General features: G+C 35.4%; 10 protein-coding genes across 14 annotated transcripts; 6 read left to right on the forward strand and 4 right to left on the reverse strand.

Moving 5' to 3' along the window:
- Positions 1-581: 581 nt before the first annotated feature.
- LOC114718805 (polygalacturonase At1g48100-like) lies at positions 582-25,971 on the reverse strand. 2 transcript variants are annotated; one of them, XM_028904247.1, is made up of 9 exons: positions 25,967-25,971; positions 13,765-13,770; positions 6,109-6,165; positions 2,872-3,279; positions 2,606-2,773; positions 2,340-2,384; positions 2,024-2,231; positions 1,834-1,915; positions 582-1,358 (listed from the first exon to the last, which is right to left on the reverse strand). In XM_028904247.1, the coding sequence occupies exons 4-9, from the start codon at positions 3,259-3,261 to the stop codon at positions 851-853; spliced, it is 1,401 nt and encodes a 466-aa protein (XP_028760080.1). In that variant the 5' UTR covers positions 3,262-3,279; positions 6,109-6,165; positions 13,765-13,770; positions 25,967-25,971; the 3' UTR covers positions 582-850. The 2 variants fall into 2 exon arrangements, with proteins under 2 accessions (XP_028760080.1, XP_028760079.1); XM_028904246.1 differs by lacking the exons at positions 6,109-6,165; positions 13,765-13,770; positions 25,967-25,971 and adding an exon at positions 4,946-5,007.
- LOC114718804 (uncharacterized) lies at positions 13,834-61,143 on the forward strand. The gene is made up of 64 exons (XM_028904245.1): positions 13,834-14,131; positions 14,618-14,699; positions 16,006-16,109; positions 16,450-16,545; positions 16,620-16,667; positions 17,658-17,708; positions 18,812-18,915; positions 19,059-19,176; positions 20,798-20,899; positions 21,054-21,254; positions 22,761-22,918; positions 23,030-23,188; positions 24,406-24,498; positions 24,768-25,116; positions 25,461-25,574; positions 26,122-26,217; positions 26,528-26,595; positions 27,567-27,687; positions 27,774-27,995; positions 28,192-28,419; positions 28,518-28,627; positions 29,291-29,387; positions 31,262-31,360; positions 31,462-31,602; positions 31,836-31,904; positions 32,162-32,638; positions 32,734-33,054; positions 33,551-33,682; positions 33,784-33,897; positions 34,908-35,092; positions 35,197-35,302; positions 35,375-35,518; positions 38,000-38,275; positions 38,460-39,134; positions 40,198-40,407; positions 41,863-41,966; positions 43,094-43,389; positions 43,534-43,606; positions 43,923-44,612; positions 44,720-45,038; positions 45,296-45,457; positions 45,545-45,708; positions 45,855-46,035; positions 46,118-46,387; positions 46,477-46,683; positions 47,409-47,463; positions 48,198-48,328; positions 48,421-48,930; positions 49,022-49,825; positions 49,937-50,013; positions 50,863-51,316; positions 51,470-51,556; positions 51,934-52,089; positions 52,176-52,360; positions 53,589-54,128; positions 54,355-54,532; positions 54,692-54,837; positions 54,921-55,047; positions 55,630-55,851; positions 57,254-57,610; positions 58,789-58,947; positions 59,032-59,316; positions 59,986-60,232; positions 60,795-61,143. Exons 1-63 carry the CDS (start codon positions 14,117-14,119, stop codon positions 60,148-60,150), a joined length of 12,789 nt encoding a protein of 4,262 aa, XP_028760078.1. The 5' UTR covers positions 13,834-14,116; the 3' UTR covers positions 60,151-60,232; positions 60,795-61,143.
- A 1,719-nt stretch (positions 61,144-62,862) lies between these two features.
- On the forward strand, positions 62,863-68,257 carry LOC114718788 (hydroxyproline O-galactosyltransferase GALT3). 4 transcript variants are annotated; one of them, XM_028904222.1, is made up of 8 exons: positions 62,863-62,903; positions 63,734-64,547; positions 64,969-65,204; positions 65,295-65,573; positions 66,195-66,323; positions 67,011-67,187; positions 67,270-67,377; positions 67,850-68,257. In XM_028904222.1, the coding sequence occupies exons 1-8, from the start codon at positions 62,901-62,903 to the stop codon at positions 68,054-68,056; spliced, it is 1,953 nt and encodes a 650-aa protein (XP_028760055.1). In that variant the 5' UTR covers positions 62,863-62,900; the 3' UTR covers positions 68,057-68,257. The 4 variants fall into 4 exon arrangements, with proteins under 4 accessions (XP_028760055.1, XP_028760057.1, XP_028760058.1 ...); XM_028904224.1 differs by having other exon boundaries at positions 67,011-67,171; positions 67,850-67,932; XM_028904223.1 differs by lacking the exon at positions 62,863-62,903 and adding an exon at positions 63,607-63,623.
- A 4,687-nt stretch (positions 68,258-72,944) lies between these two features.
- On the forward strand, positions 72,945-75,277 carry LOC114718791 (probable protein phosphatase 2C 13). Its single transcript, XM_028904227.1, has 3 exons — positions 72,945-73,342; positions 73,945-74,898; positions 75,013-75,277. Exons 1-3 carry the CDS (start codon positions 73,139-73,141, stop codon positions 75,094-75,096), a joined length of 1,242 nt encoding a protein of 413 aa, XP_028760060.1. The 5' UTR covers positions 72,945-73,138; the 3' UTR covers positions 75,097-75,277.
- Positions 75,278-76,826: 1,549 nt separating this feature from the next.
- LOC114718790 (dihydrolipoyl dehydrogenase, mitochondrial) lies at positions 76,827-79,768 on the forward strand. Its single transcript, XM_028904226.1, has 2 exons — positions 76,827-77,180; positions 78,282-79,768. The coding sequence occupies exons 1-2, from the start codon at positions 76,911-76,913 to the stop codon at positions 79,530-79,532; spliced, it is 1,521 nt and encodes a 506-aa protein (XP_028760059.1). The 5' UTR covers positions 76,827-76,910; the 3' UTR covers positions 79,533-79,768.
- Positions 79,769-80,768: 1,000 nt separating this feature from the next.
- On the forward strand, positions 80,769-81,296 carry LOC114718784 (pectinesterase inhibitor-like). The gene has a single exon (XM_028904218.1). The coding sequence runs from the start codon at positions 80,769-80,771 to the stop codon at positions 81,294-81,296; it is 528 nt and encodes a 175-aa protein (XP_028760051.1).
- Positions 81,297-82,892: 1,596 nt separating this feature from the next.
- On the reverse strand, positions 82,893-84,483 carry LOC114718787 (stress-response A/B barrel domain-containing protein HS1). Its single transcript, XM_028904221.1, has 2 exons — positions 84,205-84,483; positions 82,893-83,399 (listed from the first exon to the last, which is right to left on the reverse strand). Exons 1-2 carry the CDS (start codon positions 84,342-84,344, stop codon positions 83,210-83,212), a joined length of 330 nt encoding a protein of 109 aa, XP_028760054.1. The 5' UTR covers positions 84,345-84,483; the 3' UTR covers positions 82,893-83,209.
- Positions 84,484-87,188: 2,705 nt separating this feature from the next.
- Positions 87,189-90,667, forward strand: LOC114718800 (30S ribosomal protein S1, chloroplastic). Its single transcript, XM_028904243.1, has 7 exons — positions 87,189-87,576; positions 88,079-88,354; positions 88,593-88,673; positions 89,143-89,424; positions 89,512-89,622; positions 89,847-89,933; positions 90,377-90,667. Exons 1-7 carry the CDS (start codon positions 87,280-87,282, stop codon positions 90,509-90,511), a joined length of 1,269 nt encoding a protein of 422 aa, XP_028760076.1. The 5' UTR covers positions 87,189-87,279; the 3' UTR covers positions 90,512-90,667.
- A 174-nt stretch (positions 90,668-90,841) lies between these two features.
- Positions 90,842-100,031, reverse strand: LOC114718799 (nuclear export mediator factor NEMF-like). Its single transcript, XM_028904242.1, is given in 16 exon segments — positions 90,842-91,367; positions 91,583-91,942; positions 92,081-92,159; positions 92,500-92,749; positions 92,751-93,439; positions 93,566-93,671; positions 94,364-94,518; positions 95,269-95,421; positions 96,107-96,400; positions 97,457-97,642; positions 97,827-98,149; positions 98,152-98,321; positions 99,273-99,397; positions 99,506-99,602; positions 99,691-99,803; positions 99,905-100,031. Coding segments are annotated over 16 exon segments (3,399 nt in total). The 5' UTR covers positions 100,010-100,031; the 3' UTR covers positions 90,842-91,173.
- An 838-nt stretch (positions 100,032-100,869) lies between these two features.
- LOC114718785 (3-ketoacyl-CoA synthase 15-like) lies at positions 100,870-102,591 on the reverse strand. The gene is made up of 3 exons (XM_028904219.1): positions 102,202-102,591; positions 101,521-102,105; positions 100,870-101,418 (listed from the first exon to the last, which is right to left on the reverse strand). Exons 1-3 carry the CDS (start codon positions 102,589-102,591, stop codon positions 100,870-100,872), a joined length of 1,524 nt encoding a protein of 507 aa, XP_028760052.1.
- Positions 102,592-113,271: the final 10,680 nt, after the last annotated feature.

Here is a 113,271-nt window from a genome sequence, read left to right on the forward strand (position 1 = left end):
CAAAAGCAGAATTGATTTACTTATCCTGAAACCATGGTTTTGGGCTCCAAAACCATGATTTTGGCCCAAATCATGATTTCGGATTATTTCTTCAAAATTAATGCTGTTTGGGTGACATCCCACCTAAATCACAGTTTTACCTCCTAAACCATTATTTTGGGGCATCCAAACAGGCCCTTAGTATTCTAGTAGAAGCTTCACATACTCTCTAGTCTCCATTTAATAGTATATGTATTTACATTATAAAAGTATCAGTCACGGACTGCTCATGAGAGGGATAATTATTTTTCTATTTTTATGGTGTTTTTATAAAAACCAAATTATAGTTTTAAAAATAATTTTACAGTAATAAGTATGTGAAAAAAATTATTTTAATTTATATAAAAATATTTTTCAAAAGCACTTAAAAAAAAGAAAGTGAAATGAAGTTTGATGAAGGAAACTAGAGGCTTGCTCTTTGTTGTTTTTGCTGTTGTATGGTTGATTTACAGTTATATTAAAAAAAATTATAAAAGTATAAAAAAAAACTCCACTCCCAAGCAAAGTTGCGGTCACTGCTGTAGAACAGTGAACACCCCAGATAATGAATGTGATCTAAATTCATCTCCAAATCCAGATTTCCACTAATCCAAAGGTGGCATCATATATGATGTACATATCCAACCAATCTATTACAATGTGTTGGTCCAACAAGTTGGACCCAATCCAGTATTTCTCATCACACAATAAGGGATTAAAACCACCCAAAAAGGGATGAATCCTAGAGACAAATTATATTAAAAATTACAATCATCATCATCATCAATTAATTTCTTCTCTATATATAATCTATTTAATCCTTTTTTTATTTTTATCTGCTGCATTCATATGCTGAGAGCTCTCCCACAGTGGCTGGCTCGCCTTGTCTTAGGCAGCTAAGTGGAGGAATGGTCATAGTCTCTTGAGTTCCATACGCGTTCCAGCAATAAGGATCGTCCAGAAGCTGCCCTTCGTACGGCAAAAGCTCCACCTCCGATAGCGTCAGGTTGGTGCAAGCGATGGTGTCGCTGCAAGCGAAGTGAATGGGAGGGGTACGCACGTCGTATGTTCCCTTGATGCTCCTGTACGACACGTCGTTTACGTGCACCGCCGACGTCTGGTTCTGGCATGCCTTCGACGAGCAGTAGTACTGGTCTATGATGATGCAGTTTAGGACGTTGTCCATTTGAATGTTCTCAAACCTTAGCCCCGTCACTGAGCCCGTTCCTCCTTGCCATGTCTTGATTCGAACCCCATTGTCTGATTCCCTTATTATGGAGTTTCGCACTGTTAGGTTCGTCACGCATGCCTGTGAATTGTGCACTCCCAGGCTTCCAATACTGCACAAAGTAAAACATGGCTAGGTATGAGAGACACAGATTCTATAACCTCTTAAATTTGTTTATTATCAGATTCTTAATCCATTTTTTCCCCCACAGGCAGGTGGGTATGGGTGTTTCATGCGAACATGTATAATAATGGGGTAGTGTGTGGATATACAGTATTATTTTAGGTTTGATTTTGTCTGCTGTGGTTCTTTCTGACTGCTCCAGCGTCCTACCAAAAGATGCTGTCTGGTTTGGACCATTATAGGTCACAAGAAAAGAAAAGAAAAGTAACACTCATCTTTAAACGTTGATCATAGTCTTTACACGGATTGAAAGTAAATTTCAGAGTCATCTTATAGTCGCATCATTTTTTCTTTTTTGAAAATTAACGGCTTGAAACAAGATTCTTTTTTGTATGTGCTTTTTAACAGGTTGAAAGGTAGAACTAAGATTTGTTACTCTCGTGAATAAAAAAATGGGAAGGTACCTAATCCCGTGGCTAGGTCCACAAGTGACGCCCTCTATGTTCACATTTGAGCACCCCGGTCCAATTGAAATGCAATCATCACCTGTCCAAATCATTGTAGTTTTTTAAACCACACATCTGAAAAATGAATAGAAACAAAGAACTAAACTGGCATGTGTGGTGATTGAAACATTGTTGTTTTGTGGTGTACCATTGCTAATCATGGAGTTGTATATTCCCACAGTGTTGGTGTTTTCTATGTGGATTCCGTCGGTGTTGGGGCTGAGTTTAGGCGAAGAGATGGACAGCTTATCGATCAGAACTCCTTGGCAGCCATCGAACTTCATGTGGAACTGAGGACTGTTTTGAATTCTTAGACCAGTCACCGCCAAATTGGAGCTCATGAAGAACCTTATCATCTATGAACCAAAAGTGAAAAAAAGTGAGAAACTTTGCTGAGAAAAAGACGGTTTAGAAAGAGAAAGAAAGGGCTTATAATTAATGAATGAGCTGAGAAGTTTACTCACTGCTGGGCTCTCACATGGTCCTGGCAACGTTTTCCAATTGGGACCCTGAAAGTTCCATTTTTTCACTCTCATTTAGTAGAGTTTCAATTTCATTTCAACATCAGTCAGATACAGAATTCATCGGGGAAGATACGGATTACACATTTCAAGAAAATAAATTGTGTCCACCCTAAATACTAGCATCAGTATTTATATGGGTTTCTCTGCTTTTAAGGGAAAATTTGAGGTATCAATGCGTTAGTGACATGAGAAAATGATTAGATTACCCTGTGAGGTTTACAAGGAAGCTCCCACCATTGTTGTCCATTGCCTTCTATAATTCCAGTCCCATTGAAAGTCATTTGATCAAGCTTGTAGAACACAAGCCATTGGTTGCGACTATCCTTTTGAGGCCATGAATTTGGTCCCTCTGGAGGCATAAGAACTCCATCCACCTGTTCACATTTCGCACATTAGTCTTTTCCTTATCAAATTTTCCAGATAAGTGATGTTTTGAAGAGACGAGGAGTTCAATTGAACTGGCAAAACTTACTTGAAACACAAGTCCAGGCTTGCAGGGGCCAGAAAAGATAGTGGAAGTGATTTTGAAACGGTGATTTTCAGGAGCTAGAACCACTCCTGAATCTATTGCACAAGCTGCTTTCCATGCCGCCACGAAGGCGGCGGTGTCATCGGCGGCACCATCTCCGACTGCCCCAAAGGATTTTACGTCGAAAACAGAGCCGGAACCGGAAAGCCCAGGATTATCTGGGTGTGGCTTAGAAGGTACACTAGGAGACTTGGAAGGAGGCGAATGATTATGAACAGGGCTTTTCTGCTTCTTTGGACGGTGGTGGTGATACCTTCCCTCTGCATTTCTCCAATTGTGGGTGAACAGAATCATGGTAATGCAGAGCACAAGAAATGCACGAACGAAATCCATGAGAAGAGGAGGTGTGTTCTGTATACAGGCAAGAAAATTTTAGAAACCTGATAGTGAGTGAAAAATGGTGAATAGTAGACAAAGGAGAAAGAAGAATGAGGATGCAGCTATGGTCTAACGAGCAAGTTCGTTTCATCCTGAAGCAGAGGTTCATATTTATGTTTCACAACATATAGATGGCTCATGAGCTCATTCTAAAACACATAATGCCACGTGTCAACCCGTGGTTGATTAGAAGTGTGAGACTGTCTGGAGGAGACCTTCGGCATGGTTTAGTTTTTATTTTTGGTTTTTCAGGAAAAAAAAGGTTTTGTTTTTCTCTCTCTCTCTCTCTCTTCAGTTTCTTTATAAACTGCTCAATGGCTTTTTGTTAAGGTCCATGATATCTTGAGCCTTGCTTCCTTGTCCCTACATTTGCTTCAACTGTAGTATACGTGAATTTCTATTTTTCAGAAATTGCTAGGGAAACAGCTTTGAATTTTTCGCGTTTGAGAGGCCCAGGTTTTCTAGAATAACGTGCTAAATCCTGCAACACGATTTCATTCCGTATCATATTCCGTCAAGTTGTTTTGTACATGTCAATAAAAAAAATAATCTATACATAATATCCATATTTTCATCTATTAAAATTTTAAAAAAATCTACCTGTGTACCTCTACATGGTATAAAATTTATTAGAAGCCGTTTCATTTATAAAATATAATAATGTAACTCGATTCAAACCCTCTAAAAAAACACAGCCCCAGCCCCCGGGATTCGATTTATCTCTAATTCTTTATAGCCTCTAATTCAGAAAGTGTACTGAAGGGTTCATTGTGTGCTGCATGCCCCCGAATGAAAATGGATTCGGTATTGTTTAGAATAGTTGAAAAGCTAAAACATTGGTTCCAGGGAAAAAACCATGCATGCTATTACTTTCGGTCATTAATATAAGAGTAAATTTGACTTTTATTTTTATTCTAAATATAAGATCCCAATCCACATATTTATCAATTTTTTAAAGTAATCATTCTAGTAATTGCACATATTAAATGTTTCATCAAATGACATGTAACTAGTAAAGATATTTTAAAAAAGATAACACTTATTTATTATAAATAACTAACTTAACTATTTTTTTAATCTATTCAAATTAGTCAACTAACTTTTATATTAAAGAGCAAAGACAGTAATATTTCATGTCAAATGTTTATAAATTTCATCATACTGTGTGTGTATTGTAAAGTATATGACTCATTTTAAATTCTAAATTTAATGCAAAACACTGATGTCCATGACACTATTTGTTTTTATATCCTCTACCTCAGAAAGTGGGTTGCATGCCTCCAATAAATGGGTTCAGCATGTTTTTATGGTATTGATTTTTACAAAGTTAAAATATGGAGCAAGAAAATCTATGCATGCTCGTTTCGTTTATGTTAACCTGTTTCTAAATTTCATAACCAAATTGTAATTTATTTTTTCAAAAAAAAAAAAAAATCTTACACCATTGGGAATAGATACAATAAATCATTTATATGTGTGTGTGTGTATATATCACCATTCATGGCCCACTGATTAATATGACTTGGAAAGATGAGTTTTCTTTTTCTATGTTTAGAAACCTCAAGTAGTGTATGCATAATAGACGACGAATACATACTGACAAATGTAAATGAATATATAACAGTGTTCTTCCCAACACCGTGAAAGTTTTCTCTTCAGAATGAATATATAATGAGCAGACAAAGTATTTTTGACCTCTTCCTGAAAAGGGAAAGATTAATTTCGGCAGAGGAAGCTAAACATCCCATTTTAGCTTTATGAAGACCGGGAAGGGGAGAAATACAAGCCATGCATATTATATTATACATGTATATATGTATATAATGTTGTATGTGTATTATACTTATATCTATATTAACAATTTGAATCATTCCACGCCAAAGAATCAATAATGAGTTAAATCTATTTAAGCTAAAACGTATTTAGAATGACTTATAAGCAGTTTTTCAATCGTGACTCGTATGAAAAGAATTTTGTCTTAACTTATATAAAACGTTTTTATAAGTAATTTTAAGCGTGATTCCAAATAAAGCCTTAAGTGTTCATTGGTCCTAGCTAATAGATGATATATAACTCCACTAATTCACTGGCTGGCCAGCTAGATCCGTAGGTTTATAACTGAGATTTTCACCATTATCATCTATTTCCGGCAAAGCATTCTAAGTTTCTAACTATGTCTCCCTTATAATAGCATCTCGCTTTCTGATCTGTCACTCACAAGCAGAGAGAGCTATTGTTCACTGAATATACGTTCGTTGGTGTCTAGTAACTATGATTATATGAAGCACGTGAGCATACCAACGGAGGAGAGAAGAAGGAAATGCTATATTCACACACACTTATAGAGAGAGAGAGAGAGAAAGCAATAGTTTGGGAAAAGTGGGGCTCGTGAAGACTGGGTAGGGAATAAAAAAGAGAATTTCCAATTTTTGAGTGAATGTGGGTGATGGGTGAGAGAGAAGAAATCGATCTCGTGACTCTTTGTTGTTGGGTAGCTAGCCTCTCCATCCATGTATGGCCATCAAAGTAGGCCTCACTATTAGGTGCGCGACAACAGAATTGTTTATTCACGGGTCATCAACCCCCTCCCCCCATCAATATTTCAACCACATACACAAAACAAAGCAAAAAGCAGCTTCCACAATCCCCATGCATAATGACTCACTATATATATATACATATGCCACATATACACAAGAAAAACAACGTGACTTGGTAAGTGTTTGTAAACTTTCAAATATTTACTTACTTTATATAGCGTAAAATCACGTGAAATATAAAGTAATGCGGCCAGAAACTCACCTGGTGATATGTAGCAGTGAGTTGATGTTTAATTTTGTGCCGGTCGAAGTTGTCTTTGTGGATGAATAATAATGGACGTAAAGGTAAGGCGTTGGCGTGGATAAATAATGAGTGGGGGAAGAGGACCGTTTTTATAGACGAGGAAAATGGAAACTGTAGACGACGGGAAGGCATGAGCGTTTTGTCTTAACCTGTCACATGGGGACACATACTCACGGGAGACATCTTCTGGAGGGGCTTTTCCACTTTTTCGTGATCTCAGGCTCAGAGGCGAAGGCTGTGTTTGTGGCTCCTGTAAACGACACGTCGGATTGGCTTCACTCGCGCCACCATATTGGTTCTTTTCTTCGGCTGTGGGTCCGTTTTAAACCATTATGAATTGCCCCCAACGAACGCTGATTTAACACCAGAGAATTTTGTTTTTCACGTTAACTTTACATGTGACGTTCTGGCTTTGCCTTCAGGTTCAAAATGGATCAATTATAGGAGCCTCTCCTTTTTAAATTAATGTTAAATGATGTTACATGTGGATGTATATTTCCGTTAAATACGTTGAATTGTGAGAGATTGTGTGTCTTAAAGTTGAAACACAGTTACGTTACCGATAATCACATGTAGCCAAGTTGGGCTGAAAATCCAAGGGAGAGGTTACGTAGTAAGTTTGAGTTCAGGCGCAGGAGGGACACGTATATGTTGGGAATTCACGAGATAGTGTTTTTTTGTGTGTGGTCACGGGTGATATATATGGAATGTGATTAAAAAAGTTCATTAAAATATTATATAAATGGAATATGCCCAAATAATTAAAAACTACTCTGTACATAAATGGCTTTGTTATGGGGTTCTGAATACTTAAGGTTGTTCGTATGTGAGGCATATGGAGATATGGCATTTATAATTGTTTGGTGAAATAATGAACCCATTATTTTTAAGCTTATGATCTTTCGATCGGCAGGTGTGCCTACCTCCTCCCCGTAAATATGGGAGTGGTTTATTATTAAATACAGATACCCGCCAACTCTTTGAAAGGAATATGTTGCTTCAGGTCCCAAGTCTTCAAGCATTTTTTTTTTTGGTTAAAGCATTGGTATCCTTTTATTAGAGGCAACACTGTCGGACACTAAACGTGAACACCTCTATCAGCGGAGATTCAAACCTTAATTCGCCATATTGTGAGGGATTAACTCCTTATGTTGAATCCAACTCTTGTTAGTTTTTTTTGTTTTTTTGTTGCTTTACCCTCTTCATCAGTACACAAAAGGCTGATGACATTGGGCATTTTACATCCCTCTCTAAAGCCACCCAAACAAGCCGAAGTGTTTTTATTTTTTTTGGGCCAAGACAAGCCGCAGTAATGGATAGGTCCTTAATATAAGATTTAATTGAGGAGTTAATATTGATTTTATATGTAAGATTTATTTTATGTGTCTATTAATTTTTTTTCAAATTATCCTATTGATATTCTCCCAACAGTAGTCAAGTAGGACAGAAAGAGAGAGAATTAAGACAAATACTTAGTGTGTTTCCAAAAAAAAAAACCATATTAACTAATTTAACTAATATATTTAATTTATTCAAATTAGTTAATTACTCCCTCCGTCCCATATCGTAAGCAACCTTATACTAGATTATGTAAATCCAAGTGATAGTTAAAATTGGTTAAAGACAATAAATGTGTAAAAATTAAATTTTTTCTCTCCAAAATAACCTCATTTATGACGGGAGAATTATGAAAGAGAGAGAATATATAATGGAGATTATATTAAAATACGTATTTATTAGGAGCAAAACAGAAAATTTATTATAAAAATTTAAGACAACTGTTAAAAGTTGCTTATATTTAGGGACAAGGTAAAGATAATAGTTGTTGCTTATAATATGGGACGGAGGGAGTGTATCTCACAGTTGAGTAGACATATTTAGGTTTAATGGAAGAGAATTAGTCTTGTTCACATGAACTCAAAAGTTCATAAGCTTAAATGACTATAATATATATGATGCATTATATGATGTAATTGTTCAACACCTAACCAGATTTTATTTTAATAAAGACATAAATCTTGTAGTTTCCACGTCATGGAACATTAGAACTGTCTCTGAGGAGCACATGTCAAGGAGGGAAAAAATTGCCACTCGGCCCCTCTTTCAACTGGACTCCCCTTAACCCTGGTAATTGAACTTGTATTGGTTAAAATTGACTGATTACTTATTCCAAGTCACATCTAAGCAAAGAGTGGTTTATGATTGTTTGAAAGAGCACCTCCCTGTCCATCCCTCTATAACCACTCTGATTTTCAACCGCTGGTAAACATTTGTTAGAAGGTCATAACTTCTCTTGAAGTACATCGTCAGTTTCCCACTTATCTTTTTTTTTTTGGCCCCTTTTCATCAGTCTTGCTTTTTTCTCAATCAAACCCTGATTTATATATCGTCCAAAATATCATTATCATCACCATCATCATCATCACCATATTCCCAGTATCAAGATGCAGTATAAAACTAGACAGAGTACTTAAAACTAGTTAAATCTAGAAGTGCAATCCCAAACTTGGTAGCATATTGAATGGTATGGATTACTGGACAGAGTACTTGAAACAGAGCAGGGTTTCCTAGCTGCTCCTTAGGTGCGCATCAGAAACACAGCAACTTTCTGCGTGTAAATTGGATACATAAAGTTGGCAGTACTAAAATGGATCACACTAAAATGAGAACGCTAACAATTAGCCACTATGCAAAACCAATAAAGAAAGGAATCCATCCATTAGTTCTTGAGCAGGCTGACATCATACCAATTAACTTGAGGGACCCTCAAAGAAGTTTATTATTGAGGCTTCATACCTAGTGTTGCTTTGTACCTTTGGTGATGTGGCATCACATTCCATGAAATTTCCCTTATCCTTTGACTTCAATTGATCTACACAAGCACCATGCTGCTCACCATATGACTGGTAGCTTTGCTTTCCCTCTAACCTTTCGGACAGAACCACCTAGAGATCTATCATGGCTAACAACGTTTTAAATCATTGATACTGCCTTTTCTAGTAATTTGACTTTACAAAAGTAATTTTACCATGCACTGCTCATTATTGAGCAAACTAATTTTGGGTGAACATTAATTCAAAATATAAAACTCATTATTCCAGAATCATTTCTTTACCAGCTATCTGAATTTGGCACCATTAGGATTTAGCGCATAACCTCCCGGGTCATAAGCTGTATCAAAGACCTTGAGTGTTATCAACATGGGCTAAAATTGCAGAGAACTTTCATTTAGAATTTTATTTGCACCGTATTAGAGTTTAGCATTTCACAGAACAAAAGCTGTCAATTCAACGCTAGCTCACGTCCCAAGCACTTATGCGTCATGCTCGTGGATGGAAACATACGGCTTCCCCCCCCCCCGGGCCTTTTGTCTTTCTAAAGTTTGGTTGTAATACCACCATCTTCCACATGAGAAAGTTGCAAAAATGCATGATCACCCACTAAAAGGATCACAGAATAATCATTAAGATCTGAGCAAAGTATAATTCAAATTTCAAACTAAGAAGCCAGATGAATCCCTCGTTTCTGGGTGATAAACAACAAAGCAAACTAATTCTAATACTTTTGGGACTGTTTGGTATGAAGCATTGAAAATGAAAGATAGGGATTGAGATTGGGATTGAGATTGAGATTGAAAAAATAGTATTTAGTATGAAGAGATTGCTTATTACATAGGATTAGATAAACCCAGGTATGTAGGATTGAGGAATACCATAAGTAGAAATGGTATTCTCCAATCCTACTTCCAGGGTTTGCCTAAGCTCATGTAATAAACAATTATTCATGAGAAAAGAGTTTTGCATTGCTGCCAGATCAAAATTCTCTTTCATGGTGAAACTTCCCTAGTAACTGGAAATTTTAAGCAATAAGGCTAATCAAAACGGCAAACTAGACAGGTTGACCCATGTTCCTAGAAGTACATGTCATGCGTTCATTTCAAAATAAAGCCAAGCTCAGGTGGACGCAAAACAACTTGTTGTTCATTGAAGCCTCCGAAATGTAAGAGATCGCAGCCAAAGCAGCAATATTTGCAGCATCGACAAGAATTTATGTTCCTAACAATAGACTTTTATGTGTGTGTGTGTAGCATCAATATCTCCAAACAACTGAACATTAGACTAAAAGTTGAACTGACTCAGTTAATGTTAGAAACTAGGTAGAAGAAGATAGAATGAATAGAAGAAAGGAAGTGAGGGTTTTCTAGAATCAGAATCTAATCCTAGAAGCAGGAGAATCTGGAAAATAGAAGCAGAAATAGGAGAAAGGGGAAGAGAAAGAGTAGAGAAATAAACTCTAGAACCAGAATTTATAATCCTAGAGAAGAGAGAAGATGAAATCGTCCACTAAATAATGCTTCGTTCATAATCTAGTGGGCTTACATAACAACCTTTTATAGACAGATAAAATAACTTACATAACCAACAACAGCATTGAGATAAGATAGTAAACAACTAACCCATCTGGAAAATACCCCTTAGTTCTGTTTTACTCCCTAGAATAAACCAGAAGAGGGCGCCGGCATCTAACATTTACTAACGGGTATAATGAAGAAAAAGGGGATGAAAGATCATGTTGTAGAAGGAAACCCTTAATTTTTTTATCATATGTGTATCAATTTGAATGGTCCAAACCAACTTCCCTGCAGATTCACTTTGAATTTCCAGATAACAATGAGCAGAACAGAAAAGATTTCACAATCAATTCAGAACATGAGTGCAATTCTCCGCAAAACACGTCTCATTTTCATCTACAAGGTTAACATCCAAAACAAATCAGTTCATCTTGTTTTTATTTTTGGTGCGGGTGGGTGTGGAAAAACTAGTGTACAATTATGTGGAGCCTGTTTTGTTGATTTTATCGTTGAAAAGGTAATGAAGCATCCGCATCGATAATGCTTATGGCCGGCACCAAAGAGGACGAAACCCCTGATTATACGTCCAAGTAGAATTTACAGTGAGTCTCGAACTTGCACGGCCAGACGTGATATCTTTTTTGGCCAAAACGGCCAAAGCCAAACAGCATTATGGATTACGCGTTGTCCATTATACAATAAGTGATGCCATCACACGTCATTAATATAAAAGTTTGTTAACTGATTTGAAAAGATTAAAAAAATTTATTCAATTAGTCATTTATAATAAATAAGTATTATCTTCTTTATAATACTACCTCCGGTCCTTATTATAAGACCCCGTTTGACTTTTTGTTTGGTCCTAATTATAAAACCCCAATCCATTTTGTCTCTCATATTTATGCATTTTTTTCCAAGACAATCCTTCTAATAATGATAGTTCTAGCCAATATACTCAATTAGTAAGGACATTTTAAGAATGACAACACTTATTTATTACAAATTACTAACTTAACTTACTTCCTTAATCTCTTCAAATAAGTCAACTGGGTCTTATAATTAGGACCGGAGGTAGTACTTTAATAATCATGTGTATTAATCAAAACTATTATTTGATGGAATTTTTAACATATACAGTTACTATAATTTTTACTTTGAAAAAAATAAATTAATATGAGAAATAAAATAGACTGGGGATTAAATTGAATGTTAAATTAACTTTTATATTAAGAATTGAAGATAATATATGATGGTAGTACATTTTTAATTTTGGTTATAATTTTCGATATAACTATACATTTGGCATATAATGTGAATTCAAATCATATAATAAATTCATCATAATTCTTGTCATTTTGTTCTTATTTCATTGCTGATTTGATTTATTGCTTGGCTATAATTTGCTTGATTTACTCAATTCTTACGAGTTATGTTAACGAGCTAGAGCTTTTCAGTTAATTTTTTTAATCATCTCCTACAAATTATATCTACTATTATTATGTTGTACATTTATATCAACCACCACTCTATCCCTATTATTATGTTGTACATTTATATCAACCACCACTCTCCTCAATGTAAAATTTATAATAAGTCACATTATTCATGAAATATTTTTCCTAATTAAATTTAAAAGTTAATTACATGGGATTCATAATTTCATTTCTCATGTTATGTGTAATGCATATTGAAAATGTGCCATAGAAAGCCGTCTTAGTGCTTGTTATTTACTACCTCCGATCCTAATTATAAGAGCCAGTTGACTAATTTGAGGAGATTAAGGAAGTAAATTGAGTTAGTTATTTGTCCTAAATAGGTATTGTCTTTCCTAAAATATCTTTACTAATCAAGTATATTAACTAGAACTATCATTGTTAGAAGGGCTACTTTGACAAAAAAATGTGTAAATATGAGAGACAAAGTGGATTGGGGTCTTATATTTAGGACCAAAATAAAAGTCAAACAGGGTCTTATATTAAGAACCGGAGGTAGTATAATTGAATCGAAATTAATGGCTTAAATTCCATGTTATGCTAGAATATTCGCATAACAAATTTTAACATAATATATTATTATTATTCCCCAAAACATGCTGGAGAAATAACACAAAGCAGAGGCTGTTGTAGCCCAGTCAGAAAACAACAACAAAATAAACCATCTATGGACCCATGGAGATCTCTTCACCCAAAAGAAAAAAAACATGCTTCAAAGTAAAACAATTGACCAAGGACTCACATTTGTGCCTCCAGTGAAATTGTTTTTAATAAATAAATGCACGTGTCTAGTTAAAAAAATTGAACAATGGCCAGTTTGTATGTGGTAGATAGTTTTTTTTTCAAATGAAAAACAATTATTATATATTTTTTTCCCGTGAACAAAGTTATTGATGATTTGCAGTAATTATTTTAATACATCTGTCATCATTAAGCACAACTTAACATTTCAACAAGATACATGTCTAATCTATTACAGTACGACAAATAGTTTTTCAATTTATATTGGCACCAGTTGTGTGCTCCTTATAGCCCTTTAAAATTCATCCTAGTAAATAAAATCTAACTAATGATTTTTCTCCCTGAGAATAGCTGTCCCTTAATCGCAAATGTATGAGATGATTTATTTTGATTCTATATACAATATTTTAATATATTTTATTTTTAAAATTTATAATTTTTTAAAACTATTTCCATTCATTGTAGTATGCTTAGTTTTAAATACAAATGATTAAATATATTTTAAATAAATAACTTAACTAATTTTTTTAATTTTTATAAATTAGTTGTCTAATACTTCTATCTAGAATTAGGTGGAGTAATGCTTTTTCCGATAATATTAATTTTTTTTTTTATATAAGATAATAACCACCCAAACACCACAGTATCTACTGATTTTATGGAACAGTTATTATGTTACCTTCAAAATCCATTCCACAGTTGTTGATCCAAAATAAGATGTAAATGTGCAATTTTATTTCCAATTTTATTTTTTAGGTGTATCATGATCTTTTAAATGGTGTAATTCTATTTATATTTTTTTTGCAATTTACCTATCATCCTTTTATTTTGGTGCATTTGATTTTATTTTTTTGGTAGAACAAAGTAAAAAATTCATGAATAAAATTATGTAAAAAATTAAAATAAAATTGTACCAATAAAAAGATTGAAGTAAAAAAATTGCATCTTTACCCAAAAAATTTATAATTATAATTATATTTTTAAATAAAAATAATGAGAAGACTATCTAGTGAGAACTGGACCACCGCAACGTCCCTTTTTGTCCGTTCCAGGTATGCGTAAGATAGCTTCGTGTTCGAACCACGTATGGACTTGCGACTGGCCGGGACCTATAAAGCTTCAGAAGCACTAAGCACGTTCTGACATGACTCTCATGACATATTTTCCCCGATTTCTAACCGCTCAGTTCTCAGGATCTCCGCTCCCTAGCGATCGAGCTGTGTTCAAACCCTAACCAGCTTTCGAAACTTCAACCTCGGTCCCCTCTTTTACTGTCTACTATCTCGATGACAGTTTTTCTACTTCGATCATTGTTAACTTGTGGATTGATCGGACGATAATAGTGATCGTTCCTGATACATAGCTGGTCCTCTTCTTCACCATGTTCGAAGCTCACGTAAGAATTCTGTTTAATTTATATTTTGGGATCACTCGTCTTTGTGCAATATTATTTGTGTTGAATTTATTGTTTATTGTTTGTCATGCCTCTCGTTCGCATAAACTGTCGTTGTTGCCTTCGTTGTTGTTCCTATGATATTAACGTTTGGATTATTTTTGCCAATTGTTCTGATAGCTGGGCCACGCTAAGGTGGACAATGCTTCATTGGTTTTTTATTTGGAGGATTTTCCTTCCCTTGTCAGTTTTTATATGCAGGATTTTCCTTCGCTTATCAGTTTTTTACATGCAGGATTTTCTTTCCCTGATCATTTTTTATATGCCACATGGTTATAGCGGTATTTCTTACCATATTGTTTATTTTTTTTTTTAAATTTTAATATTATCGCCGATATATGATTATATTGATGATATTTAGCGACACATGATGATATTTTGCTAAAGGGTCATTGAACACATGATGTAGTGGCTGCACTTTCTCCACAGGTGCTGCATTTGCTTAGGAGATATTTGGGCGAATATGTACATGGACTCTCAACGGAGGCCTTAAGAATAAGTGTCTGGAAAGGTTTGTGATATGATAATTCCCAGCTTTTTGTCAAAAGCTTTATTTCTACTGAATAGAAGCATAAATTATTGACAAAAATGTTTTCTGCCATGTCAATAATGTTTCCCTGATTCCTGTTGCCCTTTCTTTAATTTCTTTTTTGCCTTTTTTCCTTGGGGGGGTGGTTTTAGACTTCCAGCAATTGGTATCTACCAACATATATTCTTATCCCTGGTTAAAATCCTTAGCTGTTATTTTATACGAATAAAAGTTGTCAGCTCCTTACGCTATGAGATTGCTTGGAAAATACGAATAAATTGTACAGACAGCAAAATTTCCCACAAAAAATCTGGTGAACGTTTTTTTTTTCCCCCTGTAGAGATATTGTGCTTTTCTCATCATAGTTGCTCTAGTTTGCACTTTTGAGCTGATGCGTTCTTTTCTATATTTTAGGAGGCTGCCTATCCTCCTGTCATGTAATTCACTTCCTATCGTATAAAATTCATTTTCTTTAACAAAAGAAGAAGCTCTATTTACTTTTTTTTTTTTTAATACTTTCTGAGCTATTTTATATAAAGGAATAGTTTATTAAACAACAGAGAAGGGCAACAGAAAATGCAGAGATAGGTCTCTCAGAGGAAAGAAAAAATTACTAACTCATTGGCCCAAAAGAGAGCTTTCCAATCCCTTTGTAAAGCGGCAAGGGAGACAGCCTAAAAAAAGCATTTAGTGAACCCAAAAGTAGGCCTGACAAATAACTCTCCCAAATCAGTTTTGTAGGGAAAAAATTCTTTTTAAATGTTACTGTGTTCTGGTTTAATCTGAGACACTACAAAATAGTCAGGACAGACTGCCAAAGAATTCTATGTTCTTTCTTGTGACTATACCCGGATTACTTGATAGTTAAATAACCTGCAGACCTGCTGAACACCTGAAAAATCCAGACAACCTGTTCCAAATATGCTGATACACTTCGCAAGCAATGCGCATTTAGTTCATCTTCTTGAAACACAATAAAAGGAAAAGTCATTTAAGACAAGTTATGCAAAATTGTGTGTCACGCTGATGACCTAAAGTGGCCTTGTATTTCTCATGCTATCCATACAGAATGACATAAATGTCTCAGCATTTATTTTTTATTTTAGATGATAGCAGATTGTTTTGGTTCGTGATAAATTGTGGATGATGCTAATGTCCACAAATTAATCATGTTAGCTTTCTCTTGGGCACTGTGTTAGTGACTACCTATGCTACACAGCGTATAATTATTGCCTACAAGTTCAATATATATTTCTCTGTTTTACCACTCAGCATGTGATCTCTGCAGGTGATGTAGTTCTTAAGGATTTGAAGTTGAAGGCAGAGGCACTAAATGCGCTAAAACTCCCTGTTACTGTCAAAGCTGGCTTTGTTGGTACAATCACATTGAAGGTGACATTTGCCATTACCTTTTTTTTTTTTTTGGTGCCTATACACATTTATAAGCTACAAATCTTTGTACATTTTGTTTTAGACAATATATAAATACCTAGTTACATGCCGTTATGTTAATATGTCTATATACTTATAAGAAGGTCAAAATACACATTACACACATTGTTATTTAGCTTAGATGCTATTCTTTTCTAGCATTATTCTGACTGCTTTTCAGTCTGCAATCAGTATATATGTATATATATTCTTTATAGTTTCTTTTTTGCTTCCCTGGATATTTAGAACTGTGATGGAGTGTGCGAGTTTTGCTTCATTCTTATTTGTTCTATGTATCTAGGTTCCTTGGAAAAGTTTGGGCAAAGAACCTGTTATTGTTCTTATTGATAGGATCTTTGTTCTTGCTTATCCTGCTCAGGATGGCCGGACAGTGAAGGTACACTCATTTTATATTCCATTTTATTAACACATATCCATGCCATTTTCTGAGTTGAGCTTATTTTGTTCCAGGAGGAGGACAGACAAAAACTCTTTGAAGCCAAGATCCAACAGATTGAGGTCAGATTGTATGCAACTTTTACCCCCTAATTTGTATGTTAAGTGTGGAACTTGTTCTAAAGCAACGATACCTTCGTTCTTGCACTGGCTACCTCGTTTTGAAATAAGCTGTTTGAAATCTTTGGTCAGATTTGGGTTTACCTTTCAGTGTATTTTTAACAGGAAAGTAGTGCTGAAATTTTTAATAGTTCTTTGGTGTCCCACTTTTCGGGCACTAGCCCTATGAAATCCATCTCTCAGATTACATATATTTTAGATCTTGTGTCTTAGAGAAGGTGATAGTCTTTGTATCTGTTTTCAGAGGATCTTGGGAGGCAATGCTCCTTTTTGTCAAGCTTTTCTGAACTTGTACTGACCTTCCTTGTTTCATAACTCTCCTGTCCAGAGCTTTTGGTCATTTTAGGGGGATGATTTTGCTTGCTATCTCTTCATTTTGTTAGGAATCTTATCGATAAAATAGCTCATGAACTTTTGAGGCTCGTTCACTTCTTGGGCCCATTCATCTTTCTTCCTCTATAGATACTTGATTTGGTCTCTAGATTAATTCTGTGTGTTTTCCCATGGTATGTTTTGAACCTTTTACTTTTCTTAATTGGAAAACTTTTCTTCTTGAGAAATATGCTTGGAAATTTAGAACATTCTAAATTTTATTTCGTCTCTTATTTAGATACTTGGAAGGGGTCTTTTTGTCGCACAGGTGGTTGTATTACTATCACCAATTCTTGTTTGAATAATTAATACCCAACTCCATTGTCTATTATCTTTGAATTCTGTTTGGTCTTTATTTGTTTCAAATTGTCTGTGGAGAATTTCTCATTATTTCTCTGTGTTTTTCCATTCCCGTTATTAGCAAATTTTCTTATTTTTAAATCTTTAAATAATACAGGAAGGAATTAACTTTTTAAATTGCCTGGAAAAATCAGTTTACTTTCATAACCTCAATTTTTATTCTATTACTTTTTGATTTTTAATCTAAATTTTCTGTTGTAGGAAGCAGAATCAGCTACTCTTGATGCAATATCCAAGTCAAAGCTGGGAAGTGTATGACTCCAATATAACCTGGCTATTACTTTTGCAGTTTATTGGTTTGCGTTATTTTATTCTCCTTTTTTTCCCCTTTTTTTTTCTTTCCAAAACCAGTATGTTCAAGCTATCTGTGCATGTTCTATCATACTTGGTTTCATCATTATATTTCCTTTTATTTTACTTTCTTTCTTGCTTTATTATTTTTTGTCCCTTGCTTTGCTTGTTTTGTTGGGACATCTTACTCTCCTTCCCTGTATTTCACTGAATTGCTCTATTTTGTCATTTATATAAGGCGTCTTCTAGAAGACTTTCTTGGTCCAAGTTATAGGGTGTTATGTAGAAGTATCTAATGATTTTTTTCCCCAAAAATTTTTGTCTCTTATAGTTTTAATAGTGATTTCGTAAATTATAAGTGGAGGTTTTACACCATTTTAATTAATAAGCATAAAATTGGAATCTTTTGATGTTTTATGACAACTTTAACCATGTAACAACCTTAAGGTTCATGAAAATGTGGGAAACACCTTGTAATGAGGACCACAGGGAGTACTTGTTTTCCTACCAATGAAAATTTTGGTTTCTGTGGAATTTTTTTTTTTTGGTTGAGAATAAGCTATGAGTCTCTGACATTTAATTTCCAAGTAGTGGAGAAGAGGCTTATCTTTCAAGTTATGTCTCGGGATTGGCCCATGTAATCAGAATCCCAGTAGTTCATGCATACGCTCTCATAGAGTCTGTGGTAGATATATGTTACACTACTGACTAGAATCGGATCTAGAAGGAATCTTACTTTGCTTTGTCTTCTACCAAGACCACGCATGTCATCGTTCATGATTCAATCATCTCTCTCTTCTGGTTCATCATCTTTCCCTATCCTAATTGATATATCGTGTTTAGACAATGAAGTGTTCTTAAATTGATATTACGCAGATTTTACCCTCTGATTTTTGGTATCTTGCCTTCTGGATTGACTATCTCTTGGAACACTTAATTTGACTCGTGTTATACTGATATAATCTTTCCTGGAAATGACATTGTGAACTTCCGTGTTATCAGAGATACATTGGATATGTTCTTGCAAAATTGAAAAATTGTAACTGACAGCTCATTTGTTGCAGTCACCGTCTGGAAATTCATGGCTGAGTTCTATAATTGCTACAATTATTGGAAATCTTAAGATATCTATTAGCAATGTTCATATCAGATATGAAGACACGGTCAGGTTAGTAGATATTTACACCTGAATTCTTTCGTTGAGTGAATAACTGTAGTTATGTGATTCAATTGATTTTATTCTGATTTTAGATGATAGGAATTATCACTTAGCTTGCATGCCTTCTTTATGAGACCAAGTATTGTTTGCAGTAATCCATGGCACCCATTTTCTTGTGGTGTTACTTTGGCTAAGCTTGCTGCTGTTACAATGGATGAACATGGCAATGAAACCTTTGATACTAGTGGTGCTTTGGATAAATTGCGGAAGGTGAGTGCTTCTATGCAAAGATATTTTTATAATGAAGTTATGTGAACTTTTAAGTCCATGGTAGCAGTGGGCTCTCCTTTATTTGGGGATTTCTTTTGGATGCAACAGCTTTATTATTCTAGGACCCTTTGATTCAGTAAATCTCCAAATGTTTGGGTTATTGAAAGGTTGAATTCTTACTCTCTCTCTTAAAGTGGTTGAATTACTCTTATTCAGGGTCTGTTTGGACCAGCTGTTGGAAGAAACAAACTTATTTTTGAAAAGTACTTGTTATGTTTGGCTTTGGCCCATTTCTAAGGCAGCTTGTAAATAGTAGAAGAGTTTAATTTTCTGCTTTGTGAAGGAAGCAGAAAAATGGGACTTTCGCTTTTGACCTGAAGTAGAAGCAGAATCTTTTTTTTTTTTTTTTTTAGAAAAAGTACACACAAAATCATTAATAACAAAATGCATCATCTATCTGACCTGGGTCTTCTCTTTTCTTCCTGTCTCATTGTAGTCCACTTGTCATCAAGTGCAAACACCGTATTTTTTTAAATTTTATATTGCATATATCCATATTGATTAAATTCTTTTATATAGTTATTTGTATTTTGATTAAAGCTAAAAACATTTTAAGTTAACCATGATAAATATTACAAATTGTTTTTTCATTAAAACCAGATTGATTGTGAGGTTGCCCCTTTTAGTAATTTGACAATAAAAAAGCAATTTTTTGGAAAGATTGGTTAAACTCAATGATATTGATAAAAGGATTTATTGGATAATTTAGAATCCCTTTGTTTGTTTAAGATTCTATTTGATTATTTTCTTGTTTTCATATTCCAATGGGTGTGGCTCAAGGGTTAGACAAAATCACATGGGACTTTCTTTTATGATGTTGCACATTTGAAAAACACCACCTTATGTGTTTGAGAAAATATTGTTGGTCTAAAACTGGTGGTCGCTGGGGCTGCAGAATTTGGTAGTTAAGAACTTTGGGGTGATACACTTGTGATAGGAGAATAGTTAGAGGGTGAGGGAAGTTATGCAGTAACAGAATAAGTGGTTATATGTGGGGGGTTTTTGCGGGAGCTGATACTGTATGTGGTTAGCGTGTAAGGCACTTGCATTTTATCCCCCGTTTTTTTTAAAAATAAAACTGTGCCATCTTCTTTTGTTATCAAGTTTGCGGTTGTGGGGAAAGGAGCATGAAGCTCTATGGTATTGTGCGATTTTGCTGCTTTACAGGGTCTTGGCTAGGAAGTTTTTAATGAGACGTTGGAATTTTTTATTCTCGTTTTTGAACAATTTATTTATACTGTCTGTTAGTGGGTTTCATAAGATAAACATCCATGAAGATGTGGGCGTTTTTATCCAACTAGACAAATCACAGAATCCCATAATGACATATTGCCACAAAATTTTGTTTGCCTTATTACCGAACGCTTAAAATATATTTGTCGCATTCTGTGAGAATTTGGCAACGCATTGTATACTAAAATAAATGTTTTTTTCTGGGTATGTATTGATCTTCTGAAATATAGCCATCTATTGTTTTCTTTGTTTGCAGCAATAGCCATGTTCTGAATATGTTGGTTGCAATAATTATTCCAGCCTGACCTTTTTTTCCCTCTTTTTACAGTCCTTGCAACTTGAGAGGCTAGCTCTTTATCATGATTCTGACTGTCCTCCCTGGGAAATTGACAAGAGATGGGAGGATATGAGTCCACAAGAATGGATTGAGGTTTATTCTTTCGGCTAATATTAGTATTTTTTTTTGTATTTGTTTCAAAATTTTCTTTCTTAAACCTGAACATCTTTCCATTTAATTTTATGTTGTTGATATGGGATTCTGATTGCCCTTTTTCATCTGTTTTTTCATATTTGTTGTTTACTAGATCTTTGAAGATGGCATAAATGAAACTTCTGCTGACAAGAGGTTGGTTTCTAAGTGGGCTATGAACCGTACATACTTGGTGTCCCCTATCAATGCAAATCTACAGTATCATCGTCTTGGAAATGAGGAAAGAAACGATCCAGAAATTCCATTTGAGAAAGTCTCCCTCGTCCTCAGTGATGTCTCTCTTACTGTTACAGAGGTATTTTTATTTTTCAAATTTTGTTTGCATGGTATTTCAATGTCTATTGAAGTTGGAAGAAAAAAGGTCATTGATCCTTGGAATTTGTATTAGTAATGATATGAAGGAACAAAAAAGGGGAAAAATAACAAAATAAAAAAAGGAGAAAAGAAGATAGCATAGCTCATTTTTGGTTGAAAGTGATGCATCTTCCAGATTTAGTTAGTTATTGTTTTCCTTGTTATTTTGCTAGTAATGTGTGTCTTCATTCATATTGAGTGGAGCCTTTGTTAGATAATAGGGTGGAATCAATTAAAAAACATATCTCCCCTCTTTTATCTGGCATTTACCTTTTCTACTTTCTGAGGTTCTGTGAAATTCATTGAATATTTATATGTATATATTTTTGTTATCGAAGTTTTGGGAGAGAGCTATAGGTATCTTTGCTTCCTCTGAAGACTTCCACTCTATCCTCTTTTGAGGCTTTGTGAGGAGCCTGGAGCACAAGATTTATGCTTTCCTTAAACAAATACATCATTAGGAACAAAATAGTTTGTATGTTGATGGAAGCTTTTGTTGTTTCCTGCACTTCTGCTTGTACAGTTCTTAACAATACTAATACAATAGCGCATCAGATTATTCTGTCAATTGACTCAATAACTTCCTTGATTCTCGTGCTGGTCTATTTTGTTTCTTAGAAGTCAAATATCCCTAGATGATGCTTGATATTTCTTTTTCCTATCCAGACATTTGAGGGAAAGGCATCTTCTACTAAGTACTTGATAAATTCGTCATCAGAAAGAGGTCTTCCACTTATAATTGGAATTCCTTTAAATCTGTTTTGAAATACTAGGTTCTAAATTTTATTTTTCTTCACTTTATGTTTTTTCTTTCTTTTCTCTCCCCCCTTTAGGATTCTTTTTTATCCCCCCATCATAATAGTAAGCTTCTAAAATTGGTTATATGTTGAATTGCTGTGTTCCATTTCATTATGATGCAGCTTTATGACTTATTCTGGGTTAACTTCATTTTGCAACTACCCTATCACAATGATTTTCAAGCTGGGAAAATGTAAAAAATCTGTAGACCAAGAATATTCATGAAGCTACTTAGCTCCAAAACTGTTCTGGGTTGGCTCTTTGTGGCACTCATCACATGATTTTCAAGGAATTTTCTAGTTTGATTTCCTGCTCGAGAGATTCTAGAGCTTCTATTTTAAATGTTCTGTTTAAGGAGATTATCTATTTTCCTTCTCCTTTGTACTGATTTACATATCTAGGAAAATTTGTTCTCTTTTTATCCATAAAAAACATATATTTTCATTTTGTCTCGACAGAATTTTATAAAATTATGATAATCTGGCTTCTATTATTATAAGAGAAAAGAACATTTTGGTGTTCCCTCCTATTCTGATGCATCCTGTGTTATCAAGCAGATTGCTCATTTTGAATTCTGTTGGAAAGATGAAGGTGATCATATATCCTCCCTGAAAAGTGCTCTTTTTGATTTATCCTTCTGAATTTACAGGCTCAATATCATGATTGGATTAAACTAGTGGAAGCTGTTTCGAGATACAAGACATATTTGGAAGTTTCTCATTTAAGGCCTTCAATTCCAGTTCCAAAGGCCCCCAAATTATGGTGGAAGTATGCTGCTCAAGCTGGGTTACAGCAGAAGAGGATGTGGTAGTGTTGATAGAATCATCTATCTATTTTTAAAAAATAGATTTTTAACTTTGTGCTTTCTATTCAATTCCTGGTGTGGATGCTGACTCTGTATGTGTTGTGCTACATCAGTTATCGCTTGTCATGGGATCAAATTCAGCATCTTTGTCAGCGTCGTCGGCTGTACATTCAATTGTATATGGCTTCTCTTCAACATTCGTCACATGTTGATCATACAGAAATTAGAGAAATAGAGAAAGATCTCGATCCAAAAGTAATCCTATTGTGGAGGTGTGTATATAGGTTCCTGTTTATTGGGTTGTAATGATGGAGACCAGTAATGACTGTTCTGAGTAATTCATACTTTTTGATTTCGTACTTTGGTATCACTCTTTTGCATCATTGGAACATTAGTTCTTTTTGCTTTTTATATGCTAATTTGATGATACATGTTTGGATACCTTTGCTTGCAAGGGTAAGTGGACTGGTGATATTGGTAAAGCAAAACTGGGAAGAGTTTTATATTTGATTGATTAACTTGCGTGTGCATCTAAATTTTAGTTCTGCACTTTGTTGATGTTCTGAATTTCCTTTTTGTTCAACGTTTGAGGATGTGTATTTTATGATTTTTAAACTGAGATGGTTGATGTTTTTGCCTGCTCGTCTAACTGTCATTGATATATAAAGAACTTGTTGGGAAGCAAACTCCAAAGAAGTGTGCCAATTGGCTAGCCAGAGAAGCAGATAGGCTTGATGCTCCGTCCCTTTCTCCCCCCTGCGTTTATTACTCTCCTTGTAATTTGATAAGGGTTTGATTGACTTGGAGAAAGAGAGGCCGCAATGTTATCTGGCTTTCTCTTTTTGTAATTTTATGGATAACTGTTTCATTCAATATATTTAAAAGCAATCTTCTAGAGAGGAGTTTATGAGTGACAGGTAACAGTCACTTATAATTTACTATAACCAGTGTGTATCTCGTATGTTGCATAGGGCCCAAGTAATGAGCTGATGAAGAGTGCATCTTGTAGACCTTTTATATCATATACGCATGTTTAGATGTTGAAGAGAATCTCAAGATGAAAACAAGATTTTTTTGGAATAGATGAAATTTCATTTGGGAGGAGATTTTTAGGGTTAGAAGGCATTGTACTCTCCTAAGGGGGAAAAGAGATCTGGAAACTATTCGAATCTTAAATCAATATGCATCAATAAGGGTTTCCAATGAAGAGTGGCAACCGGATTCAGTTAAGGCTGTAAAATACTAGAGTGATTAGTTTATAGCAATTTCTGGAAGGCCCTTCTTTGCAGATCTCCAAATCTAATTTTACGTTGATTAATGTCTTCCAGGGTTAATTTCTGGTTTTTTTTTTTTTTTTTTATCACGATCAAGCAGCAGAATATTCTTATCGTTTTAGTACTCCATTTTAATATTCTTCCATTAATAAATGTTCATTTATAATGGAAAAATGATAATCTGGGTGCCAATTTTGAATGTTATGTTTGTTTAGGTTACTAGCTCATGCCAAAGTTGAATCTGTGAAATCAAAGGTAGCAGCTCAACGAAGGATGGTCAATAAAAGAAGTTGGTTTTCATTCAGATGGTATGGGCAACACCTGTGTCTCTTTCTGTGAATAATTTATTGTTGTTATTTGTAATCGTAATTCTTCTTTTCTAATAATTTCTCCTTTTTCTTGGAAAAATGCCTTGGGGTCTCATTGAAGTTTTTCCCCTTGATATGTTGTAATTCTATATTTGGATTTCTTCTTTTTCTCTGAAGTTTGTCCCCTTAATATATATATGCTTGGATTTCTTATTTTTCTTTGGAAAAATGCCTTGGAGCCCTACACTGAAGTTCCCCCTTCGATATAGGCGTGATGACACAGAAGAAGCCTTGTCTGATGATGCCTCTGAGGAACTGAAGTTTACAGAGCAAGGATTGACAAAAGAGGAATGGGAGGCAATCAATAAGTTACTAAGTTACCAGCCTGATGAGGACTTGGCAGTTACTTCAAAGGACATGCAGAATATGATAAAGCTTTTGGTAACCATATCTATTGGTCAGGCTGCAGCTAGGATTATTAGTGTGAATCAGATGGAAATTGTCTGTGGTCGATTTGAGCAACTTAAAGTGTCAACCAAGTTCAAGCATCGCAGCATCTACTGTGATCTTCTACTAAAATTTTATGGTGTATCTGCTCCTGAAGGTTCCCTTGCTCAGGTCTACTTCTATCTGATGCCAATAAAATAAACTTACTGGCATGTATTAATTTGAAGCATTCAAAACTATTGAATGGGCCTGAATTATTCAGTTGTTTAAAAATTAAAAAAAAAACCTCTCTTGCTCTTTCATTTTATTGGTATTACAGACATACGGAACTATTTTTATCTCCTTTGGTTCTGGACCAAGCATTTACCATGGGCTTCAGTTATCTTTTATCTTGTGCACTAGTTTTTTTGGCCCTAATATCTTGTGCACTAGTTAGCTAATTGATGTATGCTCAATAATTAATTTCAATATTTTATTCTTTGCTAGCTTACACTTCTTGGTAACTTGATGTTCAGAGCGTCTCTAGTGAGCAGAAGGTGAATGCATTAGCTGCTAGTTTTGTGCACTTGCCAATCGGGGAGAATATTGACTGGAGGCTGTCAGCTACAATTTCTCCTTGCCATGTTACGGTAATTTCTCAGTTAGGAGACTGAAATGATGGTGTGGGCATGAATTTCTTCTATTTTTGGTTGTTTCTATCTCTCTTCCATTTGTTCATTTTTCACTTTATGAACAAGATAAGTTGAGTTTATCATATCCTTATGCAATAGTGATATCAGAAGAAATTTAATCACAAAAGAAAACAGAGGAAGTATTTCAAGGGCTGGGTATGGTGGAAGTTGGTATACTCTTGAAGAAATGTGCCTGCCATGGATGTGATCCAGGGAAGGGGGAGGGGAAAGCAGGTATAACAGTGATGAGGTGTGCCAAGGTGTGGTGACTCCAAGACTAAATTTCTCATCCCATGGTGTATGAGGGGTTTGGGTTTTGCTTGAATCATTATATCCCTTGCAATCCAGACTTTATTATTCAGTAGTAATATATCAGTCCCATGTTGTTCTTAATCTATTTCTGGTTTTTGTTTGTTGTCAGCTTGTTAGATTAGAGGGTTCTATCAAAGGTTCTCAGTTTTCCATTATTGTTACTAGCAGAATCTCTTGGATTTTTTGTTGGCAGGTATTGATGGAAAGCATTGATCGCTTCCTAGAGTTTGTTAGGAGAAGTAATGCAGTCAGTCCTACAGTTGCGTCGGAGACGGCTACTGCTCTGCAGGTATCAGTTTCTTTGGATTTGATTTAACAGTAAATTACAGTTCTTGTTCCAATTTTTCTTTATTTATTTGATTGTTTTTACCTTTGTCCAAACATGTACTTACTCACATGTCTTGTGGAAACCATGAATATTAAAAATGGCATGATTTTGCTTTAAATTAAGCTTTCAATGTTATATACTACTGTTAGAATTTTATATTCTTTTGGTTATTGGTGATGACTTTTGTGTAATGTTTCTCTTTAGGAATGATAGAACAGAATAACATTTTACTGTTTTTTAATACTTTATTAAATGTTGAATGCAATTGCAGATGAAATTTGAGAAAGTAACTCGTCGAGCACAGGAGCAATTCCAAATGGTTTTAGAGGAACAAAGAAGGTTTTATCCATTGTATTTTTGGCTTTTCTGTCTTATTGTGTAATGCTGTTTTGAATTTTTCTTCCTTTCTCTTTAACCGGAGAATATTATTGTGGTTCTCAAACCAGTTGCCAAATTTGGTATAGTAAACCCATTTTAATCCATATCCCATCTGTCGTGTTGATTTAATCGCTGAAGCTGTACCATCTGCTAGTTGATGGAGGAAAATTTACTGCTTTTTAAGTAATCTTCACTAGAATCTTGATGTATTTCGAGTAGTCATTGACAAATGAATTCCATTTATGGATGAAAATTACTTTTTGTTACTTGAAAGGGCTGCAATGTATCCTCGAAGAACGGTCTATTTGTTGATGTGTAAAATTTGGACTGGATTCTTTTCATAAATATCTACCCACCTTTTTCCAATAAAATTTGTAGCTTTTGTTTTCTGCGCAGAGCTTGCACTAGGGGAGACTCCTTTGTAGAGTTCTTGAGGAACTGCCTTTCTAATAAAGCATGAAAAGTTTTGAATTATTTTGTCAAACCTTTGCTCTAATTAAATGCTTCCATTTCTTTTTAATCCTTTTGTTTTAATATATTTGTTGTTTCATCCAGAAATTAGAAGACATGGGATTTAATTTTTTTGAATCGGCATAAGTAAGAATTTTATTAGGAGTGAAGCATGATGCGAATGAGAAATATGTGGTATCCTTCCGAGGAAAAAAAATTGCAGCACAGTAAAGATGCATTGCATTAGAGTGTTTGGCACCATTGCAAACTTTATTGCATTAGGATGATGCCTGAATGCAGTATTAGGCTATTAGCGACCTGGGCTGCTAACTGTCCATCCTTTTGATGATATCAAAGTGTGTAAAATCTTGACTTACATGAAGGGCTTTTGATTCTCGTTGTTGTACCTGTAAATTTTGTTCTTATTTTTTTCCCTCTTTATCTGGAAAGAGCCTGTACTTAGTCTTTGACTGGTTTTTCAGATTTGCATTTGACATTGACCTTGATGCTCCAAAAGTAAGAGTTCCTCTCAGATCCAGTGGTTCCCCGAAATGTGATAGTCACTTCATTTTGGATTTTGGTCACTTTACGCTGCACACATTGGTATGCTTCTGAGATATGAGGCTTGGCATTGGCATTGTGCTATTTTAGCTTGGCTCTGTCTCAAATGGCTCTTTTTATTCTCACAGGAAAGTCAGGCTGATGAGCAGAGGAAAAATCCTTATTCTCAATTTTTGATATCTGGACGAGATATTGCTGCTTTTTTTACAGACTGTTGCTCTGATTATGGGAATTGCAGCTTGGTGAAACCAAGTGATGATAATCAGCAACTGTTTTCATCTGTTGCGGAAAGAGTTGAAAATCAATGTTCCCTTATTGATAGGTGTGGAATGGCCGTGCTTGTAGATCAGGTACATTAATCATCTAATTTTTATATGCACGTGCATATGCGCTTGTTTAGACACACAAGCACTTGTAGATTACTCAAGAATATAATGACTAATCTATTCTGTTACTAGTCATTTTCTGAATTTCCCCTCTATTCTGGATGTATTTTAGTACTGATGTTTTGTTCTTATCTTGATACTATCCGTTGAATTATTCAAGATTAAAGTGCCACATCCAAGTTACCCGTCAACTCGTATCTCGGTCCAAGTGCCAAACTTGGGGATTCACTTTTCTCCGGAGAGATATTTTAAAATCATGGAACTGCTGAACATATTTTATGGGACGATTGAAACCTGTAGTCAGCCTGCTGTGGATAACTTCCAAGCTAAACTTGCTCCTTGGAGTTTTGCAGATCTTGCTGCTGATGGTAGAATCCTGGTTTGGCGGGTATCTCTATGGATCTCTTTCCTATGCGCTTGTCTGTAGTTGGTTTCACTCATTTTATTTTTGACTTGGGAATATTGCAAATGAATTTCATTTTGCAGGGAATTGGCAACTCAATTGCTGCATGGCAGCCTTGTTTCCTGTTGCTTTCAGGATCATATTTATATGTATTTGAATCGTCAAAGTCTCAAAGTTACCAGAGATACCTAAGGTGCTGCACATTGATATTTCTTCTTTTTCATTTGATGTTAATTCAAGTCATTTTTATAGGAATCTTCTCAATTTTTTATTCAAAGTTATTTTTCTTTCCTCATTTTGGATAAATGAGTCTATTAGGGAAAGGATAAGTATGTCAACAATGGTTAAGAAAGCACTTCTAATGCAAGAGAAAAATTTCCTAAGAGGAGATATCGAAAAGGAAAATCTATAACTTGAAAAGGACTCCACAACAGTGGGCCTTATCCTACTAAATCAAAAAAAGACTCCATTCTTAGTAAATCTGCAAGGGGCACCAAAATGAAAATAACTGAAGCTTAAATGATGGTCTTGTCGATAAGACAACTCCATTATGGTGCAATGGCCCTTTTTAAATGAGGTGTGATATTATTGCCATCCTTTCATTGGGCAGCGCAAATGAAGGGATTCCCTTCTGCGTGAGGAGCAGTGTAAAACCAAATAATTTCATCTGCAATGAACTCCATTTTTCTAATGAAACTGCCACACTCGGCGCTAACTCTTGACAATTTGTTCTTAGATACAAAGTCGCCAAGGCCTGATCTACCACTTCATTTAGTCACCGTTATTCTTTATAAGTTTTTGAGATTGAAAATTGAAAATTTTTGGTTATGTTGAACATATTCTTTTATCTCTGCAGTATGGGCGGTAGGCAAGTCCTTGAGGTTCCTCCCGCAAATATTGGTGGCTCCCCATTTTGTATTGCTGTATGTTTCAGGGGAATGGACATCCAGAAGGTAAATAATAAATAATGTTTCCAATTATTGATCTCATAAAATAATGTTATTTTATTCCCATGAGAATTCATATTACTAGATGTTACTTATGTTGGGTTTTAGTTGTTTTAAATTTTTGTGGAGGCTTGCCAATACTGAGTTTTGCTTCAAGTTGTGTGGGATAGCTTGTTTTATTGGTGAACATTTAAATTGTTTGTCAAACTTATCAGAAACATATTTTATTGATTGTCTGTGGAGTTTCAAAATTTACTCTCCTCTAATTTTACTGGAATCTCATGTTTATCACCTATAGTTTCTTTTATTTCTTGATTTTCTCGTTTTGTCATACCTTTGTGTTGCTTGATTTAACTTTTGTTTATCAGTGAACACTACAGTAGCTGGTTTTGTGGGGATTAATGCTATCATTATGAGTGCGCAATTCCATGTAAGGCATTATTCATTTGAATCAATAATAAGTTGGACTCTTGATAATATAGAATCTGCATGGTATCAGTGACTCATGAGTCATGCTCTTTTCAAACGGCCAGATCTTGGCAAATAAGAAATATAGAATGCATGTTGCTGTTGTTGTACATTGATTGTGGCACGTTGGCTTCACAGTAACAGGAAGGCAGTTTTGCATTTTCCTCATTTTAGTGGCATATATTAACTGCACACATCTCATCGCAGGATTAGATGATTTATTACCTTTGTTAATGATCGTGGAACATCATGTGGGCTTACTATATGAGGAAGAACGTTAGACCAAACACACGTCCAAACAGTGCATCCCTGTTGTTCAAACACAATTTCAAGCTAAAATAAACATCCTTAGGTCTATCAATGTTACAGATTATTTCAATACACGACTTACTACTATCTTATCGAGCATGGGGTACGGTCCTTGCATTAGGCACCCTCTAATTAAATTTCCCACAAGATGTCAATGTTCTGTGACAAGTATTTCTAGTGAACAGATTCCTAAGGATGTTGAAGGAGACTTCGGTAATGTGGGAAGCCTAATCCTCATTGTATAATATGGGCTGCTCAGTAGGTATTTAAGTGGGCTGGTTCTTTCTCCTTGGAGTGGGTTCCCTGTGGCATTTGAATACCCATTTTCATCAAAGGATTGTTGAGCTGTTTCTTGGTTTAGAAGAATTGCTTTCCCTACATTTTTCATAGGTTTTTCTCTTCTTTTCAGTAAATCGATTTTCCGTCACTGAAAGATGAGGACGTTAATGGGATAGCAGACTTAACATTGCATGGGTTTATGTTTGTCTGTTTAGAAACCCACTTGCTAGCTGTTGACAAAGATTGTTGTGGCAAAAATATGATAAAAACATAATAGGTTCTAAAAGGGGTAAATAAGTGGTAACAAAATATAGTTAGTTTGAAGAGTGTGAAGCTTGAGATGTCTAATATTGGTGATGGGTGCTTTTGAGTAAGCATTGTGATACTTATATGAAGCTTGTCTTCATTGCTTGGGTTGATGAAATTTTGATTATACCTTCCTTTGCATGTTTCTCTGCTCCTTTCCATTGGTGCGCTTTACATCAAATGCTTTTTAAATTGAGCTGTCACACTATTCTAACAAAAGGATTATGTATTTTTTTAGTTTGAAATTTCTCGTATGTCTTTTCTCTTCTTTGAATTGTTCAGCTCTCTCTGCCCATCCCTTTGGTTTTAAATGCACATAGGCGAATTGTTAAAAATTATGATAATATATAACATAGCTGAAAAACAGATGACATATGGGTTTTTAGTTCATGCTCTGCTTGACTTCCTTTCTTTTGAAATGCCATTTGAACCCTTTTGTGCACAATATACGTTTGGAACTCGGAATGGCTTTTTTGGCTGGCTCTCCGTTTCTTATGAAAATCTGAATGCCCTTGCAGGCTCTTGAATCTTCCGGCACCTGGATATTAGATTTTCGAGATGAAGAGGAAAAGGCTACCTGGTTTAAGGGACTTGTACAAGCGACATACCAAGCTTCTGTATGACTATGATTATTCATTATCTTGGTCCTATTTTGTTGTTATTCATTATCTTGATCCTTGTTGAAGATATATAAGCATCCGTGTTGTATTGCATATAGGCTGCTCCATCAGTTGATGTGCTTGGTGAGTCAAATGTTGATACAGCTACCAGCAGTTATGTACATCAGGGAAATGAAAGATCAATTGACCTTACTATTAAAGGGGCGTTAATGGAAATGAAGCTATTTATATATGGAAAGGTCAGCTGCACTCCTCTGTTACCCTTTGTTTGGCGTGATTGAGGAGAAGAAAATTTTGTAATATGGAGACATATTTCGACTACGTAAATATTAGAATTCTTCCTATTTGGTGTTAGTTCATGCCTCTCTCAAACAAAGATTTATTGGCACAAACATGTTTTTGCTTTTTCTGATATTATTTATTGGTCTATGATTCACGGATTAATGAGGATATATATGATGTTTTTATTCAGGTTGGAGATACTGTAGATGGGAAACTTGATGAGTGTCTGATTCTTGAAGTTCTTGGTGGTGGGGGAAAGGTTTGTATATCATATAGAACAGCTTTCGCTATATGTATTCAAGCTCATAAATTCTAGAGTCAAAGCACAAATGGCTCTAGATTGTAGAATGCCGCTGCTTCTCTCCTCTATTTACTCTTCCATCGTGTTCTGTGTTGTAGCTAGTTGTTAGCATTAAAACTGTTTTGTAGCCAACTGGCTTAGAATGCTTTTTTTTTTTTTTTTTTGCATTCCAAACTATTGTTGGTTTTTGAGTTTGTGGCTGATCCATTTCACAGGTGCATTTAGTTCATGCAGACAGTGACCTGACAGTCAAGATGAAACTGCATTCTTTGAAAATTAAGGATGAACTTCAGAGTCACGTATCAGCGGGTGAACACTATCTAGCTGTTTCAGTGCTGAAGAATGAAACTCCTGCTGGCTCAGGCTCATTGAATTCTCATGGGAAGGATGTACCAGTCGGGCTTCCTGAAGATGATGATAGTTTTATGGATGCATTATCTGAATTCATGTCTCAACAGGATGTTGGAAACTATATGCATAATATATCTCTAGATCAGCAGGGGCTGGTGGGGATTCCAGCTGATTTTGAGTCACTTAAAACCTTTATTCATGAAAAGGGAGTTGACGAGGGACAAGGTACTCCTCGTGAGGTATATTATGAGATAGAGGGAGTTGATAATTTAGATTTCATTTCTGTGGCCTTTTCAACTAGGAGTTCTAGCTCACCTGATTATGATGGCATAGATACACAGGTGCGTTTAAAATTGTTAACATTAGATTTGTGTTTCTGGTCTATTTTATTTTATGGTAAGATGCTGCATTTACAATTTCGATTCATGATCTTCAGATGAGTGTTCGCATGTCCAAACTGGAATTTTTCTGCAACCGGCCCACTATTGTTGCACTGATAAATTTTGGCTTGGATACAAGCTCTGTGAGTTACATGACAAATCATATGGAGACAATGGCAACTGCTCAGGAGCACTCTCTGGTGAACAAGGAGAAAATTGATGAGAAAGGGCAAGTCAAAGGATTGTTGGGCTTTGGAAAAGAGCGTGTTTTATTTTATTTAAATATGAATGTAGACAGTGTAACTATGTTCCTCAACAAGGAGGATGGCTCTCAACTTGCTACACTTGTACAAGAGAGCTTCCTATTGGATCTTAAGGTAATGATATTAGCAGCTGATGCTCACCTTTATCTTCCCATTGGAGGCTCCATTCATTTGTGAGGTTTCTTCATTTATTACCAGATTTAAACTTTTTTGTTATTTAATTGAGATTAAACCCAAACCATGGGTGTTTGGATAAAACCCAAATCATGGTTTTAAAAGTGCTTTTACGGTATACGAAGTAAATATGTGAAGGAGATTGTCTTGTTTTGTGGAAAAATGCTTTTTAAAAGCACTTCTTGGTGTTGCCAAACACCCCAAGATCTGTTCCTTCTTTTTAGTGGGTTATAGTTGTCCTCTTGGGCTTTCTGTGCTTTTATTTTCTTTGTTTTGAAGTATCTTTTTCTTCTTCCCTAGTGATATATTAATTTTCTTTTTCTTCTTTAAAATTAACTTTCTCCTCTGTAGATAAAAAAGATGCTTTGCTTTCATTAGTACTATTATTTTCTTCATTATTTACAGTATTCTGAAATTAACTATTTTTCCTATCAAGGTTCACCCAAGTTCTCTATCCATTGAAGGCACATTAGGCAACTTTAGGCTTTGTGATAGATCCCTTGGAACAGATCACTGTTGGGCTTGGCTTTGTGACTTGCGCAATCCTGGCACTGACTCACTTATCAGGGTGGGTTGTCTTTTGTACAAACCAGCATTTTGAAGGTTTCTTATGCATTTTCTTTTACTACCTGTTTACTGAAACTGCATTTTTCCTTCTTGTTCTTTCAGTTCAAATTCAATTCATATCAGGTTGAAGACGATGAGTATCAAGGATATGACTACAGCTTGCAGGGTCACCTTTCTGCTGTTCGCATTGTTTTCCTGTACAGATTTGTTCAAGAGGTATGCCCAAAAACAGTGTTGGAGTATTTTTCCCCCCCCAAAAAAAAAGGCATTGTTGTGGATAGCAATTAAAGTAATTTATTGTTAATAATTTTCTGTTGGGCATGTGAATGCCAATTATAGTACTGGCTACAGCTGTAGCCATGCTTGAATTGTTGAAAGGTCTGTGATATGCTACTGTCTGTTGTAGGATAGCAAATTTTGTGTAGTGCATATGTTACAAGTTGGTACTGCATGCATGCATGCATACATAGATAAAACAGAAATGTCTCTGCATATAGCTAAGCTAACTGCTAACCAACTCCAGCTACTTTACTTTCATCTGACTCACTAATGCTCTTCTTCCACAATCCCCATGTATCAGAAGTTCTACCTGAACTTTATTAGCCACTTAGTACCTCCTTTTTGCGTTAATATGGAAAACTATAAAATTTATGTGTAGCCAATAGCTATGTCCAAGGATATAGATTGGCATTCTGCCTCTTTGTGGTATCTTTTAGTACTTACAGGTTGCTGGCAGCCATGTCTCATCTGTTGTTGAAGAACTTCTTTGTGCCATTCCCCCCTTTCTTCTTGATGATCCAGCATGTATTTTTATGTTTCAACTTAATAATTTAAGTTGCCCGATGTTGTAAATGTGAGTTTAACTTTGCATGGTTATAATTAGTTGATTGGTCACATACTTCGTGAATCTGAATTATATTAAATATACTGATTATTTTTAATATAATGTGCTTTACAATCAAATGAAGCATGTGCAAAGCTATGCAGTGGAGCATTTTGGATCCTTTATCACTAAAAGTTGGCTATGCTCTGTTATTCTTTAATTAACTACAATGGAAATTGTGCACTGTGGGGAACACCTTTTAGTATTGCATGATGTTTGAAGTCCTTTGTTTGCTTAGTCTTCCTTTGATGTATACTACTTGATTCTTCCTTCTTTTGCTACCATTTTTTGAGCTGTTGTTTGTTGAATGATTATTAAATTCGTTGAGAATTTACTTCTTCAGATAATGGTGTATTTTATGGAACTTGCTTCTCCGCATACTGAAGAAGCAACCAAACTTGTTGATAAAGTTGGAGGATTTGAATGGCTGATTCAGAAATGTGAAATTGATGGGTCTGCTGCACTCAAGCTGGATCTTACACTTGACACTCCAATTATTATTGTTCCAAGAGATTCCCAAAGCAAGGAGTAAGTTTTTAAATCTATTTTTTAAATGCTGCACCAACCTGTATTTTCTATTTACTTTATGCCATGGAATTTTCTATAAATATCCTTATTTTCTTGATGTACAGATTTATTCAACTTGATCTGGGAAAGTTGCGTATCACAAATGAATTCAGTTGGAGTGGTTCTCCAGAAGATCCTTCAGCTGTCCACATGGATCTTCTTTATGCTCAGGTTTATATTTCTTGTCTTCTGAAGCATTTTTTTATGGACTTTTCACGTGCTCTAACTCCAAACTAATGGCAGATTCTGGGTATCAACATGACTATTGGAATTGATGATTGTCTTGGAAAACCAATGATACGTGAAGGTCAAGGACTTGAGATTCTTGTTCGTCGAAGCTTAAGGGATGTTTTCAGGAAAGTCCCTTCTTTCTCTCTTGAAGTAAAGGTAAGCCTAATAACTGAAATACAATTTCAGACCCTTACAATCAATGATTCAGTGGGTTGTGTTGTGAGGCATAAAAAATTACTTGTTGCAAAACAATCTGCTTGGGTTACAGAGAAAAATGAAAATGCGAGTAACCTTCCTTTGCCAACGTACACACTTAAAATAGTGAAACCCAACCACTTTTTCGTTTTTGTGGGCTTTGAACGCCAGACTACCACAATGAGCAGCCAGGCCAACCTTTGTTTTACCTCTTTCCCTTTTTATTTATGGTGGATTGCCAGTTGGCTAGGGAGTTTGTATCATAGAGGGAGGAGTTGATACTTTGCAGAAAAAGGGAGAAGTTAATGGGGTACTGACATGATTGGTGAGGCCAAACCTAAAAAACAGTGCTCCCTGAAAGGACCAAATGCAGATTTCAAAGTCATCAAGTAATCTCATAATGTTAGAATAGGTTTCCTGTTCTGAAAGTCTGAAAACACACAAGGAGAATGTAAGAGAAATAGGCTTTTATGGCCTGCAAGACATTTTACTTTTGGTTACATCAGGACAGATCATCATGAGGGTATTCAACTTAAATGAAGCGTCAAAGATGGGGTTCAATCTGATCATTTGTAGGCTGTTCGTGGCTTTGATCATTAATTCTTGTGTTATTATTTGCTTATGAGTTTTTTGGCTATTCTTTGTAGTAGGGGATTCATTATTATTAGTCTCATTTTCTTATTTATGTGGATTAGGATGATAATTCATTGAGGGAGAATCAGTTTTTTGAACTAGAAAAATTTCTGTGGTAGACCTGACCTTAGATGAGAAGATTGAACTTGACGCCTCTTCTATTTTGGTATCTTCTATAGGATATTGTCGTGCATACTAAACCACTCTACCTGCATCTCTGATATCCTCCTCTTTATATTCCTCGGTAAAGAACCATCTGAATGTTTCCCTACCAATAACATTGAAAAATCCCTAGAATTTCAAAATGCCTGAAAGACCATGCTTCGTGATCATCTTATAAACTATAGTGTTGAGGACCACGCTCAATTTTAGGCTATTAGGTGGAGCCATGAATAGTTTTATTATAATATGTATCATGGTTGTTGGAACTCCTCGTGTGTTGTTACGTATGGGCAAAACACAGTTGACTTACCTTCGATTCTTGAAAAATGACCTTTTTAGGGGAATTACTTGTATGCAAAGAGATTCAACAATTCTTATTGCACTATTAGATTCAATGGAGCTTTTTTACTGTATAGATGTGTGGAAGAAGAGCCAGCTATGGTCAATCTTCTCTTGTGTTTCATCTATTAAGTCAATCCTTGCAGAAATAGATAGATAAAGTGGAAAAGGGACGGCAATACAATCCCTGAAAGTTAGGACTGCATAAACTATCATGAAAAAAAAGATTACTAAGACCTTCAGTAGATGTGTCAGGGGGCGGGATGCCCTTGAGAAGGGTAGAACTGCTAGTCAGGATGATTATACCCAAGTTTATAGCTGAAAATGCAAGGGGAAGGTAGAGAAGGAGTATGGTAGGCTTATGTTTCGGTATGGGCCATATTTTGGAGTAGCTGGGGGTTCCTTTTTGGCTTGGAAATCCTGCATCTGAAAGGAGAGATCAGATCTGATGTTGTTTTGAAGATTGGAGTGTTAGGAGAGGAGTGACCTCTTAATGTGTTGCTCTTTCATCATTTAGCTGCCTTTGATTTCTCAGTTTGGGTGAATTGTGGTCAATTGGGCTTTGGCTAACTCTGTCTTTGTAATTCGGTGTATTATTTGACAGTGGAATATCAAACCCCAAGTTATCTTATTTGATTTCCTCATATCGTTGCCATTGTCCTGAATTGTGGTTAGGATTGAGTTCTGGGTCCTAACATATTCGCATATCAAGGATCTAGTTTGAGAATGCGGTATTCTCAGCTAGGTGTAAATTTCATCCTAGTACTAATACCACCCTTATCATGAAGACAATCACATTGTGTTAGGGCATATAAACCTCATTATTGGCTTCCAGTTAACACTTCAACGTTGTAGCTAAAAGCAATTTAATTTGAAGTAGAGTCTAGCTTCAGAATTTAATATATGTTCATCATGTTTTGGTTTACATTGATGTAGGGGGAGGAGGAGCATTTGGGCTGTAGAAACTATTCTTAACCGCACATTTAGTTGTAGCATAATCTTCGAGGTTTTAGCTAAACGCAATCCAATTTGAAGTAGAGTCTAGTTTAGCACTTCAAGTTTTTAGCTAAAAGAAGTAGAGTCTAGTTTCAGAATTGAATATTTGTTTATCATGATTTGGTCTGCATTCATGTAAAGGGAGGAGGAGCATTTGGATTGTGGACACTATTCTTAACTGCACGTTTAGTTGTAGCTTAAACTTCCAGATAAAGTTGGTTTTTGACATATCAGGGCTTCCTTTCTGGGTGGAAATTTTTATATTTTGTTCCTACTTTTGGTTCTGATGTGAATTCATGATACCTTGAGCAGGTGGATCTATTGCATGCTGTGTTGTCTGAAAAAGAATATAAAGTGATTTTGGATTGTACATACATGAATTTATCTGAAGAGCCAACGCTTCCTCCTAGCTTTCGTGGTGGAAATTCCATTTCAAAGGATACTATTAGGCTTCTGGTTGATAAGGTTAACATGAACAGTCAACTTTTACTATCACAGACGGTTACAGTTGTTGCTGTTGTGGTCAATCACGCTTTACTAGAGCTGTGTTATGGCACTGACGAGGAATCCCCATTGGCTCATATTGCTGTAAGTTTCATTAAGACATTTGATATTGATAACTTTATACATACTATTTTTAACATGATATTCTGCATTAATATGTTTTATAGCACATCCTTAAGTTTTTCTCTTTAAGCTTGTAGTTATGCTTCCCCAAAGTTAATATTTTTAATTTATAACTCAGAATGATATTTGTTTGTTGCTTTTGCAGCTGGAAGGTCTTTGGGCTTCATATCGCATGACTTCGTTATCTGAAAAAGACCTCTATGTGACAATTCCCAAATTTTCCATTCTCGATGTCCGGCCTCACACAAAGCCTGAAATGCGTCTAATGCTTGGATCATCTTTTGATGCTTCCAAACAAATAGTTCCTGGAAAAATTCCTTTTTCCTTCAATAAAAGTAGTTCTTGGAGGATGAGCGATGAAGCGGGAACTGACATTGATTTGCCTATTTTGACAATGTTCTTGATGGATTACAGATGGCGTGTGTCATCTCAGTCATTTGTAATACGTGTGCAACAACCTCGGGTTCTTGTTGTGCCTGATTTTCTCCTTGCTGTGGCTGAATTTTTTGTGCCTTCTTTGGGGGCATTAACTGGAAGAGAGGAATGCATGGATCCGAAGAATGATCCCATTCGCAAAAACAATAGGATAGTTTTGATGGAACCTGTTTACAAGCAGACAGAAGATGTAGTACACCTCTCTCCATCTAAACAGTTAGTGGCAGATTGCATTGGCATTGATGAATTTATATATGATGGTTGTGGAAAGTGTATCTGTTTGAGTGTTGAAAAAGACGCAAAGGAATTGCGGAGTACAAATTTTCGACCAATTATTTTCATTGGACGTGGAAAGAGACTGCGGTTTGTCAATGTAAAAATTGAGGTAATATGCTTTCCGTTCTATTTGTAATTACGTGATACGTGTATGAGAGATTGGGGAGGTTAATGCTATGAATAGTGAAGAACAATATTTCAATATTGAAGTTTATAGTATTTACATCTAAACATGTCACTGAAATGTTATTTGGGTAGCATAGATATGAGATTGATTTCCTGAAAAAGATATTTAAATTTTTTAATTGACTTGTGGATTTCGTTGGTGTGAATCGGAGATGAATTAAAATTTGAGTGAGTAATCTTCCTGCTGTCCATTTTAATATCTTTCTTAATGTTTTATTATGCCCTTGTTGTAGGAATGTCTGCCTGCTATAGCTGGTGTGTGACGAAATATGTACCTCTGCTATTTATTTAATTGAAGCAGACAATTCCTTGCCTCTACTTTGTAGTAATAAGACATCTGTGTTTTAAAACGAAATTATATGTTTTTCCTCTTTTGATTGGGTACTGAAAATAATTTTAGGAGCAGGTGAAGTAATAAACTAGAAGATCGGAGTGCTTTGCTCTTTTAGCTGGTGTTTGGTGCGTTTGGGTGGGGATGAATTCTAGAAATGTTGTTTGTCAATCTCTACTTTCATCTTGTTTTTTCACAGGCTTCTTAGTATGTTTCCTCTCATGGTTTTTTAGGGAGTTCTCTTATCTATTTTGAGGAAAGGTTTTGTTTGCGATGTCTCTACATTTCTTTCAATTCATGATTTATTTCCTTGGTTTGGAGGTCTTACTGCTGATCAAATATTTCATCCTTGACTTAGTTGGCTCTGCCTCTCGTCAAGTAGTGTAACAGGCGCTGGCAAGCAGAAGTGGTTTCCCACGGCTGATTGATAGGGAGATTGCTGATTGTTTTTAAAAACTGATTCTTGGTTCCCTTTATTGTTTTGTGGAATACAGTTGTTTTCTTGGCTTCCGTTCATTTGATTTCATTGCATTTTGTGTTGTTTGCCTTATTGGATCACACAAGGATAGTATTTGTTGCATGAGAAGTGAAAAAATATTATTTCCATTTTTTAACCATTGGAAACTGACGTGTTTATTTCTTATTGATTCTTTAGAATGGTTCTCTTTTAAGGAAGTATACATACCTGAGTAATGATAGCAGCTACTCCGTGTCTGTTGATGATCGTGTCAATATAGTGTTCCTGAATAATTCCTTATCCGGTGACAAGAGCATAGACCAAGATCTTCAATCAGCAGAGAGCTTGAATTCTACATATTCTCAATGCGACTCAAATGAAATTCAGAGTTTCACCTTTGAAACCCAGGTAGCGTAATCTTTCAGTTTCTTAAGAGTTAACATGCGTGGATGTTTGGTGCGTTCAAAAGTTCTGTTGACACTATGATTTCTTGATGTGTGTCCTTAAATACGTTGGAGATGGAAGAGAGATAAACAACCTATATATATCCCGACTCTTGGAAGGACTCCTTATGTTTACTCATAAATATCTATCACTTTGACCTTGTTATCTAACATGTGCCTTGTGGGTTAGCTTCCTAAACCTCCCCTAAGTGATGAAATATGGGATTATGGATAATTGGATTATCTTATGTTATCCTAGGACAATTAGGATTTATTGTTTTATTTGAGTTTAACTTGAATTTCAAATTTATATTATTTCTAAATATTAGATTTTCTTTATTTTAGAATAAAGATAAGACATGTAACATGATCTCTCCCTCCAGGAAAGTTATTTTGTCTTATCTTTTAGGATTTATTAGATTTAGATTAAATTTTATTATTTATGATTTTAATAATTATACCAAGGGCTCTGTAAATTGCCTTGAACTCTCAATTGTGAGACTCTTGGATGATATGGACAACAGTTTAGTTTTATCTCTGTTTTCCTACCTCTCCCTCATTTTATTTATATCTCCCTCCTTTCTTGCGCTCCCCCGCCCCTTCCCCCTCCCTGTATAACATCACCAAGTGAGATTTTTTCAGAGTAGCAGCTTCACCCTCAGATCTCTTTGCATATCTCCAAACCATCTTAAACAATTTTCTATCATTTTCTACTATTCTCTTACGGGCATGGATTTAAGAAATCCCAGGAAAATAAAATCATTACAAAGTCAGTTGCAGGGTAGAAAAACGGCACAGCTAGTATGAGACACCTCATAGCTGCTTAAAACAGAAAACAAGCGGCCTTTTTTTTTTGTGTCATTTTTAAAAACTTCTCCATTTTTTAAAGTAAAAAAAATTGGGTGAGTATTTTGTGTTTAACTGATTTCTTAAACTGTTCTTAGTTTTTTTTTTTTTAACTAGAAAATGGAGACAAATCAGAGTTGTTTTTGTTCTCGTTTTTTCTGGAAAGAATTTAGGTGGAAATATTATTTATAACATTTAAAAGCAAACTAATTGTTTCATTTGACCGTAGAAATTCCTTGAATAAATTACAAATGAGTTTTCAGTTTTTTTCAAAAGGTTTTCAAAATAGATTTTACCAAGCAGCTTTAATTTGTTTCCTTAACTTAAAACTGTTTTTTAATTCATGTCACCAAAAATAATTTTTCCTCATTTTGTTTTGATTTTCTTAAATAATTATTTGCACAACAATTTTTAAGAACAAAAAAGGAAAACACAATCAAGCAATATATTTTACTGTATAATTCGCACATAATTGGTACATGAATTATGGATGAGGGACAGAAGAATGAGGGAAATTTAAAACTTGTACTTGTTATGCTTCTGTTCACTTATGGCTATTTACTGTTGTTGTAAGGTTATATCTCCGGAGTTCACCTTCTATGATGGTACTAAATCTTTTCTGGATGATTCATCATATGGTGAGAAGCTTATTCGTGCGAAGTTGGACTTGAGCTTCATGTAAGTGCTGTCATTTTTCTGCTGTTATCTGTACATATAGTCACGTTAGATTTTTATATGAATAGATTCATATAATCGTTTCTGAACTCTGATCTTTGTCTTAACTCGTGTAATTTATGAATTATATTTTCTTAGGATAGACTAATTTCTCTCGAAGCTACTTGAGGTGAATACAGCTATATCTATGTCTATAACCTTGTCTCCAAATGAAAGTGAATTGGGAATGGGTTCCAGTTCCCACACGGTTGCAAATTTTTCTCGTTTCCTTAATTGGCTTTCTCTTGATCCATATGCAAATAAGTTATCAACATCTTGTGACAATTAAACTAACTATAAATTGAAGATGCAATGTGATTTTCTGAGTGTATTATCAAATCCGAATTCTATGATATATATACAAGTGAGATATAAGCTTAAAACTTTGATTTTAGAGATCTAAGCTTAAAACTTTGATTTTAAGTTCCATATTAAGTTTCTTAAAATCAGACTTAGTTGTGAAAAAAGACTAATCGAGATGGTAGTGCTTATCCAAAATAACACCCTGTATGGTAATTTTAGATGTAACCGAACAGTGATTAGATATTTTATTCTTTATAATTTGTATGTTCCCTAAAGCTGGGAATATTTGTTCATCTATCATAGCACAGTTATCATAAGTGAGTTAACTACATAAAATATGTTTTTCTGGGAATATTTTCGGGATCTCAAGTAGAGCAAATCCATATTGAACATTATCTCTTATCACATGCATCTTATGTTACCGAAGCCCTCCTGTGGATGGATCATTTTGAACATTTTGTAACTTTATTTATTTAAGAAGTTATCCCACTTATTGTGGAGGAATTGGTCATTCCTTATATAGTTCTTGTCAACCTAGATTTGTAATGCAATATCATTGACAAACCTTACTTCAACATACATGGTTCATCTAATTCAGTAATTTAACCAAAACAAATATAGATGGGCACCATCTTGGGATGCCCATACACATTATTCGTGCATGCTTGTTTTTCACTTCAATCTTGACTAACTCTTTCTTTTGTCTCCCTTTTTTATGTGCTTTGATTAAGTGGAAAGAAACATGTAAATGAACTTTTGATTTGACTTTCTTCCCTTATTATGAGCAGCTATGCCTCCAAAGAAAAAGACACTTGGATAAGAGCTCTGGTGAAGGATTTTACTGTTGAGGCTGGTTCTGGTCTTATCATTCTGGATCCAGTGGATATTTCAGGGGGATACACTTCTGCAAAGGACAAAACAAATATTTCATTAATATCAACTGACATATGTCTCCATCTTTCACTTAGTGCAATTTCTCTTATACTCAATCTGCAGAGTCAGGCATCTGCAGCGCTTAACTATGGAAATGCAACTCCCTTGGTTCCATGTACCAACTTTGATCGAATTTGGGTTTCTCAAAAAGGTTTTTTTCCCTCATTTATGTTAAATAGCTTGATGTCATTTCATTGTTCTGCGTTCAATTTGTTAGTCATGGATACCATGTGCCATGTAGCCAAGAACAGGTTCTTGATCCATAACCAACTATTCGATCATCCACTTTTTGCAGGAAACAATATTACATTTTGGAGGCCTCAAGCTCCAACAAATTATGTTGTATTAGGTGATTGTGTGACATCAAGGTATCTGCCATCTTGCCCTATTATTATACTGTCTTTGTTGTTCTTGATCTTAGCATCAATTTATAATCCATGCTGTAGAAAAATTGTTTTATCTGAATCAGTGCTAAAGTTGCATCAGAAACAAAATTATTTAAGTGGACAACTTAAGTTCTGATTACTGCCATTTCCGTGGGTGAAAAAGTTACTTTCTTTTTCTATTTTTGTTCAGGGGTGCTTGATCTCTTATATGATATCTATCGATATATGACTGTTTTTTGTCTAATAGTTCATAAATTATTTGATATGTTAATTAATTGCTATTGTATCATCTTCTCAGGCCAATACCCCCTTCACAGGCAGTAATGGCAGTGAGCAACACATATGGAAGAGTAAGAAAGCCAGTTCGTTTTCTTCTTATTGGTTCATTCACAAATAATCAAGGCCTTGGAGATGAGGGTTACACTGATGCTAGCAGTGATTGCTCTCTGTGGATGCCTGTTGCACCCCCAGGATACACAGCCCTTGGTTGTGTAGCACATTTAGGGAATCAACCGCCACCAAATCATGTTGTTTACTGCCTGCGTTCTGATCTTGTAACATCAACTTTGTATTCGGATTGCTTATTTATTTCTCCTGCCCATGTTGCCTCTCATTTTAGCATCTGGCGTCTTGATAATGTTATTGGGTCCTTCTTTGCCCATTCTTCAACTAGATGTCCTCCTGAAGATAGATGTTATGACCTAAGTCATCTGCTTCTCTGGAGCTCAAATCGGGCTCAGCCTTCTCCATTAGATGCAGTTTCAGATTTCAGTTCTTGTGATAGGGAAAATCAGCAAGCAATTCAAGGTGCAAATACATCTGGATGGGATATTTTGAGGTCCATGTCAAAAGCTACCAATTATATGTCTTCACCTAACTTTGAGAGAATTTGGTGGGACAAAGGTAGTGAGTTTCGTCGTTCGGTCTCGATATGGCGACCTGTTGCACGTCTTGGTTATGCTGTCTTGGGTGATTGCATCACTGAAGGGTGAGACCTATTTATCTTATAAGGCTTGTTTGATGACGTAATGGAGTTTGCCCAGTTCACTTTTTTTTTGCTGGCATTAATATCTTGTCATTTTTAATGCCTCACAGGCTTGAACCTCCTGCTCTGGGAATAATTTTCAAAAATGACAATCCTGATGTCTCTGCCAAACCTGTTCAGTTTACTAAAGTTGCGCATATCGTGGGGAAAGGAATCGAGGAAATTTTCTTCTGGTACCCTATAGCTCCTCCTGGTTATGTTTCTCTCGGATGTGTTGTCTCCAAGACAGATGAACCGCCATGTGCTGATCTGTTTTGCTGCCCAAGGATGGATCTTGTTAGCCAAGCAAACATCCATGAGGTTCCACTCTCAAGATCTTCAAGTTCAAGGGCACCCCATTGCTGGAGCATTTGGAAAGTAGAAAACCAGGTTAATGATAGCTTGCACTGCTCTAAAATAGCTCAAAAATTTTATCTAAAGTTTTTAAATGTTTTTTTTTTTAAAAAAAAAAAGATAAATGGTTTCATTGTTGTGATGTAAAGAACCCCCCCCCCCAAAAAAAAAAAAAAACCCACCCAGGCTAGGCGCATCCGTGCATGTTGATCTGATCTACATGCTCTGAGAGTTTATGTAATGCTTTTGTTGCATTTATCTCAAGAACGGTGTGTATTCCACTATCTCTGCAGGCTTGCACCTTCTTGGCTCGATCTGATCTCAAAAAGCCGTCAAGCCGATTAGCCTACATAATTGGTGACCCAATTAAGCCCAAGACGCAAGAAAACATAACTGCTGATGTGAGGCTAAGATTCTTGTCTCTGACAATTTTGGACAGCATATATGGAATGGCAGTACGTATCCTGTGCCTAGCCACCTGAAAACAATACTGATTTGTCTCAGTTTTATGATACCATTGAAAAATTGGACTATCATTTCAGATGACACCGCTGTTTGACACAACCATTACGAACTTAAAGCTTGCAACACAAGGTCGCCTAGAATCCATGAATGCAGTACTGATTTCTTCGATTGCTGCATCAACCTTCAATGCACAATTAGAGGCATGGGAGCCACTTGTGGAGCCATTTGATGGAATATTCAAGTAAGCCAGGATTTTTTTTTTTAAAATTAATTGGACGTAAAATTATAGATCTGTAATAATTGTCTGATTTCTTTCTCCTATATTTATTTTGAGCTATCCTTTCCGGAATATGGAACCCAATTAAATACTCTTTCAAAATTGTTTAGGTTTGAAACTTATCATTCAAACGTAAACTTGCCATCTGGACTTGCAAAGAGAATTCGCATTGCTGCTACCAATATTCTGAATGTGAATATTAGTGCAGCAAATCTTGAGTCCTTTGTGGGATGCATTCTCTCATGGAGAAGACAGTTAGAGCTTGAACAGAAAGCATCTAAGCTAAAAGAGGTCAAATACTTACAACTTTTTATCCTTGTACCCTTTGAATTATGTGCTTGTGTAAAGCCTTACAAGCTCATTGGTTATGCAGGAGGCTGGTAATCTGCAAAGAAATGGGGGTGATGCAACTTTTTCTGCACTGGATGAGGATGATTTACAGACGGTTGTAGTAGAGAATAAACTTGGGTGTGATATCTATGTGAAAAAAGTTGAGCAAGATGTAGATATGGTCGACAAACTACATCATGGTGATTGTGCTTCTGTGTGGATTCCACCTCCAAGGTTTTCAGATAGGTTAAATGTTTCAGATGAATCAAGAGAGGCACGTTGTTATATTGCTGTTAAGATACTTGAGGCCAAGGTGATAAGCATTGAAATGATTTATCAAGTATTTTAATCACGATTCTCATCACCTGAAAAAATGAAATCAATTTGTTCAAATTTTGTTAGGGTTTACTTCTCATTGATGATGGAAACAGCCATAACTTCTTCTGTGCTTTGCGCCTTGTCGTGGATACCCAGGCAACTGAACAGCAAAAGTTGTTTCCCCAGAGTGCTAGAACTAAATGTGTGAAACCTACAGTTTCGGGAATTAAAGATCAGGTTGAAGGCACAGTAAAGTGGAATGAGCTCTTTATATTCGAAGTTCCTCGAAAGGTATTATGTGGATTATTTGACCCTGAAATGATCAGTTTTATGTTTGATAACTGAAAGAAACTTTAAAGATAATCTTGGACCAAAACAGTGCTCTAAATTCTAAACATTTGGGGCCTGTTTCTTGGGGCTTTTCTCATGAAAAAATCGCCTATTGTTTGAAAAAGAAAAATCACTTTTGAGAAATTTCAAAATGCTTAAGCTTTTAGAAGTAATCAGAATCTGAGAAAAATTAACCAGAAAAAGAAAAAAGCAGATTTCTGATTATTTTGAAGGTTACTTTGACTCTGAGTACTTTTGAAAATCAAATGTGATAGAAGAGAAAAATATTCATACGAATACATAGATATGCTACGATATCATAAACTTAAAAATCATGAAATAATAAATCATTTTTATGATTGGAGCCAAATGCAAAGTAATTTATGCTTTTTATAAAATCTCTGCACAATAAATCACGTTTCATAAAATTTCCAGACTATCTAAAAATCACTTATTTCTTAAGCTTAAACAAACAGGACTGATTTAAGAATTGCTTGCAAAAGTAGCTGTTGTAATTCTTGTTTATTGATAATTCATAAGGGAAATTTTTTTCATAGGATTTCCTAAAATCTAAATTTCATGTCCGAAGTTTAAATTTATTCTGAGTTACTGTTTATCTGGCATCTGTTACATTACTGTGGAGTTTGCTACCCATGACATTTCATTGACTAATTAATTTGGTTCAGGCCCCTGCTAAGATGGAAATAGAGGTCACAAATCTGGCTGCTAAAGCTGGAAAAGGTACATTACGGCCCCCCTCCAGAGCGACACTATTTAATTCAAGTTGAAGACACATGGATCTAGTTTCTCATTGATCAATCTACTTTCTTCCAACTTCCTCATTTCTATTTAAAGCTTATTACATAACTGTTAGTAAGGGAACAGTAAAATATCTTCTATTTTATGCATCTATGTTTTAACTAAGCATCTGAAATCCCCCCCCCCCTTCTTGCTTGAATATGGAGAGTTCATTAATTCTTCAGATAAAATAGATATATACATCTTGAAAAAAAATCTAAGCAAACGCATTATTGAAATGATTCAAAAATATTGCTAATCCTGTCCCAGTGCTGCTGGACAGCAATCTGGAGATGGGAGTGTTGTTCGTTTTATGACTTTTTAACATTATTCATGGAGAAGACATTAAGAGGACACACTTAACTACATTATTTAGCAACATTTTAATGGTAGTTTTGTTATTTAGTATCTCTTTTAATATTATATTTTATTTAGGGAGAATTACAATCAGATCCTAAGGAAGGAATTTAATTACCCTAAAGTCTATCAACAAGTGAAGAGTAAGCAATGACAAGTTCTAGGTAGAAAATGACAACATGTTTAGGCTGGTCACTTGTCGTTGGGACTTTTTTGGCAATTGAATTTCTTTTTTGGGACCTCTTGGTAATTCTTCCTTTTATTTAATCTAGAAGATGTTCTTTTATTTGGCTTTTTATAATTATTATTTCATCATTCAGGTGAAGTTGTGAGTTCCCTGTCTTTTCCTGTCGGACATGATACAAATATGTTAAGGAAGGCCGCTTCTATGAAAATGGTTCATCATCCGTATGATGCTCAGAATATAACATCATATCCGCTCAGGAGAATGGTCAGTTGCTATGTTTCACATCATTTTTGTGGTGTTTGCCCTCTACATAGATAATTGGAATTCTGTTGCTAATCCATCGTTCATGGTTTTAGGTTCAACAAAACAATGTTGAAGACTTCCAGAATGGAAGCCTCTTTGTCTCAACATCTTCTGTTGAAAGAAATACAATTGCAAATCTTCAAAAAGATGCAATAAGTGAGAACGATGCTGATAGAGACACAGGATTTTGGGTAGGGCTTGGCCCTGAGGGTGAATGGAAAAGTGTACGGTCATTGCTTCCACTTTCTGTGGTTCCTAAATCCTTAGAAAATGAATTCTTTGCCATGGAAGTCGTCATGAAAAATGGCAAGAAACATGCTATATTCCGCAGTCTTGTTACAGTAGTGAATGATTCGGATGTTGCATTGAACATATCTACATGCCACTCATCTTTGAGTCTTGGAACTGATTACTCACGTGGTGTTAGCAGTAATATTAGTGCTGTTGAAGAGGTCTTTCAGAATCAGTATTATCACCCTACGTCTGGTTGGGGTAACAAATGGCCAACTCACCTTGGAAATGTTGGCCACTGGAGTACAAGAGACTTCTCTCACACATCAAAGGTTGTATGTTTTTTCAAATTCTTAAATTACTTGAATTTCTATGGCTGCTATTATCATGTTTCTAATATTTTTCATTCTTGTCATTTTGAAGGACTTCTTTGAACCACCACTCCCTCCAGGATGGAAATGGATGTCAGGGTGGACCATTGATAAAAGTCCATTTGTTGATAATGATGGCTGGACATATGGGTCTGACCTTGTATCCTTAAAGTGGCCTCCCACTTCCAAATTTTCAGCAAGAACAGCCTCTGATGTTATGCGTAGAAGGCGATGGGTTCGTTCGAGAAAAAATCTCTCTGCACAAGGAGTAGAGTCCATGCAGAGTGAAGCCACTATTGTGAATCCTGGTGCTGCTTCTGTTTTGTGTTGGCAAAGCACAACCAAAGGCTCTGATGAATGTTTACAAGTTCGACCTAGATTAGATGATCCTCAGTTTTTATATTCATGGGGCCATACAGTAGCTGTTGCTTCAAGTTCTATGTTTGGCAAAGACCAGCTCCTACTAAATGAAAGTTCTAAACAGAATTCTTTGATGCCCAACTGCTCCTTGAAACTAAATCAGCTTGAAAAAAAGGATGTACTTTTGTGCTGTTCTCCTAGTGGTGGAAATAAGTTGTTTTGGCTTAGCGTAGGAACAGATGCCTCAGTTCTTAATACCGAACTAAATGCACCAATATATGACTGGAAAATATCCGTCAATTCTCCTATGAAGTTGGAAAACCGGCTTCCCTGTCCTGCTGAGTTTAAAGTATGGGAAAAACCAAAGGAGGGAAAATTCATTGAGCGGCATCACAGTGTCATATCCTCTCGCCAAAGTGCACATATCTATTCAGCAGATATCCAGAGACCCTTGTATCTTACTCTGTCTGTGCAGGGAGGTTGGCTTATGGAAAAGGTGATGATTCAGCATTTATCTGCATATAGTTAAAACATGTGTTTAAGAAATATATATCTGGATTAATTGTGTTTGTATCTGGGGCTGATTCTCTTTTCTTGCTTGATTCAGGACCCTGTTCTTGTACTGGATCCTTCTTTTACCAACCACGTCGCATCGTTCTGGATGATTCACCAGCAAAGTAGAAGGTTTGTGATTAAATTTGAAAATGAAAAAAAAAAAAATGAAATGTCAAATCAAGTTACCTTTCTGGAGAATGAATCGAGTTTGTTCGCAGAGGAGTGCAATACAAATAAGGAATGGATAGCAACATTTCTGCTTCTCAATCCCAATGATTAAGCAAGAAAATAATACAAAATATAGATTTTAATAAATCTGGGACAGAAAGTAAACAAAATATTTACAAAGATAAAAAAGGAAAATTAATGAAGGCGTATTAAATGAATATTATAATTAACATCTGGCCAATAGTCCTCACTATCTAGCTGAAGAACATTGGTTCCTGTAGTTGTGATACCATTCTGTCATGGACCAATGGTTTCTGAAAGCTCAATCTATTGAGAGAAACTCAAGAATGGTTGTATTAAAGCCTCTTATCACACCATCTCACATTAAAACCCTTTGAAATTGAAACTCTAGCCAGGCTTACCCCAGAATTCCTACCATTGAATTTTAATGTAATCACAAGATCGGGTGTGACATGCATGAGCATATATTCTATTGTTCAACATATTGGGGTTCCATCACCTATTACTGATCCTAATGTTGTTACTGTTAAAACTGATTTCTCATAGCATGTATTATGTAGTAGTGAAATATAATATCCTTTCAAAATGTATTTGATACGTATTTGTGTTGGCATTGATCAAAAAGTCAGCAGGGAGGTGTGGCAGATTTTTATTCATGCTATTTCTTAGTCTGATTTTTATTGCTGATGCTCATGCCCAAGCTGTAAATTTATATGGTAGACTGTAGCTTCAGCACATGTAGAATCTTTGTTTTAGCATCAATCAACTCCTTAATCATCATATTGGCAGGAAATTGCGTGTGAGCATTGAATACGATATGGGTGCGACAAGTGTTGCCCCAAAGACTTTAAGGCTTTTTGTTCCCTATTGGATTGTCAATGAGTCATCTTTGGCTTTGGCATATCGTGTGGTGGAAGTAGAACCTTTGGAAAATACAGACATGGATTCTGTTTTACTCTCTAGGGCAGTGAAGTCTGCCAAAACAGCCTTGAAAAATCCTTTAAGTTCAATGGATAAAAGGCACTCTATTTCAAGGAGAAACCTTCAGGTACTTGAAGATATTGAAGACAGCAGCCCATTTCCTAGCATGCTTTCACCGCAAGATGATGCTGTTCGAAGTGGACTTACAGTCTTTCAATCTCAAAAAGATACTAGCCTGTCACCTCGGGTGGGCATTGCAGTTGCCATGAACCAGTCTGAAGTGTATAGCCCTGGGATTTCTCTCCTTGAGCTGGAAAACAAGGTGAGGGTGACACAAATGAACGATGCGATATATGATTACCATGTTTTTATTGGTGTTTAATATATGCTCATTTCTTATTCTTTTTTATTAAAATTCATTGGAATTTCTCAAGTTCATTTCATAGTGATGTTTCCTGAAACTTAATTTTGATAGGAGCGTATTGATGTCAAGGCTTTCGATTCAGATGGATCTTACTGCAAACTTTCAGCATTATTGAACATGACTTCTGACAGAACAAAGGTCGGAGAGCCTGTATTCTTACTTTTTCAGTTTTTTTGTTGGAGATTATCGGTTAGAACATTCCTAAGCCATTTCTTAAGGGTTAAGCTTTTCAAAATAAATTTGTTCAAGATACATTGAAGTCTTAAATAATGAGCCAAGAATTCAATCCTTGTTTTATTTTTCGTGGTCCACTTTATCACATGGCTATTACTTAATTCACTCCGATATGCTACTCATCTAGAAATATAACTGATATGCACTATATATGTAAGCTTTCATCATTGAATAAAGTTTAAGGACTTGAGACCCTAATTGCTCAGATGTTCATCAAAATTTGTCTGCGGAATTGGATTTTCTTGAGAAAGCTAAACAATGTCAGTTTGTTTGATGTCCAGGTGGTTCATTTCCAGCCACACACGCTGTTTATTAATAGGGCTGGATGTAGTCTATGCCTGCAGCAATGTAGTTCTGAGGCATCCATGTGGATTCATCCTACTGATTCTCCAAAATCCTTTTTGTGGCAGTCATCTGCCAAAGTGGAATTGTTGAAGGTGTGTTAATTTTTGTTATTGTATGTTAGCTTGATATGCATATGGCGTCTTATATATACCTTATGATGGACCGTATATTCTTTCAGCTGTGCATGGAAGGATACCAATGGAGTGCACCATTTAGTGTGGACAATGAAGGTGAGATGCGCATTAACTTGAAAAAAAAAGTTGGAGATGGCCAAATGCAATTAAGAGTACTAGTAAGAAGTGGTGCCAAGCGGTCACGTTCTGAAGTTATATTTCGTCCAAATTCATTATCAAGTCCCTACAGGTTCTTGTTCTCTCAATTTCCTTATCACAATGTTCCTTCCATTTTTTTTTTGGTTTTACTACCTTGACATTGGATATGAAAAGAAAATGAAAAATTCCGTACTTTTTTGATTCAAGCTCGTGGAGTTATTCTTTCTGGAAAAAACCTCATACCTGCATCAAATCCGTGTCATTTCCAACCCCCTTCCCCCAAGAAAGGAAAGGCAATCACCTCTCTGGATTTAACTTGTCTGAATGTTTCCTCGTTAATCCTCAAAGCAGAGATGGAATATCATCAGACTCTTTATGCTGTCACATGACGTACTCTGTTAAACACTAATAATAGGGAATGAGGGAGAAAGAGAGGGAAATTGGGCGGAACAGAGGGAAAACAAGAGAAACAGAGGGAGAGAGGGAGATGAAAGAGAAAGAGAGAGCAGGGCAATGCACTAATTCATATTCAAATTGACCATAATCTGAGTTACAAGGTGGTGTTTACATCTGTTTATAGGCAGTACAATGATTCTGTTAGATAATAATCAACTGCCTCCTATAACTACCCTTTATTCTGTTAGATAATCATCATCATCATCATCATCCCATTAGCATCCCATCACCACCACCATCACGATCATCACTCCTTGGAAAAATGAGGAAACCTTGTTAGGTGTCTAATCATGAAAAGGAAATAGTTACAAAATGTTTAAATCCTGAAGAGTTGACGGAGGATGTTTTCTGCTTTTTCTAGTTTTAAGGATGCTGTTATCAATGACTATTTGTTTCATTTGTCTTGGATATTTTGACTTCTGGCAGCAACAATCCTTAAATTTTGTGGTCTGGTGACCGGATTTCACAGTATCAATTCAATGTTGGTTATTGCGTTTCGTGTTTCTTGATTTGATCTCATCTTAAATGTCCATCATTTATTTATATTATCTTGATTTTGTGAGGATCCCATGGCTGACCTGTAGCCATGGCCTCTGTTAAAATCTGTTCTGCCGTTTGAATGGAATTCGAGAAGAATTCTGGCAATTTTCTTCTATTTTCCTTCATGCCTTATTTGTTAACTCATACAAATTGAAGTGTTAGACGCACACATTTTAACAATGGGAGAAGTTAGTTTTCTGTCTCTCATCACTTCTACTTATTCTCATAATGATCTGTATTTGGCTATCATTTGTCATCTGTCTTACCATTATAAATGTTCATAGACTTTATACTTCGTATGCTAATTAACTTTTGACCCACAGGATTGAGAATCATTCGATGTTCTTGCCCATTTGCTTTCGTCAAGTTGATGGTACCAGTGATTCTTGGCAGCTGCTTCTTCCAAATGCTGCTGCTTCGTTTCTGTGGGAAGATGTTGGGAGAAGACGTTTGTTGGAGCTCTTAGTAGATGGAACTGACACATTGAAATCACTGAAGTATGATATTGATCAAATTTCTGATAATCAGCCTATCCATGTAACTGATGAATTGAACAGAGCCTTGTGTGTTACCATTGTAAAGGAAGAGAAAATCAGTGTTGTCAAGATCAGTGATTGGATGCCAGAAACTGAACCTACAGGGGTTCTGAGTGGAAAATCTTTGTCATCAATGTCTCAGATCTATAAAAGTGATTCTCAGAAGCAACAATCCCTGTCTGTTGCAGATTGTGAATTCCACATATTTTTTGAGCTTGCTGAGCTTGGAATATCTGTTATTGATCATACACCCGAGGAAATATTATACCTATCTATTCAGAATCTCGTTCTAGCATATTCAACTGGTCTGGGCTCTGGAATCAATAGGTAGGATTTTTGCGTTTAGTTTATTATTGTACGTCCTAGAAGCTGATTATTTGTCTTGCGCGGGGATATCTGGTGAAAATACTGTTCAAACCCACTCATCAATCAATATGACTAAGACGCTCGCTTTGGAATCATAGTTTCAAGATCTAAGAATTATTCCTTTTTGTAATAGTTGTCCATAGATACTCAATATTGAATATGCAATTTGTGTTTTCTTGTGTTTCAGGTTTAAACTCAGAATGCGTGGCTTACAGGTGGACAACCAGCTGCCATTAACTCCAATGCCAGTTCTCTTCCGTCCACAAAGACTAGTGGCAGAATCTGACTATATCCTAAAATTCTCCATGACAATGCAGTCAAATGGATCGCTGGATCTCTGTGTCTATCCATATATTGGTCTTCATGTGAGTGACCTTAAAATTCCAAGTCTTACCCTGTAAAAAGCATGTCAATATTTTGTTAATGAATGATGAGACTTTGATTTTAACCCCCCAAAAAGAGATTCATGAGAGTTTGATTCGTTTCATATCATGCTTATCTGTTGACTGGTTCCTGGTAAGCAGGGCCTGGAGAATTCGGCTTCCTTTTTGATAAACATTCATGAACCTATTATTTGGCGCCTTCATGAAATGATCCAGCAGGTGAAGCTCAGTAGGCTGTATGATTCTCAAACAACGGCTGCTTCAGTTGATCCGATAATTCAAATTGGGTATGCAAAAGTTTTATTTTCTCGGGGATTTGTGGTTGTGTTTATCTCTTTGAAATTTGACATGATAGAAGTTGGAATTTCAGTGTGCTCAATATCTCAGAAGTTCGGTTAAAGGTGTCTATGGCTATGTCACCCAGTCAAAGGCCAAGGGGTGTGCTTGGGTTCTGGGCATCTTTAATGACTGCTTTGGGGAACACAGAAAATATGCCTGTAAGTATTTAATTGCTTTCCAGAAGTTTCGTTGATTTGAAGAATTGGCTGCTCTGCTAGTAGAGTAGTAGTCTGATGTCAAGCCATGTTTTGATACCCGCAAAAAAACGGGGGTCATTCCGTCAATACCTCAAAAAGTTTTCATCATATTTCTTTCTGAATTCTGGTTGCACTACAAGGAACTATTTTCTTAGTTTGCTTAACCACTTTGCATGGAGGAACCCTGGTTTAGAGGGGTTCGCCATTTGCCTTCCTCACTCCAAGGGAGATTAGTCTCTTGCTACCAACAAAGGAAACTCCTGTCCCACCAAAAATTCTTAACCTGGCTAAATGATCATAATCCTTTTATGATTCCATGAGTAACAGCTTGTTTGATCAAGAAACAATAGGAAAATATCAAAATAATTCAATACTTTATTGCCCCTTATCTTCAGTTTAGCCTCTGCATATATACTTAGAAATGCTGAGGATTCTAAGAAAACAAATCTTGGGATGCTATGCCTTCTTTTCATTCTGTCTTAAATTTGAGGGAGAGACTAATACAATAGTGCTAATCCAATCAAATATCTACTCCTTAATCAGGTCAGGATTAATCCAAAGTTTCATGAGAACGTGTGCATGAGGCAGAGTTCTATGATTAGCATGGCTATCTCAAATATCCGGAAGGATCTTCTGGGGCAACCACTTCAGCTTCTGTCAGGTGTTGATATCTTGGGTAATGCAAGCAGTGCACTTGGACATATGAGTAAAGGTGTGGCTGCACTATCAATGGACAAGAAGTTTATCCAAAGTCGTCAGAGACAGGTTTGTTTAAAGATTGTCCTCCTTATTCTGCAGTGATATTTCCTGGATTTTCTCATTAATCTGATAGATATTATTCATAGAACCCTAACCTTTAAATAAATACATTACACCTATAAGCTAGCTCGCGTCCTTTTTAAAATGCATTTTCAGTGTCGGTGTGGGAACATCCTGTGTTTATGGCTGCTGTAATCATTGCAGTTATTGAGTAACCCCTCCTTTTAGGGATTGATTTGTTGTAATCTTCTGATTTTAGGCAGTCTATTGTAATCTCCTAACTTCTAGGTATTTTTTTCCCCTTTATTTGGTAGTTTCCCAGTATAGCTGCTCTTGGCCGTGTAGAGACCGGATTTGGCTTCTCTCCTCTACGCTTCCCATCCACTTCCCCTCCACTACTCATCTTGATTGTTGGATTGAAGTTTGAGCAGTCCGATTTAAAGTTTTCCAAAATTACTAATAAAATGTCAAATTATTAAAAAAAATAAACAAACAATTTCAAACTGCTAAACTTTATTCATAATAGTTTAAAATTGCAATAAAAAATATTTTAAAAAATTTAAAAACATTAAATCTGAACCATTAAATTTCAATGTAACTGTCAAGATGGCTAGCGGAGGGGAAGTGGATGAAAATGGCGGAAGAGAGAAGCCAAGTTCATAGATACCCGGGTAATACACTTCCATCAGTATAATACAATCCTCTTTTTGTCAGGTGGAAATGGTTCAGCCATTGAACAATTTGATAAACCAACAATCATTTTGCATGGTAGTCACTTTTTAATTATAGTAATCCTGCCTCATGATACCCCTTTAAAAATGGAAAGAGACAGTGATGGATATCAGAATCTATTTTCATTGCTCGGTACTCTTTTGTGTGTGTGTGTGTGTGTGTGAGAGAGAGAGAGAGAGAGTATTTTATATTTTCATATTATAATAACCTTAAATTTGGGAAAAATAATATATATCTAATTTGAACCCCAATGATTGCATGAATTATGAATAAGATAGAGTCAAGTTCCCATACTCGAATGGTGCATGATGAGCGTCCTGTAAAAGAAAATTGTTAAATAAACTGATTGACACAAAAGATTACCATACTGTATCAAGAAAAGGTCTTAGAATGGTTCTTTTAATTAAAATTTAACACTTCACCTCATGTTGAAAGAAACTGGACTGTTCGTTTGTGGCCAACATACAACTGCTGGGGTGGAGAACTTTACTTTAGCCACTTATCTTAAAAGTTGAGGTTTTTGAGCTTCAGCATGGGAGTAGTTCATAGTCATAACATAAACTGATTCATGTGATTTGCTTGCCATAGCCGGTGCTGGTGACTTTTTTAATTACTGATTTTTCTTATGACGTGTTTTACTTTTATAGGATCTTGATACATATGTTCCATTTGACAGGAAACCAAAGGTGTGGGGGATTTCGGTGATGTCATCAGAGACGGAGGTGGGGCATTAGCTAAAGGTTTATTCAGAGGAGTAACTGGCATATTAACAAAGCCTCTTGAAGGCGCAAAAACTTCTGGTGTTGAAGGTTTTGTTCAAGGCGTTGGGAAGGGAATTATTGGTGCAGCTGCACAGCCAGTGAGTGGAGTTTTGGATCTTCTGTCAAAAACAACCGAAGGTGCCAATGCTATGAGAATGAAAATTGCAGCTGCTATCACATCTGATGAACAGCTTCTCCGGAGGAGACTGCCTCGGGTAATAAGTGGTGATAATTTGCTTCAACTATATGATGAGTACAAAGCTCAAGGACAGGTATCAGTCGCTCAGTTTGCAATAGATCACAGATGTAAAGTGATTTTATTGTGTAGACATGAATTTGTAGATATTGAGGTGACAGTGGTATGGATTAAAACTAAATCAAGATATCAAATGAATCCTGACACTTGTTTGAATCCAACTTTATGATGGTTCGCTCCCCCCCCCCCCCCTCCCAGTAGTGATAGGAATGTTTTGCTTGCATATATCACTTCTAAAATGTACAAATTATTTCACTAATGTTAAGCAAACTGGCTGAAGGTTCAGCTTCTGTCAGATTATGTCACTGAGGATCCGGCTGAAGACTAGAACTTGTTAAGTTGTTATTCATTAGAGAATCTGGTTCAATCCCTCTTTTTGCCCGGTTAACTGGCCATTGCTGATGTGGGTTCAGACTGCAGAACAGAAAATCAACCATTGCATTTTTATCAGCCTTTGAAATTTATACCCATGCACTTTTTATCACGTTCTAACACCCCATTACCTTACTTGTTCCCTCAGAATCAGAAGTGAACAAACCCTGTTCTATTGGGACGAGGCCCATGAAGGCTTATGACCAAAAGAATGAGGAGAGAGTGTGAGAGAAAGGAGGGACTGTTGTCAATTGTAATGATTAGTTCCAGCCTAACTACCTCAGTGCAAGGATTGCAAGGGTGTGGGGATTAGAGAAAGTTGTTGGGTAGTATTCAAGATGAAGAGCAGAGAGGAGAAGGCAAGAAGAAAATTAGTAAATTTCTGTGTAGAGTTTTTGGGCTCCAAATGCTAGGGAATGTTTTGTTCTTTCTTCTTTCTATTGTGAGTACTGGTTTTTGGACATTCTTACATTAATTAATACAAGTGTCAGAATTATCCATCAGAAGTTTGCTGATTTTATCACAATTACCATAAAATTTAGTCAAGACGGCCATAATTTTCTTACTTGACCACCTGTTATACTTAGATCTCAGATACTGGATCCCATAACATATATCTCAAGCAGCCCGTTAGTGAACTTGCATCCATGGATGGCCATTCCAATGAAACGTTTTTCTGTATAAATTTCTCTTTGCATTAATGCAATTATCTCTAGCTTGCCTGATGTAATTTCTTCCTGTGGACTCTTGCATGTTTTTGCATTCTTTTAAGGTTTATTCATTTTTATAGATGATGACTATCGTCATATTTTTGTTTTGAAGGTTATATTGCAGCTTGCAGAATCAGGTTCATTTTTTGGTCAGGTTGATCTTTTCAGAGTTCGTGGAAAGTTTGCGCTATCGGATGCCTATGAAGACCACTTTCTGCTTCCAAAAGGGAAAATCCTTATGGTCACTCATCGGAGAGTCATACTATTGCAAGTAAGTATTCATTATTGAGAATGACGGATAATGAGTCATATTCTCCTGTGCGCTGTTACTGAGGAAACTTTTTGTCAATATCAGCAACCTTCCAATATTATTGGTCAGAGGAAGTTCAGCCCTGCAAAGGATCCTTGCTCGATATTGTGGGATGTACTCTGGGATGACCTCGGGACAATGGAATTGACAAATGGAAAGAAAGACAGCCCAAAAGCTCCCCCTTCACGGCTCATTTTATATTTGAATTCATCATTGGATTCGAAAGAAAATATTCGCACTATAAAATGTCATAGTGAATCCAAGCAAGCTCTTGAAGTTTATCTTGCAATCGAACATGCAATGAACACTTATGGCCCAAATTCGTCAAAGGTACCATCTTGTATTTTGCCTTATTATTCATTTGTACAATATCTAGTTATTATTTGCAACCAAAAAAAAATGACAAACTTCATTTAGAACTCCATGTCATGCAGCTTTCAGTGAAGATGGATATTTCCTTTCTGAAACTCTATTCAGTTTAAGAATAAATAGTATTTGCTCTGTTCTACTCCTGTTCTTTACTTTTTATTTTCTTTTCTACCTTTTTAAAGTGACCTTTTAATGGTGGATTCCTTGGTGCACAATAAAGAATCAAGTGCGTCTATGTGATTAATGACATTTTTGCACAACTCTATAACATGCTGCAACATTTGATTGACGACGGTTTTGTAATTTGCTGGTAATATACTTCACTATTGTATTGGCCCTTGGCTACTAACGGTGACAATGTCATTACCACCATCATAAGTAGAGAAGATGTTGTGATAGTTTTAACAAGGTAATTAGGTAAATAGAAAGTAGTGGTCTATAAATGGGGTACGGGAAGTTGTATTGAGGTTGTTGATTGAATGCATATCTTTACTCTATTCGCTCTCTCTCTTTTTACCTCTAATTCTGTTTACCTCTAACAGCACCGGTGCTCTGTAACGAAACCTTGTTAAATATGTTTTCGAGTCTACCTGGTTATGGCCTAACGGTATGATAACTTCCTTATTGCAGGGAGTAGTTAAAAAAATAGTGGCAAAGCCATATTCCCCATGTACTGACAGCCCCAGTGGTGATTTCGTACCTAAAGACGGGGTTTGCTCCATGTCCCCTCAAATGATGCCTGGGTCAGTTCTCCTTGCTTCAACTTTCGGAAGCTGTACTAAGCAGTTGGAGTGAGTGTTCATTGGACATCAATCGCCATATCAACAACTGCTCCGTTTGATCCTCAATCCAGGCCCACTTGCCTCCAGTCCGAAAGGTACCGTTGTATCTTACTTTCCTCACAAGTTCTTATTCCTTCTTATTTCTTCTTATCTTGGGGCTGAGGAAACTGGGTGGTAGAAACTTGGAACAAATTACGATTTAACCCGCTGCCGTTTTTCTCCAAAGATATTGCTACGGCAACACTCCCTAATGTCTTGGTTATAATGTTTACAGAACATTTTCGTCAAAGAAACCTCAGGTGATAATTGAACACGGGAGTATGTTCTAATAAGTAATAACGTACTGCTTTTAAACTTGACGAAATTTACGCAGCTGTACATATCTCCGTTTGAACGATGAAATGGATATGATCAATCACTTGGGACAAGTAGATTACTTTGGAAGCACTCTTAGGCATGGGAATTGTAGATGTTTCACCTTTTGAGATGCACGACATTTTGTTATGTAAAGCATATCTGTTATCAATGTTTTCACATTTTTAGTCGTTAACCATTTGCAAATGTCTTAACATGTTCATACAATTCTGTTGGGAGGATTATAATGATATTAGTATTTTAATCTCTGGATTCGTGTTTCTAATTGATAATTAATTACAGGTCGGGCTGAGCAAACTAGTTCGAACTTGCTAATGGGCATATTTGATATCCTGAGACGGGGAAATCCATTAAAAGGCCGTTTCCTTTGCGACCTTACATTACTTTGGTATCCCCCAATTTTTCCCGCCACCTATCTTCTGCGATTAATAGATTTTACTGTCTAAGCATTCTTTTTATGTACACCAATTGTTCTGGTGTGCGTGTATATATATATATATATGGTTATCAAAATCATTTCACTTTGTACATATACAATATCACAGCGAGATGGACGGTATTTATATAATTGTCCTTCTCTATTGATTTTTATTATTGATATTGTAGAGAGAGGCGATGTTATTATACTCGAGTGCTGTTATTGTGTAGTGCGAATTAAATGATCACCAGTAAGTTTTCTTCTGTTTCCGCTGTCTTGAGAATATGGAATTGCGCGTTTCGAATGGCTATAATAAAGTATGCGGACAATAATCTCTTTTAATCACTGCTTCATACGACTAAAAGATCCGCGGAATCCGACTAATGATTAACTCATATATCGTTGATGTTAATGAAAAGATAACTTTGAAAATATACAATTATAACCTCAACAATGTTTGATTTCTTCCGTTAAAAAAGGGTCTAATTTAAAGTTATCATAATAAATATAGTTCGGAAGTTGATTTCTTCTAGTCCACATGCTCTCGAAATTAAATAATTTGCTGTTATAATGAATGACAATTGTATAAATATAATTACTTTTCTAAGCTTAGAAAAATTCCAATTTATTTATTGTTTTTATGTTTGGATATAATGTTTTAGAGGTGATTGTGGTGACATGTAAAAGTTGCTTTTGTGGAGATAACAGTGTTTTAGAAAGGGGGGTTAAGTGAAGCCAATTTATTGTAGAACGTGAAGCAATTTCCTAATAACACGAATTCAGTGTATTTAAGCCTTATATTTAACCTTGTCTGTGAAAGGAGGGTGTGTTTGGTAGAAACAAAATCATAGTTCTAAAAGTATTTTTACAGTGTATTAAGTAAATATGTGAAGGAGTTTATCTCAATTTGTGAAAAGATGTTTTTTAAAAATAATTTTATAATCCAAACACCCTCAGAAGTAAATTCGGATAAGCAAGTTCACTTTTACATGTCGATTTTGTTTTCGGTGGCAAACTCACTTCATCAGACAAATAGCTAACAGGTCGTCGTCTGAGTTGCCTCCACCATTGTTCTCTTCCCCCCCCCCCCACCTCTACTGTTGTTACTTCTAATTTTAAGAATTAGTTTATTAATTTGAGTAAATTAAAAAAATTTATTAAGTTTATACTCTTCTGACTTAAGGGTCTTATATTTAGGATCGGAGGAGTAATAAATAAGTGTTTGTCCTTGTTAATTATATATATTAGATATAACTACCATTTGATAGAGTTATTAAGTTGTGTAATTATTATAAGGATTATTTTGAACAAAATGGATAAATATAAGAGATAGAGTGAATTGAGATCTTATATTTAAGACCATAGTTTGATTTTCAATTTAGTCTTAAATATAAGACTCCAATTTACTTTGTTTTTTATATTTATCTTTTTTTAAGATAGTTTTTGTAATAATATTAGTTCTAACTAATACATTTGATAAATAAAAATATTTTAGAAAAGATAATATTTATTACAAATAATTAATTTAACTAATTTTTAAATTTTTTAAAATTAGTTAATTAGTTTTTATTCTACTTCCGTTACTTATTATAAGATCTTGTTTGACTTTTATTTTGGTCTTAAATATAAGAATCCAATCCATTTTGTCTCTAATATTTATGTATTTTTTTCAAGATAATCTTTCAAATAATAATATTTCTAGCCAACATACTTGATTAGCAAAAATATTTTAGAAAAAACCACCTATTTATTATAAATAACTATTTTAATTTATTTTTTTAATCTCTTCAAATTAGTTAAGTACTCTTATAATTAAGATGGGAGGTAGTACGAAAGGTGGTAATAAGGAAAGTTGGTTGAAAGAGTTCCAGCCGAAAACATATTAATATATGAAGTAAACGAAAGCGGTGCCTCTGTTCCTCAAAACTTTAACACTCTGAAGCTTCCAAGTTGGAGCATCTCGCAGCTTAATGGTGAGATGTAGTTGAATATTGGATCTCAGCAGCTTCAAATCTTGCGTCCTTGTCTTGATTTCTGTTTGGGTATATTTGGGTGATGTGATTTGTGCTTCTTACTTTATATGAGTTGCTTACTGAAAGGGAACCGAGGAAAAAATGTGGACTTTTACGGCTTGTATTTCTCATGGCAAAGAACATAGATTCGGTCTATTCATGTTGAGAGTCACCCCTAACGTTTTTAGGGAAGTTGGCAGACCATAACAGATTCTGATTTTTCTGCTTGGAAAGAATTCTTATTGCCTGAATCTATGACAATCATTATTCTGTCATGCTATAAGTATTTTTTTCAAAGAAGTGAAGAGGAAATCAGAGGAAAACAAAGCTATTCTCGTAGAACGATGAAAATAGAACTTACTTGCATTTGAATTTTACGACATTAGGTTTGGTAACTCAACTAGAATGGCCTTGCACTATTCCGATGGATATACTTTTCTAAATTTGTTTGTAAAAGTAAGTCACTTACGTTCTGTATGCTGGCTCTTGCATTTTGCCATCTGAATATGTTATCCATGTTCTGTGCCTTGTTATGATGGTATAGGGGTCCTCCAGGTCAGCTGTCCAGCAAGTTCTGGAATATAGACTAGTCCCTTCCCCCAATCACGTATAGCAGAGTGGAGCAGAAGGAAAAAGAGATTATTCAGAACGATTTATCCCGGTCACTGGATCTACTGATTGGTTCACATGATTTAATCTCTATATATAATTATTCTTCATTCGTTCTTTATAGATTACGTCACTTATGTGGATCTAGTAGCTAAAGTGCAATAGAATTTCTACATCTGCAGAAACGGCTACATTTAGTTCAAGGTTTGCTGAACATGAAAAAGTGGTATGGAGGCTTGTTGATCATTGCTCTGGGTATGATGTTGATTCTCCTATACAGTCCGTTTAGAATGCAGCCACAGAAATCAGTAAAACAGTCGGCCTACAGTTTCTTTAATAATCATGCGCCAACGGATTCTACTGTAAGAAACAATCTTGCTATAAATTCTTCAAATGTGGAAGTAAAAGAAACACCAAAGCCAACCAAAAGGCCACATTCTATACATTTTCATGGGCTTGATGATCTTTGTAACATGAAAAACTTTTTTGAAGGAGAGTTGAAAGCAATGCTTTTGTGGACTCCTTTGTGTTCCCTGCTGTCAAGGTCAGATGCTTTACCTGAAACAGCTCAAGGAGTTAAAGAGGCTTCTGTAGCATGGAAAGAGTTGTTGTCCACGATTGAGAAGCAGAAAGCCTCTAGGATTAGCGAGATAGATAGCCCTGAAAATCAGAACTGCCCATTGACTGTAACCACAATCGGCAAAATGGTGGCAAGCAGTGGAATCATTCTTGAGCTTCCTTGTGGTCTAGTCGTAGATTCATCTATTACACTAATTGGCATTCCTGTTGGGCAAAATGGAAGCTTCCACATTGACCTCTTGGGCCAACAGATAGAAGAGGATCCAAATCCTCCTATAATTTTGCATTACAATGTGAGTCTCCCTGGAGAAAATTTGACTGAGGATCCATTTATAGTTCAAAATACATGGACTAATGAACATGGGTGGGGAAAAGAGGAAAAGTGTCCAGCTCATGGTTTTACTAACATCCAAGAAGGTATGCTTGTGTTTTTTTTTTTTTTAAACGAAGAGATTTCAATTTATGTAGCGTGACTAATGGTGGACCTTGTATGTATTAAAGCATATTTTGCATCCAACGAGCATATTCTGCATCCAAAGAACTGTGGTGGGTTCGAAGTGTTGTTAACTAACAATGCATTCTTTTTCAGGTAGAGAATAAACATTTTAGACTCATAGAGTATGACAGGTTCCAATAATCTTTTCAGACATACATTCCCCCTATATTATGTTTGTTTGAAGTTACAAGCACATTTGCTACTTAATTGGGCTAATAGCTGTAATAGCACCAACCTGCTTCATAAATAACAGAATAAGTTGAAAACAAACTTTTCTACCTTTTGTTATCATACCTAATAGTGTATATTTTCAAGAACTAATTATCACTGTACGTGATGCAGTTGATGGACTTGTGCTCTGCAATGTACAAGTTACCAGAAGCAGCAACCAAGAGAATCCAAGTGTGGGCAAACCTATTAGTGATAGAACTGCTAACTTTTCAGAGGAGAGTGCACATAGAACTGCTAATTTCCCTTTCACTGAAGGAAACCCTTTCACTGCCACATTGTGGGTCGGTTCAGAGGGATTCCATATGACAGTGAATGGAAGGCACGAAACATCCTTTGCGTTTAGGGAGGTAAGGTATGGAACAAGAAACATTTCTAATTTTTTCAGTCAAAGTCATAGAATGGCCACTTCCAACTTTGTATGGTTTTTGTGGATGCAGAAACTTGAACCATGGTTAGTTAACAGTGTCAAAGTAGGTGGCAATCTAAGTCTCTTATCTGCACTGGCAAAAGGCTTACCTACTACTGAAGATAATGATATTGTTATTGACATTGACAAACTTAAAGCTCCTTCTATCCCCAGAAAAAGGCTTGTTTTGCTAATTGGGGTATTCTCCACGGGAAATAACTTTGAAAGAAGAATGGCCCTCAGGAGGTCTTGGATGCAATATCAGGCTGTACGTTCTGGGGAGGTAGCTGTCCGATTTTTCATTGGGCTTGTAAGTGATCAAATGCAGACTTGGTACAGTAAATATTTATGCTGACATATTTCCTGATATAGCTTATGTTTTAACTTTTTCCTTGAAGAGTCTTGTCGAAGCTCAAATCCTTCTTTCTTAGTGGTCTTTGCTCCCTACCGTCATTGAAAGAAATCAAATTGAATTTTGCTTTGCTATATATAGAATTCGTGAAGATTTTCATATACAATCATTCATCTACGGTGTTTTCTGCACATCTCTAGCTGATTTAATTTGGAAGGGATGACTCGTGCAATTCATGATCCCTCTCTTCTCCACCTGTGAGGTGGATAGCTGGGAGAGGATTGCAAATGGTGTCTTTCTTCAAATATATACTGACGAATGAATTTACATTAAGTGGAAGGAGTATGCGCAGAGGTTGGGAGATATCTGTAATATTTGAACTCAAGAACTGCATCATTTACTAAGACAGATTATATCGTTTATGTTTTGCAACCAAAAAGTCTGTGTAGACTGCAAGCAATATTCTCTCACCTGGCAAGTGCGCAAGGGAGAGCTCTCAACCCAGTAATCTTCATTGTCATTGCACCTTTTCTTTGCCCTGTTAACTGTGAGTGACTTTGATATTTTATTTGATTTCAGCACAAGAACCATATAGTTAACGTTGAGCTGTGGAAAGAAGCACAAGCTTTTGGAGATATCCAGTTTTTGCCGTTTGTTGATTATTATGGTTTGATCACCTTCAAAACTATTGCAATATGCATTTTAGGGGTAAGGGCATCAAAATTTTATGCAATGAAATGTCTACGTAAACATATAAAGAAACAAGAAGGGAGCACAGCCTGATGGGGATAAGGGGCGAGGAAATAATATCCAAATCTTTTAGTGACTGAAATCCATTTCTGCCAGAGTTTCAATTTTTTATTAACCTTGTCCACGATTTCTTTTTTCATGTTCACATTGTTTTCTGTTTTTTTTCTTTTTTAATTGAATCAAAATTCATGTTCACATTCTTGTAAATGTGTTTTAGGAGAAATCTACTCTGGAATTAACCCTTCCAAAAAAATGTGATTAATGAATTTGTGAACACAGACTATGATTTGGCCTTTAAAACCGTAGGTTGCCTGCTTTTACTCATCTTGCCCTATGCCTCCAAATCTTATATATCTGACAGCTGGACAATGGCTATCCTATTACATCATAGTTTACCACTCTATTTTAGACCATATCAACATCACAGGATGCATATGCAATTTTGTGTCAGTGTGGTCGCGCCGGATGTTGTTTTTCATCTGCAAGTCTTGTATATACTCCTTTTAGTTCTAAATGTAAGACTTATTTTGTAGTGTAATTTTACACTACAAAATAAGTCTTACGTTTAGAACCGGAAGAGTATTATATTTCATCTCCTTTACTTTCATGCCAGTTAATCAATATGATCTGTCACTAAATTTGCAGACGAAAATCATGCCTGCTAAGTACATAATGAAAACGGATGATGATGCTTTTGTTAGGATTGATGAAGTGGTTTCTAACCTTAAAAGAAAGCCATCTGATGGTCTCTTGTATGGTCTTATATCTTTCAAATCATCGCCGCACAGGGATCAAGATGGCAAATGGTACATCAGTGAGGAGGTGTAAATCTTTCTGAAATGCTCAAAGTAAAACTACACAACTTTATCCCTGCCACAAATTCAATGTTTTTCTTTTTGATTAGGAATGGCCGCATGATTCATACCCTCCATGGGCACATGGTCCCGGTTATGTCATCTCTCGAGACATAGCAAAATTCATTGTTCATGGCCATGAACAAAGAACGTTGAAGGTAAGAATTTCTTCTTCCTGTTTATTGTGTTCTAATGATCATTTCACAGATTGTGTCAAGCGTAAACTTCACCTAAATATTGAGATTCTGGAAAGCATTGTAGGTTTTGCCTTCAAAATTGTCTTCAGAAAAAGTATGTTAACAAAGATGGGTGGTCCGGCTTAATCTGAAGTTAAGTCGCTGTAAAGTTCTCAAATGTCACTAAAAAAATGCCATTATGCAACGTATTCTTTAGAGTAATTACAACACCGTAGTTTCCTGGTGGTGTTTATCTCCTGCTTAATGTGAGAACTATATCAAAGACAGAATATATGATATTCAAACTTGGGGAAATCACTTTAGACAGGATTTATGTTTTGATGACCAGAATATCACTTCGATCTTCATTAGCGTTTCAGCATAACAGAGATATTCAAATCTTACTTTAGTAAGGTTTTCTCATCCTCGTCTGTCCATATTTTTCAATGCTCAGCTCTTCAAACTGGAAGATGTTGCCATGGGGATATGGATCGAAGAGTTCAAGAAGAGTGGTAGAGAAGTGCACTACGAAACTGATGAGAGGTTTCACAATGTTGGATGTGAATCAAATTATATACTTGCCCATTACCAAAATCCAAGGATGGTGTTATGCCTTTGGGAGAAGCTGCTGAAAGAACGCCAGCCAGCATGCTGCGAGTAACTTTCCTGAGCTTTGGTTCATTGTTCTGAGGTTTGAGTTTATTGTATCAATCTATAGGCTATGTATGTTAGCTATCAGATGTCAAATTAATTATTTGATTTATTCATTCATCTTCACTGTTTCGCTCAATATTTTGTTGAAATTGATTGCCCGTGAAATGTCAATATATTTGCTTGAACTAAATTGTAGAATAAATTTTTTTATGTGGCTTCGTGGCCTTCTGGGTGTGGGAATTGAAGGTTCTTTTTTTCATGCCTCTTGTCAGAAGGTTGAAGAAACCGACCTTTAATGTAAAAATAGTATAACAAACTTTTAATACGATTGAATATTAGCTTATATATAACTAACGAGTCGTGTTTTCGGTCAGATTTTCTTTATGAGGGGATAAATTTTGAGCTTTCAATCAGACCTTTTAAATTGGTTCTGTGTTATCTCCTGTGTATAAGAGTTAGATAACTAATTTGAGAAGATTTAGAAAATTAGTTAAGTTAAATAATTGTAACAAATACGTGTTGATTTTCTTAACATACCATCTCTAATCATGTGTATTGAAAATACTTCTTAATGGGAACTACTTACTATCAAAAGAGATATTAAAAAAAACAATTAAATCCAACCTTCACAGTAGTTTTTATATTAAAAACAGTGGGTAGCATGAGCTACCTTTTTCGCTGAATGCCTTCTTGGTTTACACTTCATGAAATAAAACTCTTTTCAAGTAGAACTACTTGAACAAAGACAATTCAACGAGTCTCAACTTTTTGAAAGATGAAGAATCCAGCAGGACTTACGGCCACTTCTTTTATTTATTTATTTATTTATTTTAATGACATTTGAAGGGCATCCATAAGTGATCTGCATCACTGCATGGAACAATTTTGGTCATACATGGTACGCAGCTTCTTTTGCGTAAAGCCATACCCTTATCCTCTCACTTTTACTTTTCGTTTTCTTAGTTGAAGGAATAAGAGACATGGATGAGTGGACTAACAGTGGCCAAAAAAATGAGTGGACAACAAACTTGATACGTACTCAGTAAGATAATAGGATTGCTTTGATGGCCCCCAAAAAGAACAACAATAGCATTATTTTCTTTTCAGTCTAAAAAAATTATGAGACTTCCCCTACCGCCATTTTATTTTTAATTATGTCTCTTCCATTCAAATGGTGTTTAGGAAATGGAAAGAATCCAAATATATCTAGAAATTTTAAAGAAGGCTTAATACTTCTTCTTTTCTTTTTATAATCTTCAAATAACTAATTCATGGATAACAAATAATTGATTAAAATTAGTTAAAAATAAAAAGTAAGTTAGAGATGTACTTTTGTTTTCAAGTATACCTTTATAATAAATGAAAAAAAAGATGAAACAGAACATGTGTAAGAATACGACAAAAGAGAAATAATTAAAGGCAATATTAGAATAAAAAATGGTTTGAATGTTACGACAAACCCAAATTAAAACTTATCAAATAAATCACACTTCTTCCTAAATTTAAAATTCATAAATAAGACTGGAGAGAGTATAATTTTTAATCCTTCAAGTTTGTCTTCATTTTAGTTTTAATCTTTCAAGTTTCAAATCATAAAGTTTCATTCCTCAGATTTTTTTTCATTTAAAACATTGATTATTATAACTCACTAAAAACGTAGACCAGAAGTCCAAAACTTATTGTTTGAAATTTGAGAGACCAAAAATAAAATAAAGACTAATTTAAGGGATCAAAATTAAAATAAGAAAAAATTTAAGGGAGCAAATATCATATTATCCCTTTAAAGAATTTAAAAAGTTTGTGATTGTAATGTTCAAATGAAAGTTTATTTAGCTGGTCAAAAAAAAATTAAAATTTATTTATATTGTTTTAAAATAAGCATCTGTAATTTAAAAACTTCCACCTGTGAGTTTTCCACTTTTCCCCCTCCCACATAACTAGTGGCGGTCGATTTCGAGGCTTTCAGATCCAGTCGAAGGCCACCAACAATAAAGTTATTAAACCAACAACACTGGGCCACGTGTTAACGCATTCGGATTATGACTAAGCCTAGCACTCATGACACTATTCAGTTATTTTGTGACTTTTTTAATTAAAAACAAACTACTCTTCTGGTCCTTAATATAAGACCTAACTAACTAACATGAGTAGATTAAAGATATTAGCTAAATTAGTTAATGAGCACCTTTATTAATTTCCTTCCATATCTCCTATTTGATTATTGTTAGAGGAATATCAATAAGATTAATTTGAAAAATAAGTCTTATATATAAAAGATCAACATTAACTCCCCAATTTACAAGTAACGCTTCTAGCATGATTTTTTAAGGACCAGAGGAGTATTTTTTTATTATGACATATTTAAGTATTTCTAGTCCATTTACAAGTAAAGCTTCTAGCATGATTTTTTTTTTTAATATCTTATTACCTGTTGTTATTGATTAACATAATTTCAAAACTCAATCAATATGACAGTCCGACAAGTAAGCAACTTTTTAGAAACATTTGTTAACAAATGCTAGATAAACGTAATCCATTCAAGTTGTTTAACCAATGCTTGTTTCCCTTGAAAAAAAAAATGTCTGTCACTATGAAAATTTTACATCTGACTCATTCAATCCACTTAACCTAAATTAGTCAAAATTTAATATTCTTTGCAGAAATTAATTGGCATATTAAAAAAAAAAATGTAAGTGCTTTTACTCACTGAGGGGATCATACCAGATATAATTTAATATTTTTTGCCAGCCATATATAATTTAATTTAAAGAATGAATGAAACGCTTTGTTTGTGCATACCAATTTTCTTTTAAAATACTACAAGATAGATTAATGATTAACACATGGAATAAATGTATCATGTGGGAGGGTAATAAAAAAAATTAATAGAATGTGGCATTGTTCATTGAACCAAGCCCCAGCTACACATAAAACAACATGAGAACACGGGAAATGATTCCTTGTGCCAATTTATGACTTGATTAGGACCTGCAGGCTGCCAAATTACCATTTGCTTGACTGTTTATTTCATCTTTAGGACCCAAAAATTGGTAACAAAATTTCCTTCTTTTTCTTCCACCTTTGGAAGTTACTCATTTAGGCTTTAAATTTTGTTTTATATTACCTTCCGTTCTTAATATAAGAGTTAGTTATCCAATTTAAGTCGATTAACAAAACTAGTTAAGTTAGTTATTTGTAATAAATAAGTGTTATCTTTTTTAAAATACCTTTGTTAATCAAGTATGTTAACTAGGACTACCATTGTTACAATGACTATTTTGAAAATAAATAAATAACTATGAGAAATAAAGTGAATTGAAGTTTTATAATTAATACTAACTAGATTCTAATTATAAGACTCCATTTATAGTTTATAAATAATATCTTATAAATAGATACGGAGGTAGTATTAAAATATAAGTCAAGCCAACTTTTTATATTGAGTGCCAGAGTATTAAAAAAATGGTTGACCACGAGGCTTAATTGAGTGTTTTATAGGAATCAGTTTGACTTTTCTTCGAAGCCATTTCCTCTCGAAATAATGCAATTTGCATTCCTTACACTAATGATTACACACCAGTTCTAAATTAAATATTCTTATCCATTTAAGATGGTTAATTCCAACCATTTCCGACTATTGTAGGATTGATTTTTTTTTTTGGGCCAGTGAATTAAGCTCTTCTCATATAATAAGAACATATTAGATATACTGATTAAAAAAACAAATAGATAAATTCAAGATATTAAACATCATTCATGCTTTAGTTTTTCTTTTTGGTAAAAGCGGTAAATAAACATGTGATAATAATTAAGAAAAATAACAAAAAAAGAAGTTGAAAATTTGTAAATACCAAATAAAAAATGCCAACAAAATTTTTTTGTCATTTGCAAATTCAATATTAACACCAAATAAAGTGTTTTTATCAAACATGTTTTGAGATTTAGTAATTTTCAGTTTTCTTTTTTGTCATTCTCCCTAATAATTACTTCCTCCTGTGCTATTTAGAAACTTCAAATCTCAAGGACGATGTGATTCATTTTATAAGTTTTAATTTAGAATTTGTCTAAATATTCAATACATTTTTTAATTTTGTCATTAATTATTTATTTTCTTTTTTGTCATACTATCTTATCATATTTTTCTTTACATTCTCTTGTATCCTTTTTTTTATTTATTATAAAAGCATATTTGAAAATGAAACTATGTTTTAAGATATTTATTATTTTTAACTAATTATTTATTTTTATGAATTAGTTATTTAAAATTTATAATAGGCATATAAGAAAGCAAAATATAACATAATGTAGATAAACATAAAAAGCTGAAAAAGGTTCCTCTTTATCGCATAGACAAGCATCACCAACTCCTCCTAGGCGCACTTCCCTCAATCACAAGCATACGAGTGGATAACAATTGATATAAAAAGCGCCATTTTAATATTTTATCTACAGTTATTATATTAAAGTTAAATATTTGTGCTTTAAAAAAGGAAAGAAATATTTTCATAATAATTACTTGAATAATACGCAAACTCAACAATCCTACTCCTTCAAGGAAAAGGTGACTGATTCCTACTCGGATTCTGCCTGCATACGATAACGCTGCGTCACGAGCCTTGTCACAAAACTATATTTACGATGTAAATTACAAAATAATATTAACAGAAAAATAAAATAATTAATAATACGAATAAAAAGCACTAATGAACAATATTCTGGAGCTTTATGGTTGGGTAAAGAGGAAAGTCTTGAGATATTTTTATATTTCAAGGGTATTTTTGGCATTTCGTTAACACAGTGAGTCCCTTACCCATTCAATAAGCGCGTCGAAGTCAGCCTATATATATAGCATATAACGCTTTTCGTAAGGTTCATAGGAGTTTGAGCCATATAGAGAGAGAAAGAGAGCCGCGGAGAAGAGAACCCTAATTCGCTTACTGTTATCGTTGATTTTGTCGGATCGATATCGGATTGTCACCCCAATTTTGGACGATAAGATTCTTGAATTCCAAAATCTAGTTTTCCCCTTTCTGTGCTGCTGTTTTCGAGAGAGATTAGCTCGGAGAATTTTACACAACGGCTTTTCAAGATGATTGTGAGCGAGAAGATGGTGACCAAAGAAATTGTCTGTCAGCAAAGCATTCCCGTGTTAGATGTGGAGTATCATCTTCGCGTAGCACAAGAGCACAACGTCAAGGTGGAGGTTTCGCCGAGATCTTCTTCTGTTCCGATCTTTGGCCAAGTTCGGGTTTCTTCTGAATCAATTTCTACTGAAACGCGCCGCTTCGAAACGGTATGTTTCTTTTTGTGGATTTGTTGTTTTCTTTTTAGCTTTTAGTTTGTTGTTTGATTTTCGATTCTTAACCAGTTGATTTCTGGGGAAATTACCGAAATTTATTTTAGGTTTTGTATCAATAAGTCCGGAGGTATCTTAGTATTTGTCTTAGCTTAATATTAATTTTGAATTCTACGCTATGAGTTTCTTGATAGATATGGGGAAGATCTGATGCCCCCTATTGTTTGTTAGGATTCTAGATGCTGTATGGTTTGGCAACTGGAGTTTGTAATTTAGTGTTTGTAGTTCTAGCTTAGAATTATAGCATACAGTTAAAGATCCTCACCCCTCCGGCCAGAAAAAGAAAATAAAGGTTAGAAGAAATTTGTTGGAACAGCTTGAAATGGCTGGCCAGTGTGGGTTGAAGTTCCAATCGCTTCTTGCTGGCAGGCCTTCGTATTAATCGGAACTTAGCGGGCGGGCCTTTGGTCTTGCCGTTTGCCTCGTTATATTTGTCTAATTTACAGGATTTTGTTTAAAGTCATTGTGCTAATTTACTTCTTATCTATTCTTTCTCCACTGATCTTATACATCATCTTACCTTCTCAAATTTATTGTAGGCTGAGAGTTGTCCTGAGATAATTAATGATTCCGTTATAGAGATCTCTTCATCTAAGTTCATCCCAAACGTCCGATCTGGTAGCCATTCTGATATTGGACGACGGCGATATATGGAAGATGAACACATTCAAATAGATGATCTCGCTTCCCATCTTGGACTTGTGTTCAAGTCTCCAATACCGTGTGCATTTTATGCAGTTTTTGACGGCCATGGAGGACCTGATGCGGCCGATTTTGTTAAGAGGAATGCTATGAGACTATTTTTTGAAGATGCTAATCTGCTGCTGTCATATGATGGTAATACATTATTTCTGAAGAAATTGGAGGATTCCCATCGGAAAGCTTTCTTACTTGCAGATCTTGCCTTGGCTAATGAAGCAACTGTTAGGAATTCCTGTGGGACAACAGCATTGACCGCGCTTATACTTGGAAGTCATTTACTGGTTGCAAATGCTGGGGATTGTCGGGCAGTTCTTTGCAGAAAAGGAGTGGCTGTTGACTTGTCTCAAGATCATAGAGCAAGTTATTTACCAGAAAAGAGAAGGGTGGAAGAGTTAGGTGGCTCCATTGATGATGATGGCTATCTCAATGGTGATCTGTCTGTGACCCGAGCCCTTGGGGATTGGGGTTTAAAATTGCCACTTGGTTCTACTTCACCTCTTATTGCTGATCCAGATGTTCTACAGGTTTCATTGACTGAGGATGATGAGTTTTTGATCATTGGGTGTGATGGGATTTGGGATGTGATGTCAAGTCAGTATGCGGTTAGTTTTGTTCGCCGCGGGTTAAGAAGACATGATGATCCACAGCAATGTGCTAGAGATCTAGTCAAGGAAGCACTGCACTTGAGGACATCAGATAATCTCACTGTGATTGTTATATGTTTGTCTTCCGTTGGAAGCATAGTTGAATCATTTCCACCCCAGAGGCGAAGATTCAGAGCTTGTTCTCTTTCTGAAGAAGCTCGTAACAGATTGAAGAGCTTACTGGAGGGCAATTGAATGTAAATACTATTCTCCCGGTTTTACATATAATTTTTTGGTTGGAAGATGGATATCTGTTTTGAGGCTGTTTCAGAGGGGGCTAGAGAAAAAGCAGCCAGCAGTTTTGCAAGGATAGATGACGACTGTGATCGGTTTAGAACCATTTAATTAGGAGGTATTTTCTGGGTTATCTTGGTATACATGGAGGCAATTGTAGCTAGGTTTAGTTGATTGGCCTCTGCTATGTGGATTTGATTCTTCATTGTTGCTTCTGTGAATAAGAGGAAAGATTCATACTTTTTGTCTTACGAATACTTATAAAGCTGAGTGGGATGAGATTGTTTTTAAATTTGGCCAAACAAATTGCAAACGTTATGAGATCAGCTGCATGTGAGAACCATATGGCTAAGCAATCATGGGTGACCAGTTTTTGTTGCTTTAGTTTGGACAAGTTGAGTGGGCTTGCCCAGAACTCTGTTCTTAAAGTAGTACTAATTATGTTCTTAATATAATAGATTGATTGAATTTTAATTTGATTCTAAATATAATATTTTAATTTATTTTTTTCTCATATTATTCATATGTTATGAGATCAACCGCATGCAAGAACCATATGGCTAAGCGATCATGGGTGACCAGATTCTGTTCCTTTTTAAGTTTGGACAAGTTGAGTGGGCTTGCCCAGGACTCCGTTGATGATGCAAACTCATCATGCTATAAATGTTTTCTGTCATTTAACTTTTATCAGTTACTTAATACTAACTCCGTGTTTAATATAATAATTTGTTTGATTTCTAATTTGGTTCTAAATACAATAGTTCAATCTATTTTATCTTTTTTATTTATTTTTTTAAGGTAGTCTATATAGTAATTGCACACATTAAATATTTCATCAAATGATACTTAATTAATAAGGGTATTTTAGGAAAGACAATTTCTGTTTATTACAAACAACTAAATTAACTAATTTTCTTAATCTATTCAAATTGGTCAACTAATTTTTATATTAAAGACTAGAGGTAGTACATATTTTCACAGTCATCCTTTTTATTTGAGATTTTTATAAACAGACAAGTGAACTTTTCTTTTTCCCCAAAGGTTGATCAATTGGTATTGCAATAATGCGAAAATAAATCTAGTTTTTGAGAATAAAAATTAATCATCCATCTGTATAATAAAGCATAAATCACAAAATATTTTAAATTCAATAATTAAGTAATAATTAGATTGTGGAATAGAATAACACAACAACAGTTTATCAATAAACAAAGGGGTCTGTATGTTGGTTGAACCTGCTCCCGCAGCCATCCTGGAAGCAACCGTTCAAGAGTAACACAATAAAAGCACATGGAAAATTAGGATCGTTAACCCGAAAAATAAACAAATACCATGAAAGAACAATCTCTATAAATTATCCTAACTATATATTTATCACGTATTTCGAAACAAGAAATAAACAAAAGTTGAATTTGCACGGGAAGCCACCTTATGGAATAGTTCTTAAATAGACATGTAATTTGTAATCAATAATCAAACGTACCTACTATTGTTATTTTTAAAATTAACAACAAACTAGTTTTTCATTGGTGATTTTTGCCTTATGTTCATGATTACTGAATGCTTGAAGTATTATGGTTGGAAATCTTAATTAAACAAATATTTATATTGTAGTTAAGTCATTTTATTTTCTTTTGAACTCTACGTTATGTGCAAAAATCCTTTATAATTTTTAAAACTTTACAATAAATCCGTTAAGCTTTTATATTTATGAAAAACACAAATTTTAATAATAACAATAATAATATTGTAGGGACTAGAGAGCCTAAGAAAAAGTTGGGCAAAAAAAAAAAAAATCAAGCGTCAAAGGGAGGGATGGCATGTGGCATGGCGACACTGTTGGTCTTCAAAAAAAGGTTCAGAATAGGTCGCTGCGGAATCGAATACTTGAAGCTTTCGATCTGAGAAGCAGAAGAAGAGGTGAAATGGCTATGGCTAGCTTGGCGAGACGGAAGGGCTTCCTTTTGTCCAGGAATCTCTCCTCGGAGACCCTCAAGTATTCGTTCTCACTCGCCTCCTTTTCCCGGGGCTTTGCTTCGCGATCGGATGATAACGACGTCGTCGTAGTTGGTGGTGGTCCTGGTGGCTATGTCGCCGCCATTAAAGCCGCTCAATTGGGTCTTAAGACCACTTGCATAGAGAAGCGTGGGACCCTTGGTGGTACCTGCCTTAACGTTGGATGCATCCCCTCCAAGGTAATCCATCGTTGGATTTTTAAAGAACTTCTGATTTGGATTCGTCTTTCTCTGCTTCCTTTGTTTCACAGTAGGAGGTAGATTGGAGTTTCCAGACTCTTTAGAACGATCTTAATAGTTGTCTGAAATGTTCTTTGTTTGACCATGGTTATTTCCGGATTCTTTGGAATGATCTCTATGGTTATCTGAGATGTTTTTTGTTTGACCATAGGCGATCATTGAATTCCATTGTGAACTCGACCGCTTTTCCCTCCATTTCTTTCTGATATTGCTGGCAATAGCATGCCTTCTGGCCTCTATGCTAGAAGTAGTAAATTGCCTTCATATGTGACTTTGATTTTGGTTCTGCCAGCTGAAGTTAATGGTTTCAGTTTTGAAACCGGGTAAATCAGAGGTTAGAACCCATTGGGAAATAAAGCAGTGATCTTATGTTGATTGCACGTTTTGGAAATTATGGATATTCAGATGAGGTTCTTTAAATTTTGTTCGCGAAAGGAGAGAATAGAGCTGATGGAGATCATTTATTGAGTAGAACTAGTTCTTAAACCTCAATTTCTACCTGATTCTCTTTCTGTGTCCCAAACTTTCGATTTACCTCTCCCTTTTTCCATCTCAACTAAATTCAAGTTAATCTTCATATCACGAAATTAATGTAAGTATTGCATGGATCTTGCAGTGGGGTTTGATTAATTTTTCAGTTTTATTCAGTGGATTTTGTTTATGGATATCAAAATTCGGGTGGAAGTACTAGAGCTGCTTATTATCAATGTTTTAATGGAATTATTAGTTGGACATTAGACCGTATCACCTACTTTTTGTCCCTATTCGACGACTGTCATTTACTAAGTTGCAATTTTTTCTTCAGCTCCTCCCTTTTCTTATGGGGAAGGGGGGATTGTTGACCTAAATTTCTCAGGCAAATCATTCTTCACGCAATAGGTTATAGTGTTAGTTTCAGCATCTTGTCATTCAATACTTAGTCTGTGGTAGTAACTTTTCATGACTGTCAATGTAGGTGCACCAGGTTGCTAAGAATAGTGAACGTAGTCTTCTCTTTAGTCGACGGACTCATTTATTAAGTATATTTATATTTTGTTTCAGGCATTGTTGCATTCTTCACATTTGTACCATGAGGCCAAACATTCATTCTCCAGCCATGGAGTCAAGTTTTCATCTGTTGAGGTTGATTTGCCAGCCATGATGGCGCAAAAAGATAAAGCGGTTTCTAATCTTACTCGAGGTATTGAGGGTTTATTCAAGAAAAACAAGGTAAACTATGTCAAAGGATATGGCAAATTTGTTTCTCCTTCTGAAGTTTCTGTGGACACCATTGATGGTGGAAATACTGTGGTGAAAGGGAAGAATATCATAATTGCCACTGGGTCAGATGTGAAATCTCTACCTGGTGTTGCCATTGATGAAAAGAAAATCGTTTCGTCAACAGGTGCTCTTGCTCTTTCAGAAATCCCCAAGAGACTTGTGGTCATCGGAGCAGGCTATATTGGGCTTGAAATGGGTTCAGTGTGGGGCCGACTTGGCTCTGAGGTAACTGTTGTTGAGTTTGCACCGGATATTGTTCCCACAATGGATGGGGAGATGCGGAAGCAGTTTCAACGTACTCTTGAAAAGCAAGGCATGAAATTCATGCTCAAGACTAAGGTGGTAGGAGTTGATACTTCAGGTGATGGAGTGAAACTGACTCTCGAACCAGCAGCTGGCGGTGATCAGACTTCATTGGAAGCAGATGTTGTTCTCGTATCTGCTGGTAGGACTCCATTCACATCTGGACTAGGGTTGGACAAGATAGGTGTCCAAACTGACAAGGCAGGAAGAATTCTAGTGAATGAAAGATTTGCCACCAATGTCTCTGGTGTTTATGCAATTGGAGATGTAATTCCTGGTCCAATGTTGGCACACAAAGCAGAAGAAGATGGAGTTGCTTGTGTAGAGTACATAGCTGGTAAGGTGGGTCATGTGGACTATGACAAAGTCCCAGGGGTTGTCTACACACACCCTGAGGTTGCATATGTTGGAAAGACAGAGGAGCAAGTGAAAGAACTCGGTGTCCCATACCGTGTCGGGAAGTTCCCTTTCCTGGCCAATAGCAGGGCTAAGGCTATTGATGATGCTGAAGGATTGGTGAAGATATTGGCTGAAAAAGAAACAGACAAGATATTGGGGGTGCATATTATGGCACCCAATGCAGGAGAGCTTATTCATGAAGCAGTGATAGCATTACAGTATGATGCTGCTAGTGAGGACATAGCACGGGTTTGCCATGCGCATCCAACAATGAGCGAGGCAGTGAAAGAAGCTGCCATGGCCACTTTTGACAAGCCCATTCACATTTGAAGAGCTTCTTTACAGGCCAAAACAAAAGAGCTGGTTTCCACTTCATTACTCTTGTTTTCAATTTTGCCCATGAATTTTAGAGTTAAATGGAGGAGATTCCATTGTGTGTGTGTGTGGGTGTTCTCAGCGAATCTAGGTGTTTAAATACGAATTAGCTCCAACCTCAATGCATACTGAGAGAATGGTTGTGTTGCTTCTTACTTATGCTTGAATAAATTCTCTCAATTTCCTGTCTATCTCGGCCTGACGTCTTTACCTTTCCTGTTATTACCCATTGGTTTAGAATCCCCAGTTCAAAACCGTCGTAAATTCTTAAATTCTGTTCTCAAATTTTCTTTCAATTTCGATATGAAATTGTGTTAATGGTGAATTTGAGTCAGTATTAAATGCATTTGGAATTGGATCTCCCCTGCATAGAATGTTTAAAAGCGAATAGCTCAAATAATTATGCGGACTGAAAACAATGGAGTTTAGGTCTACAGCATCCAGCAGCAGCCAATTATGCTTCCTGCTTACGGAGCGGTTGCCGTCACCAAGAGATCTTGTTCAAATTTGCTTGTACTGCCTTAAGCAAATTTGGTTGTACTACCGTCAACAAATTTGACTTGGTTATAAATTAGAAAATTGATTGGAGAAACAAAGCTAGGATGTGATGGCATTTGTCATTACAAAAAATTTAGTTACACTTTTCAGCATTTGCTTTTCTTCCGAGGGGCTAGTTCTTTGGAATTCCCAAGGACGAACCTTCATAACGTTAGCAACACATTATTTAATGAGTTGTGCGAATTAAAAATGTTTAATTTCATTATTTCGCTTTGATCCGTAAATTCTTCTGGGATAAAGACTAATTAACAGTGTAACTTGAGACGTTGTTTCTAAAATAGATACAAGACATCAGATTCAGCAAATTTAACGAAACGCCCTTTGAGATCAAATGGTAAGAGAATCAAACAATGGTGTCTGAACTATTTCCACAAACTCCAGATAATTTGTAGAAGGTACTATTCCTATTATTAGCAAAGTAATCAACAACCTCAAAATGCGTATTACTTTTGTTAGTTTTTATGCTAATTAAGCCATGGATTAACACCACACATTAAAAGGAGAACCAAAAGGCAGAGATTTTTCCCGTATAAATTGTTGATTTTGCAGAAGCCATAGCAAGCAAAGGAAAGAAAAGAAGAAAAAAATAAGGGAGAAGAAAAGGACAAGCCAGTAAGAATCAAAGAAGAAAAAATGGCTCGCAAATATTCTCCCTTGGCGGGCTCCATTATTGTGGTGATATTCCTCTGCATTGCTCCTTGCGCTTATTCTAACACACCATCCGTAGCAGAGATTTGCTCGAAACACAACAACCCAGTATTTTGCGAGGAAATTCTGAAACAGAAGCAAGGGTCGGATCTTTCATCCCTAGCCGCGTACGTGATCGAGCAGATTCAAATCCGCGTCGGCAGCACCAAGACGGCTCTGGACTCGATGGTCCATCAGACCCAGGAGCCTCGCCTGGTTCAGCATTACACGTCCTGCGCGCAGCATTACGACGACGCTTTGGAGGGCATCAAGAAGACTAAACAACAGCTGGACAATAAAGACTACTTTGGCATGGACGTCGCCGCTTCCGCCGTGATGACCGACATCGATGACTGTGCGTCGTCGGAAGCACCAGGATACGATCCCTCCGTTTTTCTCGTGAAGACCAACCAGGATTTGGAGAATCTCTGCGTCATCGTCATGATTATAGCTAATCGTCTGTCAGGGAATTAGTTATAGCTTAAATTGTTTGATTTCTTCGTATGCCGCATAAATGTGCCATGTCTTGTTGAATGATTATCGCTTTCTTGTTTGATTGATTTTAGGAACATATATTTGTTCGATCCAGGAATGTTCTTGGGATTGAATTTTAAATTCATTCGTAAATTGTGTGATCTGAATTTGCATGTTGCAGTATTGATGGCATCGACGTTAACTGCGCTTCGGGCAATGCATGTCCCCCCCTTTTTTTTAACAACCATCCGACTGATACCCCTTTCGTTATTACTTTTTTTTTTAATATTATTCCTCATATCCTTAATATAAAACTTAATTATTAAGTTTGTTTTTATCTTAAATATAAGATCTATTTCTCATATTTATCAATTTTTTCTAAATTACTGTTATGGATACTCTTTCAACAACAATCAAATATAATGTTTTAGGAAAAATATGTCATATTTTATAATTAATTAACTTACCTAATTTTCTTAATTTAATCAAATTAGTTAAATAGGTTTATATTAAGGACTGGAGGTGTACTTCGGGTCATTAATACAAGATCTTATTTAATTTTTATTTTAGTTCTAAATATAAGACCCAAATGTATTGTCTGTCATATTTATCTATGTTTTTCTAAGGCATTCTTTGTAATAATAGCAATTCTAACCAATAAACTTCATTAGTAAAGATACGTTAAGAAAAATGTCTATTTATTACAAATAACTAATTTAACTAATTTTTTTAATATATTCAAATTAATCAACTAGCTCTTATATTAAGAACCAAATGTAGTATTTCTTTCAGGCTTAAGTGTACATTTGACCATTTATATATGACTTCAGTTTGATTCTTTAACTTAAAAAAACATAATTTTAATCTTTTAATCCCAAAATTGTTAGTTAAAAAAATGATGACATTAAAATTTGAAATGTTGATAAAATATTCTTAAATATCAACCTACTAAATTTAATCTTCAAAATAACCATGCTTGTTACGAAAAAATCATCATTTAAACTTAGTGATTTTAGGATTAAAAAAACAGAAATATACTTTACAAAATTAAAATACCAAATTAAAACCAAGGACAAAATGCATATTTTAACTTCTATGAGGATTAATATAATTTTTAGTCCTTTAATTTTGCCCTTATTTTGATTTTGATCCATCAAATTTTAAATTATAGGTTTTGGTCTCTGAAAGGACAACATGATCTAAGTTTTTATCAGATTATAAGGACTAATATTATAAATAAAAAGAAACTCGAGGGATCAAAACCTATGATTTGAAACTTAAAAGACTAGAACCAAAATGAAAATAAATTTTAGGGACAAAGTTTACATTACCCCTCTTATTATTATTTGTGATTTGAGATTGTGATTTGTTTTGCGTTGAGATAAAGTTTTCTTCTTTAAAAAAGATTAATTTTAGATGTAAACTCGTTTATGTACACATATATATACCTGAAAAATCATGTATTTATGTACGTGTGTTCATTGGGGTGGTATCCCATAGACAATGTTCTATAAGCACGACCAAAATCAGAATGATCACCAGTTCATGATTCTCATACTTCAATTAAACCAGACCAGCAATCGAATAACATAATAATTAAATAAACTACATATTTTTATACACAAGAAATAAATTTTTAATAGTCTAATCGAATAAAAGAAAGTAATCATGGTTAAAGCCAAAAGGATAGTCTTGGAAAAATATTCTGTGGGTTGAGGATCAGCACCAATTCCACAAGGTAAGAAAAAGAGAGTCTAAGAAACTAACACCCAGATTCTCGAGTAAGTATAAGAAATGCCACCAGCAGAACACGCTTCATCAAATGCAGATATGATAACAAAGTGAGTATACCAAAATGGTTTTCACGGAGAAAACCTTATTCATGTTTTACACAGTCCCAAGAAAGCATCAAATCACAGGTGAACAATGGTAGGCTTATAGTCAACGCAAATCACTTTGTCCAAGTGGGAAAGGAACAAGTTTGCAAATTCAACATGTGCAGGATGAGCCACGTACTCTGCTACTCCTTCCGTACTCTCAAACGTTGATTCAAATACGTGAGTAAAGCCTTGATGCATATTTTCAGCACTCACATCTTTGCCCCTGCTTACACACCAAAAGGAACAGAAGATACAAAGATATGCATGGAAGTACATTTATTGCTTTCGCCTAATTTACTCGTGGAAATTTTACAAAGGGGCCTGGTTTAAAAATAGGGGCAGATCAAGTGAATCATCGGTAAACAAGTAAACCAAGTACTCTTTTCAAGTAGACCTGCATTTGATTATTAGCTTGGTTTACACAAGATTTTTCTTATTTTCTGAGAGCATTGGAAGGGGTTCTACCACAAGCGGTTCCTTCATTCAATTCAATGTTCACATCAATTTTGAAGCATCCGCTAGCTTCTGAGAAAAAGGTAAACAAGAGTCCAATATATATACTTATATACACCAAAAGCACAACAGTACAGCACACAATCTAGCAGTTTTAAGATCATTCACTAAACCTTGCGGCGTTACTGATTCATTTTTTATTCAAGGGTCCTATTCATTTTCCTCTTTGGTTGTCTCTATTTATTCTCCTGACTATAACCTTAAAGATTTTCTTCCCTGCCCTGATCTAACCAGTTTCGTAAAACTCGAAACCTTCGGGTTTCACAGGTTTCAATCTTCTTCGTAGTCATCCGTTTTAGTTTTCTTTGAAGAACCTCCAGATTTCAATAGAACATTTTCCTCTGCGCTGATTTAATTGCGATCTAAAGTGCAAATTTCTTTCACATGATGGATCCTATTCTTTCATCTAAAAGACATTTCGATTCAAGTGTCCCATTTCTTTTCCGAAGATCTCTGGCAGGGACACGATCAACGAAATCAGAAAGGGAAAAGAGAAATAGAGAAGGAAGGGATACCAATGGAAGGACTTCATCGGTGGAACGATCTTGACAAGATTGGCATAGCCTTTGATGAGCTCCTCAATCTTCTGAGGGGAAACATCGTCTTTGAACTTGGCGAGCACCACGTGTTTGACTACCCCTTTTGCTTCCTCCATTTCTGCCTTTTTAGCGATCTTCGCTTCCTCCCTCTCTTCTACACTCACTCAGAGAGTCAATAGCTCCTTCGTCACAGCACGGACTCTTTGTTAAGGCATTATTTGGCTGGAAGGTTTTTGGAGAGAAGGGAGGGGAGGGAGGGGAGAAGAAGAAATTATGTTTGGTTCACAAAAATATAAAGAGGGGAGGAAAAAAATTTTGTCAGTGCTCCCCTATCCTCTTTTTGCTAGCTTCTAAATTTGAGATTTTTTTAGAAAGAAGAAAAATATTATATCCCGTCTTGATCTTATCTATATTAGTTTTTTTTATATTTTAAGTTTATTTTTTTTAGTAAAATTTTTTTAACTCTTTTTTCTTTTCGACTCTTACTATTTTTTATGGATTTTTTTTTACTCCTCAGAGTTTCTTTTTTTCATGCATATTTTCTTTTTCTAATTTCATCATTTCTCATGTTCTCTACCATTAATCTTATCTGATCCTTCATCTCATTCATCTCAATTTTATTTTTTTACACAAAACTCTGTGTATTATCTAATTAAGTATGTGAGGTCACGCACATTGTGTAATTAAGGATGGAATAGTTTAAAACTTATAGAATAAATTTATTTATAATTTATATAATATGCTAAAGATTATAAATTTTTTATTGACATTTATTTTGATATATGATTATTTATATGTCTCAAGGTATTTGGTTTTTTTATATTCATAAATTAGAAAATAATAATTATGATATAAATATCATAATAAAATAATAAAGAAATCTAAATAAAGAGGTAAGAATATATTTATTAACTTATAATTAGCTCCCCTTCCTTCTCTTCCTAAACCAAATAAAAAATCTCCTCTCCTCTCTCTTTCCTTTCAACCAAACAAAATTCACACCCTCTCCCCTCCCCTCCCCTCCCCTCCCCTGAATTCACCTCCCCTCCCTTTCTTTTTATTGAACCAAACAAAGCCTAAGAGGGATAAGGCACTAGTAGTCCTCCTCTTGGACGCGTGTCATCACTAAGTTCGCTATTAGCTGATCTTCATTGATCTTCATTTGATAGTGGACGAAATTTTGGCTCCGCTTCCCTCAAACTCCTGGAACCAAACATATTTAATATTTTAGGAATAAAATTTTACGGGGACTCTAATCCTTACAATGACTTTTAAAAAAAATACTTGCATGTAAATTGAGATAAAATTTATCTCAAATAATTATTCTGTATATTACAAAATCACTTCTGAGCAGCTAATTCAAACATCCTAATCAATCAAATTATAAGGTGTGCGATGCAAGAGTATTTTTGCTGGCAGTATAGATATACTACGTCTTCTAATATTTAACATAAGAGCTAATTAACCAATTTAAACAAATTAAAAGAATTTGTTACGTTAGTTATTTGTAATAAATAAGTGTTATTTTTTCTAGAATATCATTAATAATCATATATATTAGCTAGAACTATTATTTGATAACGTTTTTAATATGTATAACTTTACAAGAACTATTTTAAAAAAATATTTAAATATGAGAGACAAAATAGATTTGGGTATTATATTTAAAATTAGGTTAAAGTATATATTTAGTCCTTTAACTTTATGTAAAATTTCAGTTTAGTCCCTTAACTTTAAAAAGTATAATTTTAGTACTTTAACCCTAAGGTTATTAGTCTTAAATGATAATTTTTTGTAACAATAATAATTGTTTTGAATATTAAACTTAACATGTTAGCATTTAGTAATATTTTATCAGCATTCAAATGTTAATTATCATCATTTTTGTTAACAGTTTTAGGATTAGAAGACTAAAAGTTTTCTTTTTAAAGTTAAGGAACCAAATTAAAACCTTGTATAAAGTTAAAGAACTAAAAATATACTTTAACCTTAAAATTAAGTGGAAAGTTAAATTAGTTTTTATATTAAAGACTGAAAATAATATATGAGGTCTTGCATATATATTGCACAGCACTATAATATTCTCTCACTAATTAAATCTTTCGATAATTTATTAATTAAAAAGTTTTGTTCAATAATTTCATCCCACATTTTTTTTTCAGTCTTCTTTTACTCTTTTTTTTTGGTAATAAAAAGTTTAGGTGAGTTGAATCCTAGGGGCTCATCATGACCAGGGCATGCCTTCAGGCTCAGAGAACGCTTACAGAGATACTTACAGATCGCTCACCAACAAGGTCCTCACATCAGTAGTGGGATTCGAACTCATGATCTTGTGAGTTATAAGCCGACTCTTTACCAACTGGATCAACTCTTATTGGTTTTTTTTACTCTTTTTAGAAAACACCATATCCATACTCTTCATTGAGAAACAGAAAATTAAAAATAAATAAATAAATAAATAAAGCCCATGCGCATAAACAAGTAACCTATCCGGTGTCATGTTAGTTAAGCTCCCTGGTCCAGTGAATGTCGGGCTGTATATTGTTGATGTCTGGATCCCAAGTTATCCGAGCCCTGGAAGTTTACTGATGAAAGAATAAAATGGTATTTGCAATTACTTTTACATTAATTTGATTTCAATTCAACATTTATTTTAATATATTATAGTCTTTTGGCCAAAAATATATATATATATATATATATTATAGTCATCCATTAGAGGACGAAAATGTAATTTGAATTTATTTCTCAGAAAAGAGTTACGGTGGCGTTCATTTTCCATTTGGGGGTGTTTGGATAAGATCAAAACTATAATTTCAGAAGTGCTTTACGGTATACGAAGTAAATATGTGAAAAAGTTTACTTTGATTTACAAAAAAATGTTTCTAAAAAGTAATTATTAAGATACCTAAACACCCTCTTGGAGTAACTGAGGGACTGTAGCATTACGATGGCGTTTAGACGAATAGTGTAGAGTATAGGGAGGGAGCCTTATCTGCGTGACGAAGCAGACGCTATCCGAAGCAACGCGAGGAGGGAGAGACGTCTGACATGGCGATGTCTCTGGCTCAGCAGTTCACCGGCCTCCGGTGCTGTTCTCCTCTCTCTTCTTCTCCTCGCTCTAAGCCCTTCTCTGCTCCCAACACCCATAAGCGCAATCCCCTTCCCATTGTCGCCTCCGTCGCAATCTCTAATGCGCAGACCAAAGAGAGGCAAAAGCTCAAACAGCTCTTCGAGGAGGCCTACGAGCGCTGTCGCACTGCTCCCATGGAAGGCGTTTCCTTCACTGTCGAAGAGTTTAATTCTGCCCTCGATAAGTATGACTTCGACTCTGAAATTGGCACCAAGGTCAGTGGTCATGGAGTCTGCCTTCGTATTAAAATTCGTATTCTTTCTCTCCCTCAGTTGCTACGGGGCTCTTCTGTACTTACTGAATTCATCATAAAACATTGTGAATGTATGATTGTGTCTGAATTGTGTGAACTGAGAATGGAGTGTATGCTGTTTAGCTTCTCTGGAGTTCCACCATCTTTTGTTTTTGTATGAATTTATCTTCCCTTCTTATTTACTTGGAATGTCAAAAATATTAGTTTCTTTCTAATTATTTGGATGATCAATGCCCTCGCCAGTATTAAAAAAATTTCCTTATTTTCGGTCCATAATAAAAAATGCGGTTCTTGTGACTAAGGGCTCGAAACAACTCATAAGTAAATTTTCAATGGTGACTTATGATTACGAAGTTGAGAAGAGTTTGCCTAAGCACGTTTTAATGTTTTATCAATCTTCTAAATGTACTTTTCAGTCAATCACTAATTCAGATAGCTTGCTATGGTGCTGGTTTATCTTTCAGGTTAAAGGCACTGTTTTCAATGTAGATGCTAATGGAGCTCTTGTTGACATAACTGCAAAGTCGTCAGCATACTTGCCTCTCCAAGAGGCATGCATCCACAGAATTAAGCATGTACAAGAAGCAGGCATCGTTCCTGGTTTGAGAGAGGAGTTTGTAATCATTGGTGAAAATGAAGCTGATGATAGCTTGATCTTGAGTTTAAGGAGTCTCCAGTATGACCTTGCTTGGGAACGCTGTAGACAACTTCAAGCAGAAGATGTTGTTCTCAAGGGTAAGGTAGGTTTTAGCATACCAACAACCTCTTCTATGTCCAAATTTGACATAAATTTGAGTTTTCATATTGCTTATGGCTTTCATTTCTTGTTATCCCTATAAAATAAAAATTCCTAAAAGCCAAGCATGAAAAAAATAAATGAATAGTTCTATCATTTGGAAATTGGTTTTGGTTTATCTTTTTATCTATCTCCCTCCTTTTCTTTTCTCTCATTCTCTTAAGTGCACTTTTGAGTGACAGATTGTTGGTGCTAACAAAGGTGGAGTTGTGGCTTTGGTTGAAGGCCTTAGAGGGTTTGTTCCTTTCTCACAAATATCATCGGTTAGTTCTTGATCCATATTAGCATTTAATGATTTTTATCAGATTCAAACTTGTGGTCTGTAAATTAAAATTATGACCTAAAACTAGAAGAGCTCTTGCTGAGAATACTAATCAAAGGACCATAGTCAATTGTGTGTTGGACCAAAAAACACAAGTACCAAAAGAATTACTGTGCCTTACTGTATATGGAGAACAACTAAGGTGTAGGAGTTGTTGACAAGTATTGGTAACATGCGTTTGTAAAGTTCAGAAATGTCTTCTATTCTTATCAGTGTAGCAATTGAGTCAAGCAATATTATTGGTAGAACTTTTATGCTTAAGCATGTTTTTGTATTAGATTATTCTAGTTGAATACTGTGTTTCTTTTCATCTTATGGCTCCTATGGAGCTTTCTAATACAGAGAAGTTAAAATTTTATAATGCTAGCAGCCAACTATAACTCTATCTCCTTCGTGTATTTTTATTTTAGAAATCAACTGCAGAAGAGCTTCTTGAGAAGGAGCTTCCTCTGAAGTTTGTGGAGGTGGATGAGGAACAGTCTAGACTTATTCTCAGTAACCGCAAGGCCATGGCTGACAGCCAGGCCCAGCTAGGCATTGGATCAGTGGTCACTGGCTCTGTTCAAAGTCTAAAGCCATATGGTGCCTTCATTGACATTGGTGGAATTAATGGCCTTCTTCATGTTAGTCAGATCAGTCATGATCGGGTAACTGATATCTCAACTGTTCTTCAACCTGGTGATACCCTCAAGGTAAACCCTTTGTATGCTATGTGAATATTTACTTGGTACTGCAGCCATGTTTTGAACATCACTGTTCCCTTATGTATTCTTCTTTAGGTGATGATCTTAAGTCATGATCGGGAGAGAGGCCGAGTAAGTCTTTCCACAAAGAAGTTAGAGCCCACTCCAGGAGACATGATTCGCAATCCAAAGCTTGTCTTTGAAAAGGTACAAGGATCCCAAGTCAACTACTCTTTTATCTGGGTCATCATCTATCCTCTGGGTTTCTATCCTGGAAGATGCCAAAAGAAAACAGTTCTCTTTTTCGTTCCATTATGTATTTTTATCTTAACCTTCCACATATATAGATCTCCTACTCCAATCTTTGTAATCAGCATAAATATTTTTTTAGATAGAATTTATACTTAATATCTCTGATTATGTTCTGACAGGCTGAGGAGATGGCTCAAACATTTAGACAGAGAATAGCCCAAGCTGAAGCTATGGCTCGTGCAGACATGCTTAGGTTCCAGCCTGAGGTACTAACTCATTGATTATTTACATGAAAATTATGAATGTTTCAAACAAATCCAAATGTGGGATGCATGCTTGCCCTAATTATTCACTTGCACACTATTCATTATGCATAATATGCATGCAAGCGCACATGTATATTACAATCAGTTTTAATTTGCTAGAAACGTTGTGAAAACAAGGCATAGACAAATTTGATTTATTAAAATAAAAATATTTTTAATTTAAATAAAATGTTACGCATTAATCTAAAATAAATATCTTCGTTGGGACTAAAATAAGTCGTTGCTGCTCAGAATGTATGTGCTGGTACATTATGTTGATATTAAATAAAGACATCTAAGAAGATTAGGTCAGGATGTTAAGCGTCCGCACATGTCGGCTTGTTGAGAGAGGATGTTATTGGTTGATGTTAGATGGAAGTATGACCCTTAACCTTAATTTGCAGAGTGGATTAACTCTCAGCAGTGATGGTATATTGGGACCACTTTCCTCAGACTTGCCTGCAGAGGGACTCGATCTGAGTGAAGTGCCCCCTGCCGATGACGAAGAAGCGGCAGAAGCGGAAACAGAATCAGAATAAGAATTTCCTCTCTGTTCTATTTTTTATCTTATGGTTTGCAAGTTGTCGCTAAAATGTATTGTTGCAGGTGAGCAGATGTGGTTGTAATTTCACAGTATATAGAACATGATTATGAATTTTGCGGCTTCGCCATTATTAATCATTTCTTTCTATGCATATCACTCAGAGACTTGCGGCTGACTTGGCCACTCGCTCCTCGGCCAAGTGTTATTGATATCACCGCATTTTCAGCCGAGGGAAGTGAGAGTCTTCTGCTCCCCGCTGTTAAATTCTCATCAATCCGGAAGAGCTCTAATTATACCAAATAAATAATGAATAAACACAAGTTTGTTAGAAATAAAACGAACTACAACATGAATCTGCATCTCTTAGATTCGATTCTATCCAAAAACTCGCCCAGTTTGACCAGTGTTGTTTTATGAATTATGAATGAATATTTGGTGGGAATGAAGAAAACATTGAATAGCTGACAGTTATTTATGCACTAACAGCATCTACAATACAACAAACAACTGTACAAGGACATCAAATAGAAATTCTCATAGAGTAGATCTCAAGGCAGCAAAACTTTTTCCTCTCGTGCCATGCCGAACATACAAATGCGTCAGCACTTGAAGACAAGGGGTAAAGCTTTAACAGGCATAAACGTGTCACAAGATTAGTTAACTTTCCTGCTTGTTGCTCTTCTTGCCTTTCTTTTGCTTCTGCTTCAGTTGAGTAAGGCCAGCAGCCGCTATCTTCACATTACCAATAATTGCGGCCACAAGTTCAGGATCAGTACAGGCTTTCATCAATTCCTTTTCTCGGCTTGTTGCTTCTGGCATGTGGCTGAACAGATTCATTGCATTTTTTGCAGCTATTCAAAAAAAAGAGAAGCATTATTTTAAGATGATCTACTCATAATTTTTTTAGCATATATAAGCAGCAACATGCAAGATTAAGCATAAAATGCAGAAGCCTAGTAATGTCAGAAGGTGCAAAAATACTTCACACCATTTATTAAAAAGAGCTAGAAGCCTAGAAACTTAGTAGAAAGAAATAGGATAATGCTGTATAAAATGAAAATAGAACCTTTTCCTTTCTTTGCCGTTCCAGGAATTATCTTCACCCGGTACTTGTATGACTGAACTGCAGTGTAGGGACCACAGACAGGCACAGCATATAAGAGAATATCATTAGGCAATGGATTTCCTGTCAAGTAATCCACGTCATTCAATTTCTCTTTCTCTTCTTCGCCTATCTCGTTAATGTCATCCTCTTCCATTGCCACCCTGTCTGCTGCAGAAGTGTTACTAACATTCGTGCTCAAATTCTCGCCAGTTCCGACAGTTGCTTGATCATGTAATGAATCATCTGGCCGCTCCTTACAATCCCGAGATAGGTGTCCTGCCTTCTTACATTTGTAACATATTTTTGGGGCTTCTGCAAGACCTTCCAGAATCGAAATTCAATTCAATACAATAATAAACGAATTAAACAACTGTTGACTATGTTAATGGATTTCAGATGTTAAAACGTCAAATCAAGCATCACACGTCCACCAGTACATAGAATAATATAAAGGCATACCACCACCAGGTTTTTTATCCCTGTCTGATGCTGCATCTTTATCTCGCGTATCTTCATTCTTGTTCGACCTTCCAGCAGACTGCAAGAATACACATTAAATCAGTGCTAATCTTAGGGAAATTAAACGGGATGATGAAGATAGTCCTGTGGTCTCTGGTCCCTAATATGCAATTGATAATGCAAAGAACGTAATTTCATGTGATTTTTCCTATTCTGCTTCAATCAAAGATTTTTGAGGGGATATTATAACAAAATTTCAAATTAGGAGTCCGGGCTACAATTTCATCCTAGGTCGTTTGTCATATTTAACCCAGCCATACATTCATATATGCGTGCTTGTGGGGAAGACTAGATAGCATGAAAATGTATCCATTTTACTCAGGATAGAAGTGAGTAAAACAAAAGTTACTGTAACATACAGCCAACAACGCCATTCGTATGCTCCTTTCTTCCTCATCTTGATCAGCATATTTCCCTTTAATCTTCTTGAGTTTGCCCCTTTGCCCACGGCTGACTTTTTGACCACTTGTCTTTGAACTGTGAACTTCTCTTGTAGATTGCGTGCCAGAAATACCAGTCAATTTTGATTCGCCCTTTCCATGTTCAACATTTGAATGTGAAAAACTTTGTTTCTGTTCTTTCTTCTGCTTTCTCCTCTCAGCTTTTGATATATGGCTTGTCCCTTGCTGCAACTTTGATTTCTTCAAGATGTTGTTCGCCACCTAAATCATCCTTAGAGATTTCAACTCCATGACTTTTACCCAATGTAGCAGCAGATCCAAGTCCTAGAGTCCGATCAAGAAGTTCCTCAAGTTGTGGATTGACAGATGCAATGTCATTCCCCCCATTATCAGGAGAATTGTCACCAGCAGCCTTATTCAATATACCCTTTTCTTCTGCAGGTGAATTATGTGAAGCTGTAGTTTCACTATTGATGCTAGCCCCAGTGTTCTGTGATAACTCAGCAGGGAATTCTTGTGGAAGTGGTTTGGGTGAATCTGCAGATATATCATCATTTTTTTTCAATTCTGTGGCAGATTTTCCATTCATGACATCATTGTCAGACTCAGAATCAGATTTTTCTTCAGGAAGGCCGGTTTCTTCATCATCTATTGTTTCTTCCTCTCCTCTAACCCTCCTTTCATTTAAATGTGATCCCAAGGAACTCTCGTCTAAGCGAAATAGCAGGCCGAAGCCCATAATAAGAGGGTGTGGCGGAAGAAAATTCTTCTTCCCTCGAATCATGAAACTCCCAACTGTTAGATATTCACCTGTAGGCGCAGTTTTACTGACCTGGTGAGGATAAACCCACCAGGCACTAGTAACAATTTTTGAATCCCATGCCTGGCTGTGGCAGACCTGCATCACAAACACAATATGAAGGTACTGGGAGCTAATACTTGATTTAAGTCATGAGTAAACAATAAACCAAACTAGGTAAATTCATTCAAAAATTCAAAATATAGCATGGCTGAGTACACATACCGTGAAACATCCAGCTTGGTTCAAGGTTAGAGGTGGAACAGGTTGCCCAGGCTTGTGATTTTTTATAACAGTACTGGAAGCTCCATGCAGATCGGCATGCACATAACTACGACACAATGAAATCAACAGAATCAAATATCACATCATGCTTCTCAATAAATTTACAAATTTCAAAATATTGCAGAGTTATTTTGACTAGAGATGTTCTATGCACTTTAACATGCACCTTAGAGCTGACAATTTAGTTTCATGATGATAAATCAATCAGTAAATTAATTTGCCTTACAAAGTTCTAGGAGCTTTCAAAAACAAAGTACAATAGCACAAAAGAGCATGTGTAACCTACATGGAACACAAAAGAAACCAACTAAAAAAGGAAAAGGCAAGGCAATGCAGTGGTGCAATTTAAAAAACCATCTCATTTTATTGGCCATGAGTGAGACAACCCTCTAAGGAAAAATAGGTAGACAAGACCACTATACATGCAAGAATATCTGCACATTTTTCAAACCCTAAAGCAATTTTACACTTCAAAAATCATGGACAAATTCTCAAGACCATGTACACGGCAATTATTAATGACTATATTAATTTTTCAGAAATACATAATATATGCTTTGAATGATGAGTGTATGGGAGGCAGGAAAGCGTTGAAATACTATTCATAAGACGGCTTTACAACCTAATTGCTGTTACTATTTTCCCAGATAATTTCTTTTTCTTTTTCAATCAATTCAACGCATAACCTAGAGACTTGAGAGAGATCAAAAGGCATGTCAGGAAACAAGAAATACTCACAGATCTCCTTTAGACATATATCGCTTGACTATCATCTCATTCTGCTGGGCGTCACGCCCACTGATAACTAAATAGTTCTCACTGCTAATGAACCAATTAAATTTCTCAAACCAGTGAACCTTGCGGATATGAGAAATTGTGGCAACCGTTTTTTCCTGAAAATAGATGATAAGAAAATGAATGAATAAATTTTACCCAAAAAAAAAAAAAAAGATGAAAGAATAAAATGAAAAATTATATTGCTAGAACAGAGAGACAGAGAGTGGGAGCAACTGATCGCCAAATATCATTTAAATAGTTCCTGATTATATTGCTATAGATAAGTTTTTTTTAAAAAAAAAAAAGTGTCATCGTGAGGATCTTTGTTGACAGTTTGCAACTAAGACCAGGAAAATCACAAAAGGTCAAGAAAGAGAGGCACGCCAGGAAAATTGCTTTGCACAGTTAACGGACTAGTTTTATAGTCAGTATACATTTAAACTTATCCATTCATCCGGACACAGCTAAAATGACCCCTCGAGTTAAAGATTCGTTATGCACAAGGTCTACCTTAAGACAACAATATGCATGAGGTTTTGGGCAGTCTTCCTACCTCTTTAAGCAACTGTGCTTTTCTGCCACCAGTTTAGTATTTTGTTTCCTATCCTTAGGAGGATATCTTATCCTCCTCTTTTGTGTATCTCTCTCTCTCTCTCATTTGGAAATAAAGTTCTTTTCCTCTCATAATAGTAGCTAAATAGTAACAATAATGATAAGGCACTTCATCTGAACAGATCTGGCATGATAAGCTACTATTGAACCCAATAAAATTCGAAGAAGTTGCTGGTAAGTTAACCCCACCATACTAGACTTTGTTTCTTCCCATCCACAAGAATCATGGAGCAGAAGAGCTGTGGTTTAGCTACCTGAGAAAGCTGATGGCGAGTCTTTCTTTCTGCAGCTTTGAAGGCCTTTTCATGCGCAGTCATGGTCTTCTCCTGTTTACTTTCCTGCTTTTTCTTCATTTCATACCACCTTCGAGCATTGGCATGAGCCGAGAGGGCTAAATCAACCTCAACCTAGAAATAAAAACATGTTATGGTACACATTTGGGAAGTGTAAAGTTTACATAATTATTCATACATCTCAGTCGATAGCTTCAGCAAGACCCAAGATTGATCTAATTAATATCTCTAAAATACTCCTTCATATGAATGCCCTTTGGACCTTAATTATGAAAAAAGCACAAGTCCACCATCACTTGTGCTGAAATTTAATTCGACTAGAAGAATGAGCAGGCCCATAATTCAACTTCAAACCACTTGACCATTGATTTTGACTATAGCAACCCAAAAATCTCAAAATACTTCGAGAATGTCCAAGAAAGATTTAATTAATATCCCCAACAGATTTCATTGATTTTGACTCCAACTGGGTTTCAAACTCAAATCCTTCAGCCTTGAAGATTGACTTGGTGGCACTCCTACAGTGGAATCACACTTTTGTGCAAAGTTAGTGAAACACTAACTATAAGGAATTCTTAATTAACATGACCTACAAGAGACAAGGTAAACAAAAGCATATCAATGAGATGATCCTTCAATTAAATGTTTTGTTGTCTTGTCATTGCATTATGCCCAACCATCTATACTTTATAATTAATGCATGCAAAGACAGAAAATAGACAAAATATATAGAACAGGATGCTTTATATATCTCTTGTGTCACATAATGAAATAACAAAAGCAAATTATAAACTTATACCTTATCCACTGGGCACGTCTTCTCATCATCATCCATTTCATCAAGATCGTTGCTCAACAGTAAAGTCATGCAGTTTCTCTCAAGTTGGAGCTTGTCAATGAGACCAGCCACGGGGTTTCCAGCTTTCTTTTCTTCCTTAACCATCCGGGCAAGATCATCCCAGTTCATACCCTTTGCAAGAGCTACACGAACAGCCATTATAGCAGCATCAACATCGTCCAAGTTATATTCTATCAATTCTGCCATTTTAATAGAATGATCGACTTCTTTCCTCAAATTATGCACTCGGTTTTCCTACGTCACATAAATGAGTAGCATCAATATAGGCACCAAGTCAGAACCATTCCCAGCTGTTTATTTTCTAAGATCAAGAATATGGGGAAAAACAAATTGTTCGCTGTCTAATAGGTTCCTACAAATTCTAAAGCAGTGAATGGGCGTGTACAAGCATGTGCTTTTAGATCCTAGTAACCACCATTATTAACCATTCATACAAAATGGAAGAATCATCACAAATAAAAAATAAGGAAGATTGATTGCAGAATCACACAATCCCCCCCCGGGGGGCAAAAAAAAACCAGTTTCATTTTCTCCCAAATAAAAATTGGCCAAGACATTTTTCCTGTTCATAGTACCAAGAAAACTTGAGAAAGATAATCTAAATATATCTGTTTACCAATATGGAAGACCATACAACGTGGGCGCATCATATACAACTGTTCAGCCATAAAATTCGGAAACCAAACTCTCCTAGAACTCAATTCTTCGTATGATTATGCCTACAAGTTATATAGTCATTCTAGGATTTGACATACATCTATTTCAGTACAAAACAGTGGCAGAATCCAGTTAAACCAGTTTGACTGCTATAGAATTTGATCTAAGGTTTTTGCGACTTCAATAGAAACTCATTTATTTAATATATCTTTGCTTCCCTAGAAGTAACCCAATAATAATGGGCATCCCCCATGGGAAATACTTCATTCATTCACGCTACTCTATTCAGCTCAAACTACCAAATGACATTCTGCTGATGTAACAATGTATTCAAGAAAAATTCTATCACATAGCTCAACTAAAGACATTTTGTCAACACGTTTGAGAGTGCACAAAACAAGGCAATTGAAGTCCATACAAATTTGAAGACTAGAAACTAGATCCCTACTGCAACCTGATCTCTATGACCAATTTAAAGCACCAAATTTGACGTGTATATACATGATAAACTAACATTTTAAATGAAAGAACCATATAATAACTTGCTAATGAAGAATATAATACATGCATCTTTCTGTTGATATACATTCAAGTCATAATAACATCTATAAGTTCTTTAGCCTGGGCACCAACCTGATCCTGACGTATTTTATCAAGTTTATGAAAAGCTGAGTTTTCTTTGGATTTTTGCTGTTGTTCAGCCCTTTGACTCTCAATTTTGCTGTAGAACTCATCTAAAGCCGCATCAAATGTCTCAAATTTTGTGTGATCCCTTGACTTAAATTGGTTCAGTAATAGTGGACAGAACTCATCATACAACTGCAGGGAAAAAGATGGGTGTGCGATAAAATATGAATAAGATTTTACCGTAAAAGAACAATGTGAACAACCATCCTCCTTATCCCTTTTGTTTCATCATATATCAAGCACAAACAAGAAATTTTAGTCAAGCAGTCACGCCAATATAACCAATAAACTGTAGATCTAGGGCTAGGATAGTAACCTGGCCTAAACTTCCTGGTTGTGATGGTGAAGAATCCTTCCCCAAATTTTTGTTTTGCATCAAAATGTATCCTTCAGGAATTCTATCACCTGAAATAATCTCTTGCATCCAGTCTTCAAACTTTCCTACAGCTTCAAGAAGAGCCTGAATGATAGCATCATCCCACTTGCTATCTTTTGGAACCTTGGTACTGGGGATTAAGCCAGCATCTAGTATAATATGTTCAGAAAGGGCAGGTCCATAGCCCAATGCCTCCCCGAGTATAACTTTCAATGTCATAGATGACTTCCCACCCTTGCGTTTTCCCTGCTTTCATTTGCTGCATGAGCAACATCATTCCCATGTCCGTTGACTGTAACTGCCTCATCAGCATCGGCATCCTTAGAAGACATCAGTGCTGTCTGCAACTTTGCAGCAGTAGTTCGCTCAAAAACTCGACAAATTTCGGCAGGATAGCGATGGCGTGACATGATTGCAACCCCTTTATCATCGTCCCTATAATATAAAATTGCTGTCACCCCACTAATCACAGAATGCTTCCACAATTTAAATAGTTTAATCAGATAATCAAATGACTTGGGTCCCAAGAATATAAATGAGTAAAAGTGAGTTACATCAGCAGTTCTATGGCTTCCAATCATGCATCCAGAAAAAAAAAAAAAAAAAATCTATGAGAAGCATTGTTACATAAGATTTAAGAGTTTAAAGAGATGTACAACAAGGGGAATAAGAAACCATGCAGAAGCATCCAAAAGGGGGAGAACGTACAAATCAAAAGTAAAGAAAAATATTACCCATCTTTCTTTCTCCTCCAGTGCATATTCAGATTCTAAAAACGTAAAACAACAAAGGAAAATATTGAACACAGTCTAACTGTGTCAGGCTGGATAAAAATATTAGACGTGTTAATAACTACCCTCAGTCATGAAACCCATGCAATCAAATGATTAGGATCAAAAGCTTGTCTGCTACGATATCACAGCAGGCTGCCAAATATTATAAAATGTATGTTTTAGAAGCCAGTAGTAAAAATTATATCCAATAATGTATGTGCAAGATTTTATTGATATTTGATAGAACATGAGTTTTGTCCCATTTTTTTCAGGAACCAGGTCTGGCCTGACACTCAACATAAAATGTCAATTCGCTAACACGGGGACAATATGGAAACATCTATCAAAATCTACATAAACAGTATGGAAAAATAAATATCTCACCACATCTGAACCAGTGAAATATATCCTTAATACTTCTTTTCAATTTTTAACAGTTAATACTGACATTAACCATTTTTTCATAATGTAGTTATGCCCTCACTTGAGTCACAAGCTAGCGTAACCAAGCTCAGCAAATATATCCATAATACTACCTGCATCGAATCTTAATTTTGCTTATATTGCAAATGGACTGCACATCAAAATTAGAAAGCAAAAACAAACCACCTACCTGTGTGATCTGAGTAGAGTCAAGACAGTAAAATTAGAATCTGTGAGGAGGATGTTCCCCTGGGCATATAGCTCCAATATAATATAATATGCGTTCTCACCCATCCCAAATTGAAAGAGAATAATCTGAAACACATTTGAAAACAAAAACAAAAACAAAATTGAAAGATTGAAATGAAGTGGAAACTTGTAGAGAAGAGCATCTAGATAAGAAATATGCTTGAAAACCTATACCCGATCATACCCAAGTTGCCGTACATCCTCAAGCCTTCTAGTCCGAATATGCTTCCTCAGTTTGAGAGTAAAACCAGAAGGAGTGTTGCTTTTGTCACTACAAACATATAAAACAAGTTCGAGCTATAGCCTAAACATCCGCATTTCACGAACCAACACAATACATACGTTGAAATTATCCTTACCGCATATATACAGTAGTATGCAACCTGACACCACTTTCCATCAATAACAATACCTTCTCGCTCTCCCCAGACTCCGTAATCCCACTGCTATTCATAAGCTTGAATACGTATGTCTGCAAGCATAAACATATAAAAGGACAGCTTGATTAACCTCAAGATTGAGATAGTTCAATTCAATCTTAATTAGAACGAGATGAGGTAGGAGGGAACAAACCTTAGGAGAGAGATCATATACATTTGAACATCGCATACCGATCAACCTCCGCAAGCACTTCACCTCGGCGGCCACATCGGCCGTGTTCATGCGCACCTTCACCATCTTTTTCTACCTGTCAGCGCGCTTGGGATGAGTTCTTCTTTTTGGAATTCTTGGGGCGGAATCGTCGGCTGAAAGAAATCAAGAATACTTTCAGTCTGAAGCCTCGAAGGCTCCACAGAAAAACGAAGACAGAACCCCGAAGAACGGGTAACGGAGACGGATACGACCCGGTATAACATTATGGGCTATTAGACCCGACCAACCCATTATAACAATTTTGGTTTCAGATAAAGAACCTGTTTTTTTGGGCCAAAGCTGTAAATTCTTTTATGTTTTTGGCGATTACAGCAGTACTTTTTCTTGTTTTTCATACACATTTTTTTTCCTCCATCAAATAATTTTTAAGTTATACTGTTCCTAGTATTAATGCATTTTTATTTGATTAATTGATATTTAGTGATATCAAATGGAATTCAAGCTCTAGACGTTAGTCTTTTTAACATGATTTTTAAACTTTATCACGACCAATGGTTTTAATTATTTTCATTAGTTTTAGACAAGTTGATTTTTGTGTCATTTTTTTTTAAAATACATTTAACATAACTATACCCTATGAACCTAAGAAACCAACCTGTTTTACTTCATTCTAAATATATGTGTCTAGTGTCTTTATTTTTAATACAACGGAAGTAATTCTAAATATATGTCTTTTCAAGTAGTACATTTTTTTCACATACATATGCTTTCTAATGTTTTTCCCCCATGATTATTGGATCAATTTGAAAATTACAGGACAAGTAATATAAAAACAAGCAGGCTTGACATAGGAAGAACGCGTCATCCCCATCTCCATCTCCGTCTCCAGTCTCCACAAATCCACTCTAGTGTGCGTGTGCATAAAAATTTGTGGGCAACGACCACTATGAATCCTCAATCCATGGGCTTTTCTTGGGCTTGGCTGGAGTTCTGATAGCCTTCCAAACAACACTATTACACTTAAAGCCAGACCCGTAAGCTATCTGGCAAATCCTATCACCTTTCTTGACCTTCAAGTTAGCTTCAAGGTGAGCCAACTCATACCAGACACTGCTGCTAGAAGTGTTGCCAAATCTCTCCAGAGTCTTCCTCGACGCCTCCATGTACTCCTCCGTGAGGCCCAGGTTGTTCTGGATCTCATCCAGAACCTTCTTGCTCGTCGCCGTCAAGCACAGGTGCTCGAACGCAAGCTTGTGGTCTGGAACATATGGCTTCGTCTTCTTCCTCTTGAACATCAGATTGGTGAAGAAGTGAACCTGCTCAGACACTGGAAGAACCAGAGGCCCTAGTGTCGTTATGTGCGCTTTAAGCGCATTGCCTCCTACTTCAATGGCGTCCTTGCTCACTGAAAGCCCTCTCCTTCCTCTACTATCTTCCTTCATACGTATGCTTTTGAAGCTCTTCTCATCCATTCCTTTGTGAGTTCGAACTAGCTGCATTACATATATACATACATATATATATATATATGCATAGTACACATCACACATCTGTCACAAACTGTTATTTCGGCTTATATATATATATGCACATACCTGTTTGAGTTGATACTTGGCACGCCATCGATCAAGGAGAAAATTGGAGAGTATAACAGCGGAAGCTCCCATTCTGAAGAAGCAATTGGGAAGTAGCATGTCCATGTCGTTACCTCCGTACCAAGCGTAGTTGACAGACTCGGTGCTGACAACTAGGGCATAAGATCCGGGGTAAGCATCTAGGAGGTCCCTGGCGAGGTCGACGGCGATGATTCCGGCGGAACAACCCATACCGCCGAGGTTGAAGCTTTGGATGTCGTGGCGGAGCTTGAAGTGGTTGATGACCATGGAGGAGAGTGAGGGGGTTGTGTTGAGAATTCCACAGTTGACGACCAGGATCCTGATGTTGCTGGGCTTCACCTTTGTGGATTCAAGAACATCCTTGATTGCTCCGAACATGACCATGGACGCTTCTTCTCGAGCTTCATTGAGGGAAGCTCGGTACTCCGGACGGAACACTGACCTTGGCATGTACGTCTCGTCTCCTATTCCAGATTTCTTCAGAGCTCTTTCCTGAAACTCTATGGCTTCGTCGTTGAAATTCCCAGATCTTCTAGCAAGCTCTATGAACTCCGCCTTTGATATCTGCATGATATATATTCGTTAGTATCATCAGCTCACCATTAACATAAACATCACATCGAATTAAGCTCGCTGTTCAAGTCAGGTTCTAGATAATACCTTGAGTTCATTGGGAGGGCGAAAGCAAGCAAAATCAAGGAGATAAATAGAACGGGAAGTGAGATCGGAGTAAAAGTAAAGGAGGAGGAAGAGAGGTAAAAGAAAGAGGGCGTGGGTGAAATCCCAAGCGAAGAACTGATTGGTGGTTATAGGAGAAGCCACTGAGAGGAGTGCAACGAGAAGGGGTAGGAGGAAGAAGAAATAAGATCGGTGGCTTATGAGGTAGCCATAACCAAGCTTAACATACTTGATGTTCACAGAACTGAGGAAATCTGGGAGCCTTGGTCTCACCCTAACGAAGAAGGAAACAGAACCAGCATTAGGACCGCTGTTCTCAACGCCTCTCTCCACAATCTCTGTGCTAAACTCTCTACTTTCTCCGGATGACATTCTTTCTTCTCACAAGGAAAAGAAACAAACCTATTATATATCAATATAAAATAAAATCAAAGTAATTGAACAATCTCCATCGAATTTGTTGGGATTATATCATATGTTGCAAGAATAGCAACGAAGCATTTATGCGGGATTTTCCTAGCATCCTCTCTACTATATATATATATATATATATATATATATATATATATATAAGAAGAAAAAAGTTATAACGTGCAGTTTTGTACGTACATCGTCAACTAAAATATATTAAGTATGGTTTTTTGAAGAGACAGAAGAGGCATAGAGTGCATGAATGCGAATAACAGCAGGCTTGACGCGCCATTGAAATTGCATGCTAACATATCTATTTATATATATACTATACTTAATATAAAACCCAGTAAACTAATCTAAAAAGATAGAGCCAAATTAGTTTAGAAATATATTAAGTATTTTAAAATAATTTAGTAACTTTTTTAATTTTTTTAAATTAATCAGTTGGGTCTTATATTAAAAATCGAAAGTGTTCAATATATATATCGATGAATTGATTAAAATCGGAGACGTGATTAAGTGGCGCGCATTGCTAGTGCATCAAATGAATGACACATGCATATATGGCAAGTGTCTGGCCAATCCTGTCGAATTTCATGTGTTTTTGGAAAACGAAGAAGAACGAACTATTACTGTGATCGAGTAAAACTGAATTGGGCCTGGACTTGTCACTCGAAGATACCCAAAGAAGCTGGGCCTCTAATTTCATATCAATCTCCAATGACGGGAGGGAAAAAACAGAGAACCAGGAGTGCAAATGGACAACTAAATTGATGATTTATAATATAACCAAAAATTTTAAGACATCATCAGTTCAATCATAATCATATTGTTCAACCAGGTGGCTCACAATTAGGTCAGTATGTTTGGATTGTTCTTACATATAGAAACACTACTTCCACTCTTTAATATAAGAGTTAGTTGACTAATTTAAATAAATTAAGAAAGTTTGTTAAGTTAGTTATTTGTAAGGTGTTATCTTTCCTCAAATATGTCTATTAATCATGTGTGTTAGTCAGAACTATCATTTGATTGAATTTTTAACATGTACAACTACTGCAATGACTAATTTGGAAAAAAAAATATAAATACAAAAGATAAGATGGATTGGGGTTTTATATTTAGGATCAAATTAAATGTCAAACTAACTCTTATATTAATGACGGGAGTTAGTAGTAAAAATCGACTCTTTACTAAGAACTGAATGATTGAATGAATGACAATGACCTCAGTTATTATCTTTATGCACAGTGAAATTGTCGTAATTGTTCTAGGTTACGTTATCCAACATAATGAAGTGCGTAACTTTTTGTTATGATGTCCCCAGTTTTTCTTTTCTTTATAAATTTCTGCCGTGTTAATACTTTTCCACGGAATTTAAAGTGTATTTAATTAGAATTTTTTTGACTGCTTTCATACAATAACGAAACGCCACATGATAAGCAAGAAAACTCCTCTTTGTCAGTTTCTTTGCGAATGCCATTAATTGTTTTTTCCCCCTAGGGAGTAGTGAAGGATGCATATTTTAATTCGGCTAATTAACATACATACATCTTTAATTTCTGTGGGATATATAATATTTTAAGCTCAGATGCCTTTCTTTGTTGACAAGCAGCACTTATTGAACAAAGCACACAAAATTAAAGGGTGTTTCATTAAAGGCTTTGTGATAGGCCTTGGGTGCCAAGTGATGGTGTGAAAACTGCGTCAGAGAAGGCACTTAATTAGTTTGATGTGAGTTCCTTTTAAAGTGTTTAAACTTTAAAATAACACAAAGGCAGGCCAGCTCTCTTGCAAAAGAATCAATCAATTAAGAATACTCGAAAAAGCATAGCATCATTTGCATATAAAACAAATCATATGAACAACCAAAAACTTCATTCATTTAAATATTAGAATTAATAACATTATTCATTCTCATAGTTTAATTCAATTTTAATTTTAGTCCTGTAATTTCAAATTATAACGTTTAGTCCCTATAATTTCATAAAGATCTAGTGTGAGTTAAAGCCATTTAGAGGAACCAAAACCGAAACCGAAACGAGCTAGTCTAACAGGGACGTGATGGCAATAAGCAAGCTTTTTATTCGACTTAAGGAATAATGCTGTTGGGCTTTAACCAAACCTCATGTTTTCCACAAAAAGAGTTGATTATGTATGTATGTATGCATGTATGGTCCTGCAAGTGATGCTTTTTGGCCTTTTATTTTGGAGGGCTTTGCTTGTGGAGTTCAAACTCTGTTTGAAGTCTAAATTCTGAGCAAGGTTCTTTGTTCCTCATTTCTCTACCTTTTCTTCATCGCCTCGAGCAAGTTCTATATACTTTTTGGGTTTATTTTGTCGTTATATGCAATTAATCATACATTTAATAAGATATAACTAGCACGCAGAGGTAAAATTATGGAAATTTACTTCTTTCTCTTTATACTTGGCGTTTTTTCTCTCTTTATTTACTATCTCATATATAATTATTTTTATGATGGCTATAAATAAATGGAGTATTATATATAGGACAGCTCCAAAACTACAGGTCGCAACCTAATCGAGTTATTATTTTGTTCACCTCATGCTTCATCTAGCTCAATTAGCCTATTAATTAAGATAAAATATTTTTATACATCCAAAGTTAGTTAATATTAATCAGACAAATCTTTATTTTGAATATTTAATGAGTGTGTGAACATCTTTTATATTTTAAAAACATCTTCTCATTTGTTATTCATGCATCGAAATGATCCACTCAATAGACTTGCAATTGGACGTAGTAAAATGGCTATTATAATAACTTGGGTCCGTTTGAACATATAGAGAACAGTCTTAAAAGCTCTGAATCATTTTGGCACAAACGAGGTTTAACAAATTAAAATAAACATAAAGTATGCTTCTAGAATGTTACACCAAGGGCATGCTAAATTTCTGCTGATTAATTTATCTAGTGCTCAATATAATTTTGTCCATATGTCCTCATGCTTTTGAAAACATGTAGGCCAGGAAGGCAAATTTAATACATGTATGTGAATTATACATTGGCGGCACTATGTAAATTAAAGTCTCTTAATTATCTGCACCTGAGTTCAAAAATTCTAAAACGAGAATCAATAATAAGGTTGAATTAAAGACCAAATCAAAAGACATATATACGCAGACAATATAAATTAAATAACCTTTTATGAAGATATTAAATTTCTTTGTGCACAATCAAAAACCAATCCTAATCCTCTTCAACCACTCAGGCACGGTTCACATTACATTTGTATTTATAATATATAACGAGCACAAGTTTAAAAGAAGAGTTTTTCTCAAAAGGCTAGTCACCCGGTCGGTTAGATGGGAGATCCTCTTTAACTAATAAATTACGTTTTACTTGTGAGGCACTATGATGATATGAGACCAACAGTATAGTGGCAGGTACTGTTTAATGGATGGGACTAAGGGAATGTTTGGATGCCCTTAAAATCACTTTTCAGAAGCACTTTTCCGCAAATCGAGACAATCTCCTCCACATATTTGCTTCGTATACCGTAAAAGCACTTCTGAAACCATGTTTTGATCTTATCCAAACACCCCCTAAGTATAATGTCTAGCCATTTCACCCTAATTGTAGTTGGAGAATCTTAAATAAGCACAAAAACTGAGGGGAAAAGGTGGGTAATGATGGCACGAAATGAAGGAATAGATGAGCATGAAGAAAGCGAAGCAAGTGATGAATTGAATAAAGCCATAAGTGGAAAAATTGGAAAATAAACACAAAAAAGACGAGTCGTTTTACATGGTGGACTTGGTTCAAAGAGATAGAGCTAGGTAGCATTGAATCTGGACGAAGGAATAAAAGCAGGTTAACTTTTCTTCAAGTCTTAGTTTTGTTTCTCACCATGAAATATTTTAAACTTGATATATGATACATCGCTTTCTCACATCACTTACTTTAATTTGTTGTTAAATATAACCAATAAATTAAATTCGTGGTCATCTTTTTCATCTTCATGGCCTCTCCTTTGTTGTCATTTCGATAATGGTCGAAACCCCATTATCTTTTCGTGTTTCTCAAATCCTGTCTGATCAAAAACTAATATATGTTAAAGTAAATAAAATTAATGAGAAGACTCATGAAATGAGATAGTGAATGGACACATCATCAGTGCTTGATGAAAGGTAAGTGAAAAAACTAATTAGAGAAAAGTCAAGAAGCTAATTAATATTGTTAAAGTAAATAAAATTAATGAGAAGACTCATGAAAATGAGATAGTGAATGGACACATCATCAGTGCTTGATGAAAGGTAAGTGAAAAAACTAATTAGAGAAAAGCTAAGCTAATACATTCGTTCCTTAATTTGTTAACTATTAGATTGTATATATCTGTAATTTTTTAACAATATTCCATAATTAGTTCCTTCACAAAGATATAAAAACCAAATATAATCTAAGGAAAAAATTGATTTTATCCATTATACTAAACGTTTTGCTCCTATGTAATTCCTAGCATGACAAAACCACCACGATCCAATTAACGCAGAACGAATAGAAAGAATAACAAAGAAACTAAAACGTGAACAAAAATATTTAAGTCTCTGCTTAGAGATGGACCCGCACACATATAGTTAACAGGATGCTAAAATACTTTACGAATAGTATCAATATTATTATATACACATGCACGCACATACGCCTATGGAAGTCTCTCTCTATATATATATGCACACAGTGATAAAGTCACTAATTTGGGTTAAAAATTTTTAATAAATGTAAAAGAATTGGGATGATATTAATATTGTAATTAATTGAGATCCCTCTTCATACATGTAGTCAGCACAATTAAAGAGTAATAATATTACATAGAGTTTAGCTCAAACTCTATTAAATGAGAATTGTCATCGTTGACTATTTTTCTCTAATTGCATAGACTGCACTGAGCATATCAAAGAAGAAATCCCTAAATGCACTTTTTTGCCAATGATATAGTTCTATTGGTGGAATCAAAAGAAGATATTAACGCTAAACTTGAGACACGAAGAAGAACCTTGGAATCAAAGGGTTTTCATTTAATTAGAAGCAAGACGTAATATATGCATTGCATTTTTTTATAAGAGACAAGTTAGAACGGATTTAGAAGTCAAATTGGGAGATCAAGTCATTCCACAAGTGGAGAAGTTTAAATATTTGGGATCAATTATACAAAAAATGATGAAATTGATGGAGATATTAGTTATAGAATTCAAGCTAGGTGGTTTAAATGGAGAAAAATTACAAGAGTTATCTATGATCGGAAAGTACCTAATAAGATTAAAGAAAAATTTTACTGCACTACTATATGACTAGCAATGCTATATGGTAGTGAGTGTTGGGCTTTAAAAAGACAACATGAACATAAAGTGGCAGTTGCCATGATGGGAATACTGAGATAGATGTATAGTCATACAAGAAAAGACAAGATTTGCAATGAACATATACGAAAAAAAGTTAGAGTAGTTACTATTGATGAGAAACTGGTAGGAAACTAATTGAAATGGTTTGGTCATGTGCAATGAACACCCTGGGATGCGCTAGTGAGAAGAGTTGATCAAACAGTATAAAATCCTATAAAAAAGAGTAGAGAAAGGTCAAAGACAACACTTAATAAAATCATTGAACGAAATCTTTGAATTAACAATATATCCAGAGATTTGACTTTGGATATGGCTTAATAGTGTCATGCGATCTATGTAGCGATCACCTAGTGGAATAAGGCTTTGTTGTTATTGTTGTATGAACTGCACAAAGCATCCTTAGTTTTGTTGTTTAAGAAAGGATTAATACAATATTTGGTCATTATAATTCATATATTGTTATTTTGATTTCGGTCTTTATAATTTCAAACCATAAGTTTTTTTCTCACTTAAGTTTTTATATGTGGTTTGAAACTATAGAGACCAAAACTAAAATAGGGTAAACTAGTAAACTACATGCAAGGGCCAAACAATATTAACCGTAAAAAAGACAGAGGATTCATGGTTTTTTGGCTGAGACTTGAAGAAGATATCGCACGTTATACTGCGTATTAATGGTGATCATCAAATAGATTAATTGTTTTATAGATTTTGCAAAATGACTTATTTGCCCAGCTAGTGCTATTACAGACGAATTATTTGTTATCCTTAATTATTACTAACATGAACTCTCGCATGTCGCAATGAACATCTGAAAGTGGGTATCTCCTTTAATTAAGAAAATCTTGCAAAATGTAACTTCTAAATACTAGGACATAATAATAATGATCGAGAAAGCCCACGCTGAGGCTAATTTTTTCAAACAACTGCACTACACCTATTCTAATTTATGGTATAGTAGTGGGAATGTTGTGCTGGCCTTGTTGTGATGGATTCAATCAAATTAAACGAGAAAGTTGATGTATATAGTCACTGTACGATGCTGGTCAAATTTCTACATAACAACGTAACCATTATGATAAACTACTCAATGTAGTGATCGTATCTCACTGTTCTGATTCTCTCATCTTTGACCCAACCTAGCTGCCCACGAATTTCTCAAGAACAGTACACGTACTCCTCGTCCCTGCGTACGTGGATCAAGCCAAATCTTGACATTTCAGGACTTGAAGTCGCATGATGCTCGTAAAGGTGATATACAGATTTATTCTGCTTCTAGTTTCTTAGATTTTATCCCAAGTTTTATTACATCTATCGATTAAGCTAGATTTGGTTAATAAAAGCATATCCAGTTAACCAGTTAAAGACCAACCACTCAAACTTGAGTGATACATCATCGTCGTGATATCCATGATCAATGTGTGCCCTTTAATGAAAGGTCACTAACCCAAAAGTGGGGTTTGATCCAATTTTACTAAAAGGGTTTTGAAGTTGACAATACATGGTCCCCTAGAAAGCCCTAACAGGTCACATCCACGTGTCATGAACCGACCAAGCCACTTGAGACCAAACTAGAACGGCATATATCAAACAATATTCAGGATCAAAATAGTGCCTATTTTTAATTCATCTAGATCCTTTTTGATCAAATTTAGATAAAAATACTCAGGAAAATAAAGGATTGTATTGTTGCCGATTTCTTAGCAGCTCAGACACTATTGGATATAACAACGTTTGGTTTCACATACAGGAAGTGATATATCCAACTAAATTAAGTGTAGTGTGTACAATTAAGTTGGAAAGTGATGAGAAAACCAATTAACAAGGTTACGTGTGCTTTGTGAAGATGGAAATTATTATGAAATGACTTAATGAGGGGGACACAGAGTCACGCTTAGGCCTTTGTTAATATTAAGATATTGAATTTTCAACATTATAATATTAAGATTCGAAAACTGAGCTATCTAGGCGTGCGTCCATGGGACAAGACAGTGATGGTGTTCGTCTTTTTCTGAAATGCTTTGGCGGCGTCTTCTTCTTCTTCCTCCACCTCATTGCTTTCTTTAGTTAAGGCTTAGATTTAATTTATCGTGTGCTTAAAGCCATGTTTGGAATTTGTTCCTTTGTTTAGTATGTATATGTATGAGAAAAGTACCATTGAGAGCTCTTGTGTGTCTATAAATATAATAGCCCTTTCTTTTTAATTACTCTACATCAGATATACACTACTGTACTTTGGATTTTATCTATAAAAAAATATGTCTTATTATTATATTGCTGTCACTTTTAAATTTTGTCTTGTCGTCAATGGTGGAATGTTATGTGTTTCTGCATCGCTCTTTCTCATAGGAATAAGAGAATCCTAAAGGAGGATGAAGCTAAGAGGAATGAAACTTTCACTAATTTTCCGGAGAATATAGAAATTGAACACGGTTCACACTGCTTTGTCGTTAATGTATATCTTTACTTCATCAAGCTAGCTGTTTTTATTTTAAAAAGAAAGAAGGAAAAAGAAAAAAAAAAGTATAGGGATGACTAGCTAGGGCATTTTCATATCGACGAAGGAGCTGATAGAAGAGTGCTTTTTTAAAATATATTTTAAAAAACGTAAGTGTTTCTTCAAGTGGTAATTTTTTTATGGGAGAATCTAGAAACACTGGTTTTATTTATAGATTTTAGTAGAGTCGGCAGGGCGACGGAGGGGAAAAAGAAATTGCTGCTCTTCAATTTCAGAATTGTGCACCGAAGTCAGCATTTGCTTGTGTACACACACAACATGGGAATGAACACCACTACTTAAGCCCTTAGATGGACCCGTCAACTATTATTGTCAAAACTAACTTTAAATTTGCCCCCAATAAATATTTCATCATTAATTAGAAGAGGTTGTTTAGTTATGAGCTTGTAATTTGTTGGTCAAGGAATGCTAATTAAGCAAAGGACATTTAATTTAAGGAAAGAAAATTAATAGGGAAACATACATTACGTCTTAACTTAAAAGCTCAAAACTTGAATTTATAAGTCCTTCTACTTTATTATATAGTACTTCTGATTCTTAATATAAGAGTTATTTAACCAATTTCACTATATTTAAATCATTAGTTAAATTAATTATTGTAATAAATATGGGTTAATTTTTCTAAAATATCTTTTTTAACTATGATTACCTTAGAGAGAAATTCCATTAATATGAATAATCAATACTACATCCAATCCTAATTATAAGACCTCGTTTATAAACTTTAAACGATGTCTTATAATTAAACTAGAGTAGTACAATAGAGATACCTTAAAAAATATATGGATTATAAATTTGGGAGACAAATACGTTTAGAACCAAATTGAAACCTCAAGATTTATTACTCTCAATTTCAAGCTTCACATCAACTCAAATTCATTTACGCCTAGGCATCCCCCAATATATAGTTCGACCAAAGAGGAACCAATATGAATGGGATTATATATATATATATATATATATTTGTCAGTGCATGATCATAACTTGAAGCTCAAGCAATAGTACCATCCTATCTCATCTCAATAAGCATACTCGTTATATTTCTGGGTGACTTCTCACGGTCTTGAACCTAACCATTTCATGACACACAAGTGCTGGTCGACCAAGAAACAAAGCATACACACGCGCTCGCTCTCACACACACACACACTTATATTGTGGGGTGTTATATATAGGATTTGTTTGAATTAGTGATAGAAAAAGTAACTTAATTCCAAAAAGCTGTTTTTACATAAGTCATAAGTAAGTTTAGGTATTTTTACAATCATATTTAAAAAATCAGCTTTTGACCCATAAGTAGATTGGCAAAAAATTGTGACAAACAGCTCCCAAATTTACAAATCAACTTATGATACCCATAAGTTACTTTTCCCACCTCAAAACGCTTTAACAACACAGGCTGATAGCTACATATGTTAGGTAAAAAAATATGAGGAGACTTGTGTCAGGAATTGAACCAATCCATTGTATTGGCTTTTAACTCAACTCGTATATTTTAATTCCTTGCTTTGAAAATCCCCCGATTAAAAGTTATTTTCGAAAGTACCCAATCCATGCTTTGAGAGATTTGGATGAGAGGGGAGGGAGATTGGGAAAAAAGTCCCCCCATTAAAAGTTTCATTGCTGAAAAGGATTTAATTCAGATTATCCATACTGTGTGTACTAAATTTGCAAAATATTAGCATTTTATGTGTTATGAGGCCCTTCTTAATAATAAAATTTTCAATGGAAGACCTTTCTCCTATTTTTTTAAACTAAAAATCTAGAATATAACTAATGCTCATTAAAATAGTGCGGCTATTTAATTTCTTGAACTTACTATACTAAAAATATATACTCATTGGTCTCATACAACACCAATCATATTTTTATGAGCTTTATTTTTATTTATATCATTTACTGGGAAAGTGTATTAAATTAAATCACATCTAAAATTTAACCAGGAGTTTTTTTTATTTTGTAATTAGTTAACCTGCAAATGGTCGTGCCGTTCAAGAGTTTTTTGAATTCTTGGAGAGGACGAAGGCTGCTTCAAGTTATAGCTAGCTAGCTAGGTAGGGTATATTAAGAAACTGAATCATAGCAATTAGGCATATATTTTCATGGTGGTTTATAATTCATATATTACTAGAACATTCTTTTTTTCCCCCCAAAAAGAATAAAAAAAACAAAAAACAGGGGAGAAGAAAAATTGGCAACCATTAACACACAGAAATGTAAGAAATTTCGGTCAAAGACGCTTCAACTTATGAGAATGACACTTAATTAATCTTTTTTCAATCTTAAATTAACGTATACAGACGTTGCAGATTTGATGGAGAACAGTGTTGAAACTTCAAACACAGAACCGTCAACGCCTTGAACCCTAAAAACACGGCCATATTCTTTTGACAAAAAGAGGCCAAGTTAATCAATAAGAGTGTAAGTTCTTAACTTCAATCTCACTTGAGTCCAAAAATTCTAAATTAATGATCCATGAATTCCAATAATCAACTCACCAGATAATTATGAATTGTATTTTTACCTGATTTTGGTGTTATGCCACCCAGTATCTAAATATTATTATCTCTAGTTTTTAATATAAGATCTATTTTTTAATTTGAGTATATTGAAAAAACTAATTAAATTAATTATTTGTTAAAAATATGTATTGGCTTTCATAAAATACCATTTTAAATTGTGTGTATTGAAACAACCTATTGATACAAACTTCCTTGATAATTGCAATCAACAAAGATAGTTTAATTTGGGGGGAA

This window comes from Neltuma alba, unplaced genomic scaffold (genome assembly GCF_004799145.2).
Source record: "Neltuma alba isolate B1F8T4 unplaced genomic scaffold, ASM479914v2 tig00011870_pilon, whole genome shotgun sequence".
Lineage (NCBI taxonomy): Eukaryota > Viridiplantae > Streptophyta > Magnoliopsida > Fabales > Fabaceae > Neltuma > Neltuma alba.

Bases quoted from the DNA above. Each gene is read 5' to 3' on its own strand.
- LOC114718805 (XM_028904247.1), bottom strand. From the start codon at position 3,261: ATGGATTTCGTTCGTGCATTTCTTGTGCTCTGCATTACCATGATTCTG. The intron at 2,385-2,605 runs GTAATCTAATCA...TGGAACTTTCAG, and splicing joins TTCCTTGTAAACCTCACAGG to GGTCCCAATTGGAAAACGTT. The intron at 1,916-2,023 runs GTACACCACAAA...TGATTTGGACAG, and splicing joins CAACTCCATGATTAGCAATG to GTGATGATTGCATTTCAATT.
- LOC114718791 (XM_028904227.1), top strand. From the start codon at position 73,139: ATGATTGTGAGCGAGAAGATGGTGACCAAAGAAATTGTCTGTCAGCAA. The intron at 73,343-73,944 runs GTATGTTTCTTT...AATTTATTGTAG, and splicing joins AAACGCGCCGCTTCGAAACG to GCTGAGAGTTGTCCTGAGAT. The intron at 74,899-75,012 runs TCTGAAGAAGCT...ATCTGTTTTGAG, and splicing joins GATTCAGAGCTTGTTCTCTT to GCTGTTTCAGAGGGGGCTAG.
- LOC114718784 (XM_028904218.1), top strand. From the start codon at position 80,769: ATGGCTCGCAAATATTCTCCCTTGGCGGGCTCCATTATTGTGGTGATA.
- LOC114718787 (XM_028904221.1), bottom strand. From the start codon at position 84,344: ATGGAGGAAGCAAAAGGGGTAGTCAAACACGTGGTGCTCGCCAAGTTC. The intron at 83,400-84,204 runs GTATCCCTTCCT...GTGTGTAAGCAG, and splicing joins CCGATGAAGTCCTTCCATTG to GGGCAAAGATGTGAGTGCTG.
- LOC114718790 (XM_028904226.1), top strand. From the start codon at position 76,911: ATGGCTATGGCTAGCTTGGCGAGACGGAAGGGCTTCCTTTTGTCCAGG. The intron at 77,181-78,281 runs GTAATCCATCGT...ATTTTGTTTCAG, and splicing joins TTGGATGCATCCCCTCCAAG to GCATTGTTGCATTCTTCACA.
- LOC114718804 (XM_028904245.1), top strand. The intron at 44,613-44,719 runs GTGAGACCTATT...AATGCCTCACAG, and splicing joins GGTGATTGCATCACTGAAGG to GCTTGAACCTCCTGCTCTGG. The intron at 54,838-54,920 runs GTATGCAAAAGT...TTGGAATTTCAG, and splicing joins GATCCGATAATTCAAATTGG to TGTGCTCAATATCTCAGAAG.
- LOC114718800 (XM_028904243.1), top strand. From the start codon at position 87,280: ATGGCGATGTCTCTGGCTCAGCAGTTCACCGGCCTCCGGTGCTGTTCT. The intron at 88,674-89,142 runs GTTAGTTCTTGA...TTTTTATTTTAG, and splicing joins CTTTCTCACAAATATCATCG to AAATCAACTGCAGAAGAGCT. The intron at 89,425-89,511 runs GTAAACCCTTTG...ATTCTTCTTTAG, and splicing joins AACCTGGTGATACCCTCAAG to GTGATGATCTTAAGTCATGA.
- LOC114718788 (XM_028904222.1), top strand. The intron at 64,548-64,968 runs GTATGCTTGTGT...TACGTGATGCAG, and splicing joins TTTTACTAACATCCAAGAAG to TTGATGGACTTGTGCTCTGC. The intron at 65,574-66,194 runs GTAAGTGATCAA...ATTTGATTTCAG, and splicing joins TCCGATTTTTCATTGGGCTT to CACAAGAACCATATAGTTAA.
- LOC114718785 (XM_028904219.1), bottom strand. From the start codon at position 102,591: ATGTCATCCGGAGAAAGTAGAGAGTTTAGCACAGAGATTGTGGAGAGA. The intron at 102,106-102,201 runs GTATTATCTAGA...TATATCATGCAG, and splicing joins GCCCTCCCAATGAACTCAAG to ATATCAAAGGCGGAGTTCAT. The intron at 101,419-101,520 runs GTATGTGCATAT...TATGTAATGCAG, and splicing joins CCAAGTATCAACTCAAACAG to CTAGTTCGAACTCACAAAGG.